Below are 144,179 nucleotides of genomic sequence, written 5' to 3'. Positions count from 1 at the left end.
GTTTGCAGAGTGGGAACAGCACCATGTTCTGGACAGACAAGAAGTGGCAGCAAAGACCTGGCTTTGGGCTGAGACCTGGATGGCTGCCAGGATACTCTTTCTCTCTCTCTCTCTCGCTCTCTCTCTCTCTCTCTCTCTCTGTATATATATATATATTTCTCCCTCTCTCTCTTTCTCTAAGTCTAGCACTTTTTAAGATATCAATATTGTCTTTCTCAGTCGTCTTTCTCCGTTGTGTTTTCCTCTCTCATATCCCACCCCCTTGTCTTTCCTCCGCTTTTTCTTTTCTCCCCCTCTCTTTTCACTCTTTCCGCTTCAGGCTTCTGGATGCTTCTCATCTGGATCATGCCCAAAGCAACCAGATGTTTTGGGAATCTGGGCAGATGGGATGAGTTTGGAAATAAGATATGGAGAGAAAGGAGATGAGAAGGAGTGGAAGAGAGGTAATTAGAGTGGAGGGTGCTTTCAAATGATTCAACATGAGGCCTTCATTTAATTCTTTACAAGAAAACAAATGAATAAAGGTTGTGGTAGTCTTAAAATAAGAGAGGTGGGCCAGTAAACTGAGGTTTGCCTGTCTGAATTCCAGTGAGCTGCAGAGATCTAGCCTTTTGGGGGCCCTAAACCAGATTTTGTTGCAGTTAAAGTTAATTTCCTGAAATTCAAAAAAAAGTGCCATTACTTATGCCATTTGATTGGATAATGTGACAGATGGTAATTTCATAATGATAATAACTAATGCATTCTGTTTTGTTATTATTATTCATGGTTTTCCATCTTGGATAATGGAGGATCAAGAAAACCTTTCTGTTTTACATCATAGTGTCAGGTTAATCCTTTTTACAACATGAAGATGGTCATCACAATATGAAGACGACCATCACAATGTCAGCGATCAATAAAAATCTAACGACTCTCATTGCTCTCCCTCAGAGATTAATTTGTAAGAAGAACTAAATGAGATAGACAGGCTGCCAGAAACTAGAAGACAACGACAGACTTGAGGAGAAGAGGAAGGCATCGAGTGAATCTGAAGAGAAGCTAAAAGAGAAGAACTCAACTCTGGAGGAGAGAAATCATTTAAAGATGCACGACAGGATCTTAAGGGCAACAAATTCCTAATATATTGCACAAATTGGATTTGTAACATGTCACACAAATTGCAAACTTCGTAACATACCACATAAAATGGGTGATGTAGTACAGAATTGGATGACGTAGTACACAAAAAACAGGGACCCGTTTTGGCTAGTGAGCACCTCTTTCAAAACTACTGGCTGAAATTACACAAACGTTAGAGAATGCATCTTTACGGCCACAGAGGGCAGCCTAGAAAAAACTACAAAGCATCTGAATGAGGACATCAAACACCTTCAGGAGAAAGACACGCAACTGAATGATATGACCAAAAAAGTGAGAGAGAAAGGGAGACTACTGGAAAACACTATTAAAGAGGTGGAGAAAAGTAAGAGACAACTGGAGGCACTGGGGAAGGACCTGCAGGACAAGAACAACCAAGTCGATAGAGTCCTACTGCAGGAAAAATACATTCAACTAGAAGCCAGGAACCACAGACTGGGAGAGAAGGACAACCTATTGGAAGAGAGCGGTAAACAAGTGGAGGATGTCAGCAATGAAAATGTAAAACTAGGTAAGATTATTTAAACAATTTCATCACCATCTTTACTGTACAGTGTACATTCCTCAACCAGGTTATTGAAGTAGACTCTCCTCAAAGTTACCAATACGGTTGAACATCACCTCATACTCTCCATCTGCCTAATATTTCTGCCTAATGTTAGTTATCCTCTGTCATTTCAGTTAAACAGATACAGTGCATTCGGAAAGTACTCAGACCCCTTTACTTTTTCCACATTTTGTTACATTACAGCCTTATTCTAAAATGGATTAAATTGTTTATTTTTTCCTTCATCAATCTACACACAATACCCCATAATGACAAAGCAAAAACAGGTTTTTATGAATGTTTGTAAATAACAAAACAAAAAAACAAACGGAAATATCACATTTACATAGTTATTCAGACCCTTCACTCAGTACTTCGTTGAAGCACTTTTGGCAGCGATTACAGCCTCAAGTCTTATTGGGTATGACGCTACAAGCTTGGCACACCTGTATTTGGGGAGTTTCTCCCATTCTTCTCTGCAGATCTTCTCAAGCTCTGTCAGGTTGGATGCGGAGCGTTGCTGCACAGCTATTTTCAGGTCTCTCCAGAGATGAATCAGCAAGCCTTCCTTCATGACCTGGCCTCTGTAAATTGGTATAGAATAAGCTTGATCCCCTCTGTGGAATACGCTTGGACCTTCGTTTTGGCATTTTCAGTGGTATTGTTAACAAACACGCCCCATAAAGAAAATGAGAATTAAAAACCGGTTCAGCCCCTGGTTTAACTGTGATCTGGCAGAGTTACTCCACCTCAAGAATTCCATTTGGCGAAAGGCTCGGCACACACATACTAAGGCTGACTGGCTATATTTCAGGCAAAGGAGAATAAGTGCACTCAGGCTGTTTGAAGGCCAGTGGTGATTTTAACATGTAAATCTTGGTGGGGCAAAAAATAAATAAAGTGGGATGCATGCCAGCAAAGCCACTACACAACACAACACTAAACAATACGTTAACAAATCAAATCAAATCAAATCAAATCAAATTTATTTATATAGCCCTTCGTACATCAGCTGATATCTCAAAGTGCTGTACAGAAACCCAGCCTAAAACCCCAAACAGCAAGCAAAGCATGTGAAAGAAGCACGGTGGCTAGGAAAAACTCCCTAGGAAAAACTCCCTAGAAAGGCCAAAAACCTAGGAAGAAACCTAGAGAGGAACCAGGCTATGAGGGGTGGCCAGTCCTCTTCTGGCTGTGCAGGGTGGATATTATAACAGAACATGGTCAAGATGTTAAAATGTTCATAAATGACCAGCATGGTCAAATAATAATAATCATAGTAGTTGTCGAGGGTGCAACAAGCACGTCCGGTGAACAGGTCAGGGTTCCATAGCCGCAGGCAGAACAATTGAAACTGGAGCAGCAGCACGGCCAGGTGGACTGGGGACAGCAAGGAGTCATCATACCAGGTAGTCCTGAGGCATGGTCCTAGGGCTCAGGTCCTCCGAGAGAAAGAGAGAAAGAGAGAAAGAGAGAATTAGAGAGAGCATATTTAAATTCACACAGGACACCGGATAGGACAAGAGAAATACTCCAGATGTAACAGACTGACCCTAGCCCCCCGACACATACACTACTGCAGCATAAATACTGGAGGCTGAGACAGGAGGGATCAGAAGACACTGTGGCCCCATCCGATGATACCCCCGGACAGGGCCAAACAGGCCATTAACTGCCCTATAACGGTGACAAACGGTGTCCATAAACTGTTAGGGCCTATACATAAAGCTGTCCGAACAGCAGTCCCAACATCTTACCACTGCTACACCTGGCTATCAGCAGAGCCTTGTCTGGCAGCGAAACAGTTCATTTACTGCCTTTTAAAAAAAAACATACTGTAGCTAATATGGCTGACTTGCTTAAACAAATATGGTTTCCAGTGACAATTGAGATGTACAAACTATGGCATAAGGGGACGCAATTTCAATTAAGACATTAATTAGCCAGCTAGGATGGACATAGTCAATATAACTATTTGTTTAGCACTTTTGAAATGTACAGCGACAGAATTCAGAACATGGGCCGTTCGTACAGTATTCTCCCTGTACACCAAGTCAGAACCGTAGGATAAATAAAGGGGGTATATAAGTAGACAATGAAAGCGCTTACAATATTTGATGATTACATTTCTCTAAAACAGGTTACAGGCTACATGTGCACCACCAAGTCAGAACAGTAGGCGAAATTGAGTGGGGTAAATAGACCAAATTATTAGGCTGAGGCACATGGGCTACTAACTATCTTTCTACACAACATACACTTTGTATTACTTTCTTAGCTACGGTATGCATATCTACCTGGCATATTACATAATTTACGCAGCAGCATACAATACATTTTTGGACTCACCTTGTTGTGCTGTGCTCACTTGAACAGGAAGGTGGTGCGGTGGTCCTTCTTGGGCAATTTTTGTTATCAAAGTCTGGCATTCTCTGGATTTATGGTGCATTCAAAACAACTGGGAACTTTAAAAAAACAAGGTTGAATCATGATGACATCATTGATCTTCAGGTCGTAGCTCTAGAAAGAGCCCGGATTTACAATTCTGAGTTAGATGACCGTTCAAAACTTATTTTCAGTCAGAGCACGTTTATTCCCGAAGTCAAGTTTTCGCATTTCTGAATTAACAGTTGTTTTGAGCGAGGCATACAGTGAGGGAAAAAAGTATTTGGTCCCCTGCTGATTTTGTACGTTTGCCCACTGACAAAGAAATGATCAGTCTATAATTTCAATGGTAGGTTTATTTGAACAGTGAGAGACAGAATAACAACAAAAAAATCCAGAAAAACACATGTCAAAAATGTTATTAAATGATTTGCATTTTAATGAAGGAAATAAGTATTTGACCCCTCTGCAAAACATGACTTAGTATTTGGTGGCAAAACCCTTGTTGGCAATCACAGAGGTCAGATGTTTCTTGTAGTTGGCCACCAGGTTTGCACACATCTCAGGAGGGATTTTGTCCCACTCCTCTTTGCAGATCTTCTCCAAGTCATTAAGGTTTCGAGGCTGACGTTTGGCAACTCGAACCTTCAGCTCCCTCCACAGATTTTCTATGGGATTAAGGTCTGGAGACTGGCTAGGCCACTGCAGGACCTTAATGTGCTTCTTCTTGAGCCACTCCTTTGTTGCCTTGGCCATGTGTTTTGGGTCATTGTCATGCTGGAATACCCATCCACGATCCATTTTCAATGCCCTGGCTGAGGGAAGGAGGTTCTCACCCAAGATTTGACGGTACATGGCCACGGCCATTGTCCCTTTGATGCGGTGAAGTTGTCCTGTCCCCTTAGCAGAAAAACACCCCCAAAGCATAATGTTTCCACCTCCATGTTTGACGGTGGGGATGGTGTTCTTGGGGTCATAGGCAGCATTCCTCCTCCTCCAAACACGGCGAGTTGAGTTGATGCCCAAGAGCTCCATTTTGGTCTCATCTGACCACAACACTTTCACCCCGTTGTCCTCTGAATCATTCAGATGTTCATTGGCAAACTTCAGACGGGCATGTATATGTGCTTTCTTGAGCAGGGGGACCTTGCGGGTGCTGCAGGATTTCAGTCCTTCACGGCGTAGTGTGTTACCAACTGTTTTCTTGGTGACTATGGTCCCAGCTGCCTTGAGATCATTGACAAGATCCTCCCGTGTAGTTCTGGGCTCATTCCTCACCATTCTCATGATCATTGCAACTCCACGAGGTGAGATCTTGCATGGAGCCACAGGCCGAGGGAGATTGACAGTTCTTTTGTGTTTCTTCCATTCCATTTAGGAGTGTGCTCCTAATCTCAGCTCGTTACCTGTATAAAAGACACCTGGGAGCCAGAAATCTTTCTGATTGAGAGGGGGTCAAATACTTATTTCCCTTATTAAAATGCAAATCAATTTATAACATTTTTGACATGCGTTTTTCTGGATTTATTTGTTGTTATTCTGTCTCTCACTGTTCAAATAAACCTACCATTAAAATTATAGACTGATCATTTCTTTGTCAGTGGGCAAATGTACAACATCAGCAGGGTATCAAATACTTTTTTCCCTCACTGTAAATCATACTTCATTGACAGCTATAATGACACAGGGTGAGACCCAGATGCAGACACAGGAGGCAGATGGTTCGATTCTCTGATATTTATTAAACAACAAGGGGCAGGCAGGAGGCAGGTCGAGGACAAGCAAAAGTTCATAAACCAGGTCAGAGTCCAAACGGTACAGGGTGGCAGGCAGGCTCGAGGTCAGGGCAGGCTGAATAGTCAGACAGGCGGGCTTAGTGTCAGGGCAGGCAAGAGATCAGAACCGGGAGCACTAGAAAAAACAGAGACTAGGAAAAAACAGGAGCTTGGAAAATCACGCTGGTAAGCTTGACAAGACAAGACAAACTGGCAACAGACAAACAGAGAACACAGGAATAAATACACTGGGAATAATGCGGAAGATGGGTGGAGACAATCACAAAGACAGGTGAAACAGATCAGGGTGTGACACAAATAGAAATTCTGTTGGCACTGAAATCTCTCCATAGAGACAGCTGGTGGCCATCTCTCTGCCCAGGGACCCCACACCTTCTTCCTGGTCAAACCAGTGGAATCCTCCCAAGAGGGAGGAGATAGAGCTGCTGGAGAGAATGGAGGAGATGTTTGGGGAGGGTTGCTGGGGACATTCTCTTCACCCATGCTGACGTCCTGGAAGAGCAGAGCATTCTGGAGTTTCTCCAAGCAGGGAGTCAGGACCTCGAACAGCTTGTAGAGAAATGTGGGAGCAGGTACCTCAACATTAAGGACAGGGCCCATTGTACTCAGGTCCCAGATCTGCTGGAGCAGGTAGATGAGATAGTAACAGGAAACAGAGAGAACTTCTACAGCAGTCAGACCTACTAGGAGGCAGATGCCCAGGTCAGAGAGATGTAGGTAATAATACAGAGAGAGAGAGAGAGAGAGAGAGAGAGAGAGAGAGAGAGAGAGAGAGAGAGAGAGAGAGAGAGAGAGAGAGAGAGAGAGGGAGGGCGAGAGAGAGCAAGAGAGAGCAAGAGAGAGAGAGAGGAAACAAGAGGGAGGAAAAAGAGATGAGAGAGAGGTTTGAGAAGGAGGTGCAGGAATGTCTGAAGAATAAAGATGGAGTAATCCATACATTTATGGGAGATATCAGAGCTGGATAGACGAGAGGGATGAGGAGAAGAAAAGAGAGTTGGAGATTGAGCTTAAGAGGTGGTTTGATAGGACGGGGGAGATGGAGAGAAAGCTAAAGAGATTTAGAGAGGAGAAAGGGAATGAGAGGAAGGAGATAAAGGAGAGACACAGGCAAGAGATTGAGGAGATCATGGAGTACTATGAGGAAGAGGCCAGAGTTGAAACAGAACGAAACCTGATTAAGATATTGTAATTAAATGTAGAGGAGGGCCACTATTAAACAAGGAGAACTACACCGTATTTATCCCACAACATTTAAACTTTTTTTTTCAAGTGCACAGACATACTGTATCTCTACAGTTAAGGGTTGATGAGTAATGTGTTTGTAAATTGTTCAGTGCCTATAGGTTGAACATTACTTCAAGTTACATTGTAAAAATGTATATAAATTCATTCATGTTTTGAAAAGTTTAAAAAATGTCTATTACTTTTTGGACCCATCTCTCATCTACTGTACCAATCTGAAAATACAGGATAGGTGGAATTGATGTGGTGCTAGGAGTCTGCTTTCACCCGTCCAGTTGTGTTGTAACTGTAATATACTGACTGGCTGCGTTGAAAAAGGGTAGCTATTCATTTTTGGCAGATTTCTCCCAATGGTTTAGCGTTCACTGTTTATCCCCCCACTGTGTATTGTTGTGTTTTTAGCCACAAGGTGGTGCTATTTAACAAGAAATCGGCATATGACATGACAAGGAATTTCAATTGACAAGGTATGACATAGGCCAACCTAGTCCTCAGGAACCCCCAGCCATTGCACATATTTGTTCTATTCCAATATCCATATTCACAGCAAATAATCAGTAATGGAACTCAAAATGTTCTCAGCAAGGCCAGAGGAAACAATAGCGTGTTTGGAAAGGTAATATGACCTGAAATGTCTACGCTATATGAACTGAAATGTCCATATGAACAGAAATGTCTATATGAACTGAAATGTCTATGAACTCAAATGTCCAAATGAGCAGAAATGTCTATATGAACTCAAATGTCTATATGAACAGAAATGTATATATGAACTGAAATGTCTATGAACTCAAATGTCCATATGAACAGAAATGTCTATATGAACTGAAATGTCTATGAACTCAAATGTCCATATGAGCAGAAATGTCTATATGAACTGAAATGTCTATGAACTCAAATGTCCATATGAACTGAAATGTCTAAATGAACTCAAATGTCTATGAACTCAAATGTCCATATGAACTGAAATGTCTAAATGAACTCAAGTGGCAGATCACAGTCAGAATCCCAACAACTCAGACACACTCACAAAGTCACTTTGCAGTTTATTACGATAAATCTAATTTTGTACATCCATACAGAATATTTCAGCTTTTGTAAACAATTTTGGACAGAAGCATCGATTAAATCCAAAATATAAACAGACATTAGAACAACACTGGCTACATTGAAAGATGTATAATTATAGGATGCATGTAAACTGTTCTTCATCTGTCATCTCAATCTTTCACCTTGTTTGGCAGAGAGCAGGGCTAGAGCCAATACCACAGAAAATAGGGGCTACTTAACACTGTAGTGTATGGGGCTCTACATACATAGGGAAACATCACATTCATAACAGTTCATTACACTGTCATAAGCACTACATAAGCATTTATACATGCAAATGTCAGCTAAGATTAACAACCGTAAGTTGACATAAGACATGCAGTGACACTTACATTTTAGTCATTTAGCAGACGCTCTTATCCAGAGCGACTTACAATAGTGAATGCATACATTTCATACATTTTTTTTTTTTTTTCCATACTGGTCCCCCGTGGGAATCAAACCCACAACCCTGGCGTTGCAAACACCATGCTCTACCAACTGAGCCACAGGGGACCGCAACATCTACCGACCTGCAGTTGTGAGCATAAACGTGAACGTTTATGTAGGGCATATGAAGGTATAATATATAGCTTATAAATGTGTTAGTCTTTTAGTGTAAAGCCCCTACATTAAAGTATTACCAGTATACAATTTACTAAAGTATACTTGGATTGAATAATGAAAGGTCCACTAATACCAAAGAGTAGAAATGTAGAAATGAAGATATCCAATGCGTTGCATATAACTAGGTAGTTGTGTCAACATGAGTTTATAAATGAAGCAACAACATCCAAGCCTGTTTTACAATCACCCAAACACAGAAAAGCTATTTTCCTTCGGCAGCACAACAGTTTGGCAATGTTCATTTCTATTCATAATTCCATTTATTTTGTTTTCATTTAAACCTAGAATTTGACTGAAAATGTCAACTAAAACCACTTGTAATATAAACGGAACGAAATAAGGGATTTATGTATATATAATCTTTTATAAACTGATGACTTTCTAGAAAAATATTTCATTTAATGCAGCGTTGTACTTTGAATCTAAAATAAATCAAATTACACATGTGTAGTATATATATATATATATATATACTACACATGTGTAATTTGATTTATTTTAGATACTGTATATATAGATATATATGTGAAATGTTTCCTTTCAGAGTTATTTTATATTGTCAGTTAAAATAATTATTCAAACGGTTTCAACATGACCAATTTGCAAAAGCTTTAATCATATTCATTATATCTATAGATCTGGAAGGTCAAATAACCTCCATAAGAATTACTCAACCAATTGGTTCTTGGTCATTTATTGTCCCCATTTCTTGTTCTTTCTTTTTCTATTATAAAAGAAAATCCCAAAGAAGTGAACTTTACTACACATTTTTTCTCAAGAGAACAGCATAAAGACTGCCGTTCCCAACTCTGAGTTTTCACTTTGAAAAACAGTAAGGGGACTGCATTTTTTAGGCATAATAAAGTATGGTCAGAATCCTAAATTGAAATTGTGAATATACCTCAAAATTACATTCCCCAAATCAGGATTTGGGGCTGAGATACAGTAGCACAGTGAGTACGTCTACTCTTGCAAAAAACAAATATATGCCAAAATAAATATGTCAAAATATAAATATTAAATAGAGATTTCAGATTTGGAGTTTAGAGAGGTGGTTAGTTTAGAGGTCAAGTATATTTATACTGAACAAAAACATAAACGCAACATATAGTGTTGGTCCCATGTTTCATGAGCTGAAATAAAAGATCCCAGACATTTTCCATACGCACAAAAAGCTTATTTCTCTCTTTTTTTTTACATCCCTGTTAGTGAGCATTTCTCCTTTTCCAAGATAATCCATCCCCCTGACAGGTGAGGCATATCAAGAAGCTGATTAAACAGCATGATCACTACACAGGTGCACCTTGTGCTGGGGACAATAAAAGTCCCCTCTAAAATGTGCAGTTGTCACACAACACAATGCCACAGATTTCTCAAGTTTTGAGGGAGCATGAAATTTGGCATGCTAACTGCAGGAATGTCCACCAGAGCTGTTGCCAGAGAATGTAATGTTCATTTCTCTACCATAAGCTCCAACGTCATTTTAGCGAATTTGGCAGTACGTCCAACCGGCATCACAACCGCAGACCACGTTTAACCACGCCAGCCCAGGACCTCCACATCTTCACCTGCGAGATCGTCTGAGACCAGCCACCCGGACAGCTGATGAAACTGTGGGTTTGCACAACCAAAGAATTTTTGCACAAACTGTCAGAAACAGTCTCAGGGAAGCTCATCTGTGTGCCCGTCATCCTCACTAGTGTCTTGACTTGACTGCAGTTTGGCGTTGTAACTGACCTCAGTGGTCAAATGCTCACCTTCGATGGCCACTGGCACGCTGGAGAAGTGTGCTCTTCACGGATAAATGCCGGTTTTAACTGTACCGAGCAGATGGCACCATACATGCTGTCTGCCATGTGGATGAGCGGTTTGCTGATGTCAATCTTGTGAACAGAGTGCCCCATGGTGGCAGTGGGGTTACGGTGTGGGCAAGCATACGCTACGGACAATGAACACAATTTTACCGATTGGCAATTTGAATGCAGAGATACCATGACGAGATGCTGAGGCCCACTGTCGTGCCATTCATCAGCTGCCATCACCTCATGTTTCAGCATGATAATGCATAGCCCCATGTCGCAAGGATCTGTACACAGATAGAAGCTGAACATGTCCCCGTTCCTTCATGGCCTGCATATTCACCAGACATGTCACCCATGAGTATGTTTGGGATGCTCTGGATCGATGTGTACGACAACGTGTTCCAGTTCCAGCCAATATCCAGAAATTTAGCACAGCCATTGAAGAGAATTGGGACAACATTCCACAGGCCACAATCAACAGCCTGATCAACTCTATGCGAAGGAGATTTGTCGCACTGCATGAGGTAAATGGTGGTCACACCAGATACTGACTGGATTTCTGATCCACGCCCCTACCTTTTTTTATGTATCTATGACCAACAGATGCATATCTGTATTTCCAGTCATGTGAAATCCATAGATTAGGGCCTAAGGAATTTATTTCAATTGACTGATTTACTTATATGAACTGTAACTCAGTAAAATCTTAGAAATGGTTGCATGTTGCGCTTATATTTTTGTTCAGTGTAAAAACAACATTACATTCATTGTCTTTGTATATAATATAGATAATTGTGTCAGTCATAATACAATTATGAACTTGACATTCTAAAGGTACTGTACATAGCATGCTCAAGCAGGTAGTGCAGTGAAGGGAGAATAGGGCTGTGTCCCAAAAGTCTTAAAAACATCCTTTCCTCATCTCTTTCTCCTTCTCTTGTCTCCTTACTTTCAATACCACTGACAGGTAAAGGTGGTAAATAGAGCAGCATTTCCCCTATGTGCATTTAGCAGCGCAGTGGCAATGTTTTTCATTAATTTGAGTTGAGGGATACAGCTCGATCTACAAAACAGATGTCGTGGGGCCTGGACTCATCCTGACATCAGACCACTTTTGAGGGCTGAAAACATTGGATGAACGTTGACTTTGATGTTAACTGACACTTTAAGACTATTGGGACCCATTCTGAGGTGGATAGATGGCTGGAGGAGGGGTGGAATGCAATCCCAGATTCATTTAAATACGCTACAGGGGTTCCCTTTCCTTGTCTCCTTTCCTTCATGCATTTTGATCTGAAAAGACCGAAGCAAAATGACAGAGGTCTATGGCCTATGGGTTAGCTAGACTTCAATACATCAGGAGGAGGGGGGAGGAGGAGGAAAGAAAGTAGGAGGAGGAAAGGAAGCCACTTGTGGGTATTGAGATGCAACCGACCTACAACTGTACAGAATGCAAGACAAAACTACAGACAGACAGGCTAGAATGCTGCAAGGAAAGAAAAGTAGCGTTTTGGAAAAACAACATCACAATTGGCTGGAAGAGTTTCTATCTGGCTTTCACTCTCCCCCTCCCATGCTTGCTCCTTCCATGCCCAGCCCCCGCCTCCTCACATTTTCTCTCTCACCCCTTACCCCATGGGTGGCCAATCTTGATCAAGGAGAACGACAGGGCTGTGCAGGCTCTAGCCCAACACTTACACACCTGATTCACCTACCGGTAGTCAACGAAGGAGGTCTTCAATGTAGACCATGTATAGTTAAATCGGGTGTGTTCAATTGGCCCCGAATCCTAACTTGAGTCGAGTTAGGATTCGGGGGCCGGATCTGTTAAGCTAGAACAAAAGCCTACACACACTGCAGCCCTGCAGGACTGGAGTTCCCCCCTTGCCTTACCCACTCTCCTCCCATCTCCTCCCTCCTCACTGCCTGTCGTCAGAGAGCATGTCGAAGAGCGCCTGGAGCAGCCGGTCATCTCTGTGTCTGTAGGGCTTGGTGCTGTAAAAGCCGTCGCTGTAGTCGCTATACAGGCTGTTGTCCTGCCCGCTCAGCTGGTACTGGTTGATCCTGTCCAGGGCCTGGTACAGCTTCTGTGGAGCGACGTGAGGGCCTGCTCCCCATGGAAGGGAGGGGGCCCTACCCGTGTGATGCTCTCCCCAGTTAGAGGCCTTGGCTGGGGACTGGGACAGGGCGGCTGGGGTCTGTCTGTTGAAGGCCGTCTGGAGGAGACGCAGAAGGGCCAGGGAGGGGGGGAAGGAGGAGGGTCTTGTCTCCTTCCTCTCAGGGGTGGCAGGAGGAGGGGGCTGGGTCTTCTGTGGTGGGTGAACCTCAGCCTGGGTGGGCAGCTCCTATATGATGGGACAGGGAGAAAGACGAACAGACAGTCAGAAAATGGTTTAGAGGTGGCTTCTACCTAGGAGTTGATTTAACTCCTCAGTTCTGCACTTTTTCAGTGGATAAGGTCAGTAAGCCACACAGAATTGCATTTGAGATCAGTCAACAGACAATACATACATACATACATACATACATACATACATACATACATACATACATACATACATACATACATACATACATACATACATACATACATACATACATACATACATACATACATACATACATACATACATACATACATACATACATACATACATACATACATACAAACAAGTATCACATACTGTATTTATCCCTTATTTTACCAGGTAAGTTGATTGAGAACACATTCTCATTTACAGCAACAACCTGGGGAATAGTTACAGGGATGAATGAGCCAATTGTAAGTTGGGGATGATTAGATGGGCATGATGGTACAGTATGAAGACCAGACTGGGAATTTAGCCAGGACGCTGGGGTAAACACCCCTACTTTTACGAATAAGTGACATGGGATCTTTGGTGACCACAGAGAGTCAGGAAACCCGTTTAACATCCATCTGAAAAATGGCAACCTACACAGGGCAATGTCACCAATCACTGCCCTGGGGCATTGGGATATTATTTGGGACCAGAGAAAAGGGTGCCTCCTACTGGCCCTCCAACAGGACCTGGTCTCCCACCCAGGGACTGACCAGGACCAGCCCTGCTTAGCTTCAGAAGCAAGCCAGCAGGGTGGTATGCTGCTGTATGTAGAAACTGGAATGCTTTTGGAGATAATGAATAGGAGGTTAAAAAGAAGTGAATTGCCTCTTTAATTATCGAGCTCACCTCTATCATGTCATCCATGTGCTCCACTCCTCTACGGTCATTCTGGACAGCGTTGTATGGGACGTACACTCTGGGTTTCTTCATGTGCTCAGGCTTTTCTGACGTGCCGTGGAGAATAAGCTTCCAGCTCAGGATCTGACCTTCGTTCTCCATTCGCCCCGACTGACAGAGGGAAATTGAAAAAGAGTGTAAAAATCACTCTGTTTAGACAACATGTTGATACAATTACCAGCTACATTTTCTATGTAGTTTGAAATTTGTTGGAAAATACTGGATTGGAAATATCCCTTAAAATATACTGCTCAAAAAAATAAAGGGAACACTTAAACAACACATCCTAGATATTAATGAATGAAATAATCTTATGAAATACTGTTTCTTTACATAGTTGAATGTGCTGACAACAAAATCACACAAAAATAATCAATGGAAATCCAATTTATCAACCCATGGAGGTCTGGATTTGGAGTCACACTCAAAATTAAAGTGGAAAACCACACTACAGGCTGATCCAACTTTGATGTTATGTCCTTAAAACAAGTCAAAATGAGGCTCAGTAGTGTGTGTGGACTCCACGTGCCTGTATGACCTCCCTACAACGCCTGGGCATGCTCCTGATGAGGTGGCGGATGGTTTCCTGAGGGATCTCCTCCCAGACCTGGACTAAAGCATCCGCCAACTCCTGGACAGTCTGTGGTGTAACGTGGCGTTGGTGGATGGAGCGAGACATGATGTCCCAGATGTGCTCAATTGGATTCAGGTCTGGGGAACGGGCGGGCCAGTCCATAGCATCAATGCCTTCCTCTTGCAGGAACTGCTGACACACTCCAGCCACATGAGGTCTAGCATTGTCTTGCATTAGGAGGAACCCAGGGCCAACCGCACCAGCATATGGTCTCACAAGGGGTCTGAGGATCTCATCTTGGTACCTAATGGCAGTCAGGCTACCTCTGGTGAGCACATGGAGGGCTGTGCGGCCCCCCAAAGAAATGCCACCCCACACCATGACTGACCCACCGCCAAACTGGTCATGCTGGAGGATGTTGCAGTCAGCAGAACGTTCTCCACGGCGTCTCCAGACTCTGTCACGTCTGTCACATGTGCTCAGTGTGAACCTGCTTCATCTGTGAAGAGCACAGGGCGCCAGTGGCGAATTTGCCAATCTTGGTGTTCTCTGGCAAATGCCAAACGTCCTGCACAGTGTTGGGCTGTAAGCACAACCCCCACCTGTGGACGTCGGGCCCTCATACCACCCTCATGGAGTCTGTTTCTGACCGTTTGAGCAGACACATGCACATTTGTGGCCTGCTGGAGGTCATTTTGCAGGGCTCTGGCAGTGCTTCTCCTGCTCCTCCTTGCACAAAGGCGGAGGTAGCGGTCCTGCTGCTGGGTTGTTGCCCTCCTACGGCCTCCTCCACGTCTCCTGATGTACTGGCCTGTCTCCTGGTAGTGCCTCCATGCTCTGGACACTACACTGACAGACACAGCAAACCTTCTTGCCACAGCTCGCATTGATGTGCCATCCTGGATGAGCTGCACTACCTGAGCCACTTGTGTGGGTTGTAGACTCCGTCTCATGCTACCACTAGAGTGAAAGCACCGCCAGCATTCAAAAGTGACCAAAACATCAGCCAGGAAGCATAGGAACTGAGAAGTGGTCTGTGGTCCCCACCTGCAGAACCACTCCTTTATTGGGGGTGTCTTGCTAATTGCCTATAATTTCCACCTGTTGTCTATTCCATTTTCACAACAGCATGTGAAATTTATTGTCAATCAGTGTTGCTTCCTAAGTGGACAGTTTGATTTCACAGAAGTGTGATTGACTTGGAGTTACATTGTGTTGTTTAAGTGTTCCCTTTATTTTTTTGAGCAGTGTACATGAAACTTGTGAAACAGCCAATGCGTTCTCCAGCCCTGGAACTCACTGTGTCAGTGATCTTAAGGGTCCAGGTGCCAGTGGGGTCCTCTCCCCATGTGTGAACTGACATGAAGTCCCAGTTCCTAAAGCCGTTAGATGACGTGTCCCTCTCTCTCTCCGCCAGCAGGACTGTGCTGGTGCCTAATGGGAGAAAATAATGTACAATATTGAGTTGTTTAACTCCAGTTTTATCTATATACAGGGCATCCGGAAAGTATTCAAACCCCTTGAATTTTTCCACATTTTGTTACAATACAGCCTTATTCTAAAATGGATTCAATTGTTTTTTCCCCTCATCAATGTACACACAATACCCCATAACGACAAAGCAAAAACAGTTTTATTTTTATTTTTGCAAATGTATTAAAAAGAAAAAGAAAATTGCTCACATTTACATAAGTATTCAGACCCTTTACTCAATACTTTGTTGAAGCACATTTTGGCAACATTTACCGCCTCGAGTCTTCTTGGGTATGACGCTACAAGCTTGGCACACCTATATTTTGGGGAGTTTATCCCATTCTTCTCTGCAGATCCTCTCAACCTCTGTCAGGTTGGATGAGGAGCATCGCTATTTTCAGGTCTCTCCAGAGATGTTAGATCGGGTTCAAGTCCGGGCTCTGGCTGGGCCACTCAAGGACATTCAGAGACTTGTCCCGAAGCCACTCCTGTGTTGTCTTAGCTGTTTGCTTAGTGTCGTTGTCCTGTTGGAAGGTGAACCTTCGCCCCAGTCTCAGGTCCTGAGCGCTCTGAAGCAGGTTTTCCTCAAGGATCTCTCTGTACTTTGCTCCCTTCATCTTTCTCTCAATCCTGACTAGTCTCTCAATCCCTACCGCTGAAAAACATCCACACAACATGATGCTGTTACCACCATGCTTCACCGTAGGGATGGTGCCAAGGTTCCTCCAGACGTGACGCTTGGCATTCAGGCCAGAGAGTTCAATCTTGGTCTCATCAGACCAGAGAATCTAGGGTCCTTTAGGTGCCTTTTGGCAAACTCCAAGCGGGCTGTCATGTGTCTTTTACTGAGGACTGGCTTCCATCTGGCTACTCTACCATAAAGGCCTGTTTGGTGGATTGCTGCAGAGATGGTTGTCCTTCTGGAAGGTTCTCCCATCTCCACAGAGGAACTCTGGAGCTCTGTCAGAGTGACCATCGGGTTCTTGGTCACCTCCCTGACCAAGGCCCTTCTCCCCCGATTGCTCAGTTTGGCCGGGCGGCCAGCTCTAGGAAGAGTCTTAGTGGTTCCAAACTTCTTCCATTTAACAATGGAGGCGGCCACTGTTTTCTTGAGGACCTTCAATGCTGCAGAATTGTTTTGGTACCCTTCCCAAGATCTGTTCCTAGACATAATCCTGTCTCGGTGTCTCGGACCAATTTCTTCGACCTCATGACTTGGTTTTTGGTCTGACATGCACTGTCAAGTGTGGGACCTTATATAGACAGGTGTGTGCCTTTCAAAATCATGTCCAATCAATTGAATTTACCACAGGTGGACCCCAATCAAGTTGTAGAAACATCTCAAGGATGATCAATGGAAACAGGATGCACCTGAGTTAAATTTTGAGTCTCATAGCAAAGGGTATGAATACTTATGAAAATAAGGTATTTCAATTTTTTATTTTTAATACATTTGCAAAAATGTCTATAAACCTGTTTTCGCTTTGTCATTATGGGGTATTGTGTTTCAGATTAATAAGGATTTTGGGTGTGAGACTCTATGGCTTGTAGGCCTCTCCCGGTCTCACACCCACTGTGAAATTTGGTGGAGGATCGGTGATGATCTGGGGGTGCTTCAGCAAGGCTGGAATCGGGCAGATTTGTCTTTGTGAAGGACGCATGAATCAAGCCACGTACAAGGTTGTCCTGGAAGAAAACTTGGTTCCTTCTGCTCTGACAATGTTCCCCAACTCTGAGGATTGTTTATTCCAGCAGGACAATGCTCCGTGCCACACAGCCCGGTCAATTAAGGTGTGGATGGAGGACCACCAGATCAAGACCCTGTCATGGCCAGCCCAATCTCCAGACCTGAACCCCATTGAAAGACGAAGATAGATGGTCACAAGCCATCAAACAAAGCCGAGCTGCTTGCATTTTTGCACCAGGAGTGGCTTAAAGTCACCCAACATTAATGTGAAAGACTGTTGGAGAGCATGCCAAGCTTTTTTGTAAATCAGGGTTATTCCACCAAATATTGATTTCTGAACTCTTCCTAAGTTAAAACATAAGTATTGTGTTGTTTAAAAATGAATATTAACTTGTTTTCTTTGCATTATTTGAGGTCTCACAACACTGCATCATTGTTGTCATTTTCTGCAAATAAATGCTCTAAATGACAATATTTTTATTTGGAATTTGGGAGAAATTTTGATTTTACCCAAACACATACAGTTAAAGTCGGAAGTTTACATACACCTTAGCCAAATACATTTAAACTCAGTATTTCACAATTCCTGACATTTAATCCTAGTAAAAATTCCCTGTCTTAGGTCAGTTAGGATCACCACTTTATTTTAAGAACGTGAAATGTCAGAATAATAGTAGAGAGAATGATTAATTTCAGCTTTTATTTCTTTCACCACATTCCCAGTCGGTCAGAAGTTTACATACACTCAATTAGTATTTGGTAGCATTGCCTTTAAATTGTTTAACTTGGGTCAAATGTTTCGGGTAGCCGAAACAATAAGTTGGTGTGAATTTGGTTGTGAAGTTGGTGTGAGTTGGGTGAATTTTGGCCCATTCCTCCAGACAGAGCTGGTGTAACTGAGTCAGGTTTGTGGGCCTCCTTGCTCGCACACACTTTTTCAGTTCTGCCCACACATTTTCTATGGAATTGAGGTCAGGGCTTTGTGATGGCCACTCCAATACCTTGACTTTGTTGTCCTTAAGTCATTTTGCCACAACTTTGGAAGTATGCTTGGGGTCATTGTCCATTTGGAAGACCCATTTGCGACCAAGCTTTAACTTCCTGACTGATGTCTTGAGATGTTGCTTCAATATATCCACCTAATTTTCCTCCTTCGTGATGCCATCTATTTTGTGAAGTGCACCAATCACTCCTGCAGAAACGCACTCCCACAACATGATGCTGCCACCCCATTCTTCAGGGTTGGGATGGTGTTCTTCGGTTTGCAAGCCTCCCCCTTTTTCCTCCAAACATAACGATGGTCATTATGGCCAAACAGTTCTATTTTTGTTTCACCAGATGAGAGGACATTTCTCTAAAAAGTACGATCTTTGTCCCCATGTGCAGTTGCAAACCGTAGTCTGGCTTTTTTATGGCTTCTTCCTTGCTGAGCGGCCTTTCAGGATGTGTTGATATAGGACTCGTTTTACTGTGGATATAGATACTTTCTTACCTGTTTCCTCTAGTCTCTTGACAAGGTTTTTTGCTGTTGTTCTGGGATTGATTTGCACTTTTCGCACGAAAGTATGTTCATCTCTAGGAGACAGAACGTGTCTCCTTCCTGTGCAGTATGACGGCTGTGTGGTCCCATGGTGTTTATACTTGCATACTATTGTTTGTACAGATGAACGTGGTACCTTCAGGTGTTTGGAAATTGATCCCAAGGATGAACCAGACTTGTGGAGGTCTACAATTTGTTTTCTGAAGTCTTGGCTGATTTCTTTTGATTTTCCCATGATGTCAAGCAAAGAGGCACTGAGTTTGAAGGTAGGCCTTGAAATACATCCACAGGTACACCTCCAATTGACTCAAATGATGTCAAATAGCTTATCAGAAGCTTCTAAAGCCATGACATCATTTTCTGGAATTTTCCAAGCTGTTAAAATGCATAGTCAACTTAGTTTATGTAAACTTCTGACCCACTGGAATTGTGATACAGTGAATTATAAGTGAAATAATCTGTCTGTAAACATTGTTGGAAAAATTACTTGTGTCATGCACAAAGTAGATGTCCTAACCGACTTGCCAAAACTTATAAACTTGTTAATAACAAACAATTTGTGGAGTGGTTGAAAAACAAGTTTAATGACTCCAACCTAAGTGTATGTAAACTTCCGACTTCAACTGTACCTATAAATAGTAAAACCAGAGAAACTGATCATTTTGGTGTGGTTTCTTATTTTTTTCCAGAGCTGTATATTTATATACAGTACCAGTAAAACGTTTGGACACACCTAGGGGTTTTTCCAGGGTTTTTCTTAATTTTACTATTTTCTACATTTTAGAATAATAGTGAAAACATCAAAACAATGAAATAACACATATGGAATCATGTAGTAACCAAAAAAGTGTTAAACAAATCAAAATATGTTTTATATTTGATATTCTTCAAAGTAGCCACCATTTGCCTCGATGACAGCTTTGCACACTCTTAGCATTCTCTCAACCAACTTCATGAGGTAGTCACCTGGAATGTATTTCAATTAACAGGTGTGCCTTGTTAAAAGTGAATTTGTGGAATTTATTTCCTTCTTAATGCGTTTGAGCCAATCAGTTGTGTTTTTACAATGTAGGGGTGGTATACAGAAGATAGCCCTATTTGGTAGAAGACCAAGTCGATATTATGGCAAGAACAGCTCAAATAAGCAAAGAGAAATTACAGTCCATCATTACTTTAAGACTTTGAACGTTTCTCCAAGTGCAGTCACAAAAAACCTCAAGCGCTATGATGAAACTGGCTCATGTGGACCGCCACAGGAAAGGAAGACCCAGAGTTACCTCTGCAGCAGAGGATAAGTTCATTAGAGTTACCAGCCTCAAAAATTGTATCCCAAATAAATGCTTCACAGAGTTCAAGTAAAAGACACATCACAACATCTACTGTTCAGATGAGACAGCGTGAATCAGGCCTTTATGGTCGAATTGCTGCAAAGAGACTGGCTTGGGCCAAGAAACACAAGCAATTGACATTAGACCGGTGGAAATCTGTCCTTTGGTCTGATGAGTCTAAATTGGAGATAGTTTGGTTCTAATTCCCGTGTCTATGTGAGACGCAGATTAGATGAACAGATGATCTCTGCACAGAGGAGGAGGTGTGATGGTGTGGGTGTGCTTTGCTGGTGACACTGTCTGTGATTTATTTAGAATTCAAGGCACACTTAACCAGCATGGCTACCACAGCATTCTGCAGCGATACGCCATCCCATCTGGTTTGCGCTTAGCGGGGACTATCATTTGTTTTTCAACAGGACAATGACCCAACATGCACAGGCTGTGTAAGGGATATTTGACCAAGAAGGAGAGTGATGGAGTGATGCATCAGATGACCGGGCCTCCACAATCACCTGACCTCAACCCAATTGAGATGGTTTTGGATGAGTTGGACAGCAGAGTGAAGGAAAAGCAGCCAATAAGTGCTCAGCATATGTGGGAACTCCTTCAAGACTGTTAGAAAAGCATTCCAGGTGAAGCTGTTTGAGAGAATGCCAAGAGTGTGCAAAGCTGTCATCAAGGCAAAGGGTGGCTACTTTGAAGAAACTCAAATATAAAATATATTTTGATTTGTTGAACACTTTTTTGGTTACTACATAATTCCATATGTGTTATTTCATAGTTTTGGTGTCTTCACTATTATTCTTCAATGTAGAAAATAGTAAAAAAAAAATAAGAAAAACTCTTGAATGAACAGGTGTGTCCAAACTTTTGACTGGTACTGTGTACATATAGATTTTGTGTGTGTGCATGCGTGCATGTGCGTGTGTCTAACAAACCTGATGGGGAAGTGAGTGTGATGTGTAGGTCTCCTCTCCTGGTGTACTCGATGCTGGCCTCCACTTGCACATGCTCCAGTGAGAGGACAGCGTTGTTCTGGCCGGCACAGGCTTTGGTGGGGATCTCAATGGTGATCTCCCCTGCTGTTTTCAATGCCCTGGCAGAAAGACACAGCACAGAGAAATCAGTACTGTGGTTGCAACACAGCACAACATACCAAACCAAACAACTTCAGCTTAACATATAATGATCATTATTCATATATTTGAATACAGTCAAACACAACAAGCTGGCATACAGGACTGGAGGAAGGGGGCTGCAGACCAGTGAGCAATGACACAAGTAGAGACTTAAATCCTCCTGAGATGCTGAGATGGCATGATCATGATGGCCTAGGTAAAGGGGAAACTGGGTGTCAATGCCACTGAGTCGCTTAACCCAAGCTGCCTGGCATAGGGACACAATCAATAATTGAGTTATTAGCGAGAGATGATAGCAAACTTAAAGGATGCATTTGGTATTTTAGAATTGACAGTTATATGGTCCCTCATACTGACAGTAGTCTAAGGGCCAGGGAATTCTTTGAACAGCCACTACTAACTTTATTATTCGCTAACCACAAATCAATGGGCCAGATTGGGAAACTGTTTCATGTCATTTTTTGTAGATTATATAGGACTTTCAAAAAACTAATTGTAACATGTCACATCATCATGATGATACAAAACGCATCATCGTGATGATATGGCAAGTTACATTTTAATTTTTGAAAGTCCTATATGTTGAAAACTTGATTGCTGACATGCAAAACATTTCGGAACTGTATCAACAGTGGGCCAATGAAACAAATACCAAAAGATAGTTACGGATTATTCATTTATCCTGTTATGGCTAGGGGGCAGTATTTTCACGGCTGGATAAAAAACGTACCCGATTTAATCTGGTTACTACTCCTGCCCAGTAACTAGAATATGCATATAATTATTGGCTTTGGATAGAAAACACCCTAAAGTTTCTAAAACTGTTTGAAAGATTGTCTGTGAGTATAACAGAACTCATATGGCAGGCCAAAATCTGAGAAGGTTTCATTCAGGAAGTGGCCTGTCTGACAAGGTGTCGTTCTTCTTGTCTCTGTTTATTGAAGAGTGAGGATCTTAGCTGTCCCGTGACACTTCCTACGGCTGCCATAGGTTCTCAGAAGGCGGCAAAAAGCGGAATCGTGGCTTTGCAGGCCCTGGCTGAAACAAAGTAGCGCGTTTGGGTAGTGGCTGGTTACAGTACTGTGAGACTCAGGCTCGTGCCTGCGTCGACCGAAAGGTTTGTTTTCATTCCTCTGTTTAGCTAAATGGACATTCCCGGTCGGAATATTATCGCTTTTTTACGAGAAAAATGGCATAAAAATGGATTTTAAACAGCGGTTGACATGCTTCGAAGTACGGTAATGGAATATTTAGATTTTTTTTGTCACGAATTGCGCCATGCGCACGACCCTTCTTTACCATTCGGATAGTGTCTGGGACGCACGAACAAAACGCCGCTATTCGGATATAACGATGGATTATTTTGGACCAAACCAACATTTGTTATTGAAGTAGCAGTCCTGGGAGTGCATTCTGACGAAGACAACAAAAGGTAATCAAACTTTTATAATAGTAAATCTGATTTTGGTGAAGGCTAAACCTGCCGGGTGTCTAAATAGCTAGCCCGTGATGCCTGGGCTATGTACTTAGAATATTGCAAAATGTGCTTTCACCAAAAAGCTATTTTAAAATCGGACATATCGAGTGCATAGAGGAGTTCTGTATCTATAATTCTTAAAATAATTGTTATGCTTTTTGTGAACGTTTATCGTGAGTAATTTAGTAAATTGTTAGCAAATTCCTCCGGAATGCTAGTTCTGAACGTCACATGCTAATGTAAAAAGCTGTTTTTTGATATAAATATGAACTTGATTGAACAAAACATGCATGTATTGTATAACATAATGTCGTAGATGTGTCATCTGATGAAGATCATCAAAGGTTAGTGCTGCATTTAGCTGTCTTCTGGGTTTTTGTGACATTATATGCTAGCTTGAAAAATGGGTGTCTGATTATTTCTGGCTTGGTACTCTGCTGACATAATCTAATGTTTTGCTTTCGCTGTAAAGCCTTTTTGAAATCGGACAGTGTGGTTAGATAAAGGAGAGTCTTGTCTTTAAAATGCTGTGAAATAGTCATATGTTTGAAAAATTGATGTTTTTGTATTTTTGAGGAATTTGTAATTCGCGCCACGCCTATCATTGGATATTGGAGCAGGTGTTCCGCTAGCGGAACGTCTAGATGTAAGAGGTTAAAGGCCCAGTGCATTCAAAAACATGATTTTCCTATGCTTTATATATATTTTCACACTGAGGTTGGAATAATACTGTGAAATTGTGAAAGTTATGATATTGCCCTTCGGTGAGATGGAGTTTTGGCCTGCCTGGTGACATCACCGGGCGGTAAATTAGTTAATAGACCAATAAGAAAGAGAGTTCCAATCCTCCCTGACCATACCAGCTAGTTTGCAGTTTCCCCCTCCCCACTGTCTTAGCAAAATTCTTGCTTGATAAATTGCTCTTTGCTAAGAAGCTATTTTTATTTATTTTTGAACATTTTAATTGAAAACAATCACATTAAGGTACTTAATTGTTACCCAGGAAGGATTTGATATTGAGAAAAAAACGGCTGCATTGGACCTTTAAGTGATGTAAAGGTGACCAAATCATTGAGTTGATTTCAGTTGATTTGGCATTTACAATTTTAACATTGTGCAGATGTCCTCATCTCTCCAATAGATTTTTTGGGGTTAGCGGAGGCTAGTAGTGGCTGTATAAGAAAATCCTAACCATGAAATACAATCTCTCCTGGCCTGTAAACTAATGCCAGGGTAAGGAACCGTATAACCGTAAGCTCTAAAATACCAAACCTATCCTTTAAGATTAAGCTAATTTAGATGATGTAGCCTAGCCTTGGTGGCTAACCTATTGTAGTTAGTGCACTACATGTCCTGAGGCAGTTAATCCGAAAGGAAGGTAAACAAAACATCTGCTCAGATAAAAGAATCCCTTCCTCCGGAACAGATTTAGTCTGGAGATAAATGTTGACATAGCAATATTACCAGCTAGCCTTAGCTTATCCTAAAGCCTAAAACCTAAAGTGATTTAACAAATGGAAGATTGTTTGAGTGTAAAGAAATCTAGCTTTCCGTTACAGAAATCCCAGCTTTCCTACCAATACGGACCATGAGCACGTATGCACATACACATAAACATGAAATACACAAAAACACACTTGAGCCAACACAAACCTCTAGCTTTCATTTTACTGTTGTTATATTGTTCCATATGGGAAACTAGTCAAAAGTAGAGATAGTGTCTTATCATAGAGCTCTTGATCTGCGTCAATAGAAGAGCCAAAACACAGGGACATCTTAGGACACGGGACTCTGTCCATAAAGGAATTACTGGTACACTATAAGTTTGCTTGCCCACCAGAATTAGTCTGAAGTGAACAATACAGCATGTATGTTATGTCAGGAGGATTAGATGTTTCGGATCTACTAGACTAGTGCAGTGTATTTGTACCTGGGCTGGAAGGAGTCGTCCCTGACGATGCACTGCTTCTTCTCGGGGACGTGCTTCCAGGTGGCCGGGTCGGCCAGGTCCACCAGGGCCTTAGCGTTGAGCAGGCCAAATCCAAAACGACTGTTGACCATCAGGCCTGCCCCGTTCCTCTTCCAGCCGGGATTGTTGGCCAGCGGGTCGAACTCAGAAGTCCACACCACCAAGTGCTGCAGATCCCTCCATGTTAGCTCAGGGCTGGGGGAGGGGTTAGTGGGGATGGACAAATAAGAAATCAGATAGGAAGTCCTGCACACATATTTCATTATGACAGGAAGTCCTAAACACATATTCCATTGACATTGTTTAAGTCAAGATTGTTGCCTCACTTCTGTTCCAGCGACAGGGCAAATATCCCAGCAGCCAGTGGGGCGGAGGCGGAGGTTCCCGTGTGCGTCTCGGTGCATTCGTTATGCAAATCAGCACTGGTCTGCAGGGACACAGAAGTAAACAAAGAAACCACAGGTACAATAAAGAAAAGTTAAGTCAAGTTAAAAACGCAATGTACCATAACAAAATGTAGCACAATACCAATCTCCACTATCCAGTGGTATGGTGTGGGGTTCACTTTAACTCACTATTCTCTGGTCGGTGTAGTCTCCGCTGCTGTAAGCGGTGGCCAGGGTGGAGGAGCACTTCTCGGCGTACCAGGGAGACAGGCCCTGCTGGGAGGCACTGCTGATGGAGATGGTGTAGATGCTGTCCGTGTAGCCATCACAGTCGCAGTTGTCCCCCTGACGGCCCCCGTTCCCCGATGCCCACACAAAGATGGAGCCCTTCCCGCCGCGGCCCTGAGGGGAAAGAGACAGGGGAGGAGTTAGTGTTAAGTTAGTTTTTAGTAGCCTTTAGCTTAGGTCCCTTTTCTATCTTCCCTTTTTATCCAATTTCAATGTATTTAGATAAGCCATTTGTTTGGATTTCAGTTTGTTTTGACTGCTTTGTGGGTAAATAATCATTTGAGTCAATTTTACAATATATATGTTTTTTGAGGGGGTAAAAAAGAGGACTGTGGTGTGTTACCTTCTGGATGCCGTACTCAAAGGCCTTTGACGCCAGGCGCCCGGGGCCCTCCACCGTCTTGCCATCGTCGTTTGGTCCCCAGCTGGCACTGTAGATGTCCACATGGTCTGGGTTGAAGCCAATAGAACTGGCCTCGATGGCGTCCGTCACGATACCGTCCAACATGCGGATCCCTGCAGGGTCAACATGATGAAAATCGTCAGGCAACTAGTTGTTTTTAACTGTAGTTGAAGTGTTTTAAGTCATACTTCGAAAGTAGAGTGGTCTTGTGCCCCCAAATAGATTTTCTCATTTTAATATTATATATGAGCTGCCTCCTCTGTGGCTATGTTTTAGCCCCATTGAGGAACAGATGCCCAATTGTTGCTCAGTCATTTATTTAAGTGGTATTGCGTAATCATCCGCTCAAAAAAGTAGGCCACCACCAGGACATCTTCCAGCTGTTGTCTGGGTCCCACAAACCAGCACGCACAGGGCCGGACTGCAGCATTTGGAGCCCCAGAGCACCAACCTCTGGTGCCCCCCCACCCTCTGGGCCCCCCCCCCCACCCATTTTTATATATATATATAAATATATATATATATATACTGCTCAAAAAAATATTTGGAGTCACACTCAAAATTAAAGTGGAAAACCACACTACAGACTGATCCAACTTTGATGTAATGTCCTTAAAACAAGTCAAAATGAGGCTCAGTAGTGTGTGTGGCCTCCACGTGCCTGTATGACCTGACCTACAACGCCTGGGCATGCTCCTGATGAGGTGGCGGATGGTCTCCTGAGGGATCTCCTCCCAGACCTGGACTAAAGCATCTGCCAACTCCTGGACAGTCTGTGGTGCAACGTGGCGTTGGTGGATGGAGCGAGACATGATGTCCCAGATGTGCTCAATTGGATTCAGGTCTGGGGAACGGGCGGGCCAGTCCATAGCATCAATGCCTTCCTCTTGCAGGAACTGCTGACACATTCCAGCCACATGAGGTCTAGCATTGTCTTGCATTAGGAGGAACCCAGGGCCAACCGCACCAGCATATGGTCTCACAAGGGGTCTGAGGATCTCATCTTGGTACCTAATGGCAGTCAGGCTACCTCTGGTGAGCACATGGAGGGCTGTGCGGCCCCCCAAAGAAATGCCACCCCACACCATGACTGACCCACCGCCAAACCGGTCATGCTGGAGGATGTTGCAGGCAGCAGAACGTTCTCCACGGCGTCTCCAGACTCTGTCACGTCTGTCACGTGCTCAGTGTGAACCTGCTTTCATCTGTGAAGAGCACAGGGCGCCAGTGGCGAATTTGCCAATCTTGGTGTTCTCTGGCAAATGCCAAATGGTCTGCACGGTGTTGGGCTGTAAGCACAACCCCCACCTGTGGACGTCGGGCCCTCATACCACCCTCATGGAGTCTGTTTCTGACTGTTTGAGCAGACACATGCACATTTGTGGCCTGCTGGAGGTCATTTTGCAGGGCTCTGGCAGTGCTTCTCCTGCTCCTCCTTGCACAAAGGCGGAGGTAGCGGTCCTGCTGCTGGGTTGTTGCCCTCCTACGGCCTCCTCCATGTCTCCTGATGTACTGGCCTGTCTCCTGGTAGCGCCTCCATGCTCTGGACACTACGCTGACAGACACAGCAAACCTTCTTGCCACAGCTCGCATTGATGTGCCATCCTGGATGAGCTGCACTACCTGAGCCACTTGTGTGGGTTGTAGACTCCGTCTCATGCTACCACTAGAGTGAAAGCACCGCCAACATTCAAAAGTGACCAAAACATCAGCCAGGAAGCATAGGAACTGAGAAGTGGTCTGTGGACCCCACCTGCAGAACCACTCCTTTTTATTGGGGGTGTCTTGCTAATTGCCTATAATTTCCACCTGTTGTCTATTCCATTTGCACAACAGCATGTGAAATTTATTGTCAATCAGTGTTGCTTCCTAAGTGGACAGTTTGATTTCACAGAAGTGTGATTGACTTGGAGTTACATTGTGTTGTTTAAGTGTTACCTTTATTTTTTTGAGCAGTGTATATATAACAGTTTGCCATGGTGCAGAGAGAAACATTTGTAGTTTCACAATGCTATTCTACAGATTTTTCATGAGGTTAAGAGAAAATGTCGCAGTTTTAAAGCTAATTTCCTGCAATTCTACACTTTTTGCTATGGGGCAGAGATAAAATGTAGCAGTTTTAAAGCAAATTTCATGCAATTCTACACATATGCTATTTGGATGCCCCTCGACCTACGGGGCACGTTAGATAATCCGGCACACACACACACACACCCACACACACACACACACACACACACACACACACACACACACACACACACACCGACACAGACACTTGCGTTACATTAGCAACAGTCATATAAATTGTTCAAATGCAATTCTAAATGCAATAATTGGACAATGGATGAAGATACTCCAAACTTTTAGAATGTTTTAAATCCCTCAGATATTGACTGAATTATAGTACATAAAAGATTGTTCTGTAATAAATAAATTGAGGCATTTTGGTGGGAGTTCAGGTATTCAATTTATTGTAAAATGTCCCGCAAAAATATTATTATGCAGTCATATATATCTGCTTCCTTTGCATATATACAATGGGTGTATTTGCATACATTAATAAATTAATATAAAGGGATACAAGTTGCCTGCAACCAGCAAAAACGGGCTCTGTCTAGGCCTACCTGTGCTCACCTGTGCTGTCTAGACTTCCTCATTAATGATTCATTCACTACTGTTGTTGTCATGTTCTCTTGCATAAGAGAAGGCTAGCCACACGATTTAAAATCAAAACACTTGGCTCTAGATAACACCTATCTGTACTAGATAACACCTATCTGTACTAGATAACACCTATCTGTACTAGATAACACCTATCTGTACTAGATAACACCTATCTGTACATACTGTACTACAGATTTTCTGCGAGATTAGACATAATATCACTATAATCTGAGTGTTCTTTTTCGGAAGTTTCTTTCATTTCAGCACATCTCATTTGTAATAATTTCAACTGCATTAAATCATGCATTTTTATCAATTGTACAAAAAATCTACACACACCAAAATAAAGTTATCCTTCTTCTCTTTGTTGTGATGTAAGTGTTGAGACGGCGTGTTAAATCCCGACGAAGCGTTAACATTCTTATAGGTGCAACGGAAAGCCAATGTATTCCATTGAGCCCATTTCAGCCATTACTGGAGTGTTTGAGACGTCATTACAACAGTAGTTACATTAACAGGAAAAAACGAATGGATCAAGCAAGAGTGGGAAGGAGTCTCCAGAGTAAAATTCAACCAATTCATCTAGGCATATTTAAGTGACAAGGGGATTTTGCAGCCCTCAAACACAGAAACAGAAAAAGAGAGATCATCAGGTAGGTGGAGCCTGCACGTTGCTAGTTACATCTCTTACCTCCAACCTTGGAGTTGTACGCCACCCCAACTCCACATTTATTGTTATCTGCCTGCATGGCGATCTCACCGGCACACCTGGTTCCATGCCTGAGTACATACAGAAACAGAACACACACTTACAACTATACATAACTGCTTTTTTCCTTCACAAACTGGCCCACTAACTGACACAATTCTAATTTCTAATATTCTGAGTTCTAATTTCATATACATGTAGCAGTGAATTCAGAATAATCAAGTCTGATCTGGAACCTTTGCAAACTGGTTTATGAACTTTAGAATTTCAGAAACAGATTGGATCCATCATAAAACCTCTTGAAAGAGTGCCAATGTCCCTCGATTAGTTTCGATGTGGTTATGTGAGATTCTTCATTTAATTATGTGCTTGCCATAGAAAATATTGATATTGAGGGAGAATCTTGTCAACCAAAAATGGAAGGCCCTTTGGTTTCATGTCGTTTGGCATGCTTATAGGAGACAATAAACAGCCTACTGCTGGAGTCTAAATTATACAGAGTGTGATCAGAGTACATTGACAACAAAAGAGTGCACTAACAGGGGTGGGGAGGGGGGCTGAGTGTGTGTTTGTGTAACCCTCACAGCTGGCATAGAGGGAGTCATCATTTACAGGTATTGTCTGTGAGACAAAGGCCCAGAGAGTGTGTGAGAGAGAGAGAGAGAGAGAGAGAGAGAAAGAGAGAGAGAGCATTGAACCATTGAGAGGGTTTTAGTAAGGGTTTCTGTGTGCTTTTAACGTTTTCTCTCTTTCCCTCAGATTCCGACGATGTGGCATTTTGTCAGAGGTCAAATGGACTGCTTTGAGTTGCTATGGTTGGATATACAGTGCCTTGCAAAAGTATCCATCCCCCTTGGCGTTTTTGTTGCATTACAACCTGTAATTTAAATTGATTTTTATTTGGATTTTTAAAATTGACATACACAAAATAGTCCAAATTGGTGAAGTGAAATAAATAACTGGTGCGTGCATATGTATTCACCCCCTTTGCTATGAAGCCCCTAACTAAGATCTGGTGCAACCAATTACCTTCAGAAGTCACAAAATTAGTTAAATAAAGTCCACCTGTGTGCAATCTAAGTGTCACATGATCTCCCACATGATCTCAGTATATATATACAATATATATATATATATATATATATATATATATACCAGTTCTGAAAGGCCCCAGAGTCCGCAACATCACTAAGCAAACGGAACCACCAAGCAAGCGACACCATGAAGACCAAGAAGCTCTCCAAACAGGTCAGGGACAGAATTGTGGAGAAGTGCAGATCAGGGTTGGGTTATAAAAAAATATCCGAAACTTTGAACATCCCACGGAGCACCATCAAATCCATAATAAAAAAATGGAAATACTATGGCACCACAACAAACCTGCCAAGAGAAGGCCGCCCACCAAATCTCAGACTAGGCAAGGAGGGCATTAATCGGAGAGGCAACAAAGAGACCAAACATAACCTTGAAGGAGCTGCAATGCAAAGATTGGAGTATCTGTCCATATGACCACTTTAAGCCATACACTCCACAGAGCTGGGTTTTACGGAAGAGTGGCCGGAAAAAAGCCATTGCTTAAAGAAAAAAATAAACAAACACATTTGGTGTTTGCCAAAAGGCATGTGGGAGACTCCCCAAACATATGGAAGAAGGTACTCTGGTCAGATGAGACTAAAATTGAGCTTTTTGGCCATCAAGGAAAACGCTATGTCTGGCGCAAACCCAACACCTCTCATCACCCCGAGAACACCATCCCCCCCGTGAAGCATGGTGGTGGCAGCATCATGCTGTGCAGATGTTTTTCATCGGCAGGGACTGGGAAACTGGTCAGAATTGAAGGAATTATGGATGGCACTAAATACAGGGAAATTCTTGAGGGAAACCTGTTTCAGTCTTCCAGAGATTTGAGACTGGGACAGAGGTTCACCTTCCAGCAGGACAATGACCCTAAGCATACTGCTAAAGCAACACTCGAGTGGTTTAAGGGGAAACGTTTAAATGTCTTGGAATGGCCTAGTCAAAGCCCAGACCTCAATCCAATTGAGAATCTGTGGTATGACTTAAAGATTGCTGTACACCAGTGGAACCCATCCAACTTGAAGGAGCTGGAGCAGTTTTGCCTTGAAGAATGGGCAAATATTCCAGTGGCTAGATGTGCCAATCGTATAGAGACATACCCCAAGAGACTTGCAGCTGTAATTGCTGCAAATGGTGGCTCTACAAAGTATTGACTTTGGAGGGGTGAATAGCTATGCACGCTCAAGTTCAGTTTTTTTGTCTTATTTCTTGTTTGTTTCACAATATTTTTTTTTTAGCATCTTCAAAGTGGTAGGCATGTTGTGTTAATCAAATCATACAAACCCCCCCAAAAATTAATTTTAATTCCATGTTGTAAGACAACAAAATAGGAAAAGTTCCAAGGGGGTGAATACTTTCACAAGCGACTGTACGCATAGATATATAACTAATATAATTCTACTATCTGTAATTCTACAACTATGGGATCTACCACAAGCTAATGCTAACAAGCACAATGGGAGATAGACTGGAAAGATTTAATTGAGAGCCTGAGTGTCATTCTGGCACTTCTTTTACTGACTCAAACACTAACCTACAGTACAACATATATGGCTCCCAGGCTACGATCTTATGGGCATGTCCAGTGGGTATAGAAAGTCACCACCCCCTTTCAAAATGTTCACCTTTTGTTGCCTTACAGCCTGAAATTAAAATGTATAAAATGTGACTTTTGTATCCAAGTGAATAAAACATTAAAAAACAGTAAAATAACCTATTTGGATAAGTGAATCCCGCCCCCCCCTACAATTGCAATTGCATACTTGCTGAGGCATAACCCACTACCTTCCAGATCACAAATCAAGCTAATTGGCTTACATCTGTGATCAATTGTACTGATTTTTATTAGGTCAGATTAGAAGCAAGTGTTCATAGAGATCTCCACTGCTTAGTAGTGCAATTCAAAGCAAAGAATCCACTATGGGCGGAAAGATGTACGAGATAAAGTTGTGGAAAGGCACAAGTCAGGGGATGGATATAAAAAGATTTCAAAGGCTTTGTCCCTCGGAGCACAGTTAAGACCATTATTAAGAAGTGTACGGTGTATGGCACCACCCAGACCCTGCATAGATCACGCCGTCCCTCCAAACTGGATGACCTGGCAAGGAGGAGACTGATCAGAGAGGCTACCAAGAAGCCAATGGCGACTTTGAAGGAGCTTCAGGCCTTTATGGCAAAGACTGGTCAATGTGTGCATGTGACCACAATATCACAAGCGCTCCACAAATCTGGCCTCTATGGGAGGGTGACAAGAAAAAAAAACACTCCTCAAAAAAAGCCACATCAAGTCTTGTTTGAGCTTTTCCAAAAAGCACATTGAAGATTCCAAGGCCTCTTCAGCAGGGACTGGAGCACTTGTCAGGATAGAAGGGAAAACGGACAGTGCAAAATACCGACAGATTCTTGAGGAGAACCTGCAGCCCTCTGCCAGGAAGTTGAAAATGGGAAGATGGTTCACGTTTCAACATGACAATCACCCAAAGAACACCGCCAAAGCAACCATACAGTGGCTGAAGGACAAGAAGGTGAATGTCCTTGAGTGGCTTAGTCAGAGCCCCGACCTAAATCCCATCCAGAATTTGGAATGACTTGAAGAGTGCAGTCCATGAGCGGTCACCATGCAATTTGACTGGGCTTGAACAATTCTGCAAGGAAGAATAGGCAAATATTGCACAGTCTAGGTGTGCAAAGTTAGTAGAGACATATTCAAAGAGACTCATGGCTGTAATTCAAGCAAAAGGTGGTTCCACCAAGTATTAACCCAGGGGGGTGTTCACTTATCCAAATATAGTATTTTACTGTTTTCAATGTAATTTATTTTCAAAGTTTTTTTATTTTTTATTTGGATATTGGATATTTACTGTGTGTAAATAAAGCCAAAAAAAGTCTGATTTTATGTGTTTTCATTTCAGGCTGTAAGGCAACAAAAGGTGAACATTTTGAAAGGGGTTGATGACTTTCTATATTCACTGTATGTAGTACAATAAATACTGTATTTTACGTTAAATGTAGAAAAATTGTAAATCTATAAATTCCTTGGGAATATGCGAGAAATCTTAAAAAATATGACTGCTGTTACATCAACAGCTCCATCTGTGTGTGCCAGATATGCCCATTTCCAGCGAGTGTGACCTGTGTGTATCAGAGTGTTACTGTAAGCCTAGCAGGATAGCTGGCTGCTCCCCTACTTATCTAGTTGTGTAATCGACAGTGAGGATGCTGTAACTAGGAACAGGATTACATGGGTTTTATAGTGGTCACCAGACTGCATGGGACCTGAACAATGAGGAACATGTATTCTCCATTAGTACAGGATGTCATGATAATTTTGATTGGCTACTATGCTACATAGCCCACATAAGTAATAGGCCTACGCATGTAAATCATGAATATACAAGTGAGGACTTGAAAAGAGACAAATGTGTGTGAAAAATGCTACACACTTCTTCAATATGTCACAAAAAAAAACATGATAGCAGGCATATCACTCAAATAAATAGACAATTTACTTGTTCTCATTGGTGGAGTCGTATCTGGGGAAGGGGTCAGGGTCGTTGTCATTGAAATCGTAGCTGGCTGCTGCGTCCTGGAGAAGAAAGAGGGAGAAGGGAAAATCACCATATGCTCCAGAACCCAATCTGTCAACCCACTTAACCCACTTAGGTGACCGCACCAAGGACCCACCTACTGTCACTGAGAGGGACTGTAAATTACATGGATGGTTGAACACCAGACAAGAGGACCGCGGAGGAAATTATTTAGGACTGAAACAAAGCCATTCTTTTTGAGAAAGGGGAATGTCGAACATTTGTCAATATGTCTTCGTCCGAAAGGTTTATTGCTACACGTTTGGAGAAACTGAATAAGACGTGTCAATCTTTTCTGCAGTAAAGCTGAGTGTCTGAACCACACACAATCTTATCCGTACATTTGGAATGCATCTAATTAATTAAAATTCACTTTTCAACGGGGTCTCAGGGCAATTTATAGGATTTCATATGTATATTTGCTCCCGCCATTGAGTATGATATATCATGTTACGTTAGGTTACATTGCGAATGGAATAATGATTGTACCATATCATACCAATTAGCAGGACGTATAACCCTCAAACTCAATTCTGGACCTCGAAGCCAGTTCCACTGCTGTTTTTAATTGTTTCCCTCTAATCAGGGACTGATTTAGACCTGGGACACCAGGTGGATGCAATTAATTATATGGCATAACAGAAAACCAGCAGGCTCCGGACCTCGTAGGGTAAAAGTTGAATACCCTAATGTCTAGTATCACACGTCTATAGTATAGTATTATACGTCTTTCTCTGAGACCAGGTTGCTTGTTTTATTACAGCAACAAAGGAGAATTATGGGGAGAATTTAGGTTGGTGCTTAGAAGAACTAACGACAAAGGTTGGGATAATGAATGTAACATGTCAGAAGAACTAAAACTTTAAAGGTTTGGGGAATTTACATAAAATGCTAGGAGAATTAGGTTAAGGTTAGGAAAAGGTTTAGGGGAAGGGTTACCTAAAATGCTACAGTTGTCCCCTGCGCGACTCGATGCAACCTTTGGATCGCTAGTCGGTTCAAGGTATACGCCCACCCATCCTCCCCGAACCTACCTACCTACTTTTGTTTCTGTCTAAAGTAACTAGACGATTAGTACATGTCATAAGTCTTGGCGATGCAGAAAAATATGTATAGTATGTTTCGTATGGCTCTGAGGTCAGGCTGCACTTTTATACCTACACTGCATCAGAATCACTGAAGCAAGTCTGCTTTGAGACTTTGAGTGAGGATGGATAAGCGTCTCGCTTGATTAAGTCCCTTTGATTAATCACAGTCGCGCTAATTATAGTCAGAGTCGATTCTATCAGCCTTGTTGTCATACTTCCTCTCTCTCTTTTTCTCTATCTCTCTCTCTCTCTCTCTCTCAATCTACCTCTCTAGAAAGACCCTAGAGCTGTCTCCCAATGCCTTGTGTCTCATAGAGAAAGAACTGTTTGCCTCCAAGCCACCTATACTGTAGTTCCTGTCAACACAACCACTAAAAAATAATCCAGGACCATAATCATTCCACCTATTATTGATTTCCAGTTCTATAATCTATGCACGCTTACAACCGTCATCGTCACCTATCATATTGCAATTTATTACTGCTTATTAGTGCTTCATGGATGGCTGTGTAAGTGTCACCGATGTTGCTATGGGAACGGTCTCCCTTAGCGATTTCTGTTGCCATGGAAATGTGGACTTACGTAGTTGGGGTAGATGTCGGTGTGGTTCCACTCCAGACCGTCATCCAGCACGGTGATGACCACTCCTTTCCCTGTGATCCCTTTCTTCCACACGGGAATTACGTGGAGGTCCAGCTTGGGCAGGGAGGACGACGTCCGAGTGTCTTGCTGGAATGGCCGACACAGGGGAGGAAGAGGAGGAGGAGGAAGAGGAGGAGGAGGAGGAGGAGATGGGAGAGTAGTTTTAGTTATTTGTAATTAAATCATGTATACAGTACATACAGCATTAAAGCATACATTAAGGTCATATAAGCTGGAAGAGAAGGAGAGAGAGCGGTTTTCATGATAATTGTTGAACTATTGAACCCTATTCATGAAGCATATATACAGTGTTCATAGAGTTTATAAGCTCATTAACATACGCATGACATTGGCACTGGATTTACATACAGAAAGTAGCACACCTATACTGAAACTGGGAAAAAAGGCATTTTACCAATTAAGGAATGAGGTACTTCACCTAAATTGCGTCTGTGAAAATCAAGTATTATGAAAAAAATGGAGAAAGGTCAACCTTAGACGGCCTTCTGGCTACACTAGCTCTATCTTCGCTAATGGAGACAGTCATGTCCCACATTGACCTTTAGCAATTCATTATCAATATGTTGCTTTCTTTGTCCTGGCTCTCTTGACCGCTTACGGTAGGCATAAGAAAACCTTGTTATGTAGAGTGTTCACACTAATATTTCAGCCCAGAACTAAATAATTTATATAAGTGGTTCACTGAAGACCGTGCTAAGGTTGCGAATCTTGCAATGTGTAATAAAATGATAATATGTCATGATTATGTGTCATTGTGCAAGGCTAAGCCTCTGTCACCTCTGTCACCAATCCTCTATCTAATAATCAGTGGTCCCTTTAATGCATGTAATGAGTGTGCATATGTGTGGGGCGCCCAACTAGTGTTAATTGGCTAATCAGTGGGGAGTAAGAGTACAGCAGTGCCGTGTTAGCATCAGTCCTCCCTGAGGGCAGATGGGATGATTCAGAGCAGGAGACAGGACAAAAAAAGACTAGGAACATTTTGGAGCTGCTCTGCTTCCGCATTATGCACAGACACTGCGGAACGCCACTCTCTCTCTCTCTCTCGCTCTCTTTTTTATCCTTTCTCCTTTCTCCCTCTCTCGCCCTCTTTTTCGCTTCTCTCTTGCTCCCTCTCTCCCCCGTCTCTCCATCTTCTTGCTCTCTCTTTTGGAGATCCTGTCTTTCTGTTTCTCTCCCTCTCTCTTGCTCCATTTCCTCACCAATCCTTCTCTCTCTCTCACCCGTCTACCCTCTCTCTCTCCTCTTTAGCTCCCCCTTTCTCTGTTTCTCTCTGGCTACTGGAGGAAGTGAAGGGATCGGGGTGGTTGTGGGAGACTGTCTCTGTTTTGAATGATCTTTAAAACCATCCTATTCATCCATCCACAGATGCCACACCATACGTTTATGCTACGGTTGACAAAACAGTGAAATATATGACATATATGATAAAACGTATGAATGTGGCAGCATATCGGAGATATCAGAAATCAAGCTGTGCAGTCCTATTGAGGGCTTCTGTAGCTCCTCTGTCTTGGTATCTTATTGGATGACTCATCTATTGACTGGCACATAAACTGTGGTCTCCAAACAGCCCAGCTCACACGCACAAGCATGCATTTAGAATGGACACTTGCGGTAAACAAACACATCGGCATTCACATGCGCTTACGTGCACAAACTGAGACCTGAGATCAGCATGCACGCACGCATGATACGCACACACACACACACACACACACACACAGACGCACACACACACACACACACACACACACACACACACACACACACACACACACACACACACACACACACACACACACACACACACACACACACACACACACACACACACACACACACACACACACACACACACACACACAGCCCATGACGGAGGGAGGAATCTCAATCTATTATGAGTCACTCCTTTGATTGCTTTATCAGGCAGTCACCCACTCCTGGGACACAAAGATACACTCTCCCTGCACGCAGTCACTATCTCTCCCTCCATCTTTCCTCTCTCCACATCACTCTCTCCATCGCTCCCTCTCTCAATTTTGTCTTTCTCCCTCACTGCCTTCTGCCCCTAACTCAGCCTCCCTTCGTTTCTGCTGTCCATCAGTACCTCCATACCTCTGTCCATGTCCTCTTCTTCCTCCCTCCCTCCATCCCTCTACCTCTCTACGCACTCATTTTCCCCTCCTTTCCTCTCACAATCACTCTATACTCTCAGTAATTACGGTCTCATTGCTGCTATCCGTCATTAGCTTTATCTCTCTTCCTCTATCCCTCCTTTTATGTCCTCCCACCCCTCCCTCACATCTCTATTTTCTTGGTTATTACTACTGCTTTCTTTCTTTCTTCTCTTTCTTTCTTTCTTCTCCTTTCTTTCTTTCTTTCCCCCCCATATCTACCGATCTATAGTCGAGTAGAGGCCCTCCTAAAGATAAAGCCGTCGTAGAAGAAATGAAAGAAAAAAAAACATTGACATTGTCTCGTTGCTTCTTGCCTATTTAATGTCCTTGACTGACAGTCCCTAGGTCCACTCAAGGCCAATCAGAGTGCTGTCACAAGTGAGTGGGCGGGTGCAGGGGTTTGTCAGCCATGGCCGTTTACTGACATACAGTAAATGAGAGCACTTCATGACCAATTCAATTAGGATCATCAGCCCAGATAAGTAAAAAGGGTCCATCTCGATTTATTTTCTTATTTCCTGTAATGAGTGACTCATATCATCAAGAAAAAAAACAGAAAAAAAAAAAAAGAAAATGTATGAAATTGTATGAAATGTATGCATTCACTACTGTAAGTCGCTCTGGATAAGAGCGTCTGCTAAATGACTAAAATGTAAATGTAAATCAAGTTCAGGGAAAATGGAAGAGCAGATAAAATACACACAATGACGCATGTAAACATACAGACACACATCCTATCTTTGAAATAACAGGTGTTGACTGGAAAACGAATAAAGACATTTGAAACAATGACTCAATGGCTGTGTCCGAAATATGTCTTGCCTACTACTTACTAAAATGACATACTATGTTTTAATCATACTACTTAGAACATACTGTTTCGTAAAAATATATGCAGTAAGTAACACATATCAACATAGTAGGCTCACCCATACTGAGAATGTGTCATCTAATGCGCAATTGCTTTGTTTACCGCCATTCGTTCATTTTGGTATTCAATCCCCTTGTCTGATTATCAGCTGATTATTAGCTAGGCCTGTTGTCAAACACAGGTGGGTCTGAAAAGACAATTATCTTCCTCAGTAGCATGTAGCGAATTCGCACTAGATAAAAAGCCGAAATTAGTACGACATCCTGGCATCTAAACATAAACATACACAATCTTTGACATTTCACATGCTATAAAATGTTATATTTCAGCATACCCAAACGGCTTACTATTTAGGAAGCAATGCTTTTAATAAATGACCAAGTACTTTGAATCAACCGTTACAAACTGCTCTCTCCACTCTCACAATAATTGCTAAAATGCTATTATTGGAAGCTATCGAAACATAACCGATGAAAGAAATCCATCAATCACTAATGACATGGAATAGGAGTCCAATTGGACTACCGTAGGTTAATCCTGAACACAGGACAAAGTGAATGTGCCGTCTGTAATGTATCCGGTAGGGAATACACAGCTGTGTATCCATCCACTGGCTTGGCTTCAATGGGCTTAAATAACCGCTAAATTGGGCCTTAATGCATGACAGCCTATTCCGTTCCACTGGATTAAGGTTGGAGAAAGTTGATTTCCCTTACAATCGCCTACCAGGCCAGCATGTTCAATTCAACAAATGGGTTATTTGCCTGGGATTTTGTATGATTACTAATTAGTTTGCTTATCACAGAGTAAAAACCTATTGTCTCACATTTCTCAAGTTTCCCATACATATTCATGCGTGATCGCTGAAGATATTCGTCTCATCCTCTTTCGCTATGAAACGCATGCGCACGCACGCACACACGCACACACACACACACACACACACACACACACACACACACACACACACACACACACACACACACACACACACACACACACACACACACACACACACACACACAGAGTATTCCTAGCACATATAAAGTTTTCCTTTCATTTTGACAGGTGCTAAATGTGATATAAACTAATCCACAACATATGTTCAACCCCCTAATACAAGACCTGCAAGCTCATCACTAAACAATATGTATGACTGTACATCCAAAAGGGTTGTGAAGGCAAAGTCTCCGCTCTGTGACACACTCAGCATTGGCGAGCTGTCCATCCCTGCCAGCGTTGAATCTCAGAATGCTCTGGGATTGTGTTAGCCTGGTCCCAGATCTGTTTGTGCTGTCTTGCCAATACCTAATGACTATGACAATTAGGAATTGGCAAGACAGCACAAACAGATCTGGGACCAGGCTAGGATTGTGTTTGTGAATCAGGCCAAACAGAAGGCCGCAAAAGACACCAGCTGGATCTGAACTGATGGTCGGGTCAGAAAACACATTTTCTGCAGTTAATGTAGGACTTCAATTCTGGCACCAGCTATTGGCCACCATGAGAACCAAATAACCATAATTAACATAAACACCCAACCTAGTGTTAGAAAACACATTTTTGATTGCTGTGTATGTAGGGTTTGAATTCTAACATTGTGGCATCAGCTATTAGCCACCATGACAACCAAAATAACCAAAACACCACATGGACCACCAGACAACCAAAAACAACCTTAATAGAACAATCTTAATAACCTCTCTAGGGTAGGGGGCACTATTTTCACCTCAGGATGAAAAGCGTGCCCAAAGTAAACTGCCTGTTACTCAGGCCCAGAAGCTAGGATATGCATATAATTGGTAGATTTTGATAGAAAACACTCTAAAGTTTCCAAAACGGTTAAAATAATGTCTGTGAGTATAAAATAACTGATATGGCAGGCAAAAACCTGAGAAAAATCCATCCAGGAAGTGGATTTTTTTTATGTTTGTAGTTTTATATTGAATGCCTATACAATATCCCATGACTTGGGACTCAAATTGCACTTCCTATGGCTTCCAATAGATGTCAACAGTCTTTAGAAATTGTTTCAGGCTTGTATTCTGAAAAATGAGGGAGTAAGACCACTCTGAGTGAGTGGACCCTGGGAAGTCCCCAGACCTGTTTTCTGCGCACGACCGAGAGCACGCCTTTCTTGTTTTTCTTTTATATTGACGAAGCTATTGTCCGGTTGAAATATTATTGATTATTATGACTAAAAACAACCTGAGGATTGTTTATAAACATCGTTTGACATGTTTCTATGAACTTTACTGATACTATTTGGAATTTTCGTCTGCCTGTTGTGACTGCCTTTGAGCCATTGGATTAGTGAACAAAACGCGCCAACAAAACTGAGGTTTTTGGATATGAAGAGGGACTTTATCGAACAAAACAAACATTTGTTGTGTAATTGGGAGTCTTGTGAGTGCAACCATTTACATTTTAGTCATTTAGCAGACGCTCTTATCCAGAGCCACTTACAGTAGTGAATGCATACATTTTATGCATTTATTTTTTATTTTTTTTGTACTGGCCCCCCATTTGAAGATCATCAAAGGTAAGTGATTAATTGTATTGCTATTTCTGACTTTTGTGACTAATCTACTTGGCTGGTAACTGTATGTAATGTTTTGTGTGCTGGGTGCTGTCCTCAGATAATCGTATGGTATGCTTTCGCCGTAAAGCCTTTTTGAAATCTGACACAGCGGTTGGATTAACAAGAAGTTAAGCTTTATTTTGATGTATAACACATATATTTTCAAGAATGTTAAATATTTGAATTGAGTATTTTTGAATTTCGCGCTCTGCAATTTCACTGGATGTTGGTTAGGTGGGACGCTACCGTCCCACGTACCCTAGAGAGGTTTTAATATGCAAACTGATATGTCACCAACTGTGTATGACTTAGCCTATGAGAGAGATAAGGGAATGTGTGGCTCTTCAGGACATACCAGGTACCACTGCTGGTTCCACATGGGGTCATCGAACAGCTTGTCCACTGGACAGTCCCGGCATGATCCCAGCGACGCCCGCTTACTGCGCTGCTTCTCATACTGTTGCTCTGCCCACGATACCTAGACACCCAACGAGATGAGAGAATCAATCAACATTTTCATAAGGGGTGGGGCAGTCCCATTCATTTCATATTTATTGAGCTTCATTAAAGCAATATTACAGTTGGAGAAATGGGAAGATAGAGGGGAGGAGGACAAAAAAGTTGCCTGGTCTCAGATCTGTTTGTGCTTTTGCCTGCTCCATTGTCATTGTCAAGCCAAGGCATTGTCGTTGGCATGACAATCCCATAAGTAGTTGGCAAGATAGCAGAAACAGACTGGCACCCAGGCGAGAGTCAAAGGGCAGTGGGCTGGATTCAAACATATGCCGACTCTGGCATACTTGCGTGCCGGGTTCTGCAGCTATAACCGCTGGACCACACAGGCCAACAAATCTGTCAATTACTTATGTTTATACTGTAATTTTGTTTACGTTGCTAATGCACATGCACAAGTGTTTTGGTCAAAAGTAGAGCACTAAATAGGAAATAGGGTACCATTTCAAACGCAGCCACAATGTTACAGATATAGGATTGTTTACCCGATCATCCTCAGACAGGCGTTTGGTGATGTGATCGGCACTTCGTTTCGTCCTGCTAGGATGAGTCTGGTGTTTGAACAAGTAATGGTTTTCTAGCGTCCCAATCTGCAGACGAGGAGAGGGGTGGGTTATTGCATATTTCACAGCAGTGGTGTAACACAATGAACCTTTTCCTGTCAATCCCCTAACATTGGACTGCATGTAATTATTAATGCAATCATTTTTAATTATAGAAGAGAATCGAAGAATAGAACCTTATTGTCCATCCAGGATGGACATTTTCCTTTGGCATCACCATACAAGCGCCTTGCGTCATATTACACCAGTCAGGACATCTCACTTTGAATGTCTTGAACAGCTTGTTAAATCAATAGGCTACCTTAGATCGTTCTCAAACATCGGTAGATGTTGATATTATATTATTATATTTATGTGACTGGAAGCAGATACCACAATACCCGTGCCAGTTTCCTTGGTACTTATACAGTCAGGTCCCATATTATTAGCACCCTTGATAAGATGAGCAAAAAAGACTGTATAAAATAAATAATGAAAATTTGTCTAAAAATGTCCTGGTACTTGGTAGAGTTCATGATTCCGGTGACCGTAACAAGGGCACCAGGACCAGTGGAGGCAAAATAGACCCATAACATCAAAGATCCACCACCATATTTTACAGTAGGTATGATGTACTTTTCTGCATAAGCTTACGTTTTCTGGTATGCATAGCCAGAGAGCTTTATTTTCATGTCAGCTGGAGTTTTCTAAATGGCATTGGTACTTGGCTTGGCATGATGAACTTTACCAAGCACCCAGCAGCTGCATCACACAAAAACATGGTTGCTTCTGCAAGGAGGCTGAAACTTGGCCACAAGTAGATCTTCCAGTAAGAAAATAACCCCAAACGCACATTAAAATCCACAAAGAAATGGTTAATTGATCACAACATTTTGCAATGACCATCTCAGTCTCTGGACTTGAACCCCATTGAAAACCTGTGGTTTGAATTGAAGAGGGCAGTCCAGAAGGGCAGAATAAGGATATCAAGGATCTGGCAAGATTCTGTATGGAGGAATGGTCTAAGATCCCTCCCAATATGTTCTCCAATCTCATAAAACTTTTTAGAAAAAGGCTCAGTGTTGTTATCCTCATAAGGGTGGCAGGTAGCCTAGTGGTTAGACTGTTGGGCCAGTAACCAAAAGGTTGCTGGATCGAATCCCTGCGCTGATAAGGTAAAAGTCTGTTGTTCTGCCCCTGAAAAATGCAGTTAACCCAGTGTTTCCCAGCAGGCTTTCATTGTAAATCAGAAGTTGTACGTAACTGTCTAGTTAAATAAATGTTTTTTAAAAAAGGGGAGGGTGCTGGAGGTTTGAAAGTAAGGTTGTCAATGATTCTCACCCCTATATTTTGGAGATTTTTTTTATAACTTGATAAAATCTCTTTCTTTGAGCAATTATACAATAATATAATTTTCACTTTTTTTATAGCTCAGTATTTGTATTATTTATTTTATAGTCATTTTTGCTCATCTTTATAAAGGGTGCAAATGATATCGGACCTGACTGTATTTACAGCAGGCTTTGTTCAGCCATTTCCTCAGAAAGCAAGGTTAACACAGCTTAAATAAATCTAGTTAGAAACAAAAGTATATGCCAAACACACAAAGAAAAGAAGACACCTGTACCATGTCAGATATAGAGTTGAAATGTACCACATTTAGAGTTTGCATCCCAATATTAGACTTTATGTACATCACAGTAGACTGAAATATAACAAAACGGTTTGACATAGAAACACCAGATTTTTTGTGTTAAAAAAATGTTTATTCATTATGAAATTATAAAAAATATGAAAAACATTCCACCCATGAGGCCACTAGAGGGTGCTTTGGTCAAGGGGGAAAATAAAATAAAACTGAAATTGCATAAATTATTTAGGCATAACCTATATGTTATTCTAAGCCACAGTTCAGGCCTATTATATTGATAATGCTGATATGGCCTCATACCCATCCCCCTGACCGAATGGAAACACAGGTTGTTGACCTGTGTAGTCAGAGAGCTAGGTTCCTCTGAGTGGACTATAGAGAGCTCATCAGGGGGTGTATAGGCCTAATGTTTTGGACAAGGTAGACACTGAATTACAACATTGGCGATAGACATATTTACAGAAGGGGGCTATTGTATACAGTACAAAATTAACTTGTTCAAAAGAACAAGTCTTAAAATATGGATTGGATCACCATATTTTGCCCAAATACACTGATAGACTAAATTATTTGTTTTTGATTGATGATATCAATTTACTTAATATAAAGTAACAGTGATACCGAATACACTGATGATAAAAAAAAGACAATAATGGAAATTTCATAGGTTACACAATTGAATTTCCCTGCTCACTCTGACCAGAATAATGAAGATGATTGACAGAATACACCAATCACTATAGTTGTCGTGTTTTCATCTTGGCTGAAGCAGAAGTTCAGTAAGGATGCTGTACAGGCTACATCATCAGCAACAAGGCTGCCGCGGCGCCCTCCATCAGCTTTCAACAGCTATGTATTAATACAACCAACTGAATAATTTATAAAACAAAGCTGAATAGGCTACTGAGACCAAGACATGGATATTCCCTGAGCCAAATTTAGCATATTAATTGTATAGCGTAAAGAGAGAAGTACACAGTTCCAATACTACTCGAGGATTAACGTGTTCTCTGGGCGTTGCTGAGGCGCTAACATACCTGGCGGACTAGTCGGTAGTCCAGGTCTTTGGCGATGGACCTGGCGGCGTCCGGTCCTCCAGGAATCTCCACTGCCCATTCGTTGAGGTACTGTCTGTCCCCGAATGAAGCATCCACGGAACGAGCGATGGAGAACAGAACCACAAAAGCACAGCACATTACCGTTGTTGGGCGACATCTCATGTCCATCTTAGAGAAAATACGACTAGATTGATGCTCTTAGAAAGCATATAAGACAATTCAAAACGAAAATGTAAGTAATATTAAATAAATAAATTTCTGTTGGTTCCCCTTGGTTCGTGTCTTTTTTCCTTCAAAGTGCTGGGTGAGAATGAGAGGACCTGTCACGGCGTTATTGCCTTATTGAACCATCAAGGAAAGCAAGCGGAGAGTAAACCCTGGAAGGGGACGAGAATGTTTACACGTCAAATTACGAAGGGTCTCTGACGTCAACGAGTCTATACCTGGGATAGGGTCTATGCTCGAGTCCCGAGAGAGACAGGCGGGGAGAAGGAGCGTCAGAGGGAAAAGTTACATCTAAAAATATCCCTCGATTTTTTTATTCAAGTTTGCAGGAGTATAAGAATTAATACTAGGTTACTATAACATGTATGTGCAACAAACATGTCTGTGCAGAGCCTAACCATAGACTACGTCAGCCAAGTAGACCATCATCTGAAGCACGCCCAAACGTAATGATTATGTTATTATTGCGTTATCTCTATGATGTGTTGTTGTTATTGTGCAAGGAAAATGCAAGAGCAAGAATAGGCTAATATAGGCACTATAGTCTTTTAGCATTGTAGTATACTGTGTGGGTCTTTGAGATGTGTAAGATTATAGCACGACTTAATTTCAATACCTCAGACTGAAGATTGTCTTCAAGCGTATCTGTTACATGCCCCCAGCAGGAGAGCTCACTGTGCTGACGCATTTATGCAGCGCACGTCACAGGAGTGTAGACGCTTTTTCAGCACCACCGCATTGGACAGCTCTTTGGGTGAGGACAAGGTGAAAGCAAGCAAGTGGTTTCAGATGGGCAAATGATTCTCGGTGAAAAACATGGATGATTGAAATAGATATTTACTGTGTGCTTTGAATGTAGGTCATATATTATCATCGTAATACACTCAGTATACAACACTTTAAGAACACCTGCTCTTTCATGACAGACTGACCAGGTGAATCCAGGTGAAAGCTATGATCCGCTACTGATGTCACTTGTTAAATCCATTACAATCAGTGTAGATGAAGGGGAGGAGACAGCTTAAAGAAGGATTTTTAAGCCTTGAGACAACTGAGACATGGATTGTGGATTGTGTATACTCAGTGTATAACAGCCTGTATAATAGGGCATAGGGTTTAAAGGGCATACAACCTAATACTAGGCCTATGTTTATGATACTGAATGATAATTATTTTTGGGGGGGGCACATGCCTATTACATAGCCGAGACTTATGATAAGAATAGGCTAACGAAGTAGCCTAAGTAGTCTATTAGTATTTTGTAGACCAAGTAGTCTATTAGTATTTTGTAGACTAAGTAGTGTATGTTATTTGGAATTTGACTGTAGGGTGTCAGAAAATATAATTAAAAGTTTACCCTATTCGCCTATGGCAAAGATACTATATGTTTCCCCTTTCATCTGTGTCTGGTATTAACTAGTTACTGGCTAGCTAGGTGTTTCAGACAGCATGGAACAAAAGGGGGGAAGGGTTATTGAAAACTCTGACACAGTTGTCAAGTCAACACATCTGTCAGTGCTGCTGTGAAGAGATGCCAAACGAGAGATCTATATGAAAAAATATATATATCATTGATGCAATTTCAATGTCTGAGTTGCTTCATGTATCACCAAATTAACTTGAGATGATTTTACTGCAACACTGCTCACTGCATCCAAGTTGCTTGGCAGAGGCATTTCACAGAGCTGTCAGTCAAGGCAAGCTCATGAATATAAGCTCCCCGCCCACTCAGCCTGTCTTTTCAAACTTCTTGATAGTTAGCCATGAGAGAAAAAGTACTTTTCAGAATGACTGTTCAGGACCTTTAAGGGCTCAAATAAACTCATGAATAGGCATAACCTAAACCACCTACACTAATGTCACAATGCATCATCCAGCCACAATGGCAAAAATTGGTTTAATTGAAATCCGGCCCACTTATAATATGCTCTCACACATAATTAATGCTAATGCCATCCCATTAAAGCAAGGAGTGTGTTGTATGCTTTGACAGCCTGGTCTCATAGACTAGACGTAACATAGTAAATGTAATTGGTATGATATGTTACATAAGACAGAATGTTACTTACACAAAATATATATAACATGAACATCTAGCAACTTAAACGTTGCATGTTCAAATCTCATCACAGACAACTTTAGCATTTTAGCTAATTAGCAACTTTGATAGTACTTACTACTTTTTAGCTACTTTGCTAACCCTTCCCGTAACCCTAACATTACCCTTTAACCTAACTCATAACCCTAACTTTAACCATAACCTTAATCCCTAACCCCTAGCTAATGTTAGCCACCTAGTTAATGTTAGCAACAATAAATTCGAATTTGTAACATATCATACGTTTTGAAAATTCATAACATACATAAATTGCAATCCGTAACATATTGTACGAATTGCAATGCTTAACTTAAATGTTATACACATTTTAATTCGAAACAAATCATATGAAATGGATGATGGACATCCACAAATTAATACATACCATACGAAACGTAACATATCATTCTAATTGGAATGCTCCGGATTTACATTTACTATGTTACATCTACCCCTGAGTCCAGGTTGGCTTTAATGACCATAGCGACAAACCCACTTGGTTGTATTAAAACTAAGTGTCCTTTTTGATGTTGTGTTTCCCTTCTTTGACATGCAATTGTCCGTTTGAGAAGAGTTATCTTGCCTTCTCGAGCAGCTAAATCAATTGACCCATCGGTAAGCCCCGTCCCGGAATTTTGGGCAACCAACCACAGCACTCCAATGGATAGCAACTGTCGAGTGAGACATATTGCTCGGACAAGCTCATATTTGAAACGCATGAAAGCCAGTGAGGGCAGTGGGAACAGAACAGCAGCCTCTGGTAAGATACGGGGCGGGGGTCTTTGCATTTATGTAAACAACAGTTGGTGCATGATATCTAAGGAAGTCTCAAAGTTTTGCTTGCCTGAGGTAGAGTGTCTTATGACAAGCTGCAGACCTCACTATTTACCCAGAGAGTTTTCATCCTACAATTCTAGACCACCTTTACACCACACACAGAGACGCGTACAAAGCTCTCCCTCGCCCCCATTTGGCAAATCTGACCATAACTCTATCCTCCTGATTCCTGCTTACAAGCAAAAATTAAAGCAGGAAGCACCAGTCAGATGAAGCAGATGCTAAACTTCAGAACTGTTTTGCTATCACAGACTGGAATATGTTCCGGGATTCTTCCGATGGCATTGAGGAGTTCACCACATCAGTCACTGGCTTTATCAATAAGTGCATCAAGAACGTCGTCCCCACAGTGACTGTACATACATACCCCAACCAGAAGCCATGGATTACAGGCAACATTCGCATTCAGCTAAAGAGTAGAGCTGCCGCTTTCAAGGAGCGGGACTCTAACCCAGAAGCTTATAAGAAATCCCAAAATGACTTCAAGAGAGCCATCATAAAGGCAAAGGATCAATACAGGACTAAGATCGAATCGTACTACACCGGCTCTGACACTAGTCGGTTGTGGCAGGGCTTGCAAACTATTACAGACTACAAGGAGAAGCACAGCCGAGAGCTGCCCAGTGACACGAGCCTACCAGATGAGCTAAATAACTTCTATGCTCGCTTCGAGGCAAGTAACACTGAAACATGCATGAGAGCATCAACTGTTCCGGATGACTGTGTGATCACGCTCTCCGCAGCCGATGTGAGTAAGACCTTTAAACAGGTCAACATTCACAATGCCGCTGGGCCAGACGGATTACCAGGACGTGTACTACGAGCATGCGCTGACCAACTGGCAAGTGTCTTCACTGAACTCACTCCAATTTGCATATTGCACCAACAGATCCAGAGATGATGCAATCTCGATTGCACTCCACACTGCTCTTTCCCACCTGGACAAAAGGAACACCTATGTGAGAATGCTATTCATTGACTACAGCTCAGCGTTCAACACCATAGTGCCCTCAAAACTCATCACTGAGCTAAGGACCCTGGGACTAAACAGCACCGTCTGCAACTGGATCCTAGACTTCCTGACAGGCCGCCCCCTGGTGGTAAGGGTAGGTAACAACACATCCGCCACACTGATCCTCAACACGGGGGCCCCTCAGGGGTGCATGCTCAGTTCCCTCCTGTACTCCCTGTTCACTCATGACTGCACGGCCAGGCACAACTCTAACACCATCATTAAGTTTGCTGATGACACAACAGTGGTAGGCCTGATCACCGACAACAATGAGACAGTCTATAGGGAGGAGGTCAGAGACCTAACCACGTGGTGCAAGGACAACAACCTCTCCCTCAACATGATCAAGACAAAGGAGTTGATTGTGGACTACAGGAAAAAGAGGACCGAGCATGCCCCATTCTCATCGACGGGGCTGTAGTGGAGCAGGTTGAGAGCGTCAAGTTCCTTGGCGTCCACATCAACAACAAACTAACATGGTCCAAGCACACCAAGACAGTCGTGAACAGGGCACGACAAAACTTATTCCCCCTCAGTAGACTGAAAAGATTTGGCATGAGTCCTCAGATCCTCAAAAGATTTTACAGCTGCACCATCGAGAGCATCTTGACGGGTTGCATCACTGCCTGGTATGGCAACTGCTCGGCCTCCGACCGCAAGGCACTACAGAGGGTAGTGTGTACGGCCCAGTACATCACCGGGGCCAAGCTTCCTGCCATCCAGGACCTCTATACCAGGCGGTGTCAGAGAAAGGCCCTAAAAATTGTCAAAGACTCCAGCCACCCTAGTCATAGACTGTTCTTTCTGCTACCGCACGGCAAGTGGTACCGGAGCACCAAGTCTAGGTCCAAGAGGCTTCTAAACAGCTTCTACTCCCAAGCCATAAGACTCCTGAACAGCTAATCAAATGGCTACCCAGACTATTTGCACCCCCCACGCTGCTACTACTCTCTGTTATTATCTATGCATAGCCCCTTTAACAACCCTACCTGCATGTACATAATTATCTCATTTACCTCGACACTGGTGCCCCACACATTGACACATTGACTCGGTATCGGTACCCCTGTATATAGCCCCACTATTGTTATTTACTGCTGTTCTTTAATTATTTGTTTTTCTTATCTCTTAATTTTTTTAATTTATATTTTTTAGGCATTTTCTTAAAACTGTAAGTAAGCATTTCACTGTAAGGTCTACACCTGCTGTATTCGGCGCATGTGACAAATACATTTTTATTTGAAAATGTTAAAATGTTCTTTAAAGTTTTATTGTTTATTTGGCTAAATAATTGAACAGTGCACCAGGGGTACTTGCCACTGAGATTCCTGAAATGCAGAGCCTGTTGACAGAATATTTTTCCAATCGGAAATTATAATTTTCTTACATTGTTTGCTAGCTCAACTGGTTAGCTATATGATGTATAAATACACAAGATGACTGATAGGGGCACTGTGTTGAATCCAACGTGCCTAGATCTTAGTACTCACCCAAAGTTTTTTGTTGTTGTTGTTGAAGCTATAGAAATGTCTACATTTGTTTTTGCCACATTTATACTATTACAGACACATTCATGCATACTTTTACATTATATTATGTGAGCTAAACATAAAAAATGATCAAATATACACTACCGGTCAAAAGTTTTAGAACACCTGCTCATTCTATCTGGTTTGAAGTTAAGACCCAGACGCAGACTGGGTGTGGTGTCCTACCTGGGCGCATCCTACCTGGAAACAGGAGACAACAGGCTGTGAGACATGGGTTTAACTCTGGACACATGAAAGGTGTGATGTATACGAAGGGTGCGGGGCAACAGGAGATGAACAGCAGAGGGGCTAATCATTTTGGAGATGGGAAATGGGCCGATAAACCGGGGTAAGATTGCGGGATCCCACCTGGAGAGGCAGAACCCAGGTGGATAGCCATACCTTCTGCCCGAGACGATACCGGGGAGCCGGGATCCGATGGTATGCTAGATCCTGGAGGTGGTCTTGAGGAGGGCCGACCGGGCTCTCCTCCAGGTACGACGACAGCGGCAGACAAATGTCTGGGCAGAAGGTATGCCGACCTCTTCCTCCTGGTTGGTACCCCAGGGAACGAGATGGGAAGGATGGTTTCGGGCTCCGGGGGTGGTAACTGTGGGGCTAAAGCGGCGGGACAGTGCATCCGGCTTAACATTCTTGGATCCCGGCCGGTACGAGAGGGAGAAGTTGAACCATGTGAACAGCAGGGCCAATCTGGCTTGCAGGTTCCCGGTTCCAGGTTCCAGGTTCTTGTGGTCAGTCCACATGATGAACAGATGTTCTGCCCCCTCCAGCCAGTGCCTCATTCCTCCAACTCCATCTTCACCGCGAGAAGCTCACGATTCCCCACATCATAGTTCTTTTCCATGGCGTTGAGGCGATGGGAGAAGAAGGAGCAGGGATGTACAGTACCTTGAAAAAAAGATAGGGGCGTGGATCAGAAAACCAGTCAGTATCTGGTGTGACCACCATTTGCCTATTGCAGCGTGACACATCTCTTTCGCATAGAGTTGATCAGGCTGTTGATTGAAGTCTGTGGAATGTTGTCGCACTCCTCTTCAATGACTGTGCGAAGTTGCTGGATATTGTCGGGAACTGGAACACACTGTCGTACACGTTGATCCAGAGCATCCCAAACATGCTCAATGGGTGGCGTGTCTGGTGAGCATGCAGGCCATGGAAGAACTGGGACATTTTCAGCTTCCAGGAATTGTGTACAGATCCTTGGGACATGGGGACGTGCATTATCATGTTGAAACATAAGGTGATGGCGGCAGATGAATGGCACGACAATGGGCCTCAGGACCTCGTCAAGGTATCTCTATGCAGTCAAACTTTCTTTGATAAAATGCAATTGTATTCATTGTCTGTAGCTTTTGCCTGCCGTACCCTACCGCCAACATGGGGCACTCTGTTCACAATGCTAACATCAGCAAACCGCTCACCCACACGACTCCATACATATGGTCTGCGGTTGTGAGGCAGGTTGGATGTACTGCCAAATTCTCTTAAACGATGTTGGAGCTACATTTGCCCGGTACAGCTGAAATCGGGATTCATTCGTGAAGAGCACACTTCTCCAGCGTGCCAGTGGCCAGCGAAGGTGAACATTTGCCGACTGAAGTCAGTTACGATGCTGAACTGCAGTCAGGTCAAGACACTGGTGAGGACAACGAGCATGCAGATGAGATTCCCTGAGACTTTTTCTGACAGTTTGTGCAGAAATCTTTCGGTTGTGCAAACCCACAGTTTCATCAGCTGTCCGGGTGGCTGGTCTCAGACGATCCCGCAGGTGATGGTGCTGGGCTGGGCTGGGCTGGCGTGGGTACACGTGGTCTGCGGTTGTGAGTCAGGTTGGACATACTACCAAATTCTCTAAAATGACGTTGGAGGCGGATTATGGTTGAGAAATTAACATTAAATTCTCTGGCAACAGCTCTGGTGGACATTCCTGCAGTCAGCATGCCAATTTCATGCTCCTTCGAAACTTGAGACATCTGTGGCATTGTGTTGTGTGACAAAACTGTACATTTTAGAGTGGCCTTTTATTGTCCCCAGCACAAGGTGCACCTGTGTAATGACCTTCATATATGCCACACCTGTCAGGTGGATGGATTATCTTGGCAATATAAAAATGCTCATTAACAGGGATGCAAGCAAATTTGGGCACAAAATTTGAGAGAATTAAAATGTTTGTGTGTATGGAAAATGTCTGGGATCTCTTATTCAGCTCATGAAATACGGGACAAAAACAATGTGCATTTACATTTTTGTTCAGTGTATATTGGCCATGTTCCACCACTAACAAACAACCTACATTTAAGAGGGAAATGAAATGATAGCAAACAGATTTATTTGAATCGAATAATGCACATCTAAGACATAATAGAAATGTGGAAATAAAACAGTTTACTAAATCTAGCCAAGAGTGACGAGGCAGGATGTGGAGGCTTGCCCTCTCAGGGGCGGCGTGACATCTTCTCATCTTGTCACCTGGCTGTGAGCAAACAGTACAGGAGCAGATCTGACGTGGTTTCCACCTCTACCTAGCAACACCTGTTTGCTTTAGTAGAACACTCACTAAGAGCATGGCCTGATAGAATTTACACAGGAAAACAGGCTGCAGAGGAGGAGGAGGAGACGCTATAACCCGCTGAGGTTTTAGGAACATGTTACACACACCGAAGAAGGGTGACACTGAAATGTCTATATGAAGTTATAGTAAATCCACTGATTGCTGTGTAAGCAACAAAAATTACATTTTAAAACATACAAGGAATATTTCTGAAGCTTTGTCTATTTTTGTGTCCAAACCATTCTCTCATTTTGGACGGAGGAGGGTACTAAGTCAAATGGAGGAGGAGGACGAAGAAGAGGAGGAGGAATTAAAGGAGGGAAGAGAAACTACAATAAATCCTTCACAAAGTACTGTATACTTTAATGTAAAGATCAACTTACACTCGGTCCTATTGTCGTCACCTAATTGTGTTGTTTTTTCCAGCTCCAATCAGGGTTGTGTCTACAGAGAGGTGCATGGGAGGGAAATGTCCAAGTCTAATGATGTGTGGAATGACGTCTGTCTGTGGAGCCCAACAGCTAAAGAGCCCCTACCACAGGAAATGACTGTCCTGTATCGGCTCAGTGGAGACTCTGAGTCAGCCGAGGAGACTTGTCAACGTGTCACTCTCCAAGGGGGACAGCAGCAAGATTCTTAGTGTCGCAATCACTGGCTTTCTCTGGAATAGATCAGAATAGAGTTATGTTGAATGGATTGCACTGTGCTACTGCTAAGGCAATTCATTGTCATTGGAGCAGACTCTTTTAACTTACTCGAATTACAGCATATGTGGCTCGTGTTGGAATCAAACCCACAACCCTGGTGTTGCTAGCCCCGTGCTCCAACCAACAGGGGCATCAGAACCGTTACCTTTCTACGGAAGGTCTGATATTCAGGCTTTGTTCTTGATAACGTGCACTATATTTGTTGGCATACTGTAGAAGGCAACACAGATACTGTACCTAAAGCAAGTAGGCAACCAAATAGGCAACACACACACACACACCATTTTTATTGCTTTCAGAGCAGCAAGACTAATGGAGACAATATGGTCTGTAGGCTTGGAAAACACCCACTCCTGATTACATACATTTTAGCCTTAGGGCAGCTAACCTATATGGGTATGGTTGGTAGCACAAACATTCCAAAGTCAGGGACTTAAAGACAAAAATCAATAAAGTCAGAGGATAGTAGAGACGTCTTGAAGTCTCTATCCCAAATCAAATTAAACCAACCAACACAGATTTAGGACCACAATGCTCCATTTACCCCCTCGAAGACATTCATTAAAAACAATTATTTCTCTCTACCACTCTTTCTTCACCTACTCTGCATCTCTACTTCTCCTAGCTCAACCATGTCACGAATCATTTGTCATCCCTTTCCTCCTATCTCTCTTAATGTAATGGAGCGTGTGGTGTGTGTGGAAGCACCTGTGTTTGTGCATTGAGAGAGTCAAACAAAAGGGGAAAAGCGCGAGATAATGACAGAGAGATAATGACAGGTTATCTCTTTCTTAGCCCTGTCTGTCTCCCATGGGATCTTTCTCCATAACAACTCTTACAGGAACAGTTCTAGAAACAGCAATCCTAGCTTTGAATGTTATGAGCCATAAAAATGGCTCTGGGCTTGTTTGGTACAACACAAACGGCCCTCAGAAGGCTGGAGCAAGTGAATAGTAAACATGAGAATATATCTGTACGATTTGTTTTATTGTTGGAAAAATTGATAGATAAAACATCAAAAAAGAGTATGAGAGGAAAAAAGAGAGGGGCCAAATATCAATCTGTTATTTGCACACTTTCCCTCCCACTGTACACTCCTGCCACATGGATTCCCCTTAGAGAAATCTAGATTGAGGAGGAAGTGTGCAACTGTATTGATGTGACCAGTTGAGATTGAGCCAAGGTCCAGGCATTATCAGTCCTTGCCAAACCTTGCTAGCCCTGTGTGTGTGTGTATTTGTGTGTACATCCAGCTGCTCGGGAAGATAATGTGAAAAGACGACAGAGTGGGAACCATTATCAAGCATCTGTGAGTGAAAGACAGTTATCGACACTGTTTGCCTTAGAGTCCATTGATTCTCCATTCAGGTTAGGTGAATGGAGAGGACTGCGGCAGACTGAAGAGCTGGATGACAGCCCAAATGTGGTAACAGAGCCTAAGGCTGGAATTCAATGTCCGCAGACAGCATTTCAAAGTGCATCGTAATAGACAGTGAACAATGCGTACGTATCTGCATCTCCACAATTTAACACGGTTAAAACGTCTCCCTGATTGAAATGAAGTGTCCTCTCCGTCAATCTCAAAAAATCCCTCGCAACAACGGGGCTCGTAGACCTTGGAAACATTGAAGGAATGTTTGTTCCCTTACGTTCCCCCAACGTTTGGGTGGTAGCGCTAGGCTGTTATCTGTGTGGAGGAGATCCAGTCTGAAGGTCAGCTGTATCTGTGAGAGCCATCGCCACGGCTCACAGCGTCATTGTCACCTAATTGGCTCTGCGTTCCACCTGGCCACGAACGGTCATCTGCCTCTGGGGGCTAAGCTAAACAGAACACCCTACTGCACACGTCATCCATGCCCTTTCTGACGAAGGAGAGACAGAGATGAGAGACAAAGGAGATAGTGGGAAGAAAGAGGAGTATTGACAGAGAGATGGAGCAAGGGAGAAAGAGAGAGAGAGAGAGAGCGAGAGAGAGAGAGAGAGAGAGAGCGAGAGAGAGAGAGAGAGAGAGAGAGAGAGAGAGAGAGCGAGAGAGAGAGAGAGAGAGAGAGAGAGAGAGAGAGAGAGAGAAATAACCATTGTGACTGACCCAAAATTAAGGAAAGCTTTGACTATGTACAGACTCAGTGTGCATGGCCTTGCTATTGAGAAAGGCCTCTGTAGGCAGATCTGGCTCTCAAGAGAAGACAGGCTATGTGCACGCTGCCCACACAACGAGGTGGAATCTGACCTGCACTTCCTATCCTCCTGCCAAATGTATGACCATATTAGAGACACATATTTCCCTCAGATTACACAGACACACAAAGAATTTGAAAACAAATCCAATTTTGATAAACTCCCGTATCTATTGGGTGAAATACCAGTGTGCAATCCCAGCAGCAAGATTTGTGACCTGTTGCCACAAGAAAAGAGCAACCAGTGAAGAACAAACACCATTGTAAATACAACCCATATTTATAAAATGTTCCCTTTTGTAGTTTAACTATTTACACATCATTACAACACTGTAACAACTTTTGTGTAGTGTTTACTGTCAATTTTGTATTGTTTATTTTTATTATCTATTTCACTTGCTTTGGCAATGTAAACATATGTTTCCCATGCCAATAAAGCCCCTTGAATTTAATTGAGAGAAATAACGAGAGAGAGAGAGAGAGAGAGAGAGAGAGAGAGAGAGAGAGAGAGAGAGAGAGAGAGAGAGAGGAGAGAGAATTGTTGACAATCCTAACTATATAATTCCAAACAATATTGAGCCCATTCACGTGGATTTTGATGCAGTGGTCATATTGACTTTCAGTAAATTATTTCTACCAGTGGGGTGGAAGTAGAAGCGAGAGGGTTGACTTACTTTTTAAAATACAATCAAACTAGACAGTGAGTCCTCCTTCTGGGCATGCTCTTTGATCCCAAATATAACCTACAACAGAAACCAATCAAAGATGCTGAAAAACAAGATCACGTAAAAATACATCCGCTACCGTATGAGTGTAGATGACTCAATAGACACATGAAGTTCTTTATAAAAATACATTGTCCAGTTGAAGAAGAAAGACATTTCATGACAATTATGATGAAGTATTTTCAATTACCTGGAGAGGCACTTCAACTAATGACATCATTGTCCCTGAGCATTTCTGTTTCCCAGAATCTCCTAGTCATCAGCATCTAAAACTATCCCTCCCATTCATTGTTTTGAAAATGTATAGGCTACAATAGAAACAGTCTAGATTTGAGACAATTAACAAGCTACCAAGGAAATTGTGTCGGTAACAATCCCTGGCTGAAAATAAACCAGTGGGTGTAGGAGTGTACAAGTGGTGAACCTGTGTGTTTGTGTGAATAGAAAATCAATGGTCGTTGAGTCATACACAAGAGGAAGAAATTAAGTCAGAGTGAATGTTGACTGTTTTTCAAAACCCTCCTCATCTCAAAATGAATGTACCAATCCCAGTACCACTACACCTTCTTCTACCATAAAAAAAGCACACACATTTTCTTCAGAAAATTGACCTTTTCTAGTTGTGTTTACGATTCATTAACAATGATTTCAATAAAAAACAATACTTTCAATAATAGGTGTTTATTTATTGTTTAAAAATGGAAGTCATTGAAGTCTCAGGAAACCAGGTACAGCCCCTCCACCTTGACCGACGGCTGACGTGCAGAGACTTAGGCCATAGGACTGGAGCAGGTGAGATCATTCCACAGCTTGACTCCATAAGAGTTTGTATGCACACAGTCTTCATTCATCAGGGCATGGACTTTACAAGGCGTCCAAAACGTTCCACAGGGATGCTGGCCAATGCTGACTCCAATGCTTCCCACAGTTGTGTCGAGTTGGCTGGATGTCCTTTGGGTGGTGGACCATTCTTGATATACACGGGAAACTGTTGAGTGTGAAAAACCCAGCAGCGTGGCAGTTCTTCACACAAACCAGTGCACCTGGAACTACTACCATAGCCCATGCAAAGGCGCTTAAATCTTTTGTCTTGCCCATTCAACCTCTGAATGGAACACACACACAATCCATGTCTCAATTGTCTCAAGGCTTAAAAATCCTTATTTAACTCATCTCCTCCCCTTCATCTACACTGACTGAAGTGGATTTAACAAGTGACATCAATAAGGGATCATAGCTTTCACCTGGATTCACCTGGTCAGTCTATGTCATGGAAAGAGCAGATGTTCTTAATGTTTTGGATAATCTCATTTTAACCCAAAAAATATAAAGTGTTTGAAAAATAATTGAGGGGTACTGTTGCCCGACTGAGTCCAGCATCTGTCAACCCATCTAAAAAGCCATTACGCCAAGAGAACCAAGGAGCTTGACGAGATTGCTAGATGTTGGGTTAAGGTTGCTACAATACTTACTCTTCTTTGTAAAAGAGCATAAGGCTGTATGCCATATTATCTGAATAACTCCTGATTTCACAACAAACACTCCCTAACAAACACTCTCACAACTTATTCTCCAAAACACAAAACATCTGATATTTACATGCAAGCGCAACGTTGAGACAATGCTAGCGAGTGGTTAGGGTTAAAGTTAGGGTAAGCCAAGGTTAAGTGAAGGCACACACTCTTATTTAGTATTGCTTTATCATGATTATATTGTATCCTTTCTCTCTCAAAATGAGTGGTTTTGGTCAGGAGAGCTGTTCTGAGCTCAGTTCATACAAAACTTACCCATTGGGCCTTAGACAACCCTATCAGCAGCAGCCTTCTTCATTCCCTGTCGTCTCGGATTAAATGTCATCTGTGTCACACCACTACAGTGCTCAGGGCCATTGGCCCAATCTCAGTATCTCCCCCCTCAATCCAACCTTCTCACAAGGTCTCATTACACAAACGAGAAAACCCCATTCAGGAAGACAAAAGAAAAGGCCATTCAGACAGATAGCACTTTTTTCCAAGTGTTCAAAGCACTTTACATAGTAAGGAAAAACTCACCTCATCCACCACCCCCGATGAGTAGCACCCTTCTGGATGATGCCATGGCAGCCATTTTGCGCTAGTGTCACGGAGTTGCTGTCAGTCCGTGCTTCATAGGCTGCACTGCCTTATTTAATACCCCTAACCAGATGTGTTAAATGGTTTATTGATAATGTAATAATTGAATGTTCGTTTATAATCAATGTCCTCTGGTTCTGCCAATGTAAAAGAAAAGTAAACGCACGTCAGTTATATAGTTCAATGCCGGCAAGTAATTGGTTTTAGCGTGCAAACCTTTTGTTTGTTGCTGATCTAATACTATCACTTCTAATCATATCTTTTGTTACCACTACAAAGTTCATATTTTTGATAATTAAATCACTATTTCTACATTAAGAAATGTTGCAAATGTACCTGTTAATCCTCATAATTGAAGAGATGAATTTACCAATAAAGCCCAAATGAGGTGTGATATATGGCCAGTATACCATGGCTAAGCCTTCCCTGTAGCTCAGTTGGTAGAGCATGGTGTTTGCAACACCAGGGTTGTGGGTTCGTTTCCCACGGGGGGCCAGCACAGAGAAGAAAAAAAAATGTATGAAATGTATGCATTCACTACTGTAAGTCGCTCTGGATAAGAGCGTCTGCTAAATGACTAAAATGTAAAAAAAATAATGTAAAAAATGTAAGGGCTGTTCTTATGAATGATGCGAAGTGGGGTGCCTTGATACAGCCCTTAGCCATGGTATATTGCCAATATGCCACAAACCCCTGAGGTTGCTATTATAAACTGGTTACCAACATAAATAGAACAGTAAACAAGCATTTTTGCATCATACCGGTGGTATGTTGTCTGATATACACACGACTGAAATGCTGTTTCAGCCAATCAGCATCCAGGATCCAAACTACCTGGTTTATAATTGCTATCCTGCTTTCATAACCAAGTGGGAAGGTGGTTGTGAAGTCATAAAGTTAGAAGTTAGAAACCAATATACACAGGCAGTTAGAAAAGCCAAGGCTAGCTTTTTCAAGCAAAAATTTGCTTCCTGCAACACAAACTCAAAACAGTTCTGGGACACTGTAAAGTCCATGGAGAATAAGAACACCTCCTCCCAGCTGCCCACTGCACTGAGGATAGGAAACTCTGTCACCTCCGATAAATCCACTATAATTGAGAATCTCAATTAGCATTTTTCTACGGCTGGCCATGCTTTCCACCTGGCTACCCCTACCGCGGTCAACAGCACTGCACCCCCCACAGCAACTCGCCCAAGCCTTCCCCATTTCTCCTTCTCCCAAATCCAGTCAGCTGATGTTCTGAAAGAGCTGCAAAATCTGGACCCTACAAATCAGCCGGGCTAGACAATCTGGACCCTTTCTTTCTAAAATTATCTGCCGAAATTTTTGCAACCCCTATTACTAGTCTGTTCAACCTTTCTTTCGTGTCGTCTGAGATTCCAAAAGATTGGAAAGCAGCTGCTGTCATCCCCCTCTTCAAAGGAGGGGACACTCTTGACCCAAACTGCTACAGACCTATATCTATCCTACCCTGCCTTTCCAAGGTCTTCGAAAGCCAAGTCAATAAACAGATTACCGACCATTTCGAATCCCACCACACCTTCTCTGCTATGCAATCTGATTTCAGAGCTGGTCATGGGTGCACCTCAGCCACGCTCAAGGTCCTAAACAATATCGTAACTGCCATTGATAAGAAACAATACTGTGCTGCCGTATTCATTGACCTGGTCAAGGCTTTCGACTCTGTCAATCACCACATCCTCAGACTCAATAGCCTTGGTTTCTCAAATGATTGCCTCGCCTGGTTCACCAACTACTTCTCTGATAGAGTTCAATGTGTCAAATCGGATGGCCTGTTGTCCGGGCCTTTGGTAGTCTCTATGGGGGTGCCACAGGGTTCAATTCTTGGGCCAACTCTTTTCTCTGTATACATCAATGATGTCGCTCTTGCTGCTGGTGAGTCTCTGATCCACCTCTACGCAGACGACACCATTCTGTATACTTCTGGCCCTTCTTTGGACACTGTGTTAACAACCCTCCAGACGAGCTTCAATGCCATACAACTCTCCTTCCGTGGCCTCCAACTGCTCTTAAATACAAGTAAAATTAAATGCATGCTCTTCAAACGATCGTTGCCCGCACCTGCCCGCCCGTCCAGCATCACTACTCTGGACGGTTCTGACTTAGAATATGTGGACAACTACAAATACCTAGGTGTCTGGTTAGACTGTAAGCTCTCCTTCCAGACTCACATCAAACATCTCCAATCCAAAGTTAAATCTAGAATTGGCTTCCTATTTCGCAACAAAGCATCTTTCTCTCATGCTGCCAAACATACCCTCGTAAAACTGACCATCCTACCGATCCTCGACTTCGACGATGTCATTTACAAAATAGCCTCCAATACCCTACTCAATAAACTGGATGCAGTCTAACACAGTGCCATCCGTTTTGTCACCAAAGCCCCATATACTACCCACCACAGCGACCTGTACGCTCTAGTTGGCTGGCCCTTGCTTCATACTTGTCGCCAAACCCACTGGCTCCAGGTCATCTACAAGACCCTGCTAGGTAAAGTCCCCCCTTATCTCAGCTCACTGGTCACCATAGCAGCACCCACCTGTAGCACGCGCTCCAGCAGGTATATCTCTCTGGTCACCCCCAAAGCCAATTCCTCCTTTGGCTGTCTCTCCTTCCAGTTCTCTGCTGCCAATGACTGGAACGAACTACAAAAATCTCTGAAACACTTATCTCCCTCACTAGCTTTAAGCACCAGCTGTCAGAGTAGCTCACAGATCACTGCACCTGTACATAGCCCATCTATAATTTAGCCCAAACAACTACCTCTTCCCCTAATGTATTTATTTATTTATTTTGCTCCTTTGCACCCCATTATTTCTATTTCTAATTTGCACTTTCTTCCACTACAAATCTACAATTCCAGTGTTTTACTTGCTATATTGTATTTACTTTGCCACCATGGCCTTTTTTGCCTTTACCTCCCTTATCTCACCTCATTTGCTCACATTGTATATAGACTTATTTTCTACTGTATTATTGACTGTATGTTTGTTTTACTCTATGTGTAACTCTGTGTTTTTGTATGTGTCGAACTGCTTTGATTTATCTAGGCCAGGTCGCAATTGTAAATGAGAATTTGTTCTCAACTTGCCTACCTGGTTAAATAAAGGTGAAATAAAATTAAAATAAAGACCAGTTGAATGCATTCATGTGCTTTGAACTGGTTGATAGAAACTATGGCTGGCTAATGGCCAACAAGCTGTGTCAACCATACGCTAAAAGTACAGATGTAGGATCTTCATTTGATCACCCTGTGGCAGGAGAACTTTGCAAGAAATGTGAAACTTTTAGTGTATTTGAGGTTTAAAAATGCTTCTGAAGTTTGTAATTTTCACTTTGAAATGTCAGACTTGATTTTCCCTTATGAAAAAATGCATCAACATAATAATAATTATAATCCACATAATAATTCACATTTCCTGTTGCTGCAGGATTATTTTGCTGTAGCAAACTAGCTCAAATTAAGATCGTACATCTGTACAGCTATCATGCTTGTAAAAAAAATTATAGTATTTAAAAATCATATTACTGGATTGCTTTTTATAAATAATGTTTTGTTGCATTTAACTGCTGAAATTTGGATTTATCAAGGTTATTTCCTTAGTAGGTGACGTCAGAGGTCAACATGTGGGAGAAGTCGGTGCTCAGGGATGATAGACAAGTTTCCCACTAGTAATTACCATTTAGAGGGGCGTTCATGTGGATCTGTCCCAGTCATATGTAGTAAATACCACTTTCCCACTTGGTTATGAAAGCAGCATACTTTTGGCTTGGGTAGCGGGTTGAATTTCTGAAACAGAGCTGCATTCGCCCTAACCCTAATTATCCTGTGGTAATTAGGTAGAGAAATGTGTACCCCGGTTTAATTCTGCTTATTGCAAGGTGAAACCCTATTATATAAAGTGTGTATATTTATGGTAAATGAAAACGTGTATGTTTATTGGGATTTCATGTTTATTGGGATTTCATTTTCATTCTCAGGTTCATTTAAATCTTGTCATTTTTCTCTTAACCAGATCGGGGTAAGGTTGGCATACTGCTAGTGAAGACATTACTGAGGCCTGGTTCATTTTGAGCTCAACTTATTTTTTGATATACATTCAGTTAACTCTCAGTTTATGCTACCTTCCAGTCCACATCATGTTTCTTGTTTTGTTGTAGGCCTTACATATGGACATAGTGTACCGTTTGCCAACTACTCTCCACAGTAAATAAACGCATCATCCTGGGCATTGTAACGCTACCATCTTGTCTGCTTCTCAATGAAACCTCCCATGCTAAGAGCGTCTCCTTCACAGCCAGAAAGCTCACCACACATCACCTATCACAGAGGCAATGAGTGATCATGCCAGTTAGCATGCAGGAGATGATTAGATGGCCCAGATAGAGGTTGTGTTCCCGGCCGACTACATGAATTGCATTAACCGATACCAATGGTTGTGTGCCACGTCATCGACTTTGCAGTCGGGCATCAGATTGCTATATCATATGATGTGGTTATCTGAGATATTAAACACCCGTCCAAGCGTTGTGAGATCTGGCATGTGTTTGCAATTTTGTCTGCTAGGAACATGACCTGTATGAGGGGCATGTTGGGAATTTAGCCAGGACACCGCCTACTCTGTACTACCGCTGTTTGACATTTCATCTGAAAGATAGTACTTGAACAAGTGTACAGCCACACAAGTAATTTATAAAGAAAATCTTATGACATGTTATGACAGATGTTATACCATTCTTACGACAGGACTATGAAGGCACTGCGTTTTTCTGAAGAGCGACAATATCCCATTGACCATATCTCTCAGTAGAAAAGGGATTCATCACGACGGAAATATGGTAATGTGTCAGTCAGCATAATTTCTCCTCCAAGTGCACACGCGCGCACACACGCATCCGCACATGCGCTCGCACAAACACTCGCACGCACGACCACACACACACACACGCACATACACAAGCGCACACAGAGACACACAGGTCTGATCCCTGGGTCACATTCATTGATGTTCACACACACGCTGGTGACGCACATCTCCCTCTCTCTCGTCACAGTCTAAACACCAGGGGTGGGGGGGGGAGGGGGGTGGGGGCGGTAGCACTTCTGATCAAATGCCCTCAACACATTTCACATTATACAATGGAACCTGTGCTATAAATGCAGTTTTTTTTTATTGAGCACTATATGCTTTAAGATGTTTCATGCCATACTGAATATCTAGAAATATATTAGGAGCATTGGGAATACTGCTAAAATAGGCAAATGCCATGAAATGGCAGTAGGGTCGAATCCGTACCACCAATAGTTACCAATTGCTAGTAATGGCTATGACCAAAACAGTGCTTTTGGGGAGAATTGAAAGAATATTAGCAGTAACATTGAAAGCAATAACAGTAGAACAGATACATTTGAAAATTGCACCACCTCCTGGGCAAAACTCCCATGCTGCGAGTGTGACCTGTGGTTGCATCACCATACCTGCAGACTTTAACTTTCTATAATCAGGGTCCCTAGGACTGTCAGTCCAACACCTGTTGTGAAAACGTAACAAACGAGTGAAACGTGCATATTATTACATGCACCAAAAGGGTCCTATATAGGTTTAGGTTTATTTGAACATCTTGGTACATATGCAGAAACATACCTAAAATGTGATGAAACATGAAACAACAACATGTTCCGTGGACAGCTAGTGCATCATCAATATCCGACATAACACCCTTACAGACTTTAAATCTGATCATGTCTATCAATACTTCAGTTCTTGACTAAGATTTTTCATGGATTTACAGGGTTGACAAACAGAACGATTCATTACTCAATATAGATCAAATGTGTGGGAATATCCATTATGGAATATCCATGTGGCAACCAGAATCATTGAATACCACCAGGGGGCATAAACGATAGAACCTCCACTGGGAGTGTAATGAAAACAATCTTGTGTCACTCAGACATTCTGTGGAATAATGGGGCGTGGCAACTCCCTATTCTGCAAGTAAAAGCCAGGACAAAAGTATCTTTCATCTTTCCATCTTGTAGCCTAAGCAAAGAAAGGAAATCCACAATCTAGATAAAAGACAACTGACCACTAGGCCTAGCCTGGTAATCAGTGGCGACCCATCATTCAGGATAGAGCCCCACCTGTTTTGAGCCCCACCTGTTTAGCTAGAAAATATATATACATCATATTATTGAGTTAATAAAGCCGCATACAAACATGGTCTCTTTCTTGAGTTAAGGCAACTCCAAAATGCAGGTGTTTCAGCCTCGCTCAGTGCTTTCTGTGGTGGAGGGGCAGCCAGCGGAATATACAGAGCGTAGGTGCTGGTAATCTTCTTTAGTTGCGCCGTGATTGGCTCAGTGTTCTGTCACTCATGGGGACACTACGTCACTGCAGAATCTACAGGGAGATTTAGGCAGTTCAAGCCCCATTTTGGTGCTGCCATAGATTTACAGTATAAGTGCCCACGCGAGAAGGGTCAAGGTCATTGGCCACAGATAAAATGACATCAAATCACATTATATCTACCGTAGCTGTGATTGGACTGATCATGTTACTCTCAACATTTTAGCTCGCAAGCTAGACAATCAGTCATCATCATGAATCGTGTCAACAATCAACTGGCAAATCCTTTTCAATCCTTGTCATATGAAGATAATTATAGATAAAAGGTATTGGTGCTCATCGGCTATTGGACATAAACATTACTAAACTAGTCGGAAATCGCAAATTCTACAATGAGGGGTTTGGAAGGAATCAGTGGCTAACTGCAAGCATTGCAAAGCAATCACTATTTTGCTTCGCCTGCCTGCTATTCAGTGGAGAAGGTGTGTGGTCCAGGTCTGGGTTTAAGGATTTAAAACGTCTGTCTGAAATGGTATTTTTCCCAAGCTTAAAAGGATAAACATTCACTCGCAACACCATGGGCCGGAAAAGATTGAATACATTGGCCATGCTGTCAATCCAGCATGACTTCTGCCGCGTTGAAAACAACTGGAAACTCTGAAAAAAAACGGGCTCCAACTCATAATTCCAAACCGGGAATTCTGTCCTCTTTCTAGAGCTCCAACCTAAAGTCACTGACTTCATGAATCGACCTTGTTTTTTTTTCGACTTCCCAGTTGTTTTGATGACAAAATTTGCCCACAAGAAGGACCGCTGCACCACCTTCCTGTTCAAGTGAGCACAGCACAACAAAGGTGAGTCCAAAAATGTATTGTATGCTGCTGCATAAATTAGCTCATAAGCTTTTCTTCATGAGGAGGGGATACTAAACTCAGCAAAAAAAAAATCGTCCCTTTTTCAGGACCCTGTCTTTCAAAGATAATTCGTAAAAATCCAAATAACTTCACAGATCTTCATTGCAAAGGGTTTAAACACTGTTTCCCATTGTTTCCCATTAAACACTGTTTCCCTGTGTTTGGAGAGAAATGGGCAGTCCCTCCAGTCTCCATCACCAGTTCCAGGCACCAGCCCCCACACCACCACTACCTGCCTCCGTCCCATCTGAGCCGGTCCGCAGAATACCCCTGTCCCTCCCGGAGAGCTTTGACGGCCCGACAGCGAGATGCAAGGGATTCCTTCTACAATGCAACCTGTACCTCGCTTGCTCACTACGCCGAGGCTGTCTTCGGGAGAGACAGGGTTGCCACCGTCATCTTGGCACTGACCGGACAGGCCCTGGATTGGGGTACCGGGATCTGGCAAACAGACAGACCCGAGGTCAAGTCCTACGAGCGCTACCCTCTCCTCTTCCACTCTCTAGCCACAAATAGCTGAGAGGTGACAAGCCAGGGAATTCTCCTGCTCCCCCCCAGGAGTGTCAGGGGAGGTGTCTCGCGGTGTCTGTCAACACCACTATGGTGGTAATTCCAGACCACGCCCCTCAAGTGGATTTACCGGAGGAATACCAGGATCTGCACCGGGTTTTCTCTGTTTGATCATCCTGTGGAGGGCCGAGAGGGGGTTGAGCGTCTACTCTGACTATGCCAGGGATCTAGGACCGCCTCGGAGTTCGTCCTGGAGTTCCGGACCATCGCGGCTTCCACCGACTGGAACGAGTCGGCTCTGGTCACTGTGTTCCTCAGCGGACTGCGGGAGGAGGTTCAACTGGAGTTAGCCTGCTGTGATGACAACCTGTCACTCAATCAGCTCATCAGCATGGCGATCTGGTTGGACAACCTCCTGCGGGTCCGACATGGACCTGTGCAGAATCCGGAGCTCATGGCTACACCTGCTCCATGGCCAGAGCTGATGGAGGTGGGCTCTGCACGTTTGCCCGAGGCAGAGCGTAGGAGAAGGAGGAATCTGGGCCACTGTTCCTATTGTGGAGAGAGGGGTAATTTCTACCCGACCTGCCCTCTATCCACAAATAGCCGAGAGGTGACAAGCCAGGGAATTCTCCTGCTCCCCCCCCGGAGTGTCAGGGGAGGTGTCTCGCGGTGTCTGTCAACACCACTATGGTGGTAAGTCCGGACCACGCCCCTCAAGTGGATTTACCGGAGGAACTACCAGGATCTGCACCGGGTTTTCTCTAAAACCCAGGCTACACACCTGCCTCCTCATCGCCCCTGGGACTGTGCCATTGACCTGCTGTCTGACGCAGCCCTCCCGAGAAGACACGTCTATCCCCTCTCCTATGCGGAGACCGAGGCCATGGAGATCTACGCACAGGAGAGCCTACAGTAGGGTTTTATTCACCCCTCTACGTCACCAGCCTCCTCAAGCTTCTCTTTTGTTAAAAAGAAAGATGGGGGACTGCGCCCCTGCTTTGATTATCGAACTTTGAATAAAGCCCTTATCTATAAAGCCCTTACCCCTTATCCTAACTATCATCGAACAAATGCACAGGGCGTAGTACTTCACCTACAATCTGGTGCGCATTCGTGCAGGCGATGAATGTAAAACGTCCTTTTCCATGACCACAGGCCATTATGAGTATCTTGTAATGCCTTTTGACCTGTCTAATGCGCCTTCAGTCTTCCAGGCCTTTATTAACAAAGTGTTTCGGGACATGCTGGGACGGGGCATAGTGGTTTATATAGACAACATTTTGGTCTATTCTGCTGACCGCAACCAGCATGTCTCGTTAGTCAGGTCTGTGCTGGGAAGACTGTTGGAGCATGATCTATATGTCAAACAAGATAAAAGTTTATTTTTCCAGCGGTCTGTGTCCTTTTTGGGCTACCTCATATCCACAGAGGGAGTGGAGATGAAAGAGCAATGCGTCAGCGCAGTCAGGTCAAGGCCCATCCCCAACTCCGTGAAAGCACTCCAACGATTCCTGGGGTTTGACAACTATTTCCGGACAGTGGTCGCGTCTCTTACCATCCTACTGAGAGGAAGTCCCTAGCGGCTTCGTTGGACGGCGGAGGCGGCGAGGGCATTCGAGACACTGAAGGCACGCTTCACCACTGCTCCCGTGCTGGCACATCCCGACCCCTCACTCCCCTTCCTCGTCGAGGTGGAGGCCTCTGAAATAAGAGTCGGGGCAGTGCTGTCCCAGTGCACCGGAACCACTCCAAAGCTGCGGCCCTGCGCCTTCTACTCCAAGCAGCTGAGCCCCGCCCAGAGGAACTACGACTTAGGGGACCGGGAACTATAGGCGGTCAAGAAGGCCCTGAAGGTGTGGAGGCACTGGCTGGAGGGGTCCAAACACCCTTTCCTGGTATGGATGGACCACCTCAACCTGGAGTACATCAGGGCAGCGAAGAGGCTAAACTCGAGACAGGCCAGGTGGGTTCTATTCTTTGCCAGGTTCCAATTCACGCTTTCCTAAAGGCCAGACTCGAAAAACATGAAGACGGGCGCCCTGTCTCGCCTCTAGAGAGGCGAGGCAGGGAGAGGAGACCCCCATCACCCCTCCGTTCCGTATCCTCGCGCCAGTGGTGTGGGACATGGACACCAACATATGGCAGGCCCTGCGCATGGACCCGCATCTGCACAGAGCCCGGAGAACCACGACTACGTGCCCAATGTTGTGCGGGACCTTCTCCTTACCTGGGCGCACACGACGGCTATGTCGGGACATCCTGGGATAAGCCGTACCATCGCCTGCTTGTCTGAGAAGTACTGGTGGTCCACCTTGGCTAGGGCCGTCCGGGTTTATGGCTCTTCCTGCTCCATCTGTGCTCAGTCAAAGACACCCAAAGACACCCTTATGGAAAGCTCCTTCCCCTGCCGGTTCCACAATGGTGCTGGTCTCACCTCTTGGTGGACTTTCTCACTGACCTCCCCCCCCCTCTCCCAGGGGAACACCACCGTTCTCATCGCTGTGGACCGGTTTTCCAAAGCTTGTCGCCACCTTCCTCTGCCTGGGCTCCCGTCGGCCATGCAAACCACAAAGGCTCTTTTTACGCACGTCTACCGGCACTACGGGATCCCGGAGAACATTGTGTCAGATCGTGGTCCTCAGTTCACCTCACGCGTATGGAAAGCGTTCATGGATCACCTGGGGGTCACGGTCAGTCGGCCCTAGCACCTTGGCAGTCGAGCCAGACCGAGGCCCCTGCGGTGGACGAGTGGTTTTGGCGTGCTGAGGAGACCTGGAACGCTGTGCACACTCGTCTCCAGCGGGCTGTGCATCGGCACTGGGTCCAGGCCGACCGCCACCACGGTGAGGGGCCTGTTTTCTCTCCAGGAGACCGGGTCTGGCTCTCCACCTGGAACCTGCCCTGCCGGAAGCTGAGCCCGCAGTTTGTGGGGCCATTTAAAGTAATGAGGTAACGTACTGTTTGCAACTCCCTGCTGATTACCGCATTAACCCGACTTTTCATGTGTCTATCCTCAGGCCAGTGGTGCCTGGTCCCCTCGCTGAGGCTGGACCCAGTGACGCCCCGCCTCCTCTTCTGGACATCGAGGGAGATTCGGCGTACTTGGTCCGTGAAGTTCTCCAGTACCTCATCGACTGGGAGGGGTACGGCCCAGAGGAGCGGTGCTGGGTTCCTGCAGTAGACATCCTGGAGCTGGTGCCCTGATTCCGTGCACCAGCTCCGGAGGTCTATGTCACTGGCTTTCTAGGCGTCACTGTCCTGGATTCATTATCACCAATCCCGGACTGTCTTGTCTCATTACGCACACCTGGTTCCCATTCCCCTTGATTAGTATGTTATATATGCGCCCTCTGTTCCCCATTGTCCTGGTCGGTTATTGTTCCCATTGTCCGTTGGTCTTGTGAGTACCTGTGCATTGATTCGGCTTTCGTGCTATGTGTATTGTGCACTTGTTATTTCGGGTCTCGTCGCATGTAATATTTAGAGGTTTAAACCTCGCTCTTTTGTTTGGGTTACATCCCTGTGTATTTTACATAGGTGTTTGTTTTGGTCATTTCTTCCCGTGCCTTTTTCATGATATTTTGTATTTTGGGTGGAGTAATAAAACCCCCTATTACATATTCCTGTGACTGCCTCCGATCCTTATACAACGTGACAGACAGACACCGTTTGTCACCGTTATAGTGCAACTAATGTATTGTTTAGTGTAGTGGCTTTGCTGGCATGCATCTAAAAAAAAAACGGGACGTTTGCCCCACCAGGGGAAGATAAGGTCTTACAAACCTAAAGTTGGATAATCCAAACTTGACCGTGTTAACCACCTTCTTCACCTGTTTCTTAAATGTTAAGTTGGAGTCCAAAACGACGCTGAGATACTTGATGTTAGACACAACCTTCAGATTCTCCTTGTCGACAAGAACAGCTCGTTGGGAAAAATCATTGGTTTTCTTCAGAGAAGTACATACAAACAGTCCAGTCAATATTTAAATGCAGGCAAGAATCAGTCATCCATTTAGCATAGTTTCAGTTAACTTGTCTATTTTTTGGAGTGTTCATACAGGACTGTATCATCTGCATAAATATGCATGTCAACTTGTGGGCAAGCAAGTGGGAGAATTTTTATAGATGGTGAACAGAAGGGGGCCTAATATTGACTGAGTGTCCCCCAGACTAACCCTTTGGCTTCTTTTTGTCAGATAGGAATACATCCAACTAATGGCTTCAGTGGACACATTAAGGGAGGGTATTTTGGAAAAGAGGACCTCATGATTCAGTGTCAAAGGCCTTTATTAAGATCCATAAAGACTGCGCCAACTTCACCACCTATGTCCAGTTTAGAGTTAATGCACTCCAGAAAATAGCAATTGGCTGTTTCGGGTAGAATGGTTAGTTCTGAATCCAAATTGCATTTGATGTATGGAGTTGCCCTGCTTGAGGTGCTCAGTCAGATGATCAGCCACCCATCTTTCTGCTACTTTTGATAGCACTGAAAGAATGCTTATAGGTCGGTCATTTTCCACCAGTGTTGGGTCACCAGATTTTAAAACAGGTATCACTGCAGCAGACTTCCAAGCATTGGGGAAGAATCCATATTTCATGGACAGATTAACTAGATGTACAATAGGGGAAATCAAATCATATTTGTGTGTCTTCAGGAATACAGTGTCTTGACCCAAATACATATTTTGTTCTAGAGCTCCTGAAGAAGCTGATAATACTGTCCACTGCAGAAGCTGAGATTTCAGGAATTTTGAATATTGGTTTATTACCCATGGGGGGTGAGAACTGTGGTCGCGCTTGAAAATCTTTGAGCCAGTTCCCTGACAGTCAACAAAAAAATTGTTAAAGGTGGTGGATATTAAATTGGAGTCTTGAATTAGAATCCCATTAACCTTTCCCTGTTAGTTTGTTGAGATTTTCCCAAATCACTTTGCCATTTCCTTTTGCTTCATTGATCACTCCGAGGACGAACGCTGCTTTTGCTTTTTGTATATTCCATACCAAATTATTTTCAGTGATATAAATATAGGTATGTTGTCATTCTGACCATATTTCAGTGTTGTTTTTTTTTTCAAGGGAAGCTCCTGTTCTCTCTTTTGCTTCCAGGTGTCCTCGTTGAGCCATGGTAAAGAGGTTTTACGTCTTGGCTTATGTTGACATTTCCTGGTAAAAGATGTATTCACTTTGTCAATAGCTGACAGAAATATTCTGTTTCAAGACTCTGGGTTTTCGTTGCGTAACAGATCAGACCAGTCAATTTGACTTATAGCTGCATCGTAGTTACTCTGCTTCATTTTCTGGATGTTATTTTTTTTGCGTACTGTTGCACATTGATATGGTTCTTAAAACTATTTCTAGTGAGCTTTCTAACCATCAATGTAACATTGTGGTCAGATATGCCAGTTAATAAGTTAATGGACTTAGTTATTCGATCAGGTCTGTTAAAGAACACCAGATCAATCAAAGTCTGGGATGTCTGTGTTACTTTGGCTGGTCCTTGTATTATTTGAGTCAGGTCAATATAGATAAAATGTGTGGGAATATCCATTATGGAATATCCCTGTGGCAACCAGTACCATTGGATACCACCAGGGGGCATAAACGATAGAACTGGGAGTGTAACGAAAACAATCATGTGTGACTCAGACATTCTGTGGAATAATGAGGTGTGGCTTCTTCCTCTTCTGCAAGTAAAAGCCAGGACAAAATGATGTTTACAAACGACAGAACTCATCTTTACATCTAGTAGCCTAAGAAAGGAAAGGAAATCAGCAATCTAGATAAGCGACAACATTCATGTACGCTCGCGCGAGGGCTATAGCCTACTACAAACAGGATCAGTGAGTTAGTCAGCTAACTTTGATAAACAACCAGAAGTAACTACAAATGTTCTGGTTCATTAAGACATCTGAATTTAGATATGTGTTTTTGGTTGTCCATTTGGTTGTCCATGCCCATTTCAACCATATCTTTCTAAAAAATAAAACGTTATTTCAGACTATTTCGGCAAATTAGCTGGCTAACTCATTGATCCCATTGATTCTGCTTTGTAGTATACCCCCTCATGCAGCTGGTGAGGCTACATTAGGCCAACAATATGAAGCTGTCAAGAATAACATGTGAGTGCATAAAGAGGGAAAATGTAGGCATATAGCGTGCTCTAGTATTTTATGGCCTATCTGGAACAAGCCCTAACTATCGGTTGTGTTTGGTAGACCAGATGTGTCCATACACATGTAGATATGCTTGAGGATTTGGCTTTGATCCTTCCCTATTTTTACTTATTTACTTCACTAAGTAAGTCATTGGGATGTGATGTCATACGAAATACATTCAAATGAGATTAGCAGGAGATTTAATGGGTATGTTACCTCAGGTTCTTTATTCTTGGCTACTGTGTATGATTTTCGGGGGGGGGGGGTTGTTGGTCTATTAAAGTAACTGGGGAACTATAGGAAGGAAGGGTGCTACTGATACGATAAGAAACTAAAGACAAAAGCCCCCATTTCTTAAAAGTACGTTAACCTCCTGAGTCACACGGTCACACACACACACACACGTTGATTTCATTTGAGCAAAAATATGTTGAGTTCATAGCGGGAGGGGCACACTTTCGCGCCAGAGGGGCCAATTTGATTCACTCAGTTCCCCAGACAGCCAGCGGTTCCTAGAAGAATATCTGTTGAGCCACCGTTACGTTTTGGAAATTAAAAAAAGGTATTTGCGTTGCAGCGATGCCACACAAAAAGAGAAGCCATGCCCATGGCCATCATAAAAAGTCACCGGAGGTGAGTTTTCCTTCTAAATAGTTGTTGCAGGGTAGGCTACCTTTTCATTAAAATGTTTAAATGAATTAACCTCGGTCAAGAGCTGGCCACAACTGTGCAATCGACCAAACAACGGTCCAGCGTTTGGATGCAGGAATGTCCAATGAGTAGGCTACGCGCGAGTTTTGCCTCAATTGGCATCCTCTTATAGATCGTAGCCAGGTACATATCTCTAATAACTAACTTTGAGAAACGATAAGCTGATATCCTTATGGAAAAGAGTATAGGCTACTATATTGCAACAGTATTCGTTTTATCTGAGGCATTTGCATTACGCACCAATTTCGCAATCCCCCCCATCAACCCCAAACCTGAATTGTGGTTTTGGCTGATAGGCTATAAATGCAGTTCAGCCGTCGATTGTCAGTGGGTTATGCGGAAACGATAGACTCGTCTGGCAAACTTAACTAAAAAGAGAATTGCAAACCTAGCAGTCTCTTGACATCACCACAGCCGCCCTATATAGACACTTCGTTTAGGGTACGATAATGGTCAGTCGGCTTTGCTGTAACATTGTTTGAACATACGGGACGGGAGTGGCCCTCTGGAACGCATGGGAAATAATTATGCCTGAAAGGTACACGGGAGACCGGTTAGACTAGAGGCTACACATATTTAGACAGAGGTATCTGTAGGCAATAGACGAGTCTTCTCATCTTCACCGCTTCTCACAGTTTCCATCATGGCGTATGCAGCCTATTGGACCAGCCAAGTGAGTATATGGTTTATAAGCCACCGATTTCTCCAACTTCTGTATTAACATAACATCCCTCTGGTAGCGATGTGTCTGAGTAAATCCATCTCCATTCTAGGAAGCATTATTGTAGTAGAGACTTCGCCTTAAATAGTTCTACAAACAGCCATTCCAACTTTTGTCATGGTAAAGTTGATACACCGCTGTGTTGTTGACGTATTAGTTTACAATAAGTTGTAGAATCAACAAGAAGCCTATTGATATGAAATGAATGACTTATGTTCGGGACCATAGAGAAAGGGTTGGGCCAGCATTTCATGGCAGATTAGAGCATTATGTTGTAGGGCGTGTGACTGTTTAAACATTAGACATGATAAATTACACATTCAGCTCCTGGCACAATTGCCTGGACTTTTACAGATGCAGATTTAGAGAGGCATTGGGGTTGGTGAGCCTGTCACCTTTAACTCTTATTTGAATAAAACTGTTAGATATCCAAATATGGTCGTTATGTCCACTCTCTGAACGTCTCCTGAGTGTGCAAGTCCAAGTAGAGACTGAATCATTTGTTACCGCTTCACTTACATATCTCATAAAGTTGTTTTTAAAGTACCATGGCAAGTAAGTGATAATTTATAAAACCAATATGGCAGTTCCATGCTACCATCTGAATTTTGATGTAACTTTTTACAGTATCATAAGCTGGTTGTTATAACCCGCTATTACAGGTTAATGGCACTCTATTAATATAATAAAATGGAGCATAACTTCATTGCCTTCAGAACATTATAGGCTTTACGGCAAGTTAGGGACTTTACTGAAATATCCAAACCAACATGAGTGACCTTTCAGACAATGGGTGCAGATGACCCCTTCCTTACAAGACCCAGGTGGTTGTCTGTGGACCTAAGGCCTTCAAAGGGTGCAGTTAGCTATCGGAGCACACGCACACTCAATTGTCTCGACTCTATGTGATTTGTTTAACATTAACATTGTATATTTGTGTGGGTGTGTGTGTATGCGTGTGCGTGTGCGTGATTCCGTGTGTGTGTGTGTGTGCGCGTGTGTCTTTTCCAGCAGAGAACAGATCCTAGTACCACACTTGGGGAGAAGCAGGGGGATGGCCGGTCTTATAATACTCGAGCTGCTGCAGCCTCTAAGGCTCAGGTAAGACCCTGCTAAACAGTGTTCACATCTCGGTGCGGATACACGTGACAGTTACCTCTGTTAGTGCAGAGGCGGTGCGCTCAACTACACTAATGTGATGAATAACTTGACTTAGAACTGAGGACCTGTGTTTGCGCCGAGTCAACAGCTAGACTTTTTGTCTGTGCCACAGCTGACGTTCCTTTTGGGGAAAAATAAAGTTATGCTATACTCTTCTGTCCTGTTCTATTCTACTTTATCTCTGTAGACTTTGCTGCCCTCTGGTGGGGTAAAGAGGCATGTACTCAGTCACATGAATGAGTGGGATAACAAGTGGGGCATGCAGGCTGCTAATTTCACCACACACTTGACTGGATCCATTTCTTTATCCATATCAGTGATCTGGTTTCACAAGGCTCTCTGGGACTTTGTTTGTTTGGTTGCAATGTTTGTAAAAGTTAGAAGTCTAAAGCTGTTGACAACCATTGTTACATCTAACAGGCCATTTTTCACAATTTTAGGCTGCGATTTGGGCTCTGCCTCTGAAACAAAATGGATAAATGGCTTCCTTTCATTTTCGTATGAGTGCAGACCTCATCAGAGTTGAAAGATTAGTTGTCTTTTATAGTTGACATCAATCTATTCCTGGTCACTGTTTAACAAAGGAAAAAGGAATTAACCTACCGATAATTGTTTAGAAACATCTGTATTCATTGATAAGGGACTTCTGAGGGGACTTCTGAGGCAGCGTTTGGCAGTGGTTCGGCAGTGGTTCCAGGTCTGGTGACACGAGAAGTACAGTGGAGGCTGCTGAGGGGAGGACGGCTCATAATGATGTCCTCCCCTCAACAGCCTCCGCTGGAGCAGTAAGGGACTGTGATGAATGACGTATCTAAGTATAGCGATGAGCTCCGCTCACTGTGGCAACTTTATGGCACTCAGTAACACATGTACACATTCACATGCATGCTGGTACCCCCCCCCCCCCCCCAAAAAAAAAAAATCGATCTGGAGGTAGTTCACAATAAAAGTGTGTCTTAGTTCCAGTGTGTCTTCCCAAGATGCAACAGCTGGTTTTACAGGCTTGGTGAGCTGACACAACACATCTCTGAAGGTCTTTTTAGAAGCATGATGGTGCTTGATGATGCGTGGATAAGACAAGTCCGGAATGTGTGTTTGTGTGCCTCAGTGCCTATCTATACACAGAGTACAAAACATTGGGAGATGCTCTTTCCATGACATAGACTGATCAGGTTAATCTAGGTGAAAGCTATGATCCCATATTGATGTTACTTGTTAAATCCACTTCAAATCAGTGTAGATGAAGAGGAGGAGGCAAGTTAAAGAATATTTTTTAAGCCTTGAGACATGGATTGTGAATGTGTGCCATTCAAAGGGTGAATGTGCAAGACAAAATATTTAAGTGCCTTTGAACGGGGCATGGTAGTAGGTGCCAGGCGCACCGGTTTGAGTCTCAAGAACTGCAACGTTTTTCAGGCTCAACCGTTTCCTGTGTGTATCAAGAATGGTCCACCATCCAAAAAACATCCAGCCAACAACTGTGGGAACGTTTGGAGTGAGCACGGGCCAGCATCCCTGTGGAAAGCTTTCGACACCTTGTAGAGACCATGCCCCGACGAATTTAGGCTGTTCTGATGGCAAAGCGAGGTGCAACTCAATATTAGGAAGGTGTTCCTAATGTTTTGTACACTCAATGTGTGTGTGTGTGTGTGTGGGTGTGTGTACACATGTGCTTTGATGTGTGTTCGCATGTTTTCAACTGTGAAAAAGTCAGCCAGGTCGAAGTTCGTCCAGGTCCCCAGGATGTTGGGAGATGCCTTCAAAACCCGCCACTAGGGGCAACGGTGAGCGCTATTACCACCAATTACCTTGTGGCTTGCTAGGATGTTGGGGATGGGGATGGCAGCTGGGTGTAAGCAGCAATCTCTGACTTTGAGGTTTTCAATCCAAATATGTATATAAACCCTGGAATGCTGATGCTATCCATTGGCCAATGAGAGGCTTTAAAGCCACCGAACAGCCATATTGGCACTCCCCAGAAAGAGCAGTCCTACATAGGAATTAATGGAATTCTACAGTATTTAAATGAAATGTTTCAAGAAAAAAATGACATGTATTTAAGTATATTTTAGTGTAGTGGGAACAGCAACATTAGAACTTTCAAAAAAAGATGTAATTATTTTTGGCTCACATAATATAATTTAAAAAATATGAATGAAGGTGTCTGTAATAGAATAAAGGTGGCAAAAACGATTGTAGACATTAATAAATGCATTTCTATAGCTTCCAAAATAATTTTTTTACAACGGTGGGGGAGTGCCAAGATGGAGGTGCGGTGGCTTCAAAACAGCTCCCCCTGTTAGTCATCTAGTATATATAAATCATTGGTTCCCTCCCAGTGCCAGGAACTTGTTTTAGTTATACTTTTTTAAAAGGTGAACTGCTCTCACTGATTTTGCATGTGTTTTTCCGGTGCTCGTTAAAGAAATGCAGCGGCCATTACTGAAGCCCAAACAAGAGTTGTCTTAGGGGTGTGGTTTAATGTGGGTATTTCTTGGGTGTGTCTTCGCCATTCAATCACAACAAACAAACAAGAGTAGTAGTGAGTAAATTAGTGACAGCGAGGTAAGCTAAGCTAGCTTTGCTATGGAGAGAAGTTTTGAAGTTGAGGACTTCTCCTGACTGACTCGCCATCTCAAGATGATCTGCTAATTCAGTTCTATGTGTAGGCTAAACCCCAGTAGTGGAAAAAGTACGCAATTGTCATACGCAAAATGACTCAAATGAAAGTCTACTTTAGTAAAAGTCAAAAAGTATTTGGTTTTAATTATACTTAAGTATCAAAGGTAAGTGTAATTGCTAAAAGATACTTAAGTATCAAAAGTAAAAGTACAAATCACTTCAAATTCCTTATATTAAGCAAACCAGAGGCGTCATTTTCTTGTTTTTTATATTTACTGATAGCCAGGGGCACACTCCAACACTCAGACATCATTTACAAACAAAGCATTTGTGTTTAGTGAGTCCACAAGATCAGAGGCAGTAGAGATGACCAGGAATGTTCTCTTGATAATTGTGTGAATTTGACCCTTTTCCTGTCCTGATAAGCATTCAAAATGTAACGAGAACTTTGGGCTGTCAGGGAAAATGTATGGAGTAAAAAGTAAATGATTATCTTTAGGAATATAGTGAAGTAAAAGTAAATATTGCCAAAAATATAAATAGTAAAGTACAGATACCCCAAAAAACTACTTAAGTAGTACTTTAAAGTATTTTTACTTAAGTACTTTACACCACTGCTAAAGCCTGCGCTGACCTTATGTTTAGCCAACCTGACAGCAGCTAGCCAGTTAGCATAGCTTGGGGATAGCTAGCTACAGCTGGCTAGCCTATCTAGCTAGCTGATATTTCTCTGGCGAATCACAGTTATGCCAAGATAGGAAGAAGTACCAGTATCTGGAATGTATTTCATGAAACACTCGTTCTACAAAACCTTGCTACAAAAGTAGCTTGCGACTTTAAGTTTTTATCAGGTCATGTAAAGCCACGTTACCGTGAAACCGATATCATCAACTGTGAGTTGAATGACCAGTCTTCAGTGAGCTCAGCTGTCAACACAATATTCTATAACTGGCTAGTCTCGTCTCCTTATGTCCGCTGATAGATATTTCCCGCAGGAAATCCCGTGGGTGTGTTTGTGTTACAAAGACAAAAACAATTCTGCAGTAAATAGGCTATCATATTGATTTGCTTATAAAGACAGTATGCCTACTCTAGCAAATGAAAATAAGTTGTGTGTAGAGCACGACCACAGATAGAACAAAGAGCATAGAAATATTTGGTACAACTTTCGCTGTCCCAGAACTAACATGGCATTCTATTCTAAGGATTTGGCTGTCTAACCACACACTAACATGCACAGCTCTCTGGGTGATGAAGTCCCTTCCATCTATGTAATGTATTACAGGTTGTGGACAGGTGCAGTCAGGTGGTGGCTGGAGGGCATGATAGTCATCCTGGATATGACAAAGTTTGCCTCAACCCATGGGTCCAGCAGGGCAGAGTTCAATAATTACAGTCAGATGTGAGTTGCAGGAAGATGGCACTTTTCTCATATCACTCTGTAGCTACTGAACAAGCTTCCTCCAGGAGGAAGCTTTGAATTTGTCGGTAGCCTACAGAGTAATGTGAGAAGAGTGCAATTGCTGAACTTATATACAATGCCTTCAGTAAGTGTTCATACCCCTTGACGTATTCTACATTTTGTTGTGTTACAGCTTGAATTCAAAATAGATTAAATATAAAAAATTCTCACTCATTTACACACAATACCCCATAATGACAAAGTTAATGTTTTGTTGTTGTTGTTGAAATACAGTAGTATCTAATGTACATAAGTATTCGCACCCCTGAGTCAATTCATGTTAGAATCACCTTTAGCAATGATTTGGGCATTCTGACGCAATACTTTTCATTGTAAACATAAATATTGGGTGCAGGAAGAACAGAGGATTCCCCTTTATTGCATTTTAACCACCAGCCAATGTGATCAAAACACACCAGAGAAGCTCTCGCCATTCAAACTTCCCCACCAGTTCACCATGTGAACACTGTAGCCTATTTTATATCCAGCAAGCAAGGCATGTCTTTCCTTGAATATATATATATATATATATATATATATATATATATATATATATACAGTGAGGGAAAAAAGTATTTGATCCCCTGCTGATTTTGTACATTTGCCCACTGACAAAGAAATGATTAGTCTAGCATTTTAATGGTAGGTTTATTTGAACAGTGAGAGACAGAATAACAACCAAAAAATCCAGAAAAACGCACATGTCAAAAATGTTATAAATTGATTTGCATTTCAATGAGGGAAATAAGTATTTGACCCCTCTGCAAAACATTACTTAGTACTTGGTGGCAAAACCCTTGTTGGCAATCACAGAGGTCAGACGTTTCTTGTAGTTGGCCACCAGGTTTGCACACATCTCAGGAGGGATTTTGTCCCACTCCTCTTTGCAGATCTTCTGTTTACATGTCTATTGCCTGAGCTATGCACTGAAGCTATGTGTCACTGCTTGGTTGGTTTAATATCATATTGCAAGTACCAATAAAGTTTTCACAATGTCAGTCATGTGGCCCTTTTTCTTACTCAGTGTCATAAGGTATATGGTGCAATGGGAGTGGTGTGAGGGTGCCTGTTGGCCATGGTCTCACATGGTCAGTATTATAACTACCCATAGTAGTCTAATACTGGGACCACCCCTAGTAGTTCTAATACTGGGACCACCCCTAGTAGTTCTAATACTGGGACCACCCCTAGTAGTTCTAATACTGGGACCACCCCTAGCAGTTCTAATACTGGGACCACCCCTAGTAGTTCTAATACTGAGACCACCCCTAGTAGTTCTAATACTGGGACCACCCCTAGTAGTTCTAATACTGGGACCACCCCTAGTAGTTCTAATACTGGGACCACCCCTAGTAGTTCTAATACTGGGACCACCCCTAGTAGTTCTAATACTGGGACCACCCCTAGTAGTTCTAATACTGGGACCACCCCTAGTAGTTCTAATACTGGGACCACCCCTAGCAGTTCTAATACTGGGACCACCCCTAGTAGTTCTAATACTGAGACCACCCCTAGTAGTTCTAATACTGGGACCACCCCTAGTAGTTCTAATACTGGGACCACCCCTAGTAGTTCTAATACTGGGACCACCCCTAGTAGTTCTAATACTGGGACCACCCCTAGTAGTCCTAATACTGGGACCACCCCTAGTAGTTCTAATACTGGGACCACCCCTAGGGGTTCTAATACTGGGACCACCCCTAGTGGTTCTAATACTGGGACCACCCCTAGTGGTTCTAATACTGGGACCACCCCTAGTAGTTCTAATACTGGGACCACCCCTAGTAGTTCTAATACTGGGACCACCCCTAGTAGTTCTAATACTGGGACCACCCCTAGTAGTTCTAATACTGGGACCACCCCTAGTAGTTCTAATACTGGGACCACCCCTAGTAGTCCTAATACTGGGACCACCCCTAGTAGTTCTAATACTGGGACCACCCCTAGGGGTTCTAATACTGGGACCACCCCTAGTGGTTCTAATACTGGGACCACCCCTAGTGGTTCTAATACTGGGACCACCCCTAGTAGTTCTAATACTGGGACCACCCCTAGTAGTTCTAATACTGGGACCACCCCTAGTAGTTCTAATACTGGGACCGCCCCTAGTAGTTCTAATACTGGGACCACCCCTAGTAGTTCTAATACTGGGACCACCCCTAGTAGTTCTAATACTGGGACCACCCCTAGTAGTTCTAATACTGGGACTACCCCTAGTAGTTCTAATACTGGGACTACCCCTAGCAGTTCTAATACTGGGACTACCCATAGCAGTTCTAATACTGGGACCGCCCCTAGTAGTTCTAATACTGGGACCGCCCCTAGTAGTTCTAATACTGGGACCACCCCTAGTAGTTCTAATACTGGGACCACCCCTAGTAGTTCTAATACTGGGACCACCCCTAGTAGTTCTAATACTGGGACCACCCCTAGTAGTTCTAATACTGGGACCGCCCCTAGTAGTTCTAATACTGGGACCGCCCCTAGTAGTTCTAATACTGGGACCGCCCCTAGTAGTTCTAATACTGGGACCGCCCCTAGTAGTTCTAATACTGGGACCACCCCTAGTAGTTCTAATACTGGGACCGCCCCTAGTAGTTCTAATACTGGGACCACCCCTAGTAGTTCTAAACCTGGGGGTTCAAGGACACAGCTCATCCCTTTGGCCACAGACTGATTTGTCATAATGACTCACTGAAGACTGCACTGTCATCCCACCCCGCCCAATGATTACCTCAAGGGACACAGAGAGGTCATGGATGAGGTATATTTCTGTGCAATACAACAGTCAGGGTATTGTTCTTTGACTTATACTGTAAAGTTTTTAGCGTGGGGGAAATATACTGATGCCTGCACATGCAACACCTGCATGCAAGGCAGGAGAACATTTAAATGTGTTACTAACTTGTTTGCATTCCCTTTATCTACAGTCCACTTTAAAGCACATGGTAGATTTGTAAGGTCCAAAAGTTAGCTATCTTAACCAATGCTAATCATTGCTGGACCATGGACCAACATCATGTTGCTGACCTACAAACTATTGGAGTTTTTGTGAGTAGGTGTCACATCGACAACTCACATCTGAGTAAAGTTGTTTGTTCAAGACAAATGAGTCAATTTATTTTATTTTTTATTGAACCTTTTATTTAACTAGGCAAGTCAGTTAAGAACAGGTTGTTATTTACAATGGCGGCCTAAACCGGACACATCCGGACGACGCTGGGCCAATTGGGTGCCGCTCTGTGGGACTCCCAATCACGGCCGGTTGTGATACAGCCTGGATGTACCACAAGGCATGCCTCCAGTCCTTACAAAGCAATTTGCCACAGATCTTTGTACACCTAAGAACTAGTCATAGCTTATATTGCAATTTCTCACTAGCTAAGTGCATTATTCATTTTGATTCTCCCCCTGATTTCATTGCTAGTCTTCCAACAGTGGAATGCTAGCCTCTTCCAGTAGCCGATAACAACTGGTGGTTACGGTAACACAGTCAAGAAAGTTGAGGTTGAACTTGGCCACACTTGGCAGTGAAAATTGATAGAAACAGAACTCCTGCCCTCTCTCCTCCTCCACATAAGGCGCTTGTCATGTTGTTTGCACAACTTATCTCTTATTGCTCAGTGATTGTGTGAGTTGTACTCCATGTGGAAGAGGGTGTGTGCTTTTCCTCTGTGGTTAAGAGTGTGCGCTGTATACTGTAGATTTATACACTGAGTATACCAAACATTAGGAACACCTTCCTAATATTGAGTTGAACCCCCTCCCCCCTTTTGCCCTCAAAACAGCCTCAATTCATCGGGGCATGGACTCTACAAGGTGTTGAAAGTGTTCCACAGGGATGCTGGCCTATGTTGACTCCAATGCTTCCCACAGTTGTTTTGACTGGCTGTCCTTTGGGTGGTGGACCATTCTTGATACACACAGGAAACTGTTGAGCGTGACAAACCCAGCAGCGTTGCAGTTCTTGACACAAATCAGTGCGCCTGGCACCTACTACCTTACCCCGTTCAAAGGCACTTAAATCTTTTGTCTTGCCAATTCAACCTCTGAATGGAACACACACACAATCCATGTCTCAATTGCATTTAACAAGTTCCTTTTCTCCCCCTGATTTCATCCCAACACACAGTGCGTGCATTATGCACATTTGTGTGTTGGGATGTGTTCATGTATGTATATTTGTGTCTGATTTATTGGTGTGTGTGTGTGTGTGTGTGTGTGTGTGTGTGTGTGTGTGTGTGTGTGTGTGTGTGTGTGTGTGTGTGTGTGTGTGTGTGTGTGTGTGTGGTCATAATTGTGTGGGTCCGTGTCCACTTCCCTGAGAAGCGACTCAGATGTGGGCTCTTGTCAGGTGGTGTCACTCCACTATCAGTGTCCTTCCCTTTATAGCCCAGGGCGCCAGGCTGTACCGACTGCAGACCTGGGTTCAAATACTATTTGCCATCTTTCAAATACTCAGAGCATTTCCTGAGTGTCAGATGTGCAGGGTTTGCAGTCTTGGACTTCTCTATTGGTTCATTGTTAAGCAAGCAAGTTCAAACGAGCACAGAAAAAAATGTATGAGTTGAAGAGTTTCATTCCAAAACGTGATACATCCATTTTCAGAAATGTTGGTAAATTGACATGAATTAAAAGCACATCTTGTGAAAGATATATTATTTTTTAATCTTATCAATACAAGACTAGTGAGGAGACAGACATGATTTTGTTAGAAATATATTGCAGGGCAACTTTATTTTTGAGACAAATAATCATGTTAATTTGTGGCAAAACGTCCTATATCCACCCCAAACAACAGAACCCCAGTAGAAAATGTGTGCAAATAGCCTATCACAAAGCCGATTTATTGTATCCTGAGGGTGAACAGTGTAGCCTATACAATGTGTGTTTTCTTTTTGGACATGTAAGCAACTTTTGGAAAAATGTTATAGGGGTTTTACAGGTTCTTTTGTTAGTATAAATCAAGGGAAGCTTTTTTAAACGTTTTATTAAGGAATAATAAGGACATTGGAAGTCTGTCGCAATTAATTTGCCAGTTCTGTATGTTTGCAGGGTTTCCCATCGCTGGATCTTGGCTCTCTCTTTTTCATGAGCTTTAGAAAGTTTCCTCTTTCGGCCAACAGGAACAGATATCACAGGCTCCAAACTGTCGAAGGAATCCATAATAAATCAAAAGGTCCACGACACTCTAGAGCTCAAAGCTAACATAATGCTAGGTGGCCAGCGTGACAGCTGTCTATCACCGCATCTGGCTGACGAAGCCAGAGGTTAACCTAAATGAATAAGATATGGTTCTGATTACGTTCCTAAGTCTGGAAGACTAGAGAAACCTAACTTAAAAGTGAACAGACAAATATAACGGAAATTATTCGCTAAATGACTCATTTTTGCGGCAGAGGCAAAAACCATATGTATATTTCCATGCATCTGGACAGTGGATATAGCGAGAGCCATATATTTAGAGAGTTGGGCCAACTTCTATCATTTTTTATGTTGTTCTAATTCTACACATTCAGTTACATAGCATTTTTTTAAAAATATTCTCAGCCGTTGAATATGACCGCTGTCAGTAAACGTCAGCAAGAAAACCTCATTAAATTGTTGCCAGCAGCACAGTTACAGTCACCAACGCTCTAGATAACATGAAAACAGCCTATCCAGCTCTGCTGGGGGGAGTAAAAGTGCTTGCCTGCCGTTGTGAGGTCAGAACGCTCGGATCAACCCTACTCCTTGGCCAGAGTGTCCAGTGAACACTCCGAGAGCGAAATGCTCTGAATTTATGAACGGACTATCTGATCACACTCTGAATTTACTAACACCCAGAGTGCACTCTGAGCGCACCCCGGCACTACGGAGTGAATTTGCGAACACACTCTGTGTTAATGGGAGCTAACATGGCTGTCATAGAATGTTGTAGTGTCATGTAAATGCATTATAATGCAGAAATCTCAATGTCCCAACTTTCTAAACACATGGCACTGAAAATAGCATATTGTGGTATGAAACACATTCTAAAGTATATTCTAAAGTAAATGTTTTAAAAGTTTAAGAAAAGCCATAATACATACATACACATAGAAAGGGACCCATGACCATTAATTTCAGATGAATTAATACAAATGTGAAAAATGTACTTTTATTGTGTTTTATAATCAAACCTTTCAATTATTTCAAATCGTATTGGCCTTATATAGTCTTTCCTTTCGGCCTTCCCTTTCCCTCAAACCCTGTTCCTTGCCCTTCCCTTTAACCCTGCCTCTGCTGTGCTCCCTTCCCTCCCCCTTTCTCCCTGTTCCTTGCCCTTCCCTTTAACCCTGCCTCTGCTGTGCTCCCTTCCCTCCCCCTTTCTCCCTGTTCATTGCCCTTCCCTTTAACCCTGCCTCTGCTGTGCTCCCTTCCCTCCCCCTTTCTCCCTGTTCATTGCCCTTCCCTTTAACCCTGCCTCTGCTGTGCTCCCTGTCCCTCCCCCTTTCTCCCTGTTCCTTCCCCTTAACCCTGCCCCTGCTGTGCTCCCTTCCCTCCCCCTTTCTCCCTGTTCCCGCCCCTTCCCTGTGTGCAACTGGGGAACATGCTGCAGTTCACAGAATAGGAACAGAGTCAAACACATACACTCACACACACATTCACAACAGATAAAACTGAAAATGGGCCAGTTACTAAGCTGGATCCGAGCTCCTCGGGACAATCAGGCCTTACAGGATGTGGCCGTGGAACAACAGGTGAGCTTTTATAATGTAACTCTGCTCACAGGTTAGAGAGGAGTGTGTGTGTGTCTGTTTGAGTCTTCGAGTTGTGTGTTGTACACATGAAGAAAGTTTGTGTCAGTGAGAAAGTGTGCGGCTCTGTGTCTGTATTTGTGAATCAGAGCTCTTTAATGTGTGTGTGTATTGTTTTGTATGTTTAGTGTAGGGCTTATAAGGGAATGCAAGTCAGGAGAAAAAGTTTTGCTGGCATTAATCCAAGTCAGACGTTGTTCTCTGGTCGAGGAGGGAGGAGGAGTGGTGGAATGTGAGAGCTGCTCTGTCAACGTCTGGGAACAGAAATACAGCACATTCTGTATTATATGGAACCAAGACCTGTATAATAAATATATAGATATATTTTAACCCCCCCCCCAGCAATCTTATAGCATGTAAAATAGATCATGAGATTAAAAACAAATACATTAATATTACATAGTAAATCTACTGAACAATACATCATATAGCCTCATAAATAGTGAAAAAGTATTGATACACATTCATGGACGTAAAGGCCCGTTGGTTAGGAGTTCAGAAATGTCTGCTGTTACTTTTTTTCCCATGTGTCCAGAGTAGACACTTTGGCCCTATAGATCCTGGCCGTAGAGAGCTCCATAGACTGGTTGGCAAGACCTGTATGATGTTGAACCAAGACCTGTATTATATTGAACCAAGACCTGTATGATGTTGAACCAAGACCTGTATTATATTGAACCAAGACCTGTATTATATTGAACCAAGACCTGTATAATGTTGAACCAAGACCTGTATAATGTTGAACCAAGACCTGTATTATATTGAACCAAGACCTGTATAATGTTGAACCAAGACCTGTATAATGTTGAACCAAGACCTGTATTATATTGAACCAAGACCTGTATAATGTTGAACCAAGACCTGTATAATGTTGAACCAAGACCTGTATTATATTGAACCAAGACCTGTATAATGTTGAACCAAGACCTGTATAATGTTGAACCAAGACCTGTATAATGTTGAACCAAGACCTGTATAATATTGAACCAAGACCTGTATAATATTGAACCAAGACAAAGATGAAAGCTGTGTGTTGCCTCCAGGTGTGTGTGAGAGTGTCTGTGTCTCAAGCATTGAAAGTCATGGTAGTCTGTCCACATCTGGGAACAGAAGTCCAGTCTGTACTGTAATAATAGAGAGGATATTAAACCAAGGCAAAGGGAAGGGCTGTGCTCTTCACATGGCCCAACAAAGTGTGTCGCTTCCAGTTGTGCCAGTGTGTCTGCAGTTTATTCATTTGCATGGTGTGTGTGTGTGTGTGTGTGTGTGTTGGTTAGTTAGAGTATTATACAATAAACCAATCAAATATATGTACCAAACTCTTTATATCAGCAGTAATCACAAGGTGAGACTGGCCTACCAAGACAAACTTCCAAAATAACTAATTCAAGGTAAATGGAATTGGTGCACTCAACAAAAAAAAGGCAGAGATTAATTTGTTATTGCTCACTTAATCCATTGTACAGGATGCGAACAGGTGACTGGCGTTCAACGTCAAGCTGACGTCTTCCTCAGAGTGACGTCAGCTTGATGTCAAAGCGCCAGTCACCTGTTCTTGGTAAGCCTTTCTCTTGATATTTGTTATGGTTGTTAAGCACCCTCCTTTCTTTCCTTTGTCTGCTGAGCCAGTATTCACAAGGTGTTTGACGGTAACTCAGCCTAGACCCCAAAAGATCCCCCAAAAATGTTGAGGTCTCAGGTCGTTATTGTAAAAGAGAATGTTTTCTCAATGACTTACTGGTTAAATGAAGGCACGATCAATAAATAAGAGGCACTGTGACCAAAAGGCCTTGATGAGCTGATCATGTAAAAAAAAAAAAAAGGTCAAATTTGAAATAATGATGTTCTGTTCCTCAATGTGTCATGGTGCAACATAGAATGGGTGTGTATGTAATTCTGGTGGTGGATTGAGTCCAGGCATATTTTTGATAATACTTTACACGTGCTTATTTTGATGAGTTACAGTTGTGTTACTCAGTTAGGAGTTGTGTGTGCATATAGTATGTTTGTCCATGTGTTCTAGTAGTATTTGTATGACATGAGTATCAGTTTTGCACTTGTGACTGAGTAGGCTGCAGTCTAATATCCCTCTGTCTCTGTTGTGTTTTGAGGGGATTTTTGGCTCTGCTTTGGGCTAGTTGGGCTACTTTCCCAGACCTGCGTTGTCAACATACTGACTGTGCACTCTGCCATTCCGGCTCAGCATCATCTGCTGCTTTCATCAAACACAGGAAACAGCCAAAGGGGAAATGTATCTGTGCTACACATTCCAACAATGGTGTCACGTTAATCTGCTTCCCCAGATCACTTCCTGCTGGGATGCGACAGGTAGCCTAGCCTAGTGGTTAGAGTGTTGGAGTAGTAACCAAAAGGTTGCAAGATCGAATCCCCGACCTGAGAAGGTAAAAACCTGTCGTTCTGCCCCTGAACAAGGCAGTTAACCCACTGTTCCTAAGCCGTCATAGAAAAAAATAATTTGTTCTTAACTGACTTGCCTAGTTAAATAAAGGTTAAAAAAAATAACATTTTTACACTACCGTTCAGAAGTTTGGGGTCACTTAGAAATGACATTGTTTTTGAAAGAAAAGCAATTTTTTTTGTTCATTAAAATAACGTTAAATTGATCAGAAATACAGTGTAGACATTGTTAATGTTGTAAATGACTATTGTAGCTAGAAACGGCAGATAAAAAAAAAGGAATATCTACATAGGCGTACAGAGGCCCATTATCAGCAACCATCCCTCCTGTGTTCCAATGGCATGTTGTGTTAGCTAATCCAAGTTTATCATTTTAAAAGGCTAATTAATCATTAGAAAACCTTTTTGCAATTATGTGACCGCAGCGGAAAACTGTTGTCCTGATTAAAGAAGCAATAAAACTGGCCTTCTTTAGGCTAGTTGAGTATCTGGAGCATCAGCATTTGTGGGTTCGATTACAGGCTCAAATTAGCCAGAAACAAATAACTTTCTTCTGAAACTCGCCAGTCTATTCTTGTTCTGAGAAATCAAGGCTATTCCATGCGAGAAATTGCCAAGAAACTGAAGATCTCGTACAACGCTGTGTACTACTCCCTTCACAGTAAAAGGGATCTTGAAGAAGGAAGGCTATCACTCCATTTTGCAACGCCATGCTATACCCTGTGGACGGCGCTTAATTGGAGCCAATTTCCTCCTACAACAGGACAATGACTAAAAGCACAGCTCCAAACTATGCAAGAACTATTTAGGGAATAAGCAGTCAGCTGGTATTCTGTCTATAATGGAGTGGCCAGGACAGTAACCGGATCTCAAACCTAATGAGCTGTTGTGGGAGCAGCTTGACCGTATGGTACGTAAAGAAGTGCCCATCAAACCAATCCAATTTGTGGGAGGTGCTTCAGGAAGCATGGGGTGAAATCCCTTCAGATTACCTCAACAAATTGACAACTAGAATGCCAAAGGTCTGCAAGGCTGTAATTGCTGCAAATGGAGGATTCTTTGATGAAAGCAATGTTTGAAGGACACAATTATTTCAATTAAAAATCATTATTTATAACCTTGTCAACGTCTTGACTATATTTCCTATTCATTTTGCAACTCATTTCATGTATATTTTCATGGAAAACAAGGACATTTCTAAGTGACCCCAAACTTTTGAATGGTAGTGTATATATGCTTTCTGTCAAACACACGTGTCAATAAGTGGTTAAGTGGGATGTAGTAAGAACTAGTGAGTATCAAGGTGTGACATTTGACACTTGTTTTTGCACACTTATGCAATTAGCAGAGCACTGTGTGCTGAAATATAAACTGCTGTCATATATTTTATATTTCCCAATACATTTCCTAATCACACATTCAGTATTGCCACGTGCATGCAACTCTATATATAGTGACTCTAAGCTGTACAGAGCATGCAATGGGTAGGAATGACCAAAATATATTTCACAGTATATGCCGCATATATTTATATTTTTGTAATATATTGACACGTGCCTTGTTTACTTGGCTTTTACATTGTGCACAATGAAAATAAGAACATATTCATACAAAATGAATAGGCCTATTATAGATCCAGGTAAGTGAAGGCCCATAGTGTGGTCATGTGTGGATGTGTCTGTTGTACTGACCAGGGCTGTAAAGAGGGGAGGGACCTATATTCTAGCACGTGGAAATGTCTGTTATACCCTAAAGCGTGAGTGTCTGTGTCTGCCTGCACATTCACACAGAAGTGTATGTTTGTTTTTGTACTATTTGGTCATTTCCTTGTAAAAGGACCTATGAGCACCAACATGTGAAGTTCATTGGAACATGTCAAATTGGGTGTCTCTTTCTAAGAGTCTATATATATATTTTTTTTTAAATTTGATTTATTAAGGCATATATATGTTTTTCAACCATTTTCCATCCTTACACTGCTACTGTCCTCCTTCCTATCTATCGGCAATCGGAAGCTATATCAGGCAATGGAATGCTGTATCTCACAATTCCTTGGCTTGTAATGTCTCGGGGAAACTTCAGGAAAGCAGGGCCTATCATCAATGAATAGGTTAGGATATTGAGATGAGCGAGATGCAACACTTCGCTCTCACACGGTAACGCACATTATCTGCCCATGTGCACAGGTTCGCTTCACGCTGTTCACAGCTTGGGAGCCAGGGCACCAAAACAGAGAAGTTGAGCCTTGCGCTTTGGCGTTCTTACTTGTTGCTGAAATTGACCCACTATGCTGTTTTACTTTCTGCATCTACGTAAAAAAAAAGTTGTTTCTCGGTTAGGGATTTTCTTAACGTTAAGGATCCCAATGTTCTGTGCTGTACTGTACTCTACTGATCTCTACTGTGCTGTACTTTGATGTCCAAACTTGTGAAACGTAGACATATGATTGGTTCAGATTTGGTTCGGACCAACCAAATTTGGTCTTGTTTGGTGGTGGAGCTCGTTAAAATAATAGCCAGTGTGTAGAATAATACCGAAATATGCAAAGGAGGATATTGCATATTTCTACAGTTGTGTACCTATTTAGGATATATCACCATGAAGAGAATAACTTTCATAACCATAATTATGCATTTCTGTGTAGTACAGATCAGGGAACCATGATGTAATTCCATTACCGCAATTCTGTTACCGGGTGTAAATCCACCTCACTTACGATAGATGGTTCAATAACCAAAATATATTTGTTCAGGTAGCCTAGTGGTTAGAGCGTTGGACTAGTAACCGAAAGGTTGCAAGATTGAATCCTCGAGCTAACAAGGTAGGTCTGCCCCTGAACAAGGCAGTTAACCCACTGTTCCTAGGCCGTCATTGAAAATAAGAATTTGTTCTTAACTGACTTGCCTAGTTAAAAAAAAAGGAAAATAGAAAAAACCTCAAGATGTCATGTCATAGCTGACATCCCATTCTTTCTGCAGTCATTTTTAAATCTTAATTCGGAGCAGATATTTAAGAGTTTTTGAGAAAACGTGGTCCGCTACCATTTCCTTTTGAATATGTACGGTTCTGTGTGTCTGTGTGCATCAGAAAGATAGTCCAGCCGTCAGATTTCTCACTCCACTGTCAGTTTGTCTTGAGCCTGACTGCTGATCCAATTATGACACGCTCAGTCGCTCTCTCATGCTCTGGTTATATAAAAGCACATCATGGAGTGTTTCCAGGCCTTTGGGCTTACCTGAGAATGTTCTTTTTACCAGGGCGTTGAACAACACGGCATTTGGCAATTCGTTTACTCGTTTGTTCTCCTGTCTATTTCCATCTATTATGGTTCAGGTAAACCCTGGCTCTGCCCCAATACTCTAAAATAAGTTCATTTCCTCGCTAACTTTTGCCTCCTTCACTCCTCATTGCTACTGAGAGGTGAGAGAAAAATAACTGGATAATGGAGGAAAGGATGTGAGGAAAGGAAGTGAGTTAAGACTATTGAGGCACAGCCCTATTTGCTGTTACCAAATATGTTTCTGTTTAACAGGAAGCAATGAGCAATGTCCTGAGCAATCACACAGAGTGGTGAGGTGATATCATCCATTGAGCTGCTCTGTGTTGGTCCTCATGTCAACACGAATATTTGATTGTTGAAAATATTTGGACTCAGCCACTTGGACAGGCAGCGAGGGCAAACACTCCACCATAGAATGTACAGTGCTAAATATAGCAGCACGGTACAGAAACAAAAAACAGTAGATGTGATCTGAGAGTACACAGAACAGTCATTGGCACTCATGCAGCCATTCAGTCGGCTGTTATGTCAGTAAGTTCAACAGAAGGGGATGGTGAAGACAATTGTCTTTTGAGTATTCACCTGCATGACAATTACATGTCTGTGTCTTATCAGAGAGAAATTACTGTGGCAACTTCTGAACACTGACATGATGTGTGGACGTGTGTGTGTGTGTACATGTGTGTATTTGTCTATGCATGTGTTTCAAAGTATGAATGTCCGATAATCGGTCTGTCTATATTTTTGGCCTTTTCTAGTCTATCGGCTATCGGCCCTTGAGTATCGGCACAGACAAATTCCCCTTTATAGCGTGAACGCACTTGCCTCGTGTGAAACTTCTGCAAGCCGCTGCCACTCGTTGCTAGTTAGCCTGTCCTCGAGGAACGTCTGTGCTGCTTGCTATAGCTACCCACTCATGCTGCACTTTTCTAATGCCACACTGAATGTAGAAATGGAGAAAGTGGTAATTAATTTAGTGTTAGGCAAAACAATGTCCATACAGGCTGCAGCACTTTACAATGCTATACTGGTGGCTAGCTAGTGAAATTGATTATGTGGTTGTATAATTCATTTGTTAATGCATACATGGTTGTCCCTGGGAATATTTCTCCCCAAACTTTCAAATGTAATAATATTTATTATCAGCATTAAATATCGACCATCGGCCTCCTTGACCCCCAAAAATTGGTATCGGCCCTTAAAAACACATTTTGGTTGTTCTCTAGTCAATAGTGACATTGGGGTTCTTTGTGTGTATTTAGGGTGGCGCTAACTCTGACAGGCAACCTACTTACAGTATAGTTATTTATGATGTAGCAAATACATTAGCCTCATATAAGAGCCTACTGTAGGGGTGGGATATAGGACAGCTTGTATCTATTGTTCGACAAAGCTTTACTCCTAAACAGATTTAATAACTTTATGCTCTCTCTGACCAACAATAGGAGGAAAAAAAGCTCACCTCTTTGTTCCAAGTGAAACACACATTTTGACCTATAAATATACATATATTATACTTATACACTACATGACCAAAAGTATGTGGACACCTGGTCGTCGAACATCTCATTCCAAAATCATGGGGATTAATATGGAGTTGATCCCCCTTTGCTGCTATAACAGCCTCCACTCTTCTGGGAAGACTAGATGTTGTAACATTGTTGCGGGGACTTGCTTCCATTCAGCCACATGAGCATTAATGAGGTCGGGCACTGATATTGGGCATGGCTCGCAGTCGGCATTCCAATTAATCCCAAAGGTGTTCGATGGGGTTGAGGTCAGGGCTCTGTGCAGGCCAGTCAAGTTCTTCCACACCGATCTTGACAAACCATTTCTGTATGGACCTCACTTTGTGCACGGGGCATTGTCATACTGAAACAGGAAAGGAACTTCCCCAAACTGTTGCCACAAAGTTGGAAGCACAGAATCGTCTAGAATGTCATTGTATGCTGTAGCGTTAAGATTTCACTTCACTGGAACTAAGGGGCCTAGCACAAACCATGAAAAACATCCCCAGACCATTATTCCTCCACCACACATACTTTACATTTGGCACTATGCATTCAGGCAGGTAGTGTTCTCCTGGAATCCCCCAAACCCAGATTTGCCCGTCGGACTTCCAGACGGTGAAGCGGGAGCTTTACACCACTCCAGCGGAAGCTTGGTATTGCGCATGGTGATCTTAGGTTTTGTGTGTGGCTACTCGGCCATGGAAACCAATTTCATGAAGCTCCCGACGAACAGTTCTTGTGCCGACGTTGCTTCCAGAGGCTGTTTGGAACTCGATAATGAGTGTTACAACCGAGGACAGACGATTTTTACGCGCTACGTGCATCAACACTCTGCGGTCCCATTCTGTGAGTTTGTGTGGCCTACCATTTTGCGGCTGGGCTGTTGTTGCTCCTACACATTTCCACTTCACAATAACAGCGCTTGCAGTTGACCGGGGAAGCTCTAGAAGGGAAGAAATTTGACGAACTGACTTGTTGGAAAGGTGGCATCCTGTGACGGTTGCTGAGCTCTTCATTAAGGTCATTCTACTGCCAATGTTTGTCTTTGGAGATTGCATGGCTACGTGCTCAGTTTTATACACCTGTCGGCAACGGTTGTGGCTGAAATAGCCAAATCCAGTAATTTGAAGGGATGTCCACATACAATATATATACAAATGTATGTTGTTTTTACCCTCATTGACTGTGCTTTGTAGCGACCCATGTAGTGCAATTGCAGTAAGCTATTTTTACACTGCAGTTGTAGTATGAGTTCACACCATAGAGATAGATTGAGGACTCTAGTGCCCAAAAGCCCATTTTAGCATGCAGCCCCATTGAGGACTTTCACTATTTTGAAGTAGTCAACTGGGTGAGACTTCTTATGGGTTACATAAGGATCACATAATTCCATCCAGGTGATCAGGAGGGATTAGCCAATGAATTATACTGGTGAGCAAACATTCAATAACTGCAGGTGGCAGTAAATCACCAACCTTGGCTTTATACCTGTTCAAACAACAAACTCCAGGTGGCAGTATGCACCCTTTAGTTTGTTTACCAACTTATAGATGTAGTAGAAGATGGCCTCGCTGGTGCCACCCATGCTCTTACAGACGCTATAAAGGGACCAATACAATGTTGCCTCCTCTAACTATCTCTATGGTTCACACTCAGTTTGACTAGTATCTCTCTAGGAACAAAACCTCTAGACTGAACCCTCCCACCTGCACTGATTTGTTCCTGACGCAGGCCAAGTTATCTGATTGGTCTAGTTCCCTGAGATCGGTGGGGACTTGCTTGCACCGGCCCAAGCTCCAAACCGCCAGGCCACCAGACCTCCAAGATCCCCTCCCAAAGGTTCCCCGACACCCCCCCCCACGAAAAAAAGAATAATGATAAAATAAAATAATTCCATTCCCCACCCCCATACCCCCCTCCCCCCAAGCCCCGTCCCCCAATGTACCGACAACCAACAAAATAAACAAAAGAGAAAAAGACAAAGACCAAGAAAAACAGAAAACAACAATGCAAAAATCAAAAGACATCAAGGAAAACAAAAATCATAACAGCAAGGCCAACTGAATACATTTGAGTGCATGTATGGTGCTATATACATATGTGTATATGTGTGTGTGTCCATGTATGTGCATGTGTGTGTGTGTTTTGAATGAGAGTGTGTGTGTATATGCATGTGTACACGCGTACAACCAACACGCGTACAATGCAGTTTTTGATTATTGCTGTCTCTGCGGTTCTTTCCCATCAACCACACCCTGCAGCCATCACCTACATAATGTCCGTGTTTAAGGTCAACTGCATCGCAGTCAGCAATTGCAGACTGACTGATCTACAAATCAACTTGCATCCTAAACAACTAATCATTATTGTTTGTATATCAGTCAGTCTGTCACCGTTTACGGACAATGCATCACATCATGTTATGCTCGCGAACGCAGTCAATGAGAGGCACAATTGTCCACCAATCATTAGGGAGTTTTGCTCAACCCATGTAGATGCGACTGAAACTGAGAAAATGTTCTGCCGCCATTTATAAGCTATTTAAATGAACGGGAAATTTAAGAAACCTTTCTCGCCAACTAGTGTGATATTTCGTTTTCGAGTGTTTTTTTTTTATGATATGGGGGGTTAGAGAATAACTGAATTTTGACATTCTAACAAAAAACCATTCTAACCAATGGGAGCATATTAACACTGCCATGTTATGAGACCTTGCTGTTAGACAACCACTAACAGCAACTTTCTGTTTCTCCCCCGACTGCAACAGCCTGATTATGACTGCTGTCAATGCTTTAAGAACGCACCCAAAGGTTACCAAGAGTTACCGAGTGAGTCGGTACCACCCGAGTTGTTCCACACCAGTGTAAGCATGTCACGCCCACACGCATGCATGCGCGCACGCACATACACCACACACACACACACACACACACACACACACACACACACACACACACACACTAGTGGGGAAGACTTGATTTAGTCAGTAGGGAAGATAAAGACAATTTAATAAAACAACAAATAAAAAACTAAAGAATGCCAAGGGGAGTGATTACGTAACAAGCCAGCGGTCAGTGGTTTGTTTGGTTTTCCTTTTTAGGACATTTTTTGACAGACCCAATCTGGTTGGAGGAGTGCAGACATCTGTGGAACACTTATTTTCATGCTGTGCACCATTTGATGCCCAGCCCGTATATACCGTGTATAGACACGATATCAAGTATGTGTGCACAAAACACGAAACAAAAATGTTACATTAAACAAATGAAATGCATTTAACATGCATAATTATCAATCATAACAAAGTATAGTTTTCAACTTTTTACACTACACAAACGATACACTTCTCCACAACACTGCACGGATATATCAATATTACGTGACATTATTACATGAAACAACTTAAACGTTCCCTAGTATGTGGTTGCGACATCTTAAAACCTCCCAGGGCAACATGACCACCCAAGACAAGTTATGCCTAATCTGTCCCATTCTATATGTCCCTTTCTATCTTCCATGTGTCGTTGTCAACAAAAGTTGACTGAGGACATTCCATGTATTGTACTATAGATTTGATCGTTGTCAGTTAAACTGTCACACAGAACACATTGATTCCTTTACAGATACAAAGTAACAAGTACATTGAATGGAAAGGAACATTGAAGGAGTGTCACACTACGATGGTACAGAGTTTGTGAGTCCCCCTTAGAACGAAATAGAATTTGTTCTCTTTCAAACGCTCACATCTGTAGTTTACAATAAGTGTCACACTGTCTCTGGACACTAGTGGGAGCCAGCCTGCTAGACAGGCCCTTCTCAGTTTACTTAATGCTTCTGCCTCTTAGAAGATGACTTCTAACATCTATTGAGTTCTGTGACATAGAAGTATTGAACCGTTGGTAAATCAATTGAATCCAAGCTCATATGACATCGTAGTTTAAACACAAGCACATAGCTATGTTTTTCCACAATGTTACATAAGGCTTGGCAAATGTCCCGTCGCAACATTTTCCTTTTGTGTTTTCATAGTAGCTACAACAAGGTCTTTGAAGACTGTTTTGGGTAAGGGAAGAAGCACGTCCATGCTTGTCTTTGGGTCCACATATTTTTTCCTCCGTTATTAGCTCTCATTTCCTCTCTCTCTCTCTTTCATCTTCGCTCCCGTTTTTGCTCTTTCCTCATCCTTCCTCTCTTTTCATTCTTAGCATATAATCATTGCTCGCTCGCTCTCTCTCCCCCCTCCCTTGCTCCTCTCTGTAAAAGGGTGCGGTTTGAGCTAGAGGCTCCATGTGACCCTCTCCCTCTCTCTCTTGCTTTTACTCCCTCCCTTTTTCCTCTCATTCTCATTCTTTATACCATTTGTCTGTCTTTATATACAGTTGAAGTCGGAAGTTTACATACACCTTAGACAAATACATTTAAACTCAGTTTTTCACAATTCCTGACATTTAATCCTAGTAAAAATTCCCTGTCTTAGGTCAGTAAGGATCACCACTTTATTTTAAGAATGGGATATGTCAGAATAATAGTAGAGAGAGTGATATATTTCAGCTTTTATTTCTTTCATCACATTCCCAGTGGGTCAGAAGTTTACATACACTCAATTAGTATTTGGTAGCATTGCCTTTTAAATCGTTTAACTTTCAAACGTTTCGGGTAGCCTTCCACAAGCTTCCCACAATAAGTTGGGTGAATTTTGGCCCATTCCTCCAGACAGAGCTGGAGTCAGGTTTGTAGGCCTCCTTGCTCGCACATGCTTTTTCAGTTCTACCCACAAATTTTCTATAGGATTGAGGTCAGGGCTTTGTGATGGCCACTCCAATACCTTGACTTTGTTGTCCTTAAGCCATTTTGCCACAACTTTGAAAGTATGCTTGTGCTCGCTGTCCAATTGGAAGACCCATTTGCGACCAAGCTTGAACTTCCTGACTGATGTCTTGAGATGTTGCTTCAATATATCCACATAATTTTCCTACCTCATGATGCCATCTATTTTGTGAAGTGCACCAGTCCCTCTTGCAGCAAAGCACCCCCACAACATGATGCTGCCACCCCCATGCTTCACGGTTGGGATGGTGTTCTTCAGCTTGCAAGCCTCCCCCTTTTTCCTCCAAACATAACAATGGTCATTATGGCCAAACAGTTCTATTTTTGTTTCATCAGACCAGAGAACATTTCTCCAAACAGTACGATCTTTGTCCCCATGTGCAGTTGCAAACCGTAGTCTGGCTTTTTTATGGCAGTTTTGGAGCAGTGGCTTCTTCCTTGCTGAGCGGCCTTTCAGGTTATGTGGATATAAGACTAGTTTTACTGTGGATAGAGATACTTTTGTACCTGTTTCCTCCAGCACCTTCACAAGGTCCTTTGCTGTTGTTCTGGGATTGTTTTGCACTTTTTCGCACCAAAGTACGTTCATCTCTAGGAGACAGAACGTGTCTCCTTCCTGAGCGGTATGACGGCTGCATGGTCCCATGGTGTTTATACTTGCGTACTATTGTTTGTACAAATGAACGTGGTACCTTCAGGCATTTGGAAATTGCTCCCAAGGATGAACCAGACTTGTGGAGGTCAACAATTTTCTTTCTGAGGTCTTGGCTGATTTCTTTTGATTTTCCCATGATGTCAAGCAAAGAGGCACTGAGTTTGAAGGCAGGCCTTGAAATACATCCACAGGTACACCTCTAATTGACTCAAATAATGTCAATTGGCCTATCAGAAGCTTCTAAAGCCATGACATCATTTTCTGGAATTTTCCAAACTGTTTAAAGGCACAGTCAACTTACTGTATGTAAACTTCTGACCCACTGGAATTGTGATACAGTGAATTATAAGTGAAATAATCTCTCTGTAAACAATTGATGGAAAAATGACTTGTGTCATGCACAAAGTAGACGTCCTAACCGACTTGCCAAAACTATAGTTTGCTAACAAGACATTTGTGGAGTGGTTGAAAAACGAGTTTTAATGACTCCAAGCTAAGTGTATGTAAACTTCCGACTTCAACTGTACCTCTCTCTCTCTCCCTCTTTATGTTCTCCCTCTTTATGTTCTCTCCTTCTCTCTCCCCCCTCACCCCCTCTCTCTGTCTCTCTGTTTTTGAGGGGCTCTGCTGTTCAGATTCCTAAGCAGTGAGTGTATCAGACACACCCTACTGCTGCCAGACAGACAGTCCGTGCGGCAAAGCCACCTCTGCCCAGCCTGCTTCAACTCCACCCATCTCTATCACTATTAAATATATGCCGATGACCAGCACTTCACTATGCTTAGGACTTGGTCAGCTCACATTACAACACATACAGTACATTCACTGCTTTGTCATCATTACTAATTTCTACATGTAGGCTGTTGTATCGGTATTATACTACTGCCACATATGCACAAACACACACAGTCACAAGACCCAGCCCAAACTTTCCCTCACACATGTAGGGGATTTGATTATCTGGCCATGGGTTGCCCCGGTGGGAGGAATTTGCACCAGGTGAAAAGTGATTGCATTCGTTTTGGAACCGGGCTGCATCACAGGCGTGATCCAGGTGCCCCGCTCTGGCTGACGGCGAAGTCAGCTCAAAACAAAAGTGGCGTAGGTTAAGCACGTGGAGTAATGCGTAGGATTCTGTTTTCAAATTCAAAAGTGATTTCTTTTGATAAAAATACTTTATCTGCCTTCCCAATGAGAATGAGTTTTGAAAATTCCAACATATATTTTATGGAAAAGTGATGTATGTTTCTAAACGATGTACCATGCTGCCTTATTGACAACATGGCAGAGCGGCGCAGATTATTGTTTGATTTTAGAAGGCCATTCCTCCCTCACCGCTTTTTTCCGTCACTCCACGGGCCATAGCCCGGTGAACCGCAATTTATTTTAATCAAACTCCCTCAGTGGAACTGACTGGTCATGTTTGTTTTTCCTGGCTAGTCTTGTGAAGGAGGCGGGCACAGTGTCCCCTTTCAACCAATCAGATCCAGACTTCTCCACTTCCTTTTTTGAAAAGGGGAGGGGCTTGAACAGTACTGTCCTGTCAGGCTTGTCCCATTGGGAGGAGCAGATGTTTTTATCTCTAGTCTGTTTATGTGAGTGTGTGAAAGTGTATGCATATGTGTTTTATGGGACGTATATGCTTCATCCATAGGGAATATAAGGTAACTTAGCCTCAGGACAGAGTCGGGGACTATCCAGATAAATACAGGATACACTCAAATCTATGGTATGTACCTAAACAAAGCTTTTCTATGTGTGTGTGATTTGTGGTTTCCTCTTTTGGTGCCAGCCCTATAGATTTAGTTTGATGGTTTTGTCATATCACTGAGGTGGCAGTTGACAGACGCTGTTGTGGTGAGTGATGTCATGTTTTATCTGTTATGAGCAGACATATCCACCAAAGATGTTACTTATGTCAGTCAGACGAAGCCATGGGGCTTCTGATGTTTACATGTCGTTTACAGGTTCTTAACATGTTAACTAAGAAACTTGTCGAAGAGCTCATAACAGTTGTATGTGACCGAGGGGGAAAATACAGATACTTATATGCATCGCTTGGAGGCAAATTGCTTCGTCATTCAGTTGAACTCAGGCGGACTTGTTCTGTACTGTAAGATGTTACTTGGCAAGGGTCTAGGAAGGGAACTCTGTGATGTCATCAGAGTGCTGCTGGCGGTGTAGATATAGTGATCTGTTGAGATTATATTAGGTTCACAATAAGACAGTTAGACTCAAAACATTCTCCACATCATTTGAGGATAAGAGAGAGCCTACTTTTATACACGAACACACACACACCTACACACAGTCTTGTACAGCTAACTGTGGGGACACACAATTCAGTCCCATTCAAAATCCTATTTTCCCTAACCCCTAACCTGTAGTCTTACCCTAACCTTAACCCAAAACTCTAACCCTAAACCTATCTCCTAACCCTGACCCTAAACCTAACACTAATTCTAACCATAACCCCCTAGAAATAGCATTTGACCCTGTGGGGACCAACAAAATGTCCCCAGTTGGTCAGATTTTTGTTTGTTTACTATTCTTGTGGGGACTTCTGGTCCCCGACGCACACACACACACATTCTGACTCTTGCTGTGAACTGTGAGTCAATTCACTTATTGTTGTTGAGATGTTTGACAGATGTGACAATCTGCTGTGTAAAAGCATATTAATTATGCTTATGACAACAGGAAGTATGTTATTTTTTTATTTTTTTTATGAGCATGGCCTTATTGCTATTACAGCATATTAGATGATGGTCATTCATATTTCATTCCCCCAGTTCAATGTAACATCAATAAGGATACTCACATTTTCCCTATACCCATGATGAGGTTGATACAACCTAGCCTATGAATGAAAGTTTACAATGTAGTTGCACAGGTCAAGAAAAATTTGTGCAATCAAGGTGACAAACGTTGACACATTCAATACCGCCTTGCACAATCTTGCCTGCATCTAACTGATCTGGGGTGCAATCATTAGTCCAACAGTTGCAAACAAGAGTTTCTATTGGACAAATTCAGGTATGTTTATCCCCGTTTCGTTCTATTTGCTTCCATTTAAGAAACATTTTTCAACATAATTGGTAGAATGAACAAACCCCTGATCACACACAAATGCAGTTCACTTTCATAGCAGCTACATACAAACAGCGTTGATCGTTGGATAATTCCTTTTCGCATCTATGCACTATCCTCCTCTCACCTTTTCCCTTCACTTGTGGACTTCAGTGTACAACACATCAGCTGTCTGTGACCAATTGGAAAAACCTTTCCAAGACAAATCTCATATCATAACCGCTAACCGCTACACACAGCCTACATCGTTGTCACCAAATTAAGTAACATCAAGTCAACATAGCTGCTAGAACTAACATGTTAGTAAACCGGCTACAACCATGCAGTACAGTGTACAGTTAGTAAGCAGTTTAGCAGTTACACCACCGGGCCCCGGTGGCAAAACAAAACGAAAGCTTACCTTGACTTGGAAGAGTTCCAGTGTCAGATAGCCATAGGAAGCTAGGTAACGTATCATCCCTCTCTGTTTGAGTAGGGTAAAATAGCTAGCTGCAATGGCTAGTTAAGTAATTCAAAGTAAAAAAATATATATATATCTCTCTCTCTCTCTCTTGCTTCTCCTTCATTTTTGAAGAAATTAATTTGTTAACTATTCAACTATTATCTTTCTTTTTGAGTCAACTACTCACCACATTTTATGCACTGCAGTTCTAGCTAGCTGTAGCCCTTCAGTACGATTCATTCTCTGATCCTTTGATTCAGTGGACATGTCAGTTCATGCTGCAACAGCTCTGATAGGTTGGAGCACGACTTCCGGAAGTTGTCATAATTACTGTGTAAGTCTATGGAAGGGGGTGAGAACCATGAGCCTCCCAGGTTTTGTATTGAAGTCAATGTACCCGAGGAGGATGGAAACTAGCTGTCCTCTGGCTACACCATAGTGCTACCCTACAGAGTGCTGTTGAGGTTACTGTAGACCTTCATTGCAATTACTGTGTTTTAATCAATTATTTGGTGACATGTGAACATATTTAGTATAGTTGTACCTTTTTATGAAATTCACTGAGGAGGATAGTCCTCCCCTTAATAATCTTGCCAATGAAAAATCATTAAAGTAGTAGGCAATATCAGTGGGTTTTGTGATGAATGAGCCATCTGATTCAATGAATGGGGAGCAGAGTTTGCCTTTTTCCCCCAAATTTCATTGAATGGGCTCCAAAGCTTTTTACTATCATTCTTTGTCATTTATCTTTGTTTCATAGTGTAGTTTCTTCTTCTTTTTATTCAGTTTAGTTACATGATTTCTCAATTTGTAGTACGTTTGCCAATCGGTTGTACAGCCAGACCTATTTTCCATCTCTTTTGCCTCTCAATCTCAACCATACAAATGTTTAATTCCTCATCAATCCACAGGGATTTAACAGTTGTATAGTCATTTTCTTAATGGGTGCATGCTTATTAGTAACTGGGATAAGCAATTTCATAAATGTGTCAAGTACAGTGTCTGGTTGCTCGTCATTACGCACCACGGAACAACAAATATTCTTCACATGAACAACACGGGAATCACTACAAAACTTATTGTATGACCTCTTATACACAATATTAGGCTCAGCTTTTGAAACTTTGGTTTTCCTAGATATGGCTACTATATTGTGATCACTAAATCCGATGGATTTGGATACTGCTTTCAAACAAATTGATGCAGCATTAGTAAAGATATGATTAATACATGTTGATTTCATTCCTGTACTGTTTGTAACTACCCTGGTAGGTTGATTGATAACCTGAACCAGGTTGCAGGCACTAGTTACAGTTTGAAGCTTTCTCTTGAGTGGGCAGCCTGATGAAAGCCAGTCAATATTTAAATCCCCCAGAAAGTATACCTCTCTATTGATATTACATACGTTATCAAGCATTTCACACGTTATCCAAATAGCAGCTTCCCACCAGAATGGCCTTTAGGTGAGGCTGTAGCCATATTACTCCAACAGTATTTAACATGAGATCCTCTAAGGTTTACAGTAATGTGGTTCTGAATATAAACAGCCACACCTCCACCTTTTGGCATTTCTGTCTTTTCTGTAGATGTTATCACCCATGTATTGCTACCACTGTATTATCTAAGTGAGTTTCTGAGATTGTCAGAATATGAATGTTATCTGTTTCTAGGGAAATTATTGATTTCATGAACCTTGTTTCTTAAGCTACATATGTCAATGTGGGCTATTTTTAATACTTTGGGGATGGTTGATTGTTTTTCTTGCTTTACTGGGAAACTTAGCAGAGGTAGACATGCTCAGGTTATTTTTAATAGTGCAGGGTGAGCTGCACACAGTGGACTTCCTGCTGGGGCACACCACCTCAGTGCTAACAGTTTTACTCTGCTTCATAGGCATATGATTACTGCATACTAGGGATGCAACGGTACACAGTATGTTGTCGAACCGTTCGGTACGCCCCCTACGGTTCAATACACAGTCTGCCTGTCATTTTCCAGAACTTGCTTATTGCGCTGCAGACTACACGCACGTTGTACATTCAGATCCATAGAACCAGACGCACAGTTTGTGAACAGGCAAGGCCGGAAACTGCTTGGGGCCCCAGGCCGTTTGGGGGCTCCTGAGGGCTGGCGAACTTTACTCCACAGCAATGTATCAAAATGTGGCAACCGCAGTGACCGCAAACCCATCCCCCTTAAACAACCAATAGACGATTTGCAATGACATCTCAGTAGGAAACCTCCCTAAAGGGGCCCCATGAAGAGAGGGGAAACTAAAAACAGACAGAGAGAAGCACATTTGAAGAGGCACCGCCATCTTTCAAATCCGCTGTGTGGGAACGTTTTGGATTCAACGTTCAGTACGATGACGAGGGTAAGAAGACCGTAAACAAACAAAGTAAGTCTGCAAGCATTGCTTTGCCACTGTCGGCTTCTCGAGTGGAAACACTTCTAACATGTGTCATTTACGTCGCCATCACAAAGCCGTATGTCATGTAAGTGGAGCTGGTGCAAGGAGTCCACTCGTTAGCGAAAACACAGCAATCTCTCGCTGCTGCCTTCCAACAACAATTAGCAACACATTCAGAAAAACATAAAGAAATAACGAAAGCAGTGGGAGTATTCATAGCCAAAGATTTGAAGCCCTATTTTGTGGTTACATTTAATATTGCCTATACAATTATGTACCCTGTTTATTTAAAATAGAGCAGGCAAAGCACCTACAGGTTGTCAAAGCTAAGAAGCACTTTTTAATTGTATTGTTTTTCTCGCCTTGATTTCATACAGTAGAGACAGAAACCAGGCCTAGTCAGTCATGCTGTCATTTTTCTAAATGGAACATTTTATTTGTCTATAGGCAAAATAAAGAGTTAATTGTTTAAAGGTTGATGTGTTCATTTTTTTCTTACCAAAACCGTACTGTTACCGACGTTTACATGCGCATTAGCCAAATACATTTAAACTCAGTTTTTCACAATTCCTGACATTTAATCCTAGTATAAATTCCCTGGTTTAGGTCAGTTAGGATCACCGCTTTATTTTAAGAATGTGAAATGTCAGAATAAGAGTAGAGATAATGATTTATTTCAGCTTTTATTTCTTTCATCACATTCCCGGTGGGTCAGAAGTTTACATACACAATTAGTATTTGGTAGCATTGCCTTTAAATTGTTTAACTTGGGTTAAACGTTTCGGGTAGCCTTCCACAAGCTTCCCACAATAAGTTGGGTGAAATTTGGCCCATTCCTTCTGACAGAGCTGGTGTAATTGAGTCAGGTTTCTAGGCCTCCTTGCTCGCACATGCTTTTTCAGTTCTGCCCACAAATGTTCTATGGGATTGAGGTCAGGGCTTTGCGATGGCCACTCCAATACCTTGACTTTGTTGTCCTTAAGACATTTTGCCCCAACTTTGGAAGTATGCTTGTGGTCATTGTCCATTTGGAAGACCCATTTGCGACCAAGCTTTAACTTCCTGACTGATGTCTTGAGATGTTGCTTCAATATATCCACATAATTTTCCTCCTTCATGATGCCATCTATTTTGTGAAGGGCACCAGTCCCTCCTGCAGCAAAGCACCCCCACAACATGATGCTGCCACCCCCATGCTTCACGGTTGGGATGGTGTTCTTTGGCTTGCAAGCATCCCCTTTTTTCCTCCAAATGTAATTATGGTCATTATGGCCAGTTATTTTTATTTCAATCAGACCAGAGGACATTTCTCAAAAAATATGATCTTTGTCCCCATGTGCAGTTGCAAACCGTAGTCTGGCTTTTTTTATGGCGGTTTTGGAGCAGTGGCTTCTTCCTTGCTGAGCGGCCTTTCAGGTTATGACGATATTGGACTTGTTTTACTGTGGCTATAGATACTTTTGAACCTGTTTCCTCCAGCATCTTCACAAGGTCCTTTGCTGTTGTTCTGGGATTGATTTGCTCTTTTCGCACCAAAGTACCTTCATCTCTAGGAGACAGAACGCGTCTCCTCCCTGAGCGATATGACGGCTGCGTGGTCCCATGGTGTTTATACTTGCATACTATTGTTTGTACAAATGAACGTGGTACCTTCAGGCGTTTGGAAATTGCTCCCAAGGATGGACCAGACACGTGGAGGTCAACAATTTTTTTTCTGAGGTCTTGGCTGATTTCTTTTGATTTTCCATGATGTCAAGCAAAGAGGCACTAAGTTTGAAGGTAGGCCTTGAAATACATCCACAGCTACACCTCCAATTGACTCAGGCTAATTGACATCATTTATCAGAAGCTTCTAAAGCCATGACATCATTTTCTGGAATTTTCCAAGCTGTTTAAAGGCACAGTCAACTTAGTGTATGTAAACCTCTGACCCACTGGAATTGTGATAGTGAAATAACCTGTCTGTAAACAATTGTTGAAACAATTACTTGTGTCATACACAAAGTAGATGTCCTAACCGACTTGCCAAAACTCTAGTTTGTTAACAAGAAATTTGTGGAGTGGTTGAAAAACACATTTTAATGACTCCAACCTAAGTGTAATTAAACTTCCGACTTCAACTGATCGTGTTGATATTAGTTGGGTAGGCGTCTTCAACATGATTGTGTTTTGATTTCTAATACCTTTTGACTTTTTCTGGTAGATGTTGTCTAAGACCCATTTTCCATCTGTTTGACCAGAAATCAAAGCCTTTGCTTATTCCTCATTTGTAGGATGGGAAATGTGTATAGAATGTATAAATGTCTTAATTTCTGAAATATATAGACTCTTAGCTTTCGTTGACACCCAATTTGACATGATCCTTTGAACTTCACAAGTTGGTGCTCATGGGTCCTTTTGGATGTGAATGTCCATTAGCATAGCTATAACACCAGCTGAACCAGTACATGACACTACTAGGCAGAATTGTCCCTATTTAGGTCAGTATGACATACTTTGTAGCCTACACTGGTTAGCTTACTCATTTGGTATCACTGTAGCATCTAGCTTGCTGTTGCTATCAGGGTTGGAGTCAATTCCAAAGTAATGACTTACTTTGTGCCCGGGTTAGCCGAATGCTTTGTCATCACTATAGCAGCTAGCCGTGTTGCTATACCCAGCCCTTTTCACATGTCTGTCTTTGGGGTGGGACCCAGTATAAGTCAACACTTTTCATAGCCCAGCTCATTAAAGTAAAGACAATCTCTTTAACCCTATTGTTGAAGAAGCGCTCCTATTAAACCCCTAGGAGGAACAACCCTGCTCCCTCCTGGTTACACAGACTGACATATGAATATATTATTAACCATGGCAGCATTGGCTCCTGTGCCACGCTGGCTGCCCCTGTATGCACCATTTAAATGGTGCTGTGAGTAATGTTTCTGTGCCACCAATTGATACACACCCTTCTCGGGTGTGGCTATAGGACTCTGACTTTGTGTGTGTGAGTGTGTAGATCATTTCAACTGGTTTCAGGGCAAATGGCCCTTAAAACAGCCACTTCTATTTTGGCCCATTGTCCCGTTTTGGTTACGGGTGCCACTAGCTCCTGGTGTGTGTGTGTGTGTGTACAATAACGTTACAGTAATGCATGTTTATCCAACGCGTACTCCTCTTTGCAAATAACATTTTCAATGAATATGCTCCATTGACAATAATACCATCTCATTATTTCCTTCCTCATAAAAAAGAAGCCTGACAGCTCCCGCCCCTTCCCCCTTCCCCGTTATGTCAATCACAACCCAGTACAACTGTATGAGAAATGGAGAAGAAATCATGGTAACACATGAGCACTCTGCATTATGATGTGGTTATAATGCATTGTCATTTTAAAAAAAAGTATTTTTTTATTTAACTAGGCAAGTCAGTTGAGAACAAATTCTTATTTTCAATGACGGCCTAGGAACAGTGGGTTAACTGCCTTGTTCATGGGCAGAACAACATGTTTTTTTTTTTTACCTTGTCAGCTTGGGGATTCGATCTAGCAACCTTTCGGTTACCGGTCCAACGTTCTAACCACTAGGCTACCTGTCGCCCCATTGTAAGACTTGTCGGGAATATTTATAATGTCTTATAATCATCTCATATTGACCCCGGACAAAATAACAGCCAGTTTGAGACAGTTGAAAAGTTGTATACATAGAGAGAACATATTCTGTATCTGTCATGTTCTGAACGTGTATAAGAACCGTTTATTGACTGTAAACAATGGGCTGTCGTGGCTAGCATTTAGCATTTTGGGTTTGGTTACCCCCCCCCCCCCCACAGACCTGTTCACTGTGGAATCCATGAGGAATGTTAAAACAACGTTGGACGCAGGTAGGTAGACAAACACAGACTCTGGGCTAGACTCAGGTGAGCTGGAAGAGCGCTAGGTCAGACTCCTGTGAGCCAAAATCAACTACATTTTTACCTCAGTGATACAGTTTTGGGTTATACTGTCTCATGAGAAGTAGTAGTGCTTGGTTGGACTTCTAATCAGTAATAGTGTTTTGGAACTGTCTGATAAGGATGATAGTGTTTTTGTTACTCTTTGTTTTTGCTGGAATAGTGTTTGGTTAGCTCTCAGCTAATCAATATTTGTGTTTTGATACTTTCTGATAAGCAGTAGCACAGTAGCTTTGCCACAATTTAGTTATGGAAGCAATGTTTGGCCTAGCTAGTCTAAACATTAACTACTAACAGATTGGCACTAATAGTGTTTTGCTATTATTCAATAATAATAATAATAGCAAAACAGAATTATCGGTTAGACTTATGAAGTAGGCCTACTCCAATAAGTTACAGCCAGTCTTGTATCACAATCAGCAGTAAAAGGGACTGATTACAGTTTATAACACTGTTTAGGTTGGCCCCTGAGAGATGCATTCGTGTGGTTGACTGGTTTCTGCTGTACGGTCACTATTGACATTAAGACATCTTGTTATGCTGCCTGGTACCCGCCCTCTATTCTCTACCCTGCCAGTGCTTTGTGTGATTCTTAATGGACTGTATGCAGTAGGGCTGACTGTTTATCTATCTGCCTGTATTAAAGGGTATCTGGGTGGTTCTGGGAGCTAGGTGAAATAGCCTAACCTGTCTACGTATCACGTGTATATCTGCATGGATTTTCCCTGAGAGAGAGCCTTGTTGTTGTGACTGGTGGTTTTAAGGGTGTGCCACTCAAGCAGATACAAATCCATTCAGCATACTTTTGTGTACACTAGTATGGGCTTAATGTCACTAATTTAATGTCACTCACCTGGTGTCCCAGATGTAAATCAGTCCATTAGTGGAGAGGAAGAATGCCGTGGACCTTGAGGCCGAATTTGAGAATAGGGGGTCATAGGTAGTGATGGGGGGGGGGCGGGGAAACATTGATACAGTTACATATCAGGATATTATTTTTGATGATATATCGTATAGTTTTGACTATCGCAATAATATTTTTGTGCTAGTTGGCTGTACCTGCACCAAAATTCCAGTGTAGACAGTGCATTCAGAAAGTATTCATGCCTATCCATGCCTGTTACAGCCTTATTCTAACAATTGATTAAATAGTTTTTTCCCTCATCAATCTACACACAATACCCCATAATGACAAAACAAAAACAGGTTTTTAGAAATGTTTGTAAATGTATACAAATTCGCTACAAGCTTGGCACTCCTGTATTTGGTGAGTTTCTCCCATTCTGCTCTGCAGATCCCCTCAAGCTCTGTCAGGTTGGATGGGGAGCATCGCTGCACAGCTATTTTTAGGTCTCTCCAGAAATGTTTGTGTTAAAGGCCTCTGGCCGGGCCACTGTTGTCCCGAAGCCACTCCTGCATTGTCTTGGCTGTGTCCTTGTTCTGTTCATCTTTGCCTCGATCCTGACTAGTCTCCCAGTCCCTGCCGCTGAAAAACATCCCCACAGCACGATGCTGCCACCACCATGCTTCCCCGTAGGAATGGTGCCAGGTTTCCTCCAGACGTGACACTTGGCATTCAGGCCAAAGAGTTCAATCTTGGTTTCATCAGACCAGAGAATTTTTTTCTGAAAGTCCTTTAGGTGCCTTTTGGCAAACTCCAACTTGGGCGGCCTTTTACTGAGGAGTGGCTTCTGTCTGCCCACTCTACCATAAAGGCCTGATTGGTGGACTGCTGCAGAGATGGTTATCCTTCTGGAAGTTTCTCCCATCTCCACAGAGGAACTCTGGAGCTCTGTCAGAGTGATCATTGGGTTCTTGGTCACCTCCCTGACCAAGACCCTTCTCCCCCGATTGCTCAGTTTGGCTGGGCGGCCCGTTAGGAAGAGTCTTGGTGGTTCCAAACTTCTTACATTTAAGAATGATGTAGGACAATGTGTTCTTGCGGACCTTCAATGCTGCAGAATTCTTTTGGTACACTTCCCCAGATCTGTACAATCCTGTCTCGGAGCTCTACGGACAATTCCTTCGACAGGATGCACCTGAGCTCAATTTCGAGTCTCATAGCAAAGGGTCTGAATTCTTATGTAAATAAAGTATTTCTGTTTTTGTTTTTTTATTAATTTGCAAACATTTCAAAAAATCTGTTTACACTTTGTCATTATGGGTTATTGTGTGTAGATTTGATGTGGGATAAAAAAAAGATATATTTTAGAATAAGGCTGTAATGTAACAAAATGTGGAAAAAGTCAAGGGGTCTGAAAACTTTCCAAAGCACTGTTTATATAGCTTATTCTCCATCTTCTTTTTAAATAGGGAGCCAATTTATTTTCAGCACTTTTATTTCCATGACTGATCATAGCTTGTTTTCCCATGGCTCTTGTTCCTCTTCAGCAGACATGGTGAGAAATGTTTGGAACATCAAATCGCAATAGTCACAGTATCGAATCATAATACATATAGAATTGTGAGAATTGCAATGCATATTGTATCGGCAGCAAAGTATCGTGATAATGTCGTATCATGAGGTCCCTGGCAATTCCCATCCCTAGTCATAGGCTGTATAGCTGGAGTGTGGAACGGTATGGCTGGAGGAGCTATAGAGAATCAGTGTGTTCAGCTGAAATAAGTAACCATGTTGACGAAGGTCAGTCATCCTCAATCTGCTGCCGTGAGGTCACCGACTACGGAATGTGAATGAGATGTCAAAGGCCAACAGTTATCGCACACTGGTCTGACATCAGCTAGGTGGTAAATGTTTCCCATTCCCGAGGACCTCAGTTGCCTGTTTAGCATTATTCTTATCTGGCCTAGCTAGCAGTTAGCACACCAGGGGAGAAATCCCATTGGTACACATTAGCCAAATGTGCTACAATTATGTTCATCACTACCCTTGTGTAGTGAACGCGGACTAACTGATCCAACTGATTTTTCACTTGACTTACAAACATGTCTCTGAGTTGATGTCTGGTGTGTACTTTTTGACATTGAATTAAGAGCTAAGACAGACCGTGGTAAGTTTGGCATGGCTATTAGCTTGTATGCCCTTGCCAGTGATGTACTAGGCCATACGCACTACCCTCTGTAGCGCCTTACGGATGGTCAGATACCGAGCAGTTACCATACCAGGCGGTGATGCAACTGGTCAGGATGCTCTCGACGGTGCAGCTGTAGAACTTTATGAGGACCCGGGGTCCCATGCCAAATCTTTTCAGTCTCCTGAGGGGGAGAAGGTGTTATCGTGCCCTCTTCACAACTGTCTTGGTGTGTTTGGATCATGATAGTTCGTTGGTGATGTGGACACCAAGGAAAACTCTCGACCCGCTCCACTTCAGCCCCATCAATGTTAATGGGGGGCCTGTTCGGCCTTTATTTTCCTATATTCCACGATCAGCTCCTTTGTCTTGCTCACATTGAGGGAGAGGTTGTTGTCCTGGCATCACACTCACTATAGGCTGTCTCATCATTGTCGGTGATCAGGCCTACCACTGTTGTGTCGTCAGAAACCTACATGATGGTGTTGGAGTCATGCTTGGCCACGCAGTGGTGGGTGAACAGGGAGTACAGGAGGGGACTAAGTTGAGCTGTAGTCAATGAACAGCATTCTCACATAGGTGTTTCTTTTGTCCAGGTGGGAAAGGACAGTGTGGAGTGCGATTGAGATTGCGTCATCTGTTGGGGCGGTATGCGAATTGGAGTGGGGCTAGGGTTTCCGGCATGATGGTGTTAATGTGAGCCATGACCAACCTTTCAAAGCACTTAATGGTTACCGACGTGAGTGCTACGGGGAGGTAATCATTTAGGCAGGTTACCTTCGCTTTCTTGGGCACAGGGACTATGGTGGTCTGTTTGAAACATGTAGGTATTACAGACTGTCAGGGAGAGGTTGAAAATGTCAGTGAAGACACTTGCCAGTTGGTCTGCGCATGCTTTGAGTACACGTCCTGGTAATACGTCTGGCCCCGCAGCTTTGAGTGTTGACCTGTTTAAAGTCTTGCTCACATCGGCTATGGAGAGCGTGATCACACAGTCGTCTGGAACAGCTGGTGCTCTCATGCCCGCTTCCGTGTTGCTTGCCTCGAAGCGAGCATAAAAGGCCACGTTTCGGTGAATCATCGTAGATCGTCCAGTTTTTTGTTTTCCAATGATTGCACGTTGGCCAATAATACGGAGGGTAGTGGTGGTTTACCTACACATCAGCGAATTCTTGCAAGGCACTCCCTCCTTGCCCTTTTTTTCCGTCTTTTCTGCACGCGGATGACGTGGATTTGGGCCTTGTCTCGACAAAGCAGTATATATAATTAGGTTAGGTGTAGACAAACAGTGAAATGCTTACGGGTCTTTTTCCAATGATGCAGAGTTTAAGATACATGTGTTTATATAAAATAGACACAAACAATAAATACACAGTGAATAAAGAGTTACAAGAGTATAAAAAAATGGCAATATACATGTTAAACCAGTTAAATGCGGACATGAGCATGTGTTCATATAATCTAGCTTTCGACTAAATCCTAACAGTGATGTGCCAGTGTTAAATCTCTGTATATCTATGTTGTACTGACATCAGTCTCTTGTGTTCAGGTTCCCGGGGCTTGGTTTGCTGTCGCTATCTATAGTGTACTGATGTTAGCCTCTGTGTTTAGGTGTGTTATACTCTGAGTATACTAAACATTAACATTAAGAACACCATGACATAGACTGACCAGGTGAATCCAGGTGAAAGCTATGATCCCTTATTGATGACACTTGTTAAATCCACTTCAATCAGTGAAGATGAAGTGGAGGAGACAGGTTAAAGAATAATTTTAAGCCTTAAAACACATGGATTGTGTATGTGTGGCTTTCAGAGGGTGAATGGGCAAGATAAGAACTGCAACGCTGCTGGGTTTTTCAGGCTCAACAATGTTCTGTGTGTATCAAGAATGGTTACCACCACTCAAAGGACATCCAACCAACTTGACACAACTGTGGGAAGCATTAGTCAACGTAGGCCAGCATCCCCGTGGAACGCTTTCGACACCTTGTCGAGTCCATGCCCCCGATGAATTGAGGCTGTTAACAAGGCAACACTCCATCGTAACTCCTCCTCCACATTTACTGGATTGGTTGAACAGTGCAGAAGAGAACCTCCTCCTACAGTCTTCTCGTCAAGACCAGTATGAAGGGAATCTAGTTTCAGGCATTTCTTGTACGCCTGCTACGTTAGGTTGGAAAAGGACTTCATATGACATGAAAGCCAGATGGGCAGGGTAGTTAGTCAGTGGGGTTTGTTGAAGTAGGTTTTGTTGCATTAGAAATGAGAAGTGCAGTTTGTTTACACACCCAACGCCACTTCCTTTCATGTGCTCTCGGTTGGAAGACAGAGGGGAAAGCACGCAGTGAGATGCCCATGTTCCTTTGCTGTAATGATCACATGAGTAGATGTGCAACCAAATGCCTTTTGAATCAACGTCTTTGTTTCAGTTTTGTTTATAAACCATAATTCAATTTGAAATAAACATGAGTCATACTTGAGTAGCTTGGATCAAACCAGAGGCATTCAAGTAGAGTGCTCTGGTATAGTTTTGCCAACATAGAGATACAGATAACAAGCTAATTGTATCTCTTTGGTTGCCAAAAGATGAGCCAGTCAGAATGCCAGGTGCCACGCCAAGCCTCCACCCTCTCTTTGTCTGTCCTTTCATTCGCCGTCAGAGGCTGGTGTGTTGCCTAGTGCAAAAATATTTATCCAAAAGGAGGGCAGTGTGACTCGTTAGCCCACTTTCCGCCCCTGGGTGTCTGTGATCTCACGTTCCCCTCCCTACTTCCTCCCAACCCATCTGAGTGGGGACTTGTTCCAATACTTTACAGATGCATCCTTTCCTTCCTTCCTTTTGAGGTTCATTACTGAGTATCACTTACTGGTGAAAACAGCAGGCCACAACCATGATTTCACATATCTAATCACGTACAGTACAAATCAGTGATGGCCTCAAACCTAGCTCGCTAAGGCCCTTAGCTGGGTTTTGACAAGGCCTTTGTGTCAACACCACTCTCCTTCCACAAGACACACTCTTAGAACAAAGGGTTCCAAAAGGCTTCTGCCTCTGTCCCCATAGGAGAAGCCTTTTTGGTTCCAGGTAGAACTATTTTGGGTTCCATGTAGAACCCTCTTTTGAAAGGGTTCTATATGGAACTCAAAAGGGTTCTAACTGGAACCGAAAAGGGTTCTCCTATGGGGACAGCCGCAGACCCCTTTTAGAATCTAGATAGGAAAAAAATGTGCTAAGAGTGCATAGATTAAGTAATGTTGTCAGAGTGAACAACAAATCGAATAAAATGTTATTGGTCACATACACATGGTTAGCAGATGTTAATGCGAGTGTAGCGAAATGCTTGTAATCAGTAATCATCTCCAAGTAGTGTTGTATGGCAAAATAAAGTTAATCTGAATAGTATAAGTAGTATACTGTTAGTATAGCACAGGATTTTACGAGTAAGAATTTAGTATACAGTTTGACTGGTGAGATTTCAACCTCTGTCACTCTTTCTCTCACTCTCTCCACCTGTCTCTCGCTGACTTTATCTCCCATCCTGTCATCTCTGTGTAACAGTAGAATTGTTTTAAGCTGGCTTGACTGCTTGGTCCAATCGAAACTTCTTAAAGATACTTAGCAGGGTATGAGACACTCACACACATTCTTGGGACTCATACCATAAGAAATACATTATGCTGTGCTGTAACCCTGGGACATTTGAGACCCTGGAAATCTCAAAGCACATACTCCTCGCCTCCTCAAAACCCATTGGATAAGAAAGCCAGAGGTCAAATCAAAGGTCCCGCCCCTCTCACCTTCTCCTCTAATGGGTTTTGAGAAGGAAGAAAGTAGAGCGGACATGAGGGGTATGCAATTGAGATTCTCCAATAGGCAGTATGGGTGGAGAGGGTGTAGGTAGGCTGCTTGCCCTGTGGGTCACCTCCACTAAAAGGGTCCCCTTCTTTGGGCTACTGCGGGACACAGCCAGTGAAATATCAGGGCGGCAAATTCAAAAACAACAAAATGTCATAATTCAACTTTCTCAAACATACAACTATTTTACACCATTTTAAAGATACACTTCTTCTTGATGTAACCACATTGTCCGATTTCAAAAAGGCTTTACAGCGAAAGCAAAACATTAGATTATGTTAGGAGAGTACATAGACAAAAATAATCACACAGCCATTTTCCAAGCAAGGACATGTGTCAATAAAACCCAAAACACAGCTAAATGAAGCACTAACCTTTGACGATCTTCATCAGATGACACTCCTAGGACATTATGTTACACAATACATGTATGTTTTGTTCGATAAAGTTCATATTTATATCCAAAAACAGCATTTTACATTGGCGCGTGATGTTCAGAAAATGTATTCCACCAAAACGTCCGGTGAATGTGCACATCAATTTACAAAAATACTCATCATAAACATTGAAAAAATATATAACAATTATTTAAAGAATTATAGATAGACTACCCCTGGATGAAACCGCTGTGTCAGATTTTAAAATAGCTTTACGGAGAAAGCACATTTTTTCAATATTCTGAGTACATAGCTCAGCCATCACGGTGAGCTATTCAGACACCCGCCAAGTTCGGGGCAACCTAAACTCAGAATTAGTATTAGAAATATTCTCTTACCTTTGCTGATCTTAGTCAGAATGCACTCCCAGGACTGCTACTTCCACAAGAAATGTTGTTTTTGTTCGAAATGATCCTTATTTATATACAAGTACCGCTGTTTTGTTCGTGCATACAGATCACTTATCCAAAGGCATAACGCGCGAGCGCGGAACGAGAGACAAATTCAAAATGTTCCATTACCGTACTTAGAAGCATGTCAAACGCTGTTTAAAATCAATCTTTATGGTATTTTTAACGTAAAATTGCGATAATATTCCAACCGGACAATAGCATATTCATTCAAGAAGAAAAAGAAGGAACGACGTGCTCGCGTGACTGCGCATATCCAATCTCTTTGTTGCCAGGCAGACCACTCAGTAACTGAGCTCCTATTATCTGCCCAGTGACAGGGAAATGCTCAAACCACTTTCTGAAGGCTTTAGACAGCCAATGGAAGCCTTAGGAAGTGCAACGTAACCCCACGGATACTGTAGTTTCGAAAGGGACTAGAAAGAACTACAATTCTCAGATCCTCCACTTCCTAGTTGACTTTTTCTCAGGTTTTTGCCTGCCATATGAGTTCTGTTATACTCACAGACACCATTCTAACAGTTTTAGAAACTTCAGAGTGTTTTCTATCCAAATCTACTAATAATATGCATATTCTAGTTTCTGGGCCAGAGTAGTAATCTGTTTAAATTGGGTACGTTTTTCATCCGGCCGTGAAAATACTGCCCCCTGGCCTAGACAGGTTAAACAAACTCCACCTGGTTTCTGCATTCCTCAAACCTGCAATGTTAGTTAGTTACCCTCACCGCTTCAGTCACAATGTGTACATTCCACGTACACCAAACAGTAGGGATATGGGATCTGCTTGGTTATGTAATATCATGAGAAAAGATGTATAGAGGTCCTTGGACAAACTGTTTTGAATTTATTATATGATACTATCAGTCCACTGACATGTGGGGTGTCAATCATGTCATATCATTTACCCTTCTCTCTAGAGATCAGCTGCTTCCCATGTCTCAGTTGTAGAGTGTATAACAGGGGATGTAGAACCTCTGGGATACACACCTAAGGTTGGTAATTGACGGGTCCTCTTTGATGTGTGAACATGAGCTAGGGCACAAGAGATTCCGATTTCCTGTAATATTGTTTCTGACCAAGTATAGATACATTTCCAGAAAGTGTATCGTCGACTCCTGTGGTCTTCTTGAATATATAACTGAAAATTGATATCATTAAGAACTACAAGTTAGGCATTATAATAACACAAGGTTAAATCCATTTCAATTCAATCACTTTTTGACAGCAACCCTTTTGATTTGACCAACACTTTCCATACATATTTGCCCATTTTAGAAGGGTTCAGAAAGTGACTTTTTGGACCTGAATACCAAAACATTCAAGAGATAAAGGTGTTCAGAGTTGACAGCACCACATCAAAGTTGCATACCCCATCATACCATGAGACATACATGTCTTCATCACTGGAAAAGTGAAAAGCTTACAAACAGTATTGTTAAACTATTTTATCATTTCTTGTAATACATTTTTATTTTCTATTGTCATTTTTTTCTCCCTTAAACATAATTTATCAAAAAATGTATAAACTCCGATTATTTTCATATTTGTATATGTTATAGCTTAGACCCTAGTTTACATCATCTGATGTTTTTGTGTTGTGCTCACCATCGGTTGAAACACAATATGCTCTTGAATATAGCATGGGTGTCATGTTTTGGCTGATAAATGTACTAAAATGGGAATACAATTGAAATGTAGACATTCAAATGCTACCACAAACATGGTTAGAGGTCCACACATCAGAGAATGTTGACTTGAATGGGAATAACTGTTTTAAATTATACTGTCAATCCTCCATAGGAAACCTATAGAAATATAGAATAAACATGACCATTTAAGTTCACATTCGAAGGTGGGTGGACGAGCGAGGTTTAGACATAACTATGACACTTTGTGGCTGTGGTAACTAGTGACGACCGCATCGGTTGAGACACAACATGCTCTTGAATGGACCTATCCCTTCACACCACTGGTAGACTGTTGAAATGTAAATTGAATTGAAATGTTGACTTTTAAATACTACCACAAAGATGGCCGCCATTTCAAATTTAGTTTAAAGCTCCAATATTTAACTTTTTGGGCAACCTGACCAAATTCACATTGACAGATCTATAGCTCACATTTCTTTCTCATAGAAAGCAAGTGTAAGACGCAGTAGATCTGTCCTATGTATGCTATTTCTATGCTTCCATGCTTAAGTTAAACAATTTTGTATTTTACTTTCGCTTTTGTAAAGCTGAAAATACAATATTTTGGGCTATGGAAAAAATATTTTACAGTGGTTTAGATGGTACAAGGATTCTACACAATGATTGCTTGTTTTGTCACATAAACTGAAATTAGACAAACTATTAGAATTATAGCAAACAGGAAATGGCAGAGCAATTTCTGCGTATTGCACCTTTTTTAAATTTCAGTGGTGACCAGCTAAATTGCTGTGGTCTGAAGGGATAGGTCCATTCTATCACTTTTATATTTCTATGATTTGAAATGACACCTACCTTATATTCAAGAGCATGTTGTGTCTCAACCAATGGCGGGCACGACACAAACTCAGATTATGTATAGTAGGGTCTAAGGTACAACATGTATGAAAAAAATACATTTCATTTTATAATTTTCCCAGTAAATTATAAAATAGTTTGACAACCCTGTTTGTTAGCTTGTAAATTATATTGTTTTATTATTATTATATATTTTTTGGGGTACCCTTTTTCTCCCGAATTTCATGACATCCAATTGGTAATTACAGTCTTGTGTGTGTGAGGAAATGGTGAGGAAATTGTACAGACATTTGAGCAGCATGGAATGTTTTGTTTTGCTGTGGTTCATTTCAAGTTAAGATTATGCCTTATTGCGTCAGTGATTCTGACAAGGATTAAGTCTGTGTCCTACTATAAGTGACAAACTTCTCCGTTCATTTTATGTTTTTTTAACTCTCTCCCTCTTTCTCTCTCTCTCCCCAGCCGCAGCCCAAACAATATTCGTCCACTTCAGTGGCCCAGGTTGCCGTGAATCCAGCCCAATTTGAGGTACCATTACTACACACTCCTCCTTAACCCATCTTTTCTCATTCTCTCTCACCCTGCCCCTCTCTCTTTCTCCCTCTCTCACACATACCTCTTCCTCCTCTTCCTCTGCCCAGCCTTCACTTTCTTTTCTTTGGGATAGGTCCCAGTTTCTGATCTGGCTTCCAGTGTATTTGACCTTTTTGGCCCCTTCTTTGGGCGATGCTTGGTATTGTTAATGTCTTTCCTGTTTCGACAGAGTAGCGGCTGCTCAGTGTGTCCCAGTCTGTGTTATTACCATAAAACCATAAAGGACAGGGAAAGCAAGATCACATAGAAAAACAAAACTCCCCTCTTCCTCCCATTCAGGCAAAGAGTTGGTCACACCCAAATGTTCAGGGAGTGGAACAATGGCTTAAGAATTAAATATAGGCTTATGTTATTCAGCTCATTTTGATTTTGCAATTGCTTCCAACTAGAATGTTTTAAACATATCCTGAATTATTCTATACATTTCTAATAGGCTTGGTATTTTGTGTTTATTTTGTGCTTGGCTTTATTGAGGGAAACACGCAGCACTTGCAACAAGTTTTTAAATTCTTGACTCTGTAAAGGTGATGACCTCCAGACGTAATTACACACCAGTGTTGTTATGTTGTCACCCATTCAGGAAATGGGCTGTTAAATTAGGTTGTTATGAAGAAGAAAATCCAATGCATTTCTGGATCCTGGGGGGACAGTATTTCTAGTTGTCAGGAGGGTAGTAGCGATGTACTTGGCCATCCGCAACACTTGCACAACCGTCAGTGTCTTCCCTACTAATGTCAGTGCAAAAGCTCTATGCTAAACAGTAGCATTCTTTTAGTTGCTTTCTCTCCAGAAAAGAGAGATTAACTACAGAGAACACCTATAGTCAGCACGCATTGCACAGCACCTTCTTTAACTGGTCTCCAGCCCAATATTTATAGGGAACTACAGATTGGACAAACTTCCTTTGGTTGAATGTCGGTTTTTCTTGTTGTGGGGTTGGGCGGGCAGTGGGGGAACTGAAAGTAGTTTTTTTTGCAAATGGTGACAGCAAAGGGCAGAGATGCTAACCTGAGGTGACGTATTCACGTGTCCCCCAACTCCATGACAACACAACATAAAATGTCACCTGTTCTGGTATCTGACTCCGCGTGAAACCCAGGAAGAGTGAAAATTCCTTTGGCTTGTGAAGATGTGACCGAGTTTACTACGTAGGAAAGCTACTCATGTTTCACAAGTGTTTCACAAGTATCATACACATGCATGCACTATATACCTATGTAGAGATTTATGCATACACACACGGTTATCTATAGCACTATATGCATCTGTTCATTTTTACTTGTCAGTCATTTGTTGGTAGTTTTTTGAGGGGAAAGCATCACTAGGCACAGAATTTTATATAGATAAGCAATTGGATAAGGCAAGTTGAAAGTAATCAAATGTTACCGAGCCAATCAGAATCCTTGTTGCATTACAGAGTGCATCTGCCGCTTCGACCATGGCTACGAAGCCAAGGGCGGAGTCCGTGACAATGGGTGGAGCCACAGGAAGTGGTGTCGCAGCGGGAGGAAGTCCTACTACAGCCGGGACAACGCAGAGAGGAGCGGCCAAAGTGATGATGCCAGAGGTAGACTGGTAGCTGGGTCTATGGAGATTCTTGTGGGACAATCATGGCTTATTCTGACATCCTTAACTCTCTTCCCAAATGCGTTCCCATGGGCGTAGTATACACTCTGTTAAATGGAATCTCGCTCTTTACATCTGCTTGGGCTCTCCACCATTGCCTCCTTCACAGCTTGGCCTAGGGTGTGTTCCGATCTGCTTACATCACTATTCACAATGACCGCAATGAGCTTATTGATTGACTGTGCTTTTTTTACATGCTGGAGTACGGGATTAGGACCCTTCACTGTCCATTGGTGATGTGCATAACATGTTGTTGGCTGGTTTTCTGAACCACGTTTCCATAATGTGTTCTACGCCTGTTTCTTGGTTTGTAGACGACACTTGTCTCTCCAAACGCTGCTGGAGCAGGTGCTACTATTATTGACATACCAACACCTGGGACCAGAAGCAGTCCTAAAGACACCCCAAAGGTAACGCCAAACACCCCTCCCCTAAATATAGTAATGGTTTCATCCTCTGGCCCTTGTAGGACCTCTTAATGGCCTGAATGACTGCTGAGTTTCAGATTCCGAGTAGATGTTGCCTGTAGGCACAGATCTAGGATCAGCTTACCCTCTCTAAATGCCTAACTTAACCAATTTGGGAAGGGATACAAAACTGACCGTAGTTTAGTGTCTAGGGCCAACTTTACCCTACTTTAGATTTTAATAAGCCCTAAACCTCACACTCACTGGGCCCCCATTCACCTTGACATATTTGAATTTAAAGTGTGCCAATACATTGAATCTGCTCTGTTTGTGTTGTAGCCATTGAGTTTTAACTCATTCCTCTTAAATATAGACTGCACCCATGCACCCTGCCAAAGCTACACCTCCTGCCCCTGGGGGAGTAAATATTGTCGGAGTGTCGGCGACACCGTGGAGAGCTGAAGTACCGAAGCTCCAAGAGTCTCCAAAACAGACAGCCAAGGTAGATGGCAGACTGTCGATGAGTGTGGGGGCGATCTTTCTTCTCGATCTTTTATTCTTTGCCCGGCCTGGCTCTTTAAACTCACTCCCCCTTTCAACACTCTCTTCCTGGGTCACTATTCCACGTCTTCTTTGTCATCATCTCTCCCCGTGACCTTGAGGTTTAAGTCATTCTCTTTAACATATTCTTCCACGCCTTTTATATATTATCCATCCTCCGTTTTTCTCTACGGCGATATCCTTCAAAACATATCTCTGCTTTTGGACTTCCTTACTTCTGGCCCGGAGGTGTCTGACTGGGAATTGAACGGACACTTCTGCTCTAATGTGACTGAGTCTTACCAGCATGCCCACACTTGTGTTACGCTCAACACGTCAAGACAAACAGTGTCTGACACATCACCACAGAGAAGGCACAATGGTATTTCCACCTTTTTAACTTTTTCCTCTGGTTGCGTCGCACCACATCTTGTATTGCTTCTGGCTTTGTTTACCTGGTTTAGGTTGATGGGGACCTGTTGTTGTATTTCTGTTTTCGCTGTACCCTCTTTGAAGCCTTACGGGGGTGCTTACTACCGTCCTAATACTTTTCTTAACAGTGACGGCAAATTACATCCTGATTAGGCACTTATCTTATCGTGGTGCCTTTCCTTTGTCATTACCTACGGGGGAGATAAGCTGTTAACTATCGTCCTATCGCTCTACTAAACTTTAACTCTAAGGCTATGCGCAGCTCTCTGAGCTCTGCACCTCGTCTAATGGCGTGAACCATATGCCTTTTATAGAGTGTGCCCACCACATCAAGCAAAGCTGACATGGCTAAAAAGGATCCCGCTAAGTTGCCTCAGGCTGTTTCTGCAGGCGGTGCCGCGGCTGGAGGCCCCTCTCAGAAGGGTCCAGAGACCAAGGTAGACTCCGGATTACTGTTCTATATTAACTACGCTATAGTAGAAGACTCATGGGGGTGGGGCTATCCCTGGTGTTAGGGGGTTATCATTGATCACTTCCTGTGTCCTTGTCATTCTTTCTCTTGTTTTCACACAATATAGCCATGAATTAAAGCAGTGGAAGCGGTGAGGAATGTTTACTGTACCATTCTATATTTTATTTGACGACAGGAAAAAGAGTGCTTTTGCTCCTGCGTGAGTACTACCTTTGTGGGTTTGGTTGAATTGAGTCCACAGTCACCCAGAAGCTCAGTTGGGCACGGGAGCTGAGCAGTGTCACAGATAGTAACCCAGTGTTGTATTCACTAACCTCTCCTGCTCCGGGTTGCAGGTACAGGTGGAAGTAGGTCCCCCAGCAGCCAAGACAGCCAAAGAGGTAAATCATTGATCTATCTTTTCTCTCCATGTGGGTTTTATATTGCACAAAACAATGAATGGCATGGAGTTGCATTGCTTGTGTTTGAGTTGTCGTATCATGTGTAGGAGCTTGCTGCAGACCCCTTTGATGCCCTGGCTAGTTTCTTGCCCTCGTCAGAGCCTCTCGCCCCTGCAGCCCCCGTATACACCGGGCCAGAGGTTATAGAGGTACAGCACCCTCACATTGTGTGTGTGTGTGTGTGTGCGCGCACGGTGCGAGTTGGATAGATGTATGTGTGTGTCCACCCAGTCACCAAATGTAACAATGTGTGTTATTGCATGTGTCACACAGCATGGCTTGACCCATCAGGAGGGAGTGATATGTGGGGGGAACGACTGCCCACTTCCCCCAGGATACCGATTTGAGGACATGGTCAGTCCCTAACTCTTAATCCCCCTTCTCCTCCAGTCTCCTTCCTCCTGCTCCTCCTCCTCGTCGTCATGATCATCATCACTTATGTTGCTGTTAGAGAGCTTTACGTTTGTGTGTCTTTAGCTTTGCACTACAATACTCTCTTTGACATTACACATTTGACTGGAACTCTTGGTCATCAGGTCTCCTAGCCCCTAGCCTATCCCTGGACACTTGTGTAGTTCTGAGAGGACTTGATAGGTGTAAGCAATAGGGCCAAATGTCCACCAAGCTGATCAGAGACCAAGATGGAGCTACTACCATATCAATGCAATTCTTTCAGATCTACGTGATGTGCCCTAGAGGGTCAGAGCTAGGGTTTGTTTCTGGACCTGGTGGGAAAATCCTGTGTAGTTACCGCCCTTGAATAACCTTTTGTCATTCTTTTCAGAACATGATCAGATTTTATTTAAATCTAGGCATACTCAACTATGTAATTAATGAACTTTTATTATATAAAATAATTTTTCATGATTCTTTTTCTTCATTTTCGTAGGCCCCAGTTGCAGATGTCAAGCCAAAGGATGTCCCGGTAAGTCATTGTATTTACTGCCAAGCGATGCACTGTATGCTGTAGCGAAAACACGGAGATATTGACTCCCCCCTCTCCTCTTTCTCTCTGCTTCTCTCTCTCAATCTTTCTCACATACACACACACACACACACACTTCATGAACAAAATAAACCATAGGCCTGATGCCCCAGTCTCTTCTGACAGTGTTGGATACCTCTACAGTGTGGAATGTTGCATTGCGCTGAGCGGTGTTGGCTTTGCAAACAACAGTAGAGCCATCTCAACCAGCCGGTTCTCGTTCTGCCAAACCCTTTTGCGCACACACGATCACTCATTACTCCACGCCTATTCACCCATACACAGACCCCACATTTGTATAGGAAGTGACGTGTCACATTTTCTGGACTATCCAGATAAATTTGCTCTTCCTCTGAGCGACCCAGCCCAGCCTGGGAGACAGCATATGAACGGTGACGGTCTAGCGCATCCAGCCGTTGTGGTTTCATCTCACTGTGATATTCTCAGCCGGATTTAAAGCTCTCGACATGGAAAAAATACTAAATAATTTCATAGAATTGAAACAATACCACTTTATTTTGGTCACAAGACGGACGAAATTGTGCTTAAAGCTGAAGTTGTAACGAGTCTGCACACATTTGAATGGTGACGCTCAGTGGACGTTTAATAGAACGTTCTCTGTCGGCAGTTAAATTAAATAGTGCCAATATTGTACTGTCATTATGTATGATATTTATTTTACAGTTCTAAGACATTTGAAAGTAGTTTATAATTTGATTGTAACTATATTTAGAAAGCATTTCAGTAATTTCAAGCCATATTGCCCCTTTTTTTTAATTTATTTTTTATAAATAAAAAGAATTACGTTTGGATATGTCCATTTAGGCGGAAATTAAAATGTTGCCCTATTATTCAATTAAGTGCCAAATAAAGTAACAGGGTTGAAGGGTTGCCGATTTCATCTTAAATCAGCCATAAATGGAAGTTTGTTGTGTGCAATAGGGAGTGGCAATTAAATGCAAGCTTTACAAAAACATTGAAATCGTTAAATAAAAATATGCCTGTCTAAGTTTTGACGTGTTACAAAACACCAGAAAAATGGCCAAAAACAGTAGAACCAGCTCACCTGCTTTAACTCTATGATTTCACTATTAGATGTTCAATGTTTCTTTTGGGGAAAAAATATTAAAAGGTATAGTTTCACCATATTAAATCAAGTTCAGTACACATAACAGGGTTGACCTTAAAATGAGGGACAGATGTAAATTAATCACTAATCAATCGCATGACATAAATAATAATCCTCAGAAATGACTTTGTCAAAGTAACAAATGAACTAGGGCTGATGGTGAAACTTAGCGAAGTTTTGTGGTTTAGTGGGTTAAAATACACAGGGTTGACGTAGGGACATGTCAAAATGCAGAATTTTGCTACTTTGATTTCTTCAGATTTATTTCATTCATGTGGTCTATATTAAAGGGCACTTCATTTAATATAACAGGCTTTTAAAATTCAATATTGGTGCACAATTTCTACTTTAAATATTTAAAGTGCCGCAAAAGAAACCCATTTCGTGGAACGACCCATACACGCACTTATTCACGATCTGTCCCAACTTTGGGCCACACCTTGTTTTGCACTGTAGTTCTCTCTGTTGTGTACCTCTGCTTCTAAGAACTTCTTTGGATATGAGGCAAACTCTTTTACCAATCAAGTATGTTGTCAAAAGTGAGTTGTCTAAAACTGGCCATTGGTTACGTGCTGTTTTTAAAAAATAATACAACTGATGCTAAGTAAAGGGATTCTGCTCAGAGTCTTTTGCCAAGTGCTTGGTTGCGAGTAAGATCTTAGGGAATGTAATGGGTGTGTCAGTACTTTTCCTTCTGGTCTGCCAAGTGTGGTCTGGTCTACGTTATTCTGCCCTCTTTCAATGGTTGGAGTTAGTAAATAGTGCCATCTAGTGGCTTATTATGAAGACAACTTTTACTGTAACCCTTTGTGTATAACTATGCTTTGTTTGTTTGTTTGTTTGTTTGTATCAGAAACCCATGAGCACAGAAGATGCTCTAGACTCCCTCTCCTTTGGGTTCACGACCTCTACTGCTCCCATCCCTCAGAAACAGGAGAAGGTGAGACTTCACTATTTCCAGGTTATAATCACTTATGGGTCATGTTCCCTGAAACATACATTGGGTAACAGGATCGTGATTAGTCCCATAGTCTTTCGGGTGAGACAGCGGTCCCGACTCTTCATGTTTTAATTATATGATAGTGATACAATTATCTATTAACAGAAAGTGGAGGACTTGGCTGCCATTGATGCCTTGTCTGCTGGCTTCTCCAACTTCGCTCCCCCTCCACCCGCTCCTGTCAAGGTAAATGAAGAGTGCTGATATTTCACCTTACTCCTCCATTGTAAAACTGTATTCTAAAAGAAATTAGCGTGACATGGTTAACTGTTATGAAAAGCAATGTCAGGGAACGTCAGTTGACATAACATGGTCATAATGACACCTGGCAACATTTTGGCTAGCTTGTTGGACTGCTAACTCGCTAGCCATCTACTGGTTACAATGTCATGGTTCTGATGAATAGCCTGCCCTGCATACTGTTGCAAACAACATGACAATGTCATGTAATTTTGACGTACACCAATGTCGGCTGTAATAGCTTATGACAACTGTTATGTCATGTAAAGATAAGCTGCTGTGAAGACAGCTTTATAGTGAAGGGTTCAAGTGAGCTTTTACCAAAGGGTTTCCCCTCTTCCTCTCAACTAGAACCCAAGCAACAGTATTCAATGGAATCAAATAATCTCTCTCCTCCATTCCAGAAAGCTGAGTTTCAGTCTCCCGTTGTGACCAAGTCTGCTGCTCCCCCCGCGGACAAGAAAGCTAAGGTGGAAAAGGTAAATAACCCCAAAGAAAGCAGGTCCTACGTCATGATCACACATTAATAAGCCATGCGTAATAATGTCATGAGCACTACATAAACACTGACAAACGCTTATGTCCACTGTTATATTGGGGATGTCCATCATTGCAGCTCAGCCAACGGAATCAAATAATCTCTCTCCTCCATTCCAGAAAGCTGAATTTAAGTCTCCCGTTGTGAGCAAGTCTGCTGCTCCCCCCGCAGACAAGAAAGCTAAGGTGGAAAAGGTAACAACATAATGAGCACCACATAAACACTGACAAACGCTTATTTCCAATGTTATATTGGGTTGTCCATCATTGCAGCTCAGCCTGTCATGCTTTGTGGCGGGTTGGGTACTGTACTGTGGCGGCAACAAAAAATATGTCCATGCAAAATATGTATTCCGTGTAATACTTCTGTCGGGTCATGAAGCTGTTATCTATTGACGTTTGTTGCGTTTCAGTTGGCTGACTCCCCAATGGACACCAAGCCTAAGACGGATGAGGTTTGTCACAGTTTCTATCTAACCAATGAAATACTGTTACTGTTGTACTATGTATCATCCCGTGTGCTTGTTGATCATTTAATCTAACCCCTTGTCCCCCTTTCTCTGTCTATGTTTCTTTCTTCATGTCCCTCTCTGTCCCTCTGTCTGTGTGTCTCTCCAGGGTATGTCCCTGGATGCTCTCGATGCTCTGGGAGACACTCTGGCTGCTCCAGAACCAGCGCCCGAACCTCCCAAGATCAGACCTGAGGACATTGTCACGGTACACTGACTTGTATTCCGCCTGTGCTACATTTTGTGTGTGCGTATGCGCGTGTGTAAAACATTTTGGTGCACATTTCTGTTCTGCAGGAGGGGGAACTGACATCAGAGGCGGGTGTGTTTGTGGGTGAGAGGGACGACACTATCCCACCAGAGTACAGGTTCTCAAAGGACAAAGTCAAAGACCTGCCTCCTCCCAAGAAAGAGGTGAGCCCTCTGAAGCCATCAAAAGCCTCATGTCCCACTTTCATCACACCTATAGTAAATACCAGTGGCGACCTCCAAAAGGATCTGATGTTATAGTATACTGAGATTTGAGACACAGTACTCATACCTCTCCCCTCTGTACTCTGTTTTCTCTCTCTCTCTCATTCTCCAGCCTTCCATGGACTCTGGCGAGGCTCTGGACATCCTGTCTGGTGACTTCATGTCTTCCTCTGTGGCTCCAGCTGTCCAGGCTCCTGTCCTCTGCCCCCCAGCTCCTCCCAAACAGGTGCACAACACCCTCTATCATTGGTCGTTAACTTATCAAACCATCCACTAATTGGTCAACTCTGTTAGGAATTGATTTACCCCTCCAATACTTTCATTTTCTATGGGTCTATTGGTAATCTTCTAAGTGAAAGTCACTCCAATGCCATTACTTTAGGGCTATCATAATATGGCATGTCAGTAAGAATCAACCGATATAGCAGAAAGTGGGTTGTCATCAATGCTCATAGCATGTTATAACAGCCATTTTGTCAATCTTATGACAGCCTTAGGAAGGCATTATAAGCTGTAAGTATGTGAGTCTATCTCTCCCAGGCCAAAATAGATGATTTAGCAGCCCTGGATGCCTTGGCTGGAGACTTTGTGGCCCCTACTAAGGCCTCCGCTGTCCAGGCCCCCATGGTGCCTCACTTCGACAACCCCCCACAGGTAAACTCACTGAGGTGTTGTGTGTGTGTGTGTTTATTGTATTCAAATTATATAGTTTGTGTTCGTGTGTGTATGTACAAGAGCTTGTGTAGGTATGTGTGTACCTTGTGTATTGCCGACTGTCGGGTCATGATGTGTGTGTGTGCATGCATATGTACAGTATACCTTGTGTACTGTCATATCATATGTATATGTGTTTTGCCCTTGCTTCCCGTCTATAGATGGCCGTTTGTACATTTGACCTTGAAGCCCCCAGCATGGCCCCTGTTGTACCCGGAGCCGCTACTAAACCCGGAGCCGCTACTAAACCCGGAGCCGCTACTAAACCCGGAGCCGCTACTAAACCCGCAGCACATACTAAAACCACCACTGATGAGGTAACTACGCTACATGTAGACACAGGAGAAATCTAAGGCGCAGTAAGAGAATCAACTGAAGAATAAAGTCCCTGCACACAGCTGATCCGTGTGTGTGTGTGTCTCTCCAGGGTATGTCCCTGGATGCTCTCAATGCTCTGGGAGACACTCTGGCTGCTCCAGAACCAGCGCCCGAACCTCCCAAGATCAGACCTGAGGACATTGTCACGGTATACATGCACTGAACAATAAAGTTATTCTATTCAATTCTTACAATGACTAGCTTACAGTGTAGTACATAGTGTAGCAGTCCCAGTGACCTTTTTTTAAGGATAGAATTCATTTCAGCTCTGCTTGTGGGTGTGTGTATACACGTGTGTGTCTTTTTTTGTTGTTGCGTGTGATGTGTAGGAGGGCAAGCTGACAGAGATGGAAGCTGTGTTTGTGGGTGAGAGGGATGACACTCTCCCACCAGAGTACAGGTTCACAGAGGACAAAGGCAAAGACCTTCCTCCTCCCAAGAAAGAGGTGTGCCTCATATACGCAAAGCACAAGTCATTGGGAGATCAAAAAATACATTACTTTTCACTATGAGACGAAACATAACTAAAGAGAACCAGGAGTTATTGGTGTAAGGGAATTTGATAATCCTAACTACATCTCTTCTTCCTCTTCACTTCTCCTCCTCCCTATCCTCTCCTGTCTGCTCCTCCCCTCTTCTCTTTTCTCTCTTTCTCTCTCTCCAGCCCTCCATGGACTCTGGTGAGGCTCTGGACATCCTGTCAGGTGACTTCATGTCTTCCTCTGTGGCTCCAACTGTCCAGGCTCCTGTCCTCTGCCCCCCAGCTCCTCCAACACAGGTGAACAACACCCTCTACCATTGGTCACTCACTTATCAAACCATCCAGTGATTGGTCTGCTCTGTATAAATCTATGACCAGCCAATACGTGTTTTTATGTCTGGTTGCTTTAAGTGTCTCTTAGTTTTTCATCGGTAGCAGAACAACTCACTTAACATATACATTTTCCCTCCATCTCTCCTCTCCTCCTTTGTGTCTGTAGACCACAGATGACTTTGCCTTGGACGCCCTGGCAGGGGAATTTGTAGCCCCAGCTGTTGCCCCTGCAGTCAAATCTGCTGCTAACCGCCAGGTACTGACACACACACACACTTAATGTGAGATTACTGTTGTCCAATGCCTAATTCACATTTAGTGGCTCAGTCAGATACCCATTGTCAGCAGTGACATGTAACCGTGTGTGTGTGTGTGTGTGTGTGTGGTGTGTGTGTGTACGCGCATGTATGTAGCTGTCTACAGGGACGGTAGATGCTCTGGATGCCTTGTCAGACACCTTAATGAACATGACCCCTATCCCAGAGCCCGTTCCCGTCTCAATCAAGGACATCGTCAAGGTACTTATAAAGGGTGACATGAAGGCTTCATTAAGCCTACACAAGATGTATTTAGTTTAAAGTGTGACCGACTGGAAATTCACTCTTGTGCAACACAACTGTTGAAGGCTATTCCTTGGTATAAAAAAATACAAATAAGCCTTACCTCACTGCAGCGAAACCTTTAGCCTATATGAGCTAATGCTATCTGTTATTTTACCTGAGTCTGCTCTCTGCTTATTCTAGGAGAAGAAGATCATGGAGGAGAAGCTTATCAAGATGGGGGAGAGAGATGTCAGCCTTCCAGCTGAGTACCGGCCCACAGAGAAAGACCGTAAGGTAACATATACAGGGTTGTAGTAGGAAATAAAAGGGGTATTCCTGAAGATACTAATGATAGCGTAAATGCTAACGCTAATACGTGGTAAATGCAATACACCAAATAAAATGGTACTAAACGGCCCTTACGTTATTTTACGCTCTTCTACATACGTGAACTTTCCACAATAACACATAAGTAATACTGTACAATTCTGCCCACTTTCGTCTTTTCTTTTTATATTGGATTAGGACTAAATAATTAACAGTATATACAGTGCTGTGAAAAATTATTTTTCTCTACTTTTGCATATTTTTGATACTGAATGTTATCAGATCTTCAACCAAAACCTGATATTAGATAAAGGGAACCTGAGTGAACAAATTACACAACAATTACATACTAAAGTCATTTATTTCATAAACTAAGTTGTGCAACACCCAATGCCCCTGTGTGAAAATGTTATTGTCCCCATACACTCAATAACTGGTTGTGCCACCTTTAGCTCCAATGACTCTAACCAAACACTTTGTGTAGTTGTTGATCAGTCTCTCACATCACTGTGGAGGAATTTTGGCCCCTCTTCCATGCAGAACTGCTGTAACTCAGTGACATTTGTGGATTATCAAGCCTGAACTGCTTGTTTCAAGTTCTGCCACAATATCTCAATTGGGATTAGGTCTGGATTTTGACTAGGCCATTCCAAAACTTCAAATGTGTTTCTTTTTAACCATTTTCATGTAGACTTGATTGTGTGTTTTGGATCATTGTCTTGCTGCATGACCTAGCTGCTCTTCAGCTTCAGCTCACAGACGGATGGCCTGACATTCTCCTGTAGAATTCTCTGATAAAGTCGTCTAGGTCCTGAGGCAGCAAAGCATCCCCAAACCATCACACTACCACCATCATGCTTGACCGTTGGTATGAGGTTCTTACTGTGCAATGCAGTGTTTGGTTTTCACCAGGCATAATGGGACCCATGTCATCCAAAAGGTTAGCTCCAGTTTGCCAAAAAGCACCTAGAGGATCATCAAGACTTGGAAGAATGTTCTATGGACAGATGAGTCGAAAGTATAACTTTTTGGATGACATGGGTCCCATTATGCCTGGTGAAAACCAAACACTGCATTGCACAGTAAGAACCTCATACCAACGGTCAAGCATGGTGGTGGTAGTGGGATGGTTTGGTGCAGTCATTGCAGCTAAAGTTGGCACAACCAGTTATTGTGTAAGGGGGCAAATACTTTTTCACACAGGGGAATTGGGTGTGGAATAACTTTGTTAATTAAAAGAAGTACAATTTTTTGGTTTGTTATTTGTACACTCAGGTTCCCTTTATCTACTATGAGGTTTGGTTGAAGATCTGATAACATTCTGTGTCGAAAATATGCAAAAACCAAGTTTGGGAAACGTTAATATATTTTTTTATTTTACCTTACTAGCAAGTCACTTAAAAACAAATTCTTACTTACAATGATGGCCTAGGAACACTGCCTTGTTCAGGGGCAGAATGACAGATTTTTACCTTGCCAGCTTGGGGATTTGATCTAGCAACCTTTTCATTACTGGCCCAATGCTCTAACCACTAGGCTACCTGCCACCCCAGTAAGGCAGTATATTTTAATAAGGTTTTGTGTATTTTCTCCTCACAGGCAATGGCAGAGGCCAAAGCCCAGGCTGATGTTAGGCCCAAGCAGGTAAGGTTTCTGTCCAATTGTATCTATAATCGTACAGATCAGTCGTATTCAATGTTGTACTGTAAACCGTATGTACACTTATGACCATCTTCCTCCTTCCTTAAAGCCATCTATGGATGACAGCAGTGCCCTCGACCTCTTGTCTAGAGACTTCTCTTCCTCACCTGGTCCTGCTGCAACCTCAGTAGTCGTGACAACAAAGCAGACACAGCCCAGTCTGGAGGTACGTACATAGGGCCCGATTCAGACTTTTTGACGCGTTTTGATTTAATAAGCACTTCTCAGTAGTTGGTATTCAGACTTACTGAATGCAGATGCGTAACGCACTCTGCAGGTGTGGCTGCCTTGCACGCTCTCTGCATTTGAGGCTACTAAGCCCATGAAACTGGTCTGCAAAATTCTTGATATTTTTAGCTCAGACTCCATGTCATCATCAGATAAGACCTTATGTGCCTCTGCTACTCTATCATGGCCTCTTTCACACAGGTACATGTTAATCATTTTTTTTTGTCAATGTACTTCTTCAGTGTCATTGTCTATTTTTTTCATCACTTACTGCTGCTCAAATGGACTTCTTCCCTTCTCTTACTTCCTTGGCTGCTCTTTCAAGAACCTCAAGGGGGCCTGCTTGTTTTACATTTGTTTAGACAGGGCATGATGATGTCTGCTCTGTAACAATAAAAACTATCTTGAGTTCATATGCATGACACCTTGCAAAAATACTTAACATATTATGCATAAAACGGACAAAATGTAATCATCATGTGTATGGTGGCCATTGGTTCAAACATTTTGACTATATTAGCCCACACAGCTACAAGGATGCACTTTCATGCTAAGTTTGGGACCTCATATTGTAGCATATAGAGACCCCAACTGATGTATCTACTTTGGTTTAGATACAAGCATCATGAAACATATAACACAATACATTCATTTGACATAATGAAAATCAGTTTTTGCTTACCACTTTTTCCATGTGGTTTCTTCTTTCACAGACTCCATGAAATGATGACTTCTTCCTACATTTTTGGTCACATTAATTTTGTGTATGGTTTCCTAGAAACAGGGGGTAGCTCAACTAACCCTTTGGCTCAACTTACCCCACTCTCTCCTACATTTACCTAAAGCCATCCCTTTAAATACGGTGTACCTTTAGACAATATAGAGATCGGGTTCAGAATATTGGGTATCAATGAAAGAAAGCCATCTAAATTTATGCATATTCATCTCCATTTCAGCACCAATTGGTAGATTTAAAAATACTCTGATCTTGTAGATTATTGAGGGTTTATGAAAGTATTTATGAATCAGAAATAACAGGTTTGGAGAGCCTTTACGCACTAAATGTATTGATGAATTAAAAAAATGGTGGTTTGATTCATCCTGAAAGTTGCCACATTCAGTTGTTCAATCCATTAAATATTAGGTGAGGAAAGTGCAGAATAGGGGTTGAACAATAGTCTTATAAATGATGCAAAATGTAGCTACAAGTTGAAGGAAACTAACGCTAAAGTGACAGTTATAAATGTATGTGGGTATTACTGACAGTGGCTACCAATAGTGGCTAATATTTAAAATTCTACAGCGCATAAATCAACTCAGTACGTAAATCACTAGCCTATGTCAATCTACTATCCCCCATAGTAGAACAGGTAACCTACAACAATGGAGGCTGGTAGGAGGATGGGCTCATTATATAGGAGGAGAATGGGCTGGAATTGAATAAATGGAACGGTATCAAGCATACACTGCGTGCACAATTATTAGGCAAGTGAGTATTCTGATCTTATCATTGTTTCTATTCACATTTTCGAACTCCAAACCATATAAACTGGAATGCTTATTGGATTTAATCATTTTCAGGTGATATGTATTTGTGTAATGAGGGAGGGTGTGGCGAAAGACAAAACTCACTTTTCCTTTGTTAAACATTCAGGTTTGAGGTTCAATAACATTTTGGATTGACTGAGAGCATTGTTTGTTCAACAATAAAATTAACCCCGAGGTATACAATTTGCCTAATAATTGTGCACGCAGTGTATTGAAACCGCATGTTTGACTCCATTCCATGAATTCCATTCCAGCCATTACAATGAGCCCATCCTCCTATAGCTCCTCCCACCAGTTTACACTGGAAGATGAACTTGCCATTGATTCTCTGGTTATGGAGCAACAGATATGGTTGTTGGTTGTCTTACAGCGCCCTCTAGTCTTATTGAGACGTATTACAAGTCTCCCGTATCACTTTACCATAGCCCTCCCTGAAGTTATATCCACACTGAACAAGGTGTCAATTTTGTTTATTGCAGAGCAACAGCAAGTCAAGGTCTAAGTCAAAGGTAAGAAAACTAGACCTTAAGACAACCAAATGAAATTAGATCCTAATAATCATTTGAGATGCATGCCCATATTCATGTGATTTGATATAAATGTCCTCTAATTGACTTGACCTTTGACCTTTTGTCTCAGAAACAACAGGAGGAGGACCCATCAGCCAAAGACCACCTGTCTGGAAAGATGAGTTCAGATGTAGTGCCAGGATCCAAAAATAAGGGTGGCAAGAGCTAGACCTCTAGGTAAGGACTTGACCAAGTACCTCAGGAGCACAGATTTCAAAAGTAGCCTACAAGACTCAACCAACTTGAAACAATGTGACTGAGATGCTGCAATGCAGGCTTCTATATTCCTTATATTCCCTAAAGTACTAGCATACATACAATTTACTCTGATTTAGTATCATAGTACAGGATTTTTTTGTCTTCTCCTGTGAGATTGACTGATGTGTTTTTTTTAATGTATTGCAGGTTTCTAGCGCACTACATGTCCCCTGCCACATGGAGGCGCCACTAGAGGGAGCTGCTGTGAACGATGATTCTATTTTTCTAAATGGTGGAGAATGTATACTGGATGAAAAACAAACATGACCACACACACACACTTACACACACATGCTGTGTGCAACGCCTTTCCTGCTTGGTTTCGCACATGACAGAAGATTGTACTTGTTTTGGTTTCTTTCCTTTGAGATGAGGAGAGCAAAATAAAGAGCGCGTGAGAGAGAAAGAGAAGGAGAGAGAGTTTGTTGTAATTTATTCCTCAAGATTGACAGAGCATCTGTCCAATCCTGTGAGAAAAATATAATGGAGGTGTTGCCCTAGCTAACAGTCTGTATTGCCCCAATGTTGCAGTGACGTTGCTTCAGCATTGCTACAATGTTGGGTAATAGTGAGTGTGATCTGGGTAATAGTGAGCGTAATCTGGGTTTAGGAACAGTATGTAGTGGGTATATAGGATTGTGATGTCTTTGCAATCTTGTTGTACACAGTAAAGCAAGTTTTCTATTATGTGGACAGCCAACATAAGACACTAGCGTACAGCATAGTCTGCTTAGTTTGATGATAATACTTAGTTTACAATATTGAAACGTGTAAAAGGATTTACAGGAAGTGATCTGCTTGGTACGGATGCATCTGATAGCTCATGCAATACTATATATTTACTTTCTTGATAGATATCGCTTTACAGAAGGGTCTATATGTGTGTACTTTGCCTCGTAGAAGCATGTATTGGTTTCCGAAAGTGCACTTACAAGTAAACTTGGGTGGTCACTACCTCTGTAAACTGCCTTTTATTTGTATACTGTAAAACAGTCCCAAGGGCTATCACTTCTACTCTAAAAGTCAAAAGCTGGTATGACAGAATTCTACATATAGTATTTCGGTGCAGGTCTCAAACTCAAAACTTGAGAGATATTTTGGAAATGGGAATTCTAATTTAATAAAAATATATGTGAAAAATAATTGGTTTGCTGTGTGTATTCGAGTGTCTGTAGTAACTACTTGTGCCTCAACAACCGAAAAACAGAATCTCTTTTTGTAGCTAACATGGGGTAGCCTAAATGTACTTTGCCCTATAAAATGGCAATAAGAAAATGGCAAAAACAATTAATGACCGTAGTAGAATACACAATTTGTAAGAGGGTAATTTGGTATAGGGAACTTACTGTATATTTTGTTGCAGTAAAGGAAATACTTTTTTATATATATATTTTAGAAAGGATTTCACATGTAATATTAGGAAAATCTTTATCTTGTACAAAGCAGCTCCGTACTTTTTACATTTTGTTAAGTTTTACAACGCTGCTTCCTCTGATATTTTTCAAGTGCAACAGCCTTGTACGCTTGTAGAGTAGAATTTCAATAGATTTCAAGTGTTTGTAAACAAAAAAATTGAATAAAAAAGATGTGTAGCTTTACCATTTCTGTCTCATTCAGATTGTAAGAGATGAGTAATATAAAGTAATGGAGATTTCACATTAACATGTCTTTACAGTTACAAGAACACTCACATTTTACATACACTATGGTACAATCATTCAAGTATTCCAAAAATATTGCTTTCTTCCAAATATACAAAACTGAATAGCATGGGGAAGAATTCCAACAATTTGAGGCATAACATTTTAAATTACTTTTATGGAGGTTTCACTGAAGAGCTTGTGTCTTTGGTAATATTTACAGAACATGGAAGTCAGAAAGTGAAAATAATCTTATTACAGCATTATAAACTTAGTTATAATCAATACATCTCCATTTATTAGAGTAATGACATGAATCATATTCACAAAGCTGCCATTAAGCCAGTATGTTGATGAAATGAAGAGTGATAATTAGGCTATTTCAACTAGATAAATGGTGTTACAGTTAATGTATCAAATATAATCAATTGAATAGTTCATAGCAACGAGACAACGTTGCACCATCTTGTTTCCCTCTTTCTCAGTGGAAATCATTGTCTGTGAGAAGAAAAGACAAGGAACAGCCGTGTCATAAGCATCACTAACTACATTGTGAATGTCAGGTCAAAGTTTCAATCTGTTCAATATTTTTTTTATGTAGTTGTTTTGGTTCTGTCTTTTTTTTCCCCCAGCAATAATTGTAATTACTTTACTATAAACACTGACCAATAATATTCCATAAAATATATTATTATGCAAAATCATACTTCAACTAACCAATATGTTATTTTTGTGTTCTTATGTAGCTTGTACATGCTGTTTTTACTATCCTATACTAAAACACGCCGCTCAATTTAAAACATAAAGGAATATTTAGATGGTTGTGGAGAGTTTATTCATTGTGTACATGTTGAAGATTAGACTAGTCTGTTGTTGGCTATAGGATGTTGTTTCCCTGGTGCTCCCATTCTCGGCCTGAGTACAAGAGAAAAACATAAGAGCTTGTCTTTCTAACTAAAAACTCTGTTGGGTCGTTTAGGGGAGAAAACTCCCAAAAGTGTGGACCTTATGTGCGTTTACTATGAAAGCAGTCTCAATTTATGTCACACTGTAAAGCTGAATTTCCGCGATGCAGATTGAATAGAGTCTTAACAGTCTGGTCCATAATTATTGGCACTCTTGATAAAGATGAGCAAAAAATATAATAATTTCGGACCTGTTTGCCATAGTAAATAGGTAAAACTGACTTTGTTTTGTAATAATGTGGGCATACAAATAATTGTAACATTTAAAAATAAATCCGGTCTCCTGTGTGGCGCAGTGGTCTAAGGCACTGCATCGTAGTTGCTAGCTATGCCACTAGAGATCCTGGTTTGAGTCCAGGCTCTGTCGCAGCCGGCCGCAACCAGGAGACCCATAGGGCGGCGCACAACTGGCCCAGCGTCGTCCGAGTTAGGGGAGGGTTCGGCCGGCAGGGGTGTCCTTGTCCCATCGTGCTCTAGTGACTCCTGTGGCGGGCCGGGTGCATACACGGTCGCCAGGTGTATGGTGTTTCCTATGACACATTGGTGTGGCTGGCTTCTGGGTTAAGCGGCATTGTGTCAAGAAGCAGTGCGGCTTGGTTGGGTTGTGTTTCGGAGGATGCGTGGCTTTCGACCTTCGCCTCTCCCGAGTCCGTAAGGGAGTGGCAGCGATGAGACAAGACTGTAACTACCAATTGGATACCACAAAAAAGGGGTAAAATATATATATTTTTTAATTAAAACATTTTTAAATAAATATTGATATATTATTAATAATAATAATGTAATTCATGTATAACATTGAAATACACAATGTGTATGATAAATGCCATAAATTATAGCTGAGTCACTAGAGCACGATGGGACAAGGACATCCCTGCCGGCCGATCCCTCCCCTAACCCGAACGACGCTGGGCCAGTTGTGCACTGCCCCATGGGTCTCCCGTGGGAAAGTTTGGGAAATCCCAAACAGCTTGGGAAATTCCAGAAAATTATGTCATGGCTTTAGAAGCTTCTGGTAGGCTAATTGACATAATTTGAGTCAACTGGAGGTGTACTTGTGGATGTATTTCAAGGCCTGCCTTCAAACTCTGCCTCTTTGCTTGACATCATAGGAAAATCAAAAGAAATCAGCCAAGGCCTCAGAAAAAAAATTGTAGACCTCCACAAGTCTGGTTCATCCTTGGGAGCAATTTCCAAATGCCTGAAGGTACCACGTTCATCTGTACAAACAATAGTACGCAAGTATAAACACCATGGGACCACGCAGCCGTCATACAGATCAGGAAGGACACGTGTTCTGTCTCCTAGATATGAACGTACTTTGGTGCGAAATGTGCAAATCAATCCCAGAACAACAGCAAAGGACCTTGTGAAGATGCCGGAGGAAGCAGGTACAAAAGTATCTATATCCACAGTAAAACGAGTCCTATATCGACATAACCTGAAAGTCCGCTCAGCAAGGAAGAAGCCACTGCTCCAAAACCGCCATAAAAAAGCCTGACTACGGTTTGCAACTGCACATGGGGACAAAGATCGTACTTTTTGGAGAAATGTCCTCCGGTCTGATGAAACAAAAATAGAACTGTTTGGCCATAATGACCATCGTTATGTTTGGAGGAAAAAGGGGGACGCTTGCACGCTGAAGAACACCATCCCAACCGTGAAGCATGGGGGTGGCAGCATCATGTTGTGGGGGTGCTTTGCTGCAGGAGGGACTGGTGCACTTCACAAAATAGATGGCATCATGAGGAAGGAAAATTTGGTGAATATATTGAAGCAACATCTCAAGACATCAGTCAGGCATTTAGACATCAGTCAAGCTTGGTCACAAATGGGTCTTCCAAATGGACAATGACCCCAAGCATACTTCCAAAGTTGTGGCAAAATGGCTTAAGGACAACAAAGTCAAGGTATTGGAGTGGCCATCACAAAGCTCTGACCTCAATCCTATAGAAGATTTGCGGGCAGAACTGAAAAAGTGTGTGCGAGCAAGGAGGCCTACAAACCTGACTCCGTTACACCAGCTCTGTCAGGAGGAATGGGCCAAAATTCACCAAACTTATTGTGGGAAGCTTGTGGAAGGCTACCCAAAACATTTGACCCAAGTTAAACAATTTAAAGGCAATGCTACCAAACACTAATTGAGTGTATGTAAACTTCTGACCCACTGGGAATGTGATGAAAGAATTAAAAGCTGAAATAAATCATTCTCTCTACTATTATTCTGACATTTCACATTCTTAAAATAAAGTGGTGATCCTAACTGACCTAAGACAGGATATTTTTACTAAGATTAAATGTCAGGAATTGTGAAAAACTGAGTTTAAATGTATTTGGCTAAGGTGTATGTAAACTTCCGACTTCAACTGTATTTACTATGGCAAACATATACAGTCAGGACCGAAATTATTGACACCCTTGATAAAGATGATCAAAAATGACTGTATAAAATATATGATTCAAATACTGAGCTATATTGTATGCTACATTTGTATATGTAATTTTTTGTAAAAAAAATTAAAATTGGAAAGTATTGTATTATAAACCCTGGGTTTATAGTATATTATTTTATACTACTAAAATTGCACAGAGAAATAGATTTTGTTTAACAGGTAAAAAAAAAGGTAGGGTTCAAAATTATTGAAACTTATTACGAGGATAACGACATTGGGATTGGAGAACACATTTGGAGGGATCTTAGACCATTCCTCCATACAGAATCCTTCCAGATCCTTGATAACCTTCGTCTGCACTTCTGGACTGCCCTCTTCAATTCAAACCACAGGTTTTCAATGGGGTTCAAGTCCAGAGACCGAGATGGCCAGTGCAAAATGTTGATTCTGTGGTCAATGAACCTTTTCTTTCTGGATTTTGATTACTGCTTGGGGTTATTGTCTTGCTAGAAGATAACCTGCGGCCAAGTGTCAGCCTCCTGGCAGAGGCCACCAGGTTTTTGGCTAAAATGTCCTGGTACTTGGTAAAGTTCATGATGCCGTTGACCTCAACAAGGGCCCCAGAACCAGTGAAGGCAAAATAGCCCCATAACATCAAAGATCCACCACCATATTTTACTGTATGTATGAAGCATATGCTTCTGTTTTGATATTGTATTTCCATCAACTAGGTTCAATGCTCTTGTTTTGTTTGGTGGGCAAGGGTGTTTCATGTGAGTGTATATACTGTAAGTGGGTGTTTCGTAAATACATGAGGGTATGAGTGGGTGTACACATATGCAGGACTCACGATTGCAGTGGCATATGGGGACGAAAAGGAGGAGGAAGCCACAGCCAGCAGCAATTGGGCCCAAATGATCAGATCACAGGATGCACTAGGGTCCATCTTTCCCACTGCAAAAGCATAAGTCAAACAAGGAACACGTTTTTGTTCAACCACATTGGATAATGGCAAATACCCAGTCAGTGTAACTTTGGTTATCCAAAACAACCCTATCAATGATGATTAGAATAATGTTGATGATGATGATGATGAAGCAAAACTTGGCCGATGTACATCTGGTTACCTCTATGCCTGTGGTCATTGGTGGCGTTGTCGTGGTTGTTTTAGGTGGAGTGGGGTGTGTTAGCATGGATAACTTTCAGACCGTTTAAAACGTATTTAGGCTATAGCTTTGGCTACAATAAACCTCTGATTGAAAAACCCTTGTTGCCATTGTTGTCTAAAACGGGATTATTCTGATCATATTAATGTATGTAATGTAGCCTAGCTAGTTTACCCACCTGGCCCAGCAAGTCAAGTTACTTCGCCAAATACTTGCGCATTACCGTTGATTGATGCACAGGTGTAAACCACATTATCTCGCGCCTTTTTGAAAGCCTTCAATAATATCAACATGTCTTTGTTTATCTGGTCCCCACTGAAGACTTCGGTGTGAAAAAAGTATGTGCTTTTCTTAATTCTTGGAATTTAACGCCGCAATAAACTCCATTCTAGCGTTGTCCTTCACTCGAAACCAAATCACCATGTTGCCCCTAGGTTTCGGTCTCTATCCTTTTTCTCTGTTAGAGAACTCAGTTCGAGAGTTTTTGATAGCGTTTGTGAAAAGAATTGAGATTCAACAAATAAATACATCAATTATTTATTTAAAGATGTATTTAAAAAAAAGGGAATTACTGAAACGTGATCAATTATACAACTGGGTTACAAGCTTATAGCCTAAAACCATTTTGTTCACAATAAAACAGTCTAGAGACAAACCTACAACACAACTTAATTTACCCTTCACATCGAAATTTAAATAGCATTAGACAATGCTATTTATTACAAGGGTATTGTTTGTTCCAATAAAAGTTGCCTATTTAGTCAGTTTACTACATGAATGCCAAGAACGTTGTGCTAATTGTATTTCAGATTGAAAAAGCTAAAACATTATATATAGCCACACTTATGAACTAGGCCTATTGGAGTGCATGTATTCTGGCGACGTGGAAATCCATCGATTACTTTTGTTTAAACTATCCGCCCTACATTGAAGGGAATAAACCCATAGGCTATACTATGCTTACCTTGACAAAAGAACAGTGAAACAAGTGTCTGTCTCCACTTTTGGACCATTTTAATGTATTTTGGCACAGCAATACTTTCAAGATCTTCATCATGGTATGTACAGTAGAACCCGGTGTGATGAGGAGCTCCAAACGACCTTAAACCCCGCCCCAAGTCATTCTTCATCCCTGTTAAATCGATTCATTGCAGGAGCCATTGCAGGTGGTCTGTAAAGGCTGCTCATGCAGAGCCCACCAATCCGCGCTGCGCCTCACAACAGGCTGGCGGCTTTGTGCACAAATTGCACGCGGTCTGTGCGCTCACCCACAGCACAATGTGGCGACAAAAACGAGGTAAAGACTAGGCCAAATACGAGTCAAACTTTCAACGGGGGGAATGAATGTAAGACAAGAGCAGCAGCTGCACTTTTGAGGACGAGATTCTGTGCTGCCCGGTTGATTAACATCTGGTGCAAGAATATCCGAAGAATATCATCAGTAGGCCTATAATTACAACGGCTATTATCGAGCCTTGAGACTATTTGTTTCAAATAATGTTAACAAAATGTTTTATATTTCTTTATTTGTAGTATTACTATTATATTTGCAACAAAATGTACTTATCATGTAGAACGCCTATATCATGTCCAAATTAGGCTATAGGCCTATATTTCACTAATCTACAGTCTAAATCAGTGCATGGTGTCAAAGTTTAATAGATAGCCTAGACTTTAACAGATTAGACATCTCAAATAACCCTGAAAGAGTTTCACACAGCCATAGTTCCTGAAAATGTTTGAACATAAACTGCCACCTGGGTGTCTGAAAATAGTTCAGGATAGGCTGTTTTGAAACAGTTATTTATTTTTTTTAAATGTAAAGAATAAACTGCTGCAGATGTACAGGAAGACAATATTGCGAAAGACTTCTGAGAAGATTCGGAGAAGGCTATTCATTTGTCGAGGATTCTCAAGAATTTTGTAAGCATCTGGTCAATAAATTGTAGGTCGAATATTATGTTAATGACACGATTTGACATACTGTAAGATAACGTTCAAAT

At 42.3% G+C, this 144,179-nt stretch overlaps 3 protein-coding genes and 1 pseudogene across 29 annotated transcripts in view; 1 reads left to right on the top strand and 3 right to left on the bottom strand.

The window, feature by feature from the left end:
• Positions 1-298, bottom strand: part of LOC106565313 (globoside alpha-1,3-N-acetylgalactosaminyltransferase 1) — a 6,980-nt gene extending 6,682 nt beyond the window's left edge. The window contains exon 1 of the mRNA XM_014132259.3: positions 1-298. This exon is cut by the window's left edge and continues 9 nt beyond it. Coding sequence (XP_013987734.1) covers positions 1-25 — 25 coding nt within the window. The 5' untranslated portion in view covers positions 26-298.
• Positions 299-8,139: 7,841 nt separating this feature from the next.
• Positions 8,140-45,764, bottom strand: LOC106565194 (neuroendocrine convertase 1). Its single transcript, XM_014132048.3, has 14 exons — positions 45,322-45,764; positions 42,577-42,681; positions 41,934-42,056; positions 35,866-36,012; positions 34,118-34,194; positions 29,514-29,602; positions 26,096-26,268; positions 25,654-25,866; positions 25,405-25,505; positions 25,040-25,273; positions 21,432-21,589; positions 15,763-15,896; positions 13,838-13,999; positions 8,140-12,973 (listed from the first exon to the last, which is right to left on the bottom strand). Exons 1-14 carry the CDS (start codon positions 45,508-45,510, stop codon positions 12,548-12,550), a joined length of 2,331 nt encoding a protein of 776 aa, XP_013987523.3. The 5' UTR covers positions 45,511-45,764; the 3' UTR covers positions 8,140-12,547.
• A 28,001-nt stretch (positions 45,765-73,765) lies between these two features.
• ical (Calpastatin) lies at positions 73,766-137,155 on the top strand. 27 transcript variants are annotated; one of them, XM_014131739.3, is made up of 33 exons: positions 73,769-73,924; positions 75,735-75,824; positions 96,724-96,819; positions 120,011-120,076; positions 121,560-121,709; positions 122,083-122,178; positions 122,549-122,677; positions 123,462-123,584; positions 123,955-123,999; positions 124,107-124,208; positions 124,333-124,413; positions 124,949-124,984; positions 127,027-127,113; positions 127,279-127,359; positions 127,818-127,892; positions 128,071-128,145; positions 128,364-128,405; positions 128,569-128,667; positions 128,757-128,873; positions 129,046-129,159; positions 129,474-129,587; positions 129,809-129,964; positions 130,075-130,173; positions 130,355-130,471; positions 130,690-130,803; positions 131,006-131,095; positions 131,253-131,357; positions 131,583-131,675; positions 133,308-133,352; positions 133,459-133,575; positions 135,665-135,694; positions 135,825-135,931; positions 136,160-137,155. In XM_014131739.3, exons 1-32 carry the CDS (start codon positions 73,871-73,873, stop codon positions 135,921-135,923), a joined length of 2,937 nt encoding a protein of 978 aa, XP_013987214.1. In that variant the 5' UTR covers positions 73,769-73,870; the 3' UTR covers positions 135,924-135,931; positions 136,160-137,155. The 27 variants fall into 27 exon arrangements, with proteins under 27 accessions (XP_013987222.1, XP_013987238.1, XP_013987214.1 ...); XM_014131740.3 differs by having other exon boundaries at positions 73,786-73,924; positions 75,738-75,824; XM_014131742.3 differs by lacking the exon at positions 73,769-73,924 and adding an exon at positions 74,319-74,675 and having other exon boundaries at positions 75,738-75,824.
• Positions 137,156-138,162: 1,007 nt separating this feature from the next.
• On the bottom strand, positions 138,163-143,643 carry LOC106565301 (uncharacterized; annotated as a pseudogene).
• Positions 143,644-144,179: the final 536 nt, after the last annotated feature.

Source organism: Salmo salar, chromosome 12 (assembly GCF_965601325.2).
Source record: "Salmo salar chromosome 12, fSalSal1, whole genome shotgun sequence".
Lineage (NCBI taxonomy): Eukaryota > Metazoa > Chordata > Actinopteri > Salmoniformes > Salmonidae > Salmo > Salmo salar.
Note: the sequence above shows the minus strand (reverse complement) of the source record. Positions and strands in the feature narration are given on the sequence as shown.

Coding starts and splice junctions, on each gene's coding strand:
- LOC106565194 (XM_014132048.3), bottom strand. CDS start 45,510: ATGGACATGAGATGTCGCCCAACAACGGTAATGTGCTGTGCTTTTGTG. Junction 34,195..35,865: donor CCGACATCTACCCCAACTAC/GTAAGTCCACAT, acceptor TTTCTTCTCCAG/GACGCAGCAGCCAGCTACGA. Junction 14,000..15,762: donor CCCTTAAGATCACTGACACA/GTGAGTTCCAGG, acceptor TCCCTCTGTCAG/TCGGGGCGAATGGAGAACGA.
- ical (XM_014131739.3), top strand. CDS start 73,871: ATGCCACACAAAAAGAGAAGCCATGCCCATGGCCATCATAAAAAGTCA. Junction 124,414..124,948: donor GATACCGATTTGAGGACATG/GTCAGTCCCTAA, acceptor TCATTTTCGTAG/GCCCCAGTTGCAGATGTCAA. Junction 130,174..130,354: donor GACCTGAGGACATTGTCACG/GTATACATGCAC, acceptor TGTGATGTGTAG/GAGGGCAAGCTGACAGAGAT.